This window comes from Lytechinus variegatus, chromosome 9 (genome assembly GCF_018143015.1).
Source record: "Lytechinus variegatus isolate NC3 chromosome 9, Lvar_3.0, whole genome shotgun sequence".
Lineage (NCBI taxonomy): Eukaryota > Metazoa > Echinodermata > Echinoidea > Temnopleuroida > Toxopneustidae > Lytechinus > Lytechinus variegatus.
The window spans coordinates 16,602,864-16,735,116 of NC_054748.1; the positions used below are offsets into that span (position 1 = coordinate 16,602,864).

Genomic DNA, 132,253 nt, shown 5'->3' on the forward strand with positions numbered 1-132,253 from the left:
GGGGGCACCTGGGGGGGCAAACCAAATCTCAGGGGGGGGGCACGTGCCTGTCTTCGCTCAACCCCAGGCCCCCCCCCCCCCGTAGCTACGCCACTGGAGCTGGTTTCCAGTCACACACCGTATAAGCGGTCATTCAAAACATACATTTGGCAAAGGCTCTTCACTTGCTTGCATCGTGTGATTGAAACGTCAAATTTAAATGATACGAAACTGAGACTTGTAATCGATAAGTTCCGAATAATCCATTCTGTTTATTGTCATTTGTGTATTTACATTGTGTGTTTCAAACGAGAATTGTTTAGTCGTATGGCAACATGCATAAAATTTGGTTCTTTTTTCCCCAAAATGCACAGTAAATTGTTACAAACTACAGAAAAAACGACATCATCTTCTGGTAATCAACCTTTTCCCTCGTATTATTTTCAAATCATCTTCAATAATCCAGTCATTCTGCACAACCTCAAAGTAATATAATGCTTCTTAAGGGGATTATCATCATTAATACAATTTTGCTCCTTGATAATTCGTTGGAATGATTGCTTCGGCGAAACTTAGTTGGGGCGCCCTGGATAATATGCCTCTGAATCTACTGACCAGAAAGTGTAAAAGTTAGTTTACATTAAATACAAATATGTCTGACCTATACATTTCAGTGAAAACGTACATGACCAAGGCAGAATGATAATGCTGCGCACGTGGCGCCCGATATAGGGCTTCATCTTTGAGTGAAGAATAATCTCGGGGATAGACATTATCATTCGCATCGTTGACACTTTCTCTTTCGATCTGTTACTTACAATTTACATGTATTTGCCATAGACGGACAAACGCATGTTACAAAAAACAAAATTTCGGGAAAAATGATATCCAATCCAACATCTTCACACTGGTCACTGCACTGCAACTCCCGATTACAAGTGGTGCAACTTTCCAACCAATCGACTTGCGCGCCCTGGAATTCCGGAATTTACATATTGCAATACAGTATGACAGAGGTGCATTTGTGCGAACACAAAGGCCACGAGCGTAAGTTAAAATATAGTTTTGACTAGATCTAGCCCTTGAAATTGACTACATTGTACCAATCCAGTAAATATAACCATCCAAAAAAAAAAAAAAAAAATCCGGCGAAAATAGGGGGGGCGCGCGCCCGGGGCGCCCCCCTCTGGATCCGCCACTGTAAGTACTTTGCTTTATAAAAACTCAGGGAGATGCCAATAACAAAAGGAAAAGGACCTGGTGATGGCTTCGCCTAAATATACAAAAATTAAATTGATTGATTGATAACATCAATATACCACATGTGGGGATCGAGCGTGCGATGTAAGCACTGATGGGTGTTTTAGGGGATGATCGACAGACACATATTTTGATCTCTGTGATCGAGGCTTTTTTATTTTTTTCATGTTAGGGAGGGGGGGTCAGTGCATGGGTTATGAGTCCAATTAAATTATGGGGCCAGACATATGGTGTAGAGGGCAAACATTACTTTTTGGAAAATCCTGGATCCGCCCACGCGTGTACTAAATTAGATCAATAATGCAAGGAGAGTAAAATCAAACGACCTAAAAACAAGCAAGTCTTTGAAAGATGATTGAGTCAGAGTGGGGGGGGGGGGGGGGTGGCTTTTCTTGTCTAGACGATGACAACCCCCCGCCCTCGCCTCACTGTGAGTCGATAAGAATGTTCTACTATCTTCAAGTAATAGCATCGTGAATGCATGCCATGCATGAGAAATCAAAGGTGGAAATAGTGCACCACTCTCAGAGCCGAATGTATGATGGGATACATGTAAATGGTGAAAATGGCGACGCTCTGTGCGATCTAAAATATCTCAGCTTTATTACCTTAACAATGGAATCAAATTGAATTTCATCGTTTGGAGATGGGTAATTATGAGCTTATATTATTGATTTCGGGAATATGGTAAATTTAAAGAATCTATGCCCTATTAATCTTAATATTATATTTTGAGTTTGACGTTCCTTGTGTTAGCGCGAGCCTGACGCCGAGGCCGATCGCGAACAGACCGGTCAGACGACGGGCGAATTCCGGTTTGACTTTGAATGAAGGGGGTAGGAGGACGGGATGTGCATGGCCATGGCAGTGGGCCTGTCTTAGAACCTACAAAAATAATTTGTGATCAAATGTAAACATGATAAATTTCTTTTAAATTGCACTAGAAATTTTGGGCCAAATTTTGTTGATTATGTTCCTTACAAAAAAATACAAAAATCTCTTGTGGGAGTCTTGAATTAAAAATTTGAGAGATAAAAAAAATCTTTTGCCCATCTGTGTGTGTGTTGACTTTTGGAATTGATCCAATTATAACAAATCCTCGTTCTCGGTAAGTCATTTTTGTCTGAATAGGAATATGAAAAAGGGAGGAAGGAAAATTTAAAAAAATGTGAAGAAGAGCACAAATTGGAAGAGGCTGATGTTGAAAACTGAAGAAAGGAGCAGGATCAGGAAGTAGATGAGGAGGACGAAGTTGAGAAGGAAAAACAAGAAGAAGAAAAAATGTATATCGTATACTAATTAATTAACTCCTGTTTCGGTACCTCAGGTGATGGTTTGTTTACCTGTAGACAAAGCTAGACAAGATCAGTAGAGGCGCACGGCCAATATGGGAGACTCTCTCCAATAAGGGAGACAATCTCCCATATTGGAGACTTGCTTTGCAAAAGGACAAAAGAAACAACACCAACAAAAGCATGATTTTTTCCACCCAAACTTTTGTCCCACTGAGGTCAGAAGCCCATTTGTTTTGTGTGTGGATGACAACAAAAATCCTTATAAAAACAAAAGTAGACGGTGAATTTTCAAAGTAGACGGTGAAAAGGGGTAATATTTCATGAGGAATCTGCTTATCACATTTTTATCTGCCGCCAAGGTAATCCTTTTTAAGCAAATGTAAACAAAGAAAATTGGTCTCCCAAACTGGAGACTGTCTCTGAAATTGGATACCCAAATTCTTTATAAAAGTCTCTGATATTGGAGATAATCTCTCTCATGGGAGACAGTCTCCAATATTGGCCGTGCGCCTCTACTGAAGATGGGGGGCATTTCACAAAGATTTAAGTATGACTTAGAGATCTGACCAATGCGGCCATGCCTTTTACACCGCACTTAACTAGAAATTTAGACATATCATGTACGCATCAGCAGTTAAATGCGGCTTAAGTCATACCAAAATCTTTGTGAAACAACCCCCTAGTCTGCATGGTATTAAGTTCATGCATTGGAATAGTGCCTTTTCGTTACATTGGTACAGCACATAGCACAAGTAGCACATCCTAGATAGGAAGACAAGATAGACCTGGAAACTTTACAGGAACAACAGTATTTTTCCAATAGATGCCGTATAAAGATATAGATCTATAGGGAAATGGGTGAGCTGCCTCACCCTCTTTGATTACTGCTAACCACTGCTGCTTCCACTTTTGATGAGACAAAGAAAACTTGTGAATGAAAATTATCTTAGTGCGGAAGATATTGATCATCGTGGTAGTATAGAATCAATAAAGAAAATAATCTATTGTCTCATGATGTGGTAAACTGAAATTAACTTCTTCTGAATATACAGTAATCGTCTTACCATTTTCTTGAAAGATGTGATTTAAAATACAAAAAAGATTATTCCAGGCATAGTTAACTTCGTCACTTCATCAGCTGGTGGGTGTTTCATAAAGCTGTTTGTAAGTTTAGAGCGTCTTTAAGAACGGTTGGTGATCTATTCTTGTGGTAAGTGGCATATTGAATTGGGGATGGTTTAGCATGTAAGAAAGGATCACCAGTCATTCTTAAAGGCGCTCTTGATTTACCAACAGCTTTATAAAATGGTCACCTGGAAGATGAGTTATTATTTTTTGTCCTTATTTATCTCTTTCTAGAATTGTAAGGAATGGCGGATAACTTGAGAGGAGGTGGTCCCTTTGCCTTGTGTTCCCTTCATTCTGCTGCAGTTGAAATACATGCTAATTTAGATCCTGCATTGGGTGCATACCAGAGACCTATTCTTGCCAGGCATTTAACGTTGGATGCTGCAAAGATGGAAAGTAAGTTATGGCCATCTAATAGCTGTATAGATAGTTTTCTATGATATGATGATGACAAGTTATCAAATCTGACAACTTTCCTGTTAATTGCTTCATGGAATAATCTGTGAGAAAATCTTAGGAATATAACAACATATGAAAAGTTTAGAGACTTTAAAACACATTCATTGTATTGTTAGTTTTGATACATTTTGTTGTGCAAAGTATGTCTATTTCCCTTATAAGTATTCATATTTCCATCCTCTTAACCACTTAGAGGCAATTTGCGAATTTGCGGTATATAATTATATAATTGTTATTATTTTTCATTTAGCATTTTGTAGACAATTAAGAACCCAGTGCTCTCCTCTCCATTCCACTGGTTAAAAGAGCTTTGTAGAGACATGCAATTTTCCCTAATGTATTTTGCACTATACAAAATGTTTCATTGATTATGATGATGATGTTGATGACGATGATGATGATGATGATGTTGATGGTGATGATGGTGATGATGATGATGATGATGGATGATATTATGATGATGATGATGATGATGGATGATGATAATTATGAGGATGATGGATGATGATGATGATAATGAGGATGATGATGATGATGATGATGGATGATGATGATGGATGATGATGATCTTAATGATGATGATGGATGATGATGTTGAGAATGATGATGAGCAGCATTTCTGTAGTGCATTTTAACAGTGAAAAACATTCAAAGATGTCAACTCCCATAATAATGATGCTATGTATGAATGTGAACATGCTTGTATCAAAGTTTTAAACCTTACCAACATGCTTTATTGTGCAGTAAAATGAATCTTGATGGTATTTCATGAAGCTCTTTTTAATTTACTCAATGGCTGGAACATTTCCTTGGGTGCTACATGTACGTCGGCTAGCTACATGGGGATCTTTAGCACAAGAAATGGTCATGCATCATTGTTGAATTAAGGTGTACATATAATAGCGGGCCCATTCAGAGAAAAAATTTCGGAACTGAAGTGGCTACCATGGGTAAATAATACCATCATCATTGTCATCATCATTGTCATCAACATCATCATCCATCATCATCATCATCCATCATCATCATCATCACCACCACCATCATCATCACCATCATCATCATTATGATCATCATCATAATCATCATCATCCATCACCATCATCAACATCATCATCATCATCTTTGTCATCATCCTCATTATCATCTTTGTCATCATCATTATCATTATTATTTTCACAAACAGCTGTATGAAACACCCCCTGGCATCCACACCATTTCACCATTTGACATAAAGATGTATGTTCTCATTGATGTCTTTTCTATCTTTTCTAGCAAATAATAATCATGATGAGGAGGGGTTGAAGCAATCTATTGGAGACGTTGAGAAATCAATGGAGTTTGATAAACGTAGTGAGGATGACAGTGATGACGAAGAGGTCTGGGAGTCAGTCAGTGAACTTGCCAGTGATGAAGGTTTGTATGGTTACATAAATACAGAAGCAGCTTCTGCTGGATTAGACACAACATTTCAGATTTGCCCCACCATTGTGCACCAACAGTATTGCCCATGCAACCTGACTGGATTCGCCACTGCTCAGGAATTGCTTTAAGAGCTCAAGATGGACAAAAAAATAAACAACTTTTTTTCTTCAAAATTTCTTTCATTTTTATACACTGTACTTCTTTTGCTGTGATGTAGATTTACATATTTTTCTGGCTCACTGTCAGTGGGCCAGTGGCTAAGTAGATTTTTTTGGTAAAACATACATGTATATCTATATAGGATATTGCGTCTTTTTTGTGTCGATAAAGTTGAAATCTAGAGACATTTCTACTCATTTAATTAGTAACTGTTTCATTAAAATATTTTTTTTCATTCTTGTATTCCTATTATTCCCTCAGAATATGTAACTGATGACGGTGAAGAAGAGGAAGAAGGAAGAGAGGGAGAATTTGAGGAGGATGAAGAAGAAGAAGATGATGAAGATGATGATGATGAAGGTAAAGTTCTGTTTTGGTCCCGGTCAATGCATGGGCATCAACAAATTATTTAGTTGTTTTGAAGGACAAGTCCATCCCAAGTTGATTTGAATAAAAGGAGAAAAATCCAACAAGCATGACACTGAAAATGTCATCAAAATTGGATGTTAAATAAGAAAGTTATAACATTTAAAGTTTCGCTTAATTTTACAAAACAGTTTTATTCACATGCTGGTTGGTATGCAAATTGGCAGGCTGATGACGTCACCCACTCACTATTTCGTTCGTATTTTTTACGTGAAAAATGAAAAATTCTAATTTTCTCCTCATCCTCAAGTGAGACAAAATTGTATTCCTCCCTGAACATGTGGAATTACTATTATTTTAACACTTATGGATAGGTCAAGTTGGTCCTTATTGTCAAATCTGTAAATAATGAAATATTGTATAATTCAAACAATAAAAACAAAAGAAATATTGTGTGAAGGACATAATTGACTCTCTCATTTGCATATCGCTGAGTTGGCCACTTAATTGTTTTGTTGAAAATAAGCGAAATTTAGAAATGTCATAACTTTCTTATTTTTCATCGATTTCGATGCAATTTCCAGCATTGTTTGTTTGATTTTTCTCTATCGATTCAATCAACAATTTTCTGGGGTGGACTCGACCTTTAACCATTGAGCCACAGGCCACCATATTTGTATACAACCTTGCGTAGAGATATGGTGCTAAAGTGTACATACACATGTAGCTCGCGGCAAGGGGCGAAGGTGTAACTTCATGTACGGTGGCGTACCTTTGGGAACTACCGTAAAATTAGAGGCCAATATATTCAGGCTTTAACAATTAATCTCTGTGAAATTGATGAAGAGGAGGATGACGATGATGAGCAAGATGACGACGAGGAAGAGTAGATCTCAAAAGACAATGTGATGGATGACAGCACTTTGTGTCATAGTTCAGGATATAGTTCAATTCTTTAAATCATCAATCGCTTTGAAATAGATGGAAAAGAGCATGTCGATGATGATGAAGAGGAGCATGTCGATGATGATGAAGAGGAGAGGGAAAGAGACAATGGGATGATGATGACACTTTATGTCATAGTTAAATATATCAATTAATTCTTTTAAATTCGTGAATCTCTTTGAAATCGATGAAGACGAGGATGTCAATGATGAGAACGATGACGACAATGAGGAGGAGATCGAGGAAGATAATGATGCTACTTTATGTTATACATGTAGTTCAATTTATAGTTTACTTCTTTTACTCCTGAAACTCTTTGATATAGATGAAGAAGAGGATGATGATGAGGAGGACGATGATGACCAGGAGGAGGAGGAGGTCGAAGAAGGCAATGGGATGGACGATGGCACCGTATCCAGTGGAGATGAGGGAGGAGAGAAGTGTGCCATATGCCTTTGTTCGTTCAACAATCAAGAGGTCGGCTCACCTGAAAGCTGCGATCATACATTCTGCTTTGAGTGCATCTATGAATGGTCAAAGGTGAGTTCTTACCAGGACCCCATCGTACACAGCGATACAAGTAATCCAATCAATCTCAACTCTATGGAAATCCATCAACATCATAATTTTTTTCAATAGGAAAGGTGCACAATGTCCTTTGTAAGGAAACAGAAACATGCTTAATTTTCAAGGTAATGATGAATAAACAAATATACACCAGGGGGGTGTTTCACAAAGATTTAAGTATGACTTAGAGTCGCACTTAAATGTCTAGTTGCGCGCAGTATAAAAGGCATGACAGCATTGGTCAGATCATGCCAAGAGGACGCGCACTACTGCGTATTGATCAATAAGATTGCGCGTTGCATATCATGTACTCGTCGACATTTAAGTGCGACCTAAGTCATACTTAAATCTTTGTGAAACACCCCCCATATCTAGAAAACATAGAGATGGCTTTTCTTAGTTGTGGTTGATCGTTGAAAATTTGGTACTACAAAGATTGATAACTTGAAAACTATGCTTGGTTTGTTAATTTCTCAGAAATTAAATTTGATACATATTTTTTTTGTATTTATGCAATAACACTTGGTTGGTCATTTTATTGGATTCTTTACAAACTCATTTTGGATTATTTAGCACAAAGGCATGTATCTTTAATATACAACCCCAGGAATGTGCTGTAATCTGATTCGTCCAAATCAGATCACATGATATTCAGCGAATTGCACTATGGCATCCAATATGCTCTATCCTGCACTCTGACGTCATACCAAATGTACTATGTTGCATTCTGAGGTCATCCCATATGCACTATCCTGCACTCTGGTGTCAGAGCGCAGGATAGTGCGAGGTCCGAAATTATCTAGAATTTAGATCAAATATAGAATTTGAGACAACTCAGTAACATTGGGGAGGGGGGGGGGTGTTTAAAACAAACAATGCACGCATTCTTGTGCATGGAGGACCTAAATAATGAGCTCTGCTCGACTCGCCAATGGATATACCGCACTTGGTCCTGTGGACCTCGGTGCGGTATATCCATTGGCTCTTCTCGCACATCGTTCATTATTTGGCCCTGCATGCACGCGCTTACGTGCATTATTTGTGTATTAATTCTTTTTCTTCTTCAGAATGTGACAACGTGTCCAGTTGACCGTAGTGTGTTCACACTCATCCTAGTTCGAAATACTTTCCATGGGGAGATTGTCAGACAGATGGAAGTCAAAGCTCAAGAAGCCCTGGATGAAGACCAAGATCCAACATACTGTGAGGTATGGTATATATTGTAATGCCTCCCCACTTTCACATTCAATGCAAGGTGCGATTTGTTCAATAATTGTTTAGTATCAGAGAGTGTAGTATGCACCAGGTGGGTGTTTCATAAAGCTGTTCGTAAGTTAAGAGCGACTTTAAGAACGACTGGTGATCCTTTCATGCGGTAAGTGGTATATTGTATTGGTGATGGTGTAGCGCGTAAGAAAGGTTCACCAGTCGTTCTTAAAGTCGCTCTTATCTTACGAACAGCTTTATGAAACGGCCCCCAGGCTTGAAAGGGGGAGTGAACTGTGTGTGGTCTCATTGACTGTGTGTTATCAATACATAGTCTTAAAATATACATTTTCAGATATCTAATACTACAGAGAATAAATTGACCTATAATTGTATTTGTATTGACAAACTAAAATGTTTTGAGAGGAAAAGTAATTAATTTGCTACTTGGTAACATAATTATTGCGGTATGAATGTATTGAGTAGTTAATTGAAATTGTTATCATTCAAGTTGGTCTATATTACTAGACTACACTAATATTATTGGTCAGGAAACTGGCCAGGTATGAGTAGTTGAAGACTCGAGATGGTGCTATAGGTTCGTATCTGCTTTAATATCATCATTATGTATTTGGCATTTGAAACAGTATAGAATGTTTACACAAAGTACAACAGATTTACAGAATTAAAAAAGGCATCCCTTGCTCCCTTTTATTGCCGAATGAAATAATAATAATAGTCCTGAAGTTGCCTGGAAGAAAAAAAATCCTGTATCCTATATTCCGATGACTCAAGGTTAGGCAGTGAGGGAAGCGTTTTACATGCATATTATTATAGATGTGAAGAAAATAAATAAAAGAACTGGAAATAACAACTCACCATTGCGAAGTTTCGCCAATAACTAATTAGCTTCATCTAGCGAAAGACAAAAATGATGACGGGGAGGCCCGTTTAAAGATAAATGAAAGTAGTTGCAGTAAACACTGATTACACGAGAAAGTGTGTGAAACCAAGCTTAATTGTCACTATATCATCGAGGATCTAGAGCTGGTACAGTTACATAAACTGAACTTTGTGAAATCTTGAAATCTATGCTGAAAAATGTTCACACTGAAGATCAGCAACACAGATAAGCACACGTGGGACAGTATTGTTATTGCTTTGAATGTCGGCCCGACGCTTGACCCGAATCCTGTACTTATTTGCTAATTTCATAGCAATTACAAATTTCTTCCAGAATCTTTTGGCACATATTTATTATTTATACAGACACTTTGATGGTAATTTCATTGGATTCTGTACAAACTCATTTTGAAATCTTTACCACAACTGGAATTTATCTTTAATGTTTGATATTGCGCAGATTCTGTGTGCCATGGACAGTGCGCGAAAGACCTTGGAATCTGAACACGATTGGATGAATGAGAAAAATTTACATCAGTTTGTTATAAATAAGTATTGGTGTTTTTTTTATAGGTCTGTGGAGAATGTGATCGAGAGGATCGTCTGCTTCTCTGTGATGAGTGTGATGCTGGATACCATTGTGAATGCCTCACCCCGCCACTCGTTCACATCCCTATTGAAGAATGGTATTGTCCAAATTGTGCAACACCTGACCATGAAGGTGAGTTGATTGGGGTCTTTCATTTTAGATTTGAGGGGGGGGGGAGTTATATACATCATCAGCAGGGTGAGTTCTAAGGAGACTTCTCACCCCTCCACTTGTTCACATCCCTGTTGAAGAATGGTTTTGTCCAAATTGTGCAACACCTGACCACGAATGTGAGTTGATTGAGGTCTTGGGGGGGGGTGTTATCTACACCATTAGGTTGTGGGTTTTAACCCTATTTTAACTGGGCTTTTCAGACCGCGGGGGGGGGGTTCAAATTGGTGTGATTGTTGTTTTTCAGCAGATATTTCATGATTTCACAAAGTTCAGTTTATGTGACTGTCCCAGATCTAGATTTAGGATGTTATAGTGACAATTAATCCTCATTTAACATAATCTCATCAAGCCAGTGTTTACTTTTTCAATCTTTCATATTGTAAAAGTATTTGTAATTCGGCTCTGTGCTTCGATGGAAGTTTTTATCTAAATAAACCATTTTGAATTGAATTGAATTACTGCAACTACATGTACTGTACTTTCTTTTATCTTTAATCTTGTGCAGATGAGAGCAGTGAAGAGGAGTATATTTCTAACTTGCGTCGTCCTGTGAGGAGGGTTAGGGAGCATGCACGTGCCATTGCTAGGACACAGGTAGCAGAGAGAGTCCTGTCGAGGGTTCGCCAAGCGAGGGAGCTGCGACGCATCGATGAGCAAGAACAGGTCAGACTAGACAACAACAATAATAATGTGGTTATTATAATGCTGCTAATACATACATTGTATATAAGCACATACAGGTTTATTATTACCTGGTCATCGGATTCAATCAAACATTTCTGCACACAAAGCATGCACATCCGTCACTCCCTGGGGAGTATTCCAGCCAGTCACTATGTAAGGCACACACAGTATACAAATAGCGAATAGACATGAGTGCGATGGTGCGAGATTTCGCATTCGGTGAAAGAAAGAAACGCTCTATTCAACGAGGCTAACGCCTCGTTGAATAGAGCATCTTTCTTTCACCTCATGCGAAATCTCGCACCATTGCACGAATAAGAATATTTGCTATTTGTGTTGTACAAAGCCTCGGAATCTACCAAAAATATGAAAAAAACAAGAGTTTTTCCCTCCAGTAATCTATGAAAAGGAAGCAAAAATATTGAAAGCGAAAAGCAAAATCCCACAAGTGCACGTGATCTTGGACAGCATTGCGCATTTAGCCAGCAGGCTGTACACGCATTGTCACCTTATTCAATGAAATCGTATTGTGACGTCACCTCCTACAGCCATGCAATGGTACATTTTGGATGGTACGTCTTGTGTGCAACGGTACGAATGTGTGACATTCAGCCTCCCATTTGATCGCATACAACAAGCTAGGTAGGCGTTGTACAATACTGGACAAACTACAATGACTTTCATATCCTACCAAGTATAGTGAGTGATTGTATTACCGACCGGCCTTGTATTACCGAACGCGCGCATCAAATGCGTCAGAAAATAATCAAATACGCTCAAACCTTTGCAACTTCCTTCCAAAGGGAACTTAATAGAAAAATGATGAAAAATTATCAAAAACACAATTTCGAAGTCTTTATATCCTCAAAACAATAAAATATGGTCAAAATAGATCATGAGTGACTTTGTTGTTTTCCCAACTTTTCCCATAGAAAACACACGTTCGGTAATACGATACCTTTTCAAGTGACCAAAATATTTCACTTGCGGAAGAGGGGTCCGATTAGAAGCTGATGTCGTAAAAATGAAAAACAGTTTCGGCAAAATTTTTTTTTTTTTTGTAGGTATTTGTGTATTTATGGTGAAAGTTTGGTGAATTTTATTGGAATAATGTGTTTGATATGAGCAAATTCATGAAAAGTGTTCGGTAATACGATCCACTACCATACCAATTTAGCATCGGGTTGGATATTGACAAAGTGTGGATTGGCCCCTTGCCAAAGGACACTAGGCCGCAGTGGATTTTAAAGGTCAAGTCCACCTCAGAAAAATGTTGATTTGAATCAATAGAGAAAAATCCGACAAGCACAATGCTGAAAATCTCATCCAAATCGGATGTAAAATAAGAAAGCTATGACATTTCAAAGTTTCGCTTATTTTCAACAAAATAGTTGTATGAACGAGCCAGTTACATCCAAATGAGAGAGTCGATGATGTCACTCACTCACTATTTCTTTTGTTTTTTATTGTTTGAATTATACAATATTTCAACATTTACGAATTTGATGATTAGGACCTCCTTGCCTGAAGTACAAAATGTTAAAATAATGAAATTCCACGTGTACAGGGAGGAATGAAACTTCATTTCACATGACAATGACGAGAAAATCAAAATATTTCACATTTCATATAATAAAATACGAAAGAAATAGTGAATGAGTGATGTCATCAGTTCCCTCATTTGCATACCGACTGAGATGTGCATATAACTGTTTTGTGAAATGAAGTGAAACTTCAAAATGTCATAACTTTCTTATTTTACATCCGATTTTGATGAAATTTTCAGTGTTATGCTTATTGAATTTTTCTCTTTTTATTCAAATCAAGTTTTTGTTGGAGTGGACTTGTCCTTTAAACACATGATCCTATTATTATAAGGCGAGAGCCAGAACTACTACACTGCGGGTCTTCCAACTTTTCAACTATTGAAACTAAATCTTAATATGCTGTGAGGGCATGATTTAGGGGTTTTTAGAATTCTAACTCATTATTTTTATTATATGAACACCTTCTTTAAAGCCATGTTTTTCTTCAACTCTTCTCTACCGAGTTATCTAGTGATGTTATTTAACAGACTCTGTGCTTCAAACATCTTTTGTTTATGCTTAGTTCTTACCGTGTTTTCTTATTTGTAAACAACGCTATTGTCACTTTGAGTATCATTTTACATGGCGAAATAAATAAAATGAAAACAAACAAGTATCTCCATTACGATGGTAGAGGTTTAAATATTTTCTTTGTCCTTACAAACCATTCACAGACTGGTGCTGCTAGCACAAGTGCTCCGAGGGTACCCAAAGCACGGAGGAAAACGGTACGCAAACGAAAGACCACCAAGCGCAAGACCACCAAACGCAAGCGCAAGACAACCAAAAGGAAGACAACCACGAGAAAGAAGAGGAAGTCCACGACAACCACAACGGCCTCCGGGACCAAGAAGAAGCGTAGGAAAACCAGACGCAAGAAACGAAAGGTGAGGCCACTTTGATAGGCATCGTGGTTTATTTTGTCACAATACTTCACAGTACTTCTTTCAATTTTATATTCCACTCACTAAGAATTTTGCTCTAGGACTCATCTAAAGTAAATCAAACATGTTTACGCTTTACGCATCATCCCTCCCCCTGTCTTCAGTCTGTATAAGCCAGTTCGTAGTTCCTTTCTGCGCATGATCAAAAGATTCTAAGCATGATCGGAGGAAGGTCATTTGTACTAAAGTGACATGGTGGTTTAAAATCTAATGAGATAAGCACCAACTTTGATGTCTTGATTATTCATATATTCTTTTTAATTGTGGTTTTGATATACATCGACAATAAACAACAATGCGTCCACGAACGAGTGGTATTTCACAGTTTGCCAAGTACATTGTGCAACATATATACATTCAAAGTAGGAATGCAACAAATACCTTCATAAAGTGTTCATTGGTGTGCTATTCTAGTCACCTGGTCTATTCGATTTCTTCATCCTGCTTTGTAAGGCAAGCTTACGTAAAATCTTGCTTTGAAATCTGCCTATCGTAATGAAGAAATGAAAGGTTATTTGACCAAATTTGTCCATGAGTAACTACGAACTGGTCTATTACTTTGTATGATGGTATTCGATTGCAGCATGTGAAAGGCCAATGGCCTCTGAATGCTTCCCCACATTCTTTGTATATGTCTTTTTTTGATATATATATTTGAATCTATTTGTTTTTACAACAATTGGAAATAAATGAATGAAACATCGTTGGCGGTGATGGAACTTTCATGTTCCGCTGGTCACTTCGGCCGGTAATGTAATACGAACACATTATGAATGATTTTGACTACATACTAAATAGTAGGTCATTGCCACTTTTTATGTTCCATCTTTCACCATCACAGTGACGGTTGCACAAGATCTAGATGCGCGCACGCAGATGCAGATTTATGCACGCACTAGCAATAAATCTTTACGAAAATAAAAGTGCATTGGTCCTCAATTGTTTCACTGTGAAGGCAAATTCCCTTTTGAGGTCTGTTCTATTCTGTATTCTGTTCTATTTCGTTTTGAGAAAATTACCACAGTCAGGTTGGCGTTTATGTTGAATTTCTACAATGGTACATGTTATGATTTAGGTTCGGAGGACCTCTGTTGGAGCTCGTACTGCCCGGCCCTCGGTAGCCAAGACTATACGTCGCAGGATAGCTGGTAAACTGAACCTGGTCAAACCTAAGGTTGGGTCCATGATGCCTGACATCAAACAAAAAGGAGAGCACAGCTTGCTGTTGAAGCGGCATGAGATCGGCGTCGCTTCCCTGTCCCTCACTGGAAGCGAGCATCTCTTTGACCCAAGGTAAGTTAGACTGTATGGCCCAGGTTTAATTTAAACTGTGGCTTAAAGTTGTGGTAACTACGGATAGCCAATTGTGACATGAATATCGAGCAATAGAAGTTCAATATATCAGCTAATTTGACTCTCCAATCATTCTTAACTGTCGGGCAAATAGTAATGAGATAATTGTCTTCACCATTAAAGAATTGGGAAAGATCCCAGTAAACATAAGAACTATGTAATTTAAGAAAAAATGTTCGGACATTTTTGGCTTTCCATAATTTTAGCACAAAGTTAGACCATGGTCTATGTTAAATCCTACTTCAGAATACGTACTTATGTGTATATTGTAACATGGCAGTGGCAGCATCATCAAAATCAAATCTTAACCAAGGTTAAGTTTGTGAAAAGCATGAACTTTGATACGGGGAAAAAATACATTGGCCCCCCGTATTCTGAAGTCGGGTTTAACTTAGACTCGGGTTTAAAGTTGTGGTTTAAGTGTGGCGAGCCAATTGTCACATAAATCACCAACAGTAGAGACATCATACTTCAGCTCATTTGGCTCTTAAATCATTCTTAATTGTCTAGGAAGTATAAAAAAAGTATTGGCTTCACCATCGATGAATCAGGAAAGAGCACAGTAAACATAAGAAACATACAACTTAATAACAAATTTGATACGTTTGCCCCTGAATCGCTAAAAAAGTCCTGGAAAAAATAAAAATAGAGCCCTGGAAACCCCCATTCACTGTAATGTTAAAGGGGAAGTTCACCCTGACAAAAAGTTTATTGTAAAAATAGCAGAAAAAATAATAAAATATATTGCCGAAGGTTTGAGGAAAATTCATCAAATAATTAAAAAGTAATTAGAATTTCAATTATTTGTGATGTCATATGCGAGCAGCATTTCTACATAGCGAATGGTAAAAAAATCAATGAAATGTCATTTACTCAGAAAATTGAAAATAGTTTTCACTGTAACTTTTGTATATCAATAGACAAATCATTTCACACACGATCATGAAAAGAAAACAAAATCAAGTCATCAGGAACCATACAAAATTTGAAATTCATACATTTTATATTATATAACACATGGGGCAGCTGCTCGTTTATGACGTCACAAATCCAAAATTTTGAACTCTAATAACTTTCTTACTCTTTAACAGATTTTCCTCAAACCTTCACCAATATTTTTTACTATTTTTTCTGCTATTTTTACAACAAAGATTTCTTCAGGGTGAACTTCCCCTTTAAAGATTTTGACATATTGTAGCTTTACATAAGGACCTATATTTCATGAAACTTGGACAGAAATATAGTCAAGTATGATTGATCATTTGACATGAGTTTTTCTCTGTTTCTTCTCATTCTCTATCCCTCTGTCTCTGTTTCTCTCTATCTCTTTCACCATTACAGTGGCTATGATGAATCTCCTGTGATTAGAGGACCCGGTGCTCAGAGTGCCCCAACTCCAGCAAGGTAAGACAACTTCAATTATAGCTAAGTTTGGATTCTGGTGGGTATTTCATAAAGCTGTTTGTAAGTTAAAAGTGACTTTAAGAATGACTTGTGATCCTTTCTTATGGCAAATGGTATATTCATTAGCAATGGTTTCTCGCGTTAGAAAGGATCACCAGTCGTTCTTAAAGTTACTCTTAACTTACAAACAACTTTATGAAACGGCCCCCTGGTATAGAAATGAAATGGTTGGAAGCTGAAGCAATCTAAAAGTGTTTATCATTCATCAGAGTGGTATTTAGGACAAAAAGCAAGTCAAAATGATGCAGATTTGCTTGAAATTGTATTCATTGCAATATAACGACATGCTTTTCCAGGCGTAGCTTACACAGGAAACAATATGTGGGACCACACTATTAATGGATGGGCATTTATCAGTAATCTTCATTTGCTCATTACTCTGTAAATTTCATTAAAAAATGTTCATGTCAGATATCATTTATTTATGATTTTATAATTCTGGAACTCTTGTTCAATTCTAACAACACTTTATTTTCTGTTGCTATCAGTACCTGAGTTTACATGTATGTTTAACTATATCAGGAAAAAAAATACATGGGGTCTTGGGATGGTTTTGCACCTAAATACTGAAAACAGCCCTGGAAACTTGAATAAGTGCCCTGGGAAATCCCCATTCATTTGCAATGTAGAGTTTATCCTATATTGTAGATTTAATAATAATTATATACTAATTTGTATGGTGCAGAAATTATGTGCATGTATTCTTCTGCGCTGTTATCGAGAGCTTCTGAAATGCTTGGAAAAAATTAGGAAAGGGAAAGAAAAAAAAAGATATGGAAATTAATGGAATAGGTTTTAAGTTTGAATGTATCTACTGATGGGGAGGGTTTATTACTTGTGGTAAGCCATTCCATAGTTTTGGGGGTTGCTCAGGCGAAAGCACGATCTCCCATAGCTTTCTTTGTATTATTAATGGGGATGTGAAGGAGCAAGTTATCGTTAGAACTGCACAGGTTGTGTGTCTGTGAACTTTGCTGTGTAAAAGCTCAGAAATGTACTAGGAGCTTGACCTTGTATATAGTAAAAAAAATCTAGGCATTCGTAAAAAAAGTAGCCCTCGAAAATAAAAGAATAATTATTTTTTGCATGAACTGAATATGTATTGTGTATTTTTCGCAGACCCTCTACCTCTAGCGCATGTACCAGCAGCGGGCCGTTGGACCTACTAGGCAGTATTATGCAAGGTCAGAACATTCTACACATGAAGAGTGAGAACATCACCATTCATAAAGATGGCACACTAAGTTCAGCAAAGAAGAAACCAGGTGAGAATGTTGAGCGTAATAAATTATGATATTGGTAATGTATTTTGCAATCGTATCCAACTCATTAGTTGCTCACGGCACTCTTAATAATGATAATATGCAACATTTATATAGCGCTTAATACAACTGTTTCTAAGCATTGCATACTTTAAACCACAGCCTTTGCACGGCTACCCTGATCGGGCGCATCAAGCATTCAAGGAATTCCATTCTACCTTGTACCCATTTACTACACCTGGGTCAAGAGTGGCAAATGTAGATAAATGCCTCGCCAAAGGACGCTAGTGCTGCAGTAGGATTTGAACCCCGGACCTTGTGGTTCACAATCTGGAGACTCATCCACTGAGCCACAACGCCCCTACAACTCTTACACTACACTCTTATATTGGTTCCTTGAATTTGCTTCGGCGACAGTTGCTCCGCTCTAAATTCCACACACTTATCGAATGACCAACTTCAACCCTTGGTTTAACACTATACCCTACCCTATTGCAACCCTAACCCTACATCTGAAAAGAAATTATGCGTGGAGCAATTTTTGTGTCACCCTTATATTGCTCCGGTCTATTAGGCTTCTGATTTCAATGCTCACAGCTTTTTGAGAATTTACTTTTTTGGCCAGTACCCATTTACCTCACCAGGGGGGTGTTTCACAAAGATTTGAGTATGACCTAAAGTCGCACTTAAATGTCTTGTTGCGCGCGGTATAAAAGGAATGACAGCATTGGTCAGATCATGCCAAGAGGACACGCTCTACTGCGTATTGATAAGATTGCGCGTTGCATATCACGTACGCGTCAACATTTAAGTGCGACCTAAGTCATACTTAAAAATCTTTGTGAAACACCCCCCTGGGGTGGGTGGAGAATAGTGTAGTGCAAATAATAAAGATGTTTATGATAATAGGCATTTTATAGCTCCATCTATTATCCTATTCTCAGGCACACTCAAGCAAAATTGAAATGACATATTGGATGAACTTCATGGTGTCAACTGCCATGAACAGATAATGTTAGAAAAAAATAAGGGACCCATTTTACAAAGGCTTGTTATAATCACAGATGCAAATTTTTTATAACAAATTTACTGTCAGCCAGTCAGCTTAAAGGATTTCAATACCTTTTAGCTGTTATTTATTGCAAACTTGTTAATATGACATCTTTTATGAATTAGGGTCCTGGTTTTGAGTTAGATTTGGTAGTCTCTAATGATGATTGATTTGTAAAATTTATTGTACAGCTTGAGGGTTGCTCAGTATAAAGCAACAACACACAACCTGCATAAATGCATTTGCCATTGCTTATTTTTTAAGTTCAGATATTATGAATTTTATTAGTACTGTCATTACGATTATTGATATTGTTATTATGATAATAATAATCATATTCCGCATTTATATCACGCTTAATACATCGGAACGATGTCTCTAAGTGCTTTACAGACATATTATTACCCCGGTCATTGGATCCTTGCATGCCCGCATACAATGTAAGCACCTTCTCGACTCTCTGGGGAGCATTCCAACAAGAGTTCCAAGACTCAATTGCTAGGCATACTACATATAGGCTTTCACATCCTACCGGGTACCCATTTAACACCTGGGTGGAGAGTGGCAAAGTGTGGATTAACGCCTTGCCAAAGGGCGCTAGGCCATGGTGGGATTCGAACACACGACCCTCTGATTACGAGGCGAGAGTCAGAACCGCTACACCATGACGCTTCTATTATATGAAATGGATATATGTTAATCGGGAGAGATCTCCGCTTCCACATCACATTCAACTGGCCATATATACATATTTTAGATACATTACCTAGGATTTTATGCTTTTCCTAAATTAAAAAGGTTGATGTGATAAAAGTTTTAAATTCTATAAAAATAGGTATATTTATTACCCCTGAATTTTTATAGAAATCAACGACTATATGACTATTGTGCATCAGTAAATGAATACATATATGTTTAAGAGTGAATAAAAAATTATTAAAATTTGTGTGTCGTATCATTTTCTTTCATTTCTCCTTATGCAGATGAGAAGTCGACTGCTAAGAGATCTCCAAAGAAGACAGCTCATAGATCCTCAACTTCATCCACTACTAGTCATAAATACAACTCAGAGAAAGAAAGCTCCAAACCTGTGACAGATGTGACCTCTCAGCGTCGAAGGTCATCTGAAGGTCATGCTCAAGGTCACGGCCAAGGTCAAAAGACTTCTGATACTTGGAGAAGCGGGATGCAGTCGTTGAGCGGGGAAGCATCGCAAAATATTCACCATGGTATTAAAGACGATGATTTGGAGCCTGTACTTATGGATATTGATGATGACGATGATGACGATAGAGATTTGAATTTCATGAGCAAGGGGAAGGAGTCGTTTATAGGCAGCAGTGTTGGTAGGATGCAACAAAGTCATGGCACGAACAGCCACTCAGAATCCTTGAGAACTAAAGCAGATTGTCAAGTGGATGAGTCGTGCTTGCAGAATATACCTCTTCAGCCAAATGAAGGACAGGAGAGCCAGGGCATGGATGATAATGGAAATGATGAAAGCGATGGTGACGTTGGTTACCATGGTAACAGCGATGACCAGGAGGGTGATGGAGGATACGAGCAGGATGGCGGGGAGGAGGATCAGGGCGATCAGGAGGAGAATCCAATCAACAATAACAATAATAATGATGGAGAAGAGGATGGTGGAGATGGAGATGATGGTGATGAAGGCGAGGATGGTGATGGAGATGAAGGGGAAGGAGGAGACGATGAAGAGGAGGAGGAGGAGGCAGCGGAGGAAGAGGCAGAGGAGGAGGCGGCAGAGGAGGAGGCAGAAGGAGAAGAAGCGGAAGCGGAAGATGCACCTCTTGATGCTGAGGAGGATCAAGAACTCTACGCTGATCTTGAGTATACAGACAAAAAGAATGACGGACAGACGGAAGAAGAGGACCGTCCTGCCAGAGAGGTAGCAGAAGAGGAGGTGAACATAAAGAATGCTGCACCAGATGACGAGGTAGTCAGTCAACAAATAGAAGATGCTGGCAATCAGGATGATGGCTGTGAGGATGAAAATGAAAAAGGGGAGGAAAGTGAGGAAGAGCAGTTAGCAGAAGAGCAAGAAGAGGAAGAGGGTGATGTTGAAGAGGGTGATGTTGAAGAGGAGCAGGAAGTGGATGAAGAGGAGGAGGAGGAGGAAGAAGTTGAGGAGGAAAAACAAGGAGAAGAAGAACAACATAATGAGGAGTTTAAAAATATCGTTGATCAGGAGGAAACTGAAGAAGGAAATGCAGGAGAGGATGAGGGAGAAGAAGCAGAAAAAGTGGAAGAAGAACAAAAAGGAGATGATGACGATGAAGAAGAAGAGGATGGAGAAGCAGAAGAGATAGGTGATGGACAAGAGGAGTCAACCGTTACTGCAGAGAAAAGCAGTGATAGGACTAGTTCTAGACCTTTGATTGGTGAACTGGAATGTGAGGATATTTCTGATGAAGACAATGTTCCGGAAGATGACGGGCAACAAGGAAGTGAATCCGATGAAGAAGGTATGATCATAGAGACAAGCGATGGCCGCGTGATTGAAGCCAAGCCAAAAGCTAAGGACTCCAGGAAAGAGCAGAGGACAGAACCTGTAGAGAGTCATCAAACTCCTGTAGAGGAGACAGAGTCTGCTGTGAAACATGGTGCATCATCCGCAGAGGAAGGTGAAGTGAAAACAGACGATGAATCAAAGAAGGGGAAGAAAGCGCGTGGGAAACGGAAGCGCAAGAAACGCAACCGGGATAAACGGAACGTTGTTGTGGATCCTCGCAAGTCCATCTCGCTGCATCCGCAGTTGCCAGCCGACAGGTTGCCAACGCGTGGTGACGAGCCTTCGGGGCGCAGGGAAGGCAGTCGCGAAGCTTTTGGTGACCTTCGACAGGTTATTCAGGTTAAGCGAGACACGCCATACACTGCTGAAGAACTCAGGAGATATCATGAAGAATGCTGGGAGGAGTACAACCGTCGACGGGATGAGAGGAGGGTAGAACGTGTGGGCACTGCTTGGGACCAGTATACCTATGATCAGTATGCGTACTATGAAGCTTGGAGGAGTATGGGTGGCGAGTTTGCCACTGGGAGACCTTGGGGTTTACATGTACAGCGTGATCGATCCCCCATCTATGACCGCAGGAAAAATGGGGAACCGCAAGCGTTTGATCCCCGACTTGAAACGCAAAGACAAAGCGCGAGGAAGGACAATGAAAGAGGGAAGGAGGAGGGATCGCGGAAATCCAGTGAAAAAAAGACGAAGTCTGAGAGTGATAAAGGTCGTAAGGATCAACCAACTAAAAAAGAAAGCAGTAGATCACAGAAGGATGATAAAGACAAAGTAAAGAAAGAAAAGACTAAGAGTAAAGGACATATTCATGAAAATTCTGCTCGTGATAAAAATGGTAGGGAGCGAGATGGTGGGGAAAAGGACAAGAAGTCTCGTGACAAAGAAAAGGAAAAGGACAGAGTTAGTCGCAATAAGCATGGACATGATAGAGATAAAGATCAAAGCAGGCAAAAGGAAAGAGAAAGGAGCCGGGATAGAGATCGAAGTAGGAAGGATCGTGAGCATCGAAGTAGAGAAAGGGATAAACACAGAAGTCGCGACAGAGAGCGTAGTCGGGATCGGGGTCGTGAGCGGAGTAGAGATAAGCACCATAAAAGAGGTAGCGAACGTGAACATAGTAGGAGCAAAGAGGATCATAGTCGAAGCAGGCACAGGTCGCGGAGTCGGGATCGTGAAAGGAGTCGGAAGCGAGATAGGAGCAGTGAAAGCGACCGTGTTTCATCAAAAGACAGAAGGAGAGATAGGTCGAGGGATAGGGGCCGAGATAGAAGTCGCGAAAAGGCAGCACATCGAGATCATGATAAGTCTAAAGATAGGGAAAGGACTAGGGAAATTGTCAAAAAGACTGAGGAAAGAAAGTCGATATCCTCTGTTAAAGTCCCTCAGAGAAAGGAACGTGGTAAGGTTACCGTTGATGCTTCTGGAGTTCGTAAAATTTTGTTAGGAGAGAAAGCCAAGCCAAAGGAGCCTAAAAAGGTTGTTGAGAAACCTATACCAGTAACTGCTAAAGTGGAGAAAGTTAAAGTCAAGAAGGTCAAGAAAGAGAAGACAGGAGCCGAGGGCAAAGTGGAAAAGAAAGGAAAGAAAACAAAGTTGAAGGGCGAGAAGAAGGTAACTAAAGGTAAAAAGAAGAAGGTAGTTTCTAAGCGACCGCTGTCTTTCGATGTGGATGAAATTTCAACACCAACCAAAAAGAAAAAGGCTCCGGCTCCTGTTGAGCAAGCACAGAAGGCTGAAGACATTGTTCTAAAGCCACCAAGTCCTTTGAAATTTGATGATGATGATGCCGATGACATGATGCCTGTGCCTTCTACCACACGTAGCGGGTCCTGCAGTCCCGACCTTTACATTGATATCGCTGCTCCTGACAGCGATCTATCAAGGACAGTCACAGAGCCTTCGAAGCCGCTGCCAAAGCCCAAATCACCAACGGATGTTGCAGTTGCTGATAGCAGTCATCTTGAGACAGATATGTACGATCCATTCAACCCAACTGCATCTCCTCCATCAGGTATCAAGTCTCCATCACCAATCGTATCGGAAGCGTCGCCTCTCCATGATACCGCCACGTCTTCATCCGTGGAGGTGTTCAAACGGGCTGCAACCCCTCCTCCGGAAGTGCCTCCGAACCCGACATCCACCACGGACGTCTCCAGCTCGGACATGGCCACCAACCCACCTCAGCAGGGCATGACCAACGAAGACCGTCTCATGCTGGCATCCCAAGCCAGTCAACAGATTACCAAGATCCTCAACCAGCTGGCTACCGTTCCTGTCGCCAAGCCGAGAGTCTCGCCGGAGTCGCCCATCGAGCAAACCATGTCTTCAGCTTCCATCGAGCTTGGGCTTTCCCCGGAGCACGTGGGTGGGTCGAGCATCTCTGTAAGCTCCCTCGGATCGGAGAAGAACTACAAAGTGGATCCGATTATTCCGCAGGACAATATTGGAGATGTGCAGGAGGATGACATAGAGATGTCTGCTGTTGACCTTTACAACAAGAACAGTAGAGACAGGGTGAGTAACATATGTAACCTGCCACCTTAAAACCAATACTATGTCACCCAAAATGGGTTGCGAGATATTCCAAATGTTTGAAAAGTGCATTCTAAGCTATAAAATGGTATATGACTTGTCAAAACTGGTCAAAAGTAAACCTGTCGAGTACTTCATTGAATGCAGAAGAAATTCAGCGAGAGCTTTAAAAGAAAGGCGCCAAAGAAGAAAAAAGGTTTGAAGTTTTGGTTCACTCTAGAATGAGATATGCAAAGCAGTCTGGCAAAATAGTGTGAAATCAAATTATCAACTTCAAATGTTGGCTGTATGAGGAAGAATAAGTACACATTCTAAATATCAGTTTAGCGGTTTCTGTTATATAGATTTAGAGCCTATTTCTAATTTCCTGCATCAATGAGCGTAGTTAAGTTGTATAATACATTTACTCTCATTCCTATATTTTTTTCCTCCAGTATTTGAAGAAGCTCTATCATCAAGAGAGGGTCGTTGAGGAAGTGAAGTTAGCCATCAAACCTCACTATCAACGTAAGGTCATCAATAAAGAAGATTATAAAGAGATCCTCAGAAAATCTGTCAATCAGGTAATTACTTCCATTACATTGATTATTTGTTCTCACTTTATGATGATAATGGTGATAGTAAAAATGAAAATAGAAATGGTGACGATGAAGGTGATAATAGTAATAATGAAAATGATGATGGTGAGGATGATGGTGATGATGATAATAGTGATGATGATGATGATAGTGATGATGAGGATGATGATAGTGATGATCATGATGAGGATGATGATAGTGATGATGAGGATGATAGTGATGATGATGATAGTGATCATGATGAGGATGATGATAGTGATGATGATGAGGATGATGATAGTGATGAGGATGAGGATAGTGATGGTGATGAGGATGAGGATGATGATAGTGATCATGATGATGATGATGATAGTGATGATGATGAGGGTTAGGATGATTGTAAGGATGAGGATGATGAAGGTGATATTGATGATGATTAGGATGATGACAATATGAACAACAATGATGTTTTAATTTCTAGAGCTTGTGCTCCATCCAAAGAAGCCCATGGCACCAGCTTAGCAACATTTCTCTACTATATAAACAACCAACAAATATACACAAATCTCTACAAATTATTCTGTTTCCACTTGGAATATTTCGTACCAAACAAGGTCTAGAATAGTTGTAGCATAAAACAAATGATTCATTGTTCCCATTAATTCATTATACGATCTTACCGCTCCTGTTGAGGCTCCATTCAATCCATGCACACTCGGACCAGCAGCTCTGTGCAAAGGGTTGGACATGGTGTCAACTCTTAATTAGATGTTTCATGTAATGAATAAAAATTCAGATTGAAAACTTTGAACTTTGAACCTTGACTGATCCATTTTCCCTATCAGGTTTGCCATAGCAAGACTGGAGAGATCAACCCAGTCAAGATCCGCCGCCTCATCGACGGCTACGTCAAGAAAGTCCAGCACAAGAACAAGAAACCTGGCGACAAACTGGGCAAGTTAAGTGGAGGGTCCGCGGGAAAGACGACCTTCAAGTCATCCTCGAAGGGATCGAGCAAAAGCTCTAGCAAGAGCGGCAGCAAGACCACCAGGGAGCCGGCTAGCGCTTCCAAGCTGATCGAAAAAGGGAGAAGTCTTGGGCTGAAGTCGAAGTAAAAACAGTTTTACAAATTCAAAATAGTGGCAGTAGTAACTTTGGCCAGTGCTTCGAGGATGGTTAGGGAGGAAAAATGTCTTGGGCTCGAGTCAGAGTAAAAAAAAATTAAGTCATAAAAGTTCACAATAGTGGTGATAAAACTATCGGTTTGTTGCTTTGAGGATGATCGAAAAGGAAGAAGTCTTGAGCTCAAGTCAAAGTAAAAAAAACGATTTACTAATTCACAAAATTATTGGTCAGTGCTTTGAGAGGATGATTGAGGCTTTGGACTCAAAGTCAAAATAAAAAGGTATTCATAATTGTAAAATTGCCAAGTACTTTTTATTGACTGCTTCTGATACCGGCCCCTATTCAGAGTGACCTGGTTATTTTGCATCGTCCTTTCCGCTATGTGTACATTGAAAGGCATTTAATTAGAAATTTGGGTTGAAGACATTTTCTTTTTTACTGTTCCGTCAACATTAAGGGGGCCTCTTCATAAAAGATGTACATGTACGATCATTTTAACTTTGCACTTAAGGTTACTACCATGGTAACGGGGACCAGCAGCCAATCACAGTCAAGGATTCGATGGTAATTAACAGAATGGAAAAGCTACCACCATCTCAAGTATTTGTGAAACAGGCCCCTGTTCATTTGGACCTATTTCTGACATCTTGCCTTGTGGACCAGTGAATTGAACCCTAACTTGTTACATTTTGTCATTGAGAGCACTTTATATTGATCAATGGCTAATGTCATGCTGCCTTGGCAGACAATGTTAAAGGTAAAAGAAAGTAGTTGCAGCAAACGATTATTTCATGAGAAAGTCTTTTAAATCAAGGCCAAAATGCCACCATGTTATCATAGATCTAGTTCTGGTAAAATGAAATAAACTTATATTTGTGAAATCATGAAATCTTAGCTGAAAACCAAACATTCTGATGATCACTTACACAAAAAGGCATATGTGGGACTGTGTATTAATATTTCTATTTTGAAAAATACCCAACATTTTATAGAATTTCTTTTTATTTTGCTCATTTCTCGGCAATTACTCTTTTTTTTCTTGAGTCATTTGGCACATATTTTTTTATTTTTACATACAGACACTTTGGTGGTCATTTTATTAGATTGAACTAATTTCTAGATCGTAACCACAACTGGTATTTATCTTTAATCATGAATGAAAAACATGGGCGCTGTTTCACAAAAAAAAATCATAGCCAGAAAAATGCTACAAAACCATGACAAGATTTGCTAGTATCAAATACTTTGATTTTAGAGGTTTGTAAAAGAAATAGAAATTAATGATCGATAACCAGGGTTTCGTAACACAAAGATTAGTGATCAATCATACGCTTGACTTTCACGAATGCAATCAATCACAAAAAAGTTCTACGATGATTGCTAGGCTTTGTGCAAAGGGGGCAATACCTGCCATGACTTGCTGTATAAAGTGCTCTGTTGAATGTGAATGATATGTCATCAATGATATACACAGCAAAGTAATATATCCATAGTGCGATTAATCAACCAAGATTGTCTTTAAATGAGAAAAGAGTGTAGGTTAGGATTTGAAGAGTTCTCACAGTCGTACCAGCTATTCGGAATGTAGAGAAAAAATCTTGATTTTTTCCAATTTGGTGGGCTTGTTTTGATCTAAAATTACTATTTTGCTTCAAGATTTTGACTAAATACTCATTGCTATGGTGCAGATGAAGCTAGAGTTATAATTTCTGTTTGTAGTAACTCCCGTTGGAACTTGGCAGGACAGCATTTTGCTGGTAAATGCCAAGCTGGTATATAACCAATATAATGACTAGAGTTATAATAAGATAATGATAATAATTGTGTCTTGCGAGTACATTAAATCTAGATAAGGGTGCTATATCAGTGCTTTAATATTCCAGTTTTGGAGGTTTTGTGTGCCCTTTTTAGTTTTCCTGTTTGTGCTATATTATAAACATGTGCCCTGTAGGAAAATGGCCTTTTGCTGAAAAGATATCAATATATAAGGCCTGTCGTGCCATTGTGTAACACCATATACTACAAAAGCACTTTCAGTGGAGTCTAGGCCTCTGCACACCTTACAACTGGTCCACGATCCAATTTTGGAACAGATTGCATTTTGCTCATTTTCTGAAAATGTGAATGAAAAGTCTCTTTATTTGAGGTTCAAATTAGCCGTCAGAATACTGATATGAACATTTGGGAGGATTGCAAGCATTTATTTGGAGTAAAGTCAAATTGGTTTCTAATAGTAGCCCATAGTACGGTTGCTGTGATGTCTTTACAACGAGATAGCTATTTCACTTTTTTCTAATAAGGATGATGGCATAGTCATAAATTTGAGCATAGGTATTCGTGCGATGATTTAGAACATTACAAAGTAAGATAATCCATGTCTCACTATTAGCATCAAATTCTACTACATTTCATTCAAAAATTGGGTCGCAGAACAATCGTAAGATGTGCGGTGGCATTCAACCATCAAAGATTTGTAATCCTGGTTAGAAAGAAAAGACAGATTCAATTTTTTTTAATTAAAATATGTTTTTATTCAACCAACCAATCTTTGAGGTTCACATTTAGTAAATATATTGATGGACATGATGATGTGAAATCAAAATAGAAGTAAATATCTTATGTTAGAAATAGAATAGCTATGCGTATGATCAAAGCTTTATGATGTGTAGCTTTAAATTTGCATGTTTTTATTCATTGTTTTTCTCTGCTGAATATTCAAATTAAGACTAGGTGATTGAAAATCATGCGCTCGACAGAAATGTCTCTTTTAGGACACATGACACAACATATGCTTCTAAATTAAAAATTTGATAATTTGACGTATTTAAGTGCTATGGAATTATTGAGGCATGTAGTTAGATTTCCAATTGCTTTTAAAGCTCGTTTGCCAATAATGGATCTGTAAATTTTCTTTTTTTTTCGTAATTCAAAATTAATTATTACTGTAACTGAAAGTGAACTGATTGTGTTTTGGTCTGAAGGAAACGTACTTAAGTGGAATCATGTCAACTTACACACAAAAAAAGAAAAGAAGTGAAGATTTGAATACAAGTGGAGCCTTGTGGCCCAGTGGATAAGTCTCTGGACTATGGAACAGAGGGTTGAGGGTTCAAATCCCACCCACAGTGTAATTTCAGCAAGAAATTAATTCAAATACATGTAGTGCTGCACTAAACAGGAATTATTCCCTGAAATGCTTGTGTGCTCGTGAAATGTTTTTTTATATTCAAGATCGGTTCCCACGGTCAAGATGTGAACTTTCAGTTTTGTTCAGGCAGGTAAAGCAGTGTGTTAGACCGTAATTAATTAAACACATATAAATTTTTTTTCTGGTATGCATGACATAAATGTTCCATTGAAGAGAAGCTTATCTTTTTTTGTTTCTTTGCTTTTTAATTAATAATCTGGAAAAATCCAGGTAACTTCAAATTGTAGTCTGGTCCAATGACTTGTGTCGGAGAAGCCTAAATGTTTATCTTTCATTAATTTTTTTAAATGCAAAGTCAGACGCCCTATGCAATGTACGAATGCAAATAAGCACTAAAATCTTTGAATTGGCAATGCGATGGTACACCAAATCCTTAATTTGGCAATGTGGTGGGAACGTGTAGATTACTGTTTTTGGTGCACTTGGGTAAATTTCTAACTTCTAAACCGATCTGTATATAGCTCTGATACATAAATAATAATAATATAATGATGATAATACATGTGATTCATAAAATCCTCTCTGTAAAGTGCTCAAGGCCCATAAAGAAATTTAGAAGTCAAATGAAAAGTTTTAAGAACATTTTTGAAAGACTCAACAGAGATACAATTTTTGATGTCTTCAGGAAACTTCAGGACACTTAACAAACTAAGATACAATGGTAGGGAAATTACTAATGTTGTATTTGAAGATGAAAATAGCTGTTTGAATAAAGCATGAATAATTAATTTGATAAATATACATGGTTTAGAAATAGTGAAGAGGAACCTTGTTGGAATGAGCATTATCTGCTGTCCTTTGGATAGGATGTAAAATAGGCTCGAGTTAGTAGCAAGATGTTATACCAAAATACCTGTGGATGTTTTTATCTTTTATTGTATTTGTGTTCTATATATATTATTCTATTGCCAATTTCATAGTCTTCATTCAGCATTAGAAAGTTTTAGCTGCATACAGATTGTGATTGTACATAGGGTATAAGCTATTCTAATAATTGCTCACTGCTTAACATGAGGCTACTACCTTGTATGGTCTGTGATGTATCATTGTCTAATATTGTTTGCATTTTGTCATCGGACTGAAATTGATATTTATGTACAATTGGGATGTAATATGTTAGTTTTAGTTGAAGGTTGCAAAGACTCAGCCCCCGATTCATTCTGTAGGGGATTCTGAAGCCCTTTGTTGCCATCATGTATAGTCCACCCAGGAAGGGAATATGTCGAGCATGGCATTTGGAATATTTAATGACAACAGTTGTATGTTACAATGTAGAATTATGTATGCACATTTGTGAATTAATCATTTAATTAATATACCCTTCCCTGTAAGCCTATGTTTAATTTGTTCTTCTTTGAAATAGTAAAATAATAGTGTAATCTTAGCTTTGGCGGCCTTGCGTATGTTACGAGGTGCAGATGACCATTCATTGGTGACCACTGGGGATTTGGGGGGGACCACCTATAGAAATCATGGTTTTTTTTTATGCAGCACATACAGTACGATATTTTAATTCCTGTGAAGGCAATGAATGTGAGTGAAAGAGAGACAGATAGAGAAAGGGGGAGAGAGGGGAAGACAGGAGATGTTGTATGGAATGGATTGCAATGGAAGTGAGTGAAAGAGAGACGGAGAAAGAGGGATGGAAAATAGATGGGAGATTGACAGAGAGAAGAAATAATCAGAGGAGAAAGAGAGGAAGGAATGAAGGAGAGGGGAAGAAATTAAGGAGAGATGAGGAATCAGAAAAAGAAATAAAAGGGAGATGAATTGGCAGACGAGTGTGTGTTTGTGAGAGAGAGAAAGATCGGAGATGTTGCAATGAACGTGAGTGAAAGAGAGACAGAAAGAGAAAAAGGATGGGGGACTGACAGAGATAAGTGATTGATGAAGAAGAAATACTACAGGAGAAAGTAGATGGAATGAGGGAGAGATGAGGAATCAGAAAAAGAAATAAAAGGGAGACGAATTGGCAGATGAGAGGGTGTGTTTGTGAGAGAGAGAAAGATCGGAGATGTTGCAATGAACGTGAGTGAAAGAGAGACAGAAAGAGAAAAAGGATGGGGGACTGACAGAGATAAGTGATTGATGAAGAAGAAATACTACAGGAGAAAGTAGATGGAATGAAGGAGAGATGAGGAATCAGAAAAAGAAATAAAAGGGAGACGAATTGGCAGATGAGAGGGTGTGTTTGTGAGAGAGAGAAAGATCGGAGATGTTGCAGTGAAAGTGAGTGACAGAAAGAGAAAAAGGATGGGGGACTGACAGAGATAAGTGATTGATGAAGAAGAAATACTACAGGAGAAACTAGATGGAATGAAGGAGAGATGAGGAATCAGAAAAAGAAAAAGGGAGACGAATTGGCAGATGAGAGGGTGTGTTTGTGAGAGAAAGATCGGAGATGTTGCAATGAAAGTGAGAGACAGAAAGAGAAAAAGGATGGGGGACTGACAGAGATAAGTGATTGATGAAGAAGAAATACTACAGGAGAAAGTACATGGAATGAAGGAGAGATGAGGAATCAGAAAAAGAAATAAAAGGGAGATGAATTGGCAGATGAGAGGGTGTGTTTGTGAGAGAGAGACTGAAGAGATGTGGAATGGATTGCAATAAAAGTGAATGAGAGAGAGAAAAAAAGATGAGGGACTGAAAGAGAGATAGAAGTTGATAAAGAAAAAATACCACAGGAGAAAGAGGAAGGAATGAAGGAGAGAAGATTAATCAGAAAAAGAAATAAAAGGGAGACGAATTGGCAGATGAGAGCGTGTGTTTGAGAGAGGGAGAGAGAAAGACGGGAGAGTGTATGAAATGGATTGGAGTAAAACGAGAAGAAAATTGATACAAGGTGAAAAAAATCAAGTTACACTTTTTCTTAGTTTCTTTTCCAAATCAGTGACATGAGGCTTTGTTCAAATCAGCAGGGCAATGATCATGATACAATTTTGCCCAGTCTTTCTTATGTATTTCATGAAATATTTTTATTCTGTAGTATGCACATTTATGGGAGATAAAAGTTTGTATATCATATATATTACCCCCCCCCCCCCCCCCCCGATAAATATATTGTTTTCAGAGATGTGGGCATTACTAAATTACAAAAAATGTTAGCATACCAGTACATGGAAAGAAAAATTCATTTTTTAAAATCTTTTTATCCGACACTTCCACCTATTTTTTCATTGCCTCTCTTATTTTGTCTCTCTCTCTTATCATATTTCACTCTATTTACCTTCTTCCTCTCTCTCCTTCCACATAAATATTTATCTGACACTAGTCATTTTTTTTAATTCTCTCTCGAAAGATCATCTATCATTTCATTCTATCCTTATATCCCATGGGGTTCCACAACATTTGCTCCAACGAACTTCAACCCTGGGTTTAACACTACTGTACCCTAAAACTAACATGTCCTTTCATGAAATGCTCCCCTGTTGCAACCCTAACCTTTCATGGTAAATTCAATTGTCAATCTGTCTTATTGCCAACTTCGTCCACTTATCACTTAGTCTCATTCAGTCTAATGCCATTACGTCCATCAACACTTCGTCTAACAACCATTTGGTTCAATAACCATATGGTCCAATCATCACTTCGTCTATGACCATTTAGTCTCATAACCAGTTGGTCTAATATCCATTTTACTTTGCTTTTTTTCTAATTAACACTTAGTCCAATCAAACCAAATGGAATAGGACTGAATGGCTATTGGACCAACTGGTGAGTGGATGAAATGGCAATAAGACCATGTGAATAGTGGACGAACTTATGGTAAATCAAATGATAGAAGATGAGTTGGTATTTGGAAGATTTGACATTAAGCAACTGAAAATAAACCACCCTTCATCATTGACAAAATATAAGCCCAGACCAATTATCGCGGGAGCAAATGTCACCATCCCACAGGCCTCTTTCTCTCTGTCCTTCAATTTCATTATTTCTCTCTATATATATCTCCTCTCACTTCAAGCTTTATTTATCTACCACTTTTCTTTCTTCATTTTCATTATTTCTTTTCATCTTACACTTAATTTTTCCTCACTATATCTCTTTTCATTCCCATTTCTTTACTTGCCACTTCTCTTTTAGTATCATTCTCCTTCCAGTTCATTCTTTTGTTTGTATATGTATACTTACATTTTCACTAAATTTCATGAATATTAAAAGGCGCGATAATAGAACATGAATTTAATTAGAGCATGTCAAAAAGTTTCTACATGCCAATTTCGTTCATATGAAGGATTGTCCCAACAAAATATGACAGATTGTGCAATATTTCAAGGCTACAGGCCAACAAATGGGTGGGACTATATATTTTTTTAAAGAATTAGCCATAAGCCTTCCTGACATACTAGTACTTAATAATAATAAGCTAGAGTAAGACAGAGAAATACATCATACATACAGTTTACTTTTATTCCGGAAATGCAAATACAAACCACTTATTAGATCCAATGTACAAATTGCCTGTTAGGAAAAATAAAACATAGCAAACCGTAGAGAAAAAAGTTACAGCAAAATGACAAAAAAGAAAACATTATTTTTTTCGTTAAAAAATGGCACCTAGAACCCCCCCCCCCCCCTCCCTCCCTTTTTTACAGGTCTGGTTTATCTTGATTTCATTGTCAAAATTGGATTAGCATTATCATGAAAGATGACAATTACACATCGCTAGTATTTGATTGAATAAAGTATACATCATACAGGGTTGAAGCTACTCATTTTGTGGGAGTCACATACATTGTACAGTCTAAACTACATTTTAAACACTGTTGGTGGTAGGTGGTTTAGATAAATGTATTACAAGAAGATTTACATGTAGTGTGACATAGAGTGTACATGTATTTCTTAATTAGATGAAGTAAAAACATCTGGGGTCTGCTACACAAGGCTCAGCAATTGATCGTACAGCTGATTTGTATGCTTGATAGCACATACAATTAGAGTATTAGGGTAGAGTAGATCTATTGACTATTAAGGGAAAGTATCTTGATAGTGCAGACTCTGGTGCAGTCGACTGTGCCTCCACATGACACAGAGTTGAGAATTGAACAACTGATCTTTGATTCTACTTTCAAATAACCGATGAGAGTTGAGAAATGTGCAATAGAGCTTGTAAGTGAAAAAATAAAACAATATTAAAGAAAAGCTCGTGATATCTAACCCAAACATTATGAATCTTAAATACCGTAAGCATAAACTGGAGGAATATGAGATTATATCAAATTGTATACAATCCGGTAGACTTGGAGCAGTGAATCTTTTTGGGTTAAATAAATATGAATTCACATGATCTCATCCATGATGAACAAAAAAGATTGACACAATGTATCATTGAGAATAAAAAGACTTAAAAACATGACATATACAATATTAACTTTTCTGCAGACACCAATACCTATGCCCCCCCCTTCTGTACCTACATGTAGAGCAACATTGATTTATTAAGTGAGGGCCACAAATGACAATATGCCCCCCCCCCATCCAACCACTTCTTCAATCTTGGTATCAACCTTAAAATCAAGGATTTGCAAATTAAATCTTATTTTTACACTTACCTATTTTGCAACTATTACTTTATAAATCCAAGAAAAAACATGAAAATATGCCCCCAATGATGGAAAATCAGTGATCTGCAGATATAATCTAAATTTAACACTTACCCATTTCTGAACGACATGTGCTAGAAAGCTGACAGAAACGTGTATCCCCCAACTATTTATTCCTATTAACATAAAAATTAGGGATTTGCGAATTGCAAATCAAATCTATCTATCACACTTACCCATTTTGTTACTATAAAAAAATAAAAAAGTACCATCTGCTATGTACTTTTCAATGATATGCAAAGTCATTCCTAATACGATTGTTAACGCAAATAATTTCATGACATTCTGACCTCACAGACGATGTTCATCAGGTGAAATTAATCTTTAATTCAATGCCGAGATACCTCCAGACAAAGTTTTTACTATTTTTTATTAAAAAGTCAAAATATTGTCTTCATTCCTCATTAAAACTTAAAATCACAACTGGTAAATGGCGTCCAGGGAACCAAATGGAAAAGTTTAGAAAGTGTTTTGAAAAGAATCGTCGTGCTCTTGCTGCGCGAGACCGTTAGATTGGTCTTCGTTCTGGATCTCGTCTTCGGCTTCCATCCCGCGGTATTCCTTGAGCTTGGCGTGGTAATCCTCGGCGGTGAAATCCACCTCTTGGCGATCGTCCTCTCCGTACTGGTTTTCTTGCTCTGCGTATCCATCACCTCCACCTTGTTCCTCTTGTTCCTGGTTATAGCCTTCTGGTTGGTCTTCATACTCACCCTTCCTGCCATCTCCATCCTCAAACTGATCTTTCCTGCTCTCATCCCGACCCTCATCGCGCCTCGCGTCATCGCGGTCTCGGTCACGATCCCGTCTCCTGTCGCGATCCCGGTCGCGATCACGATCCCTGTCGCGATCGCGATCCCTGTCTCGCCTGCTGCGATCACGATCTCTATCACGGTCCCGATCCCTGTCACGACGTCCTCGATCTCGCTCGCGATCACGCTCTTTGTCAGGATCTCTCTCCCGCTCATCATTTTCTCCCCTCCTTCTGCGATCGCGATCCCGGTCACGATCTCTATCCCGCCGATCGCGGTCTCGATCTCTGTCCCGATCACGTCGCCTCTCACGATCCCGGTCTCTTTCGCGATCACGGTCGGGTTCTTCTCTTTCGCGGCGATCTCTTTCCTCGTCCTCCCTTTCACGCTCCCGTTCTCTTTCCCTAAAATGAACAAGAAATGGCTTTGATTCAAAATTGCTTTTGGAAATATATTCAATCAAAATTTTTTTAAATCTTACATTCTACAAAATTTAATTGATAGTAAAAAAAAAAAAGCTCTGAATGTGCTAATTTTTGGTCTGAAGACTCTTTGTAGTGTTTTAAGCAAATGCACCCCAGACATTTTACAATACCAAAACTTATTCTTTTTTTTTCTTATTTATATATTTCTATGTTTTTTTTTTACCATTTGTTGTTTCTTTTTTAAGGACATATGTTGGGGACACTGTTGCGATTATAAATAGCATAAAATTAAGATTTGAATGAGTATTAGTAAAAATATTCAGACATGTATGATTTTTGGCTGAAAACATAATAATGTGCAACTCCAGAACCCTGTACCAGGATGTCGCAAAAATGTTGTTAAAGATGTGGCAGATTTCCGGCGAATGCTTGTGAATGCAGTTGAGGCCAGAAGTTTACATACATCCAGGAAATTCAAAGAAAAGCTGACACTTGCCAAACATCATAAAATATTCTGTATCTTATAAAATATTTGTGCTATCATGACGAATTTGATAGCAGAGTGTGTCATGCCCCTTCATCACATTGCTTTGTCACCAGGAGCTGAAAAATATTTTGTGTGGTGATTTTGGTGTCATTTTCCCCCAAAAATCTTCATATTTTAGACAAATTAAAAAAACATAAACATTTCATAGTTACTTTTCAACACAAACATTTAAGATTACACTTTTTGTTCAGTGGTGACATATCATGATAGAAAATGTAATACAAATCATAGATTTGACATTTATTTATTTCTATGAAGCAATGTTTGAAAATATATAACAATAAAATACATTTTACAAGAATATTACTTTCTTTCTTCAAAGGAAATTCCACCTGAAATATACTTTGATCCCAATCATGTGACAGGTTAATACGCTCTTCCATTTGATACTAAATTTGTCATGGTAACATTCATATTACTGAAGATATAGTATATTTTAAGATGTTTGGCAAGCAAACAAATTTCACTGATTTCCATGGGTGTATGTAAACTTTTGGCTTCAACTGTATATTGCGCAAGACATGAGGGGGGGAAGCGCTTTTACTTTGATACAATTTAACATGTTTAGTGCGAATATCAATGAATGAGTGTAGGACTTGAATCCGGACTTGGACTTTAATAAACTTCTTGTATCTCACCTGTTTCCGGATGGATCGTCTCTTCCTGAATGACGCGAGTTGACATCAGGTCCTCCTCGTCTGGTCCCTCCTAGACCACCACCTGAAGAAACAATCCACATCATACTTGCTATCAAAAAGGAGATCCTAAGTACATACCTGACAACATGGAGTTATGCCTCTTCTGGACAACCAATGAATAGTCCAGGTTGGACCTTGTTGTTTGGCAGTTCCCTTTTCCAAAGCTAACATAGAGGGCACATGTCTCCCAATCTCTAATCAGTGCCAATCCACTCATCTTCCCTTGTTGGGGGAGGGATGAGTGGATTGGTGCTGATTACATATTGGGAGACATGTGCCCTCTATGTTAGCTCTGGGAAAGGGCACTTCCAAACAACAAGGTCCAATGTAGACCAGACAACCAATGGCTAGGGGGCCGACTAAGCCCACAGCGGGGTCCAATCCTTTACGAACTGGGCTATTTGAGATTTATTCAGGACTGGGGCATGAATGGGTCTATGGCAATTTGTCGTACATTTTTACTTTCTCACATTTAAATTTCACGGACATCCTGATTTGGGGGCATTTTGAAAGTTGGAAATCAGGACAATCCTGATAAAACCAGAACAGTTGACAGCTCTGTAAGTGTTGTAGGAGGTTAGTATGTTTTGTTCATTGGGCCTGAAAAATATTTCTCATACAAATTTACAGCCCCAAAAGGCCTAAAATGGGGTGTTATCAGAGCATAAAATCTGGCAGGCTAAAATGAGTTGGACAACACGTCTGGGGAGATTTAGGGGGTCAAATGATAGATTCAATTAAATAGCTCTTCATAATTCACAAAATACAAAATTTGTCATATTCTGGTCAAATACACACCAACATTGGTGATCTTTCAGTTTGATTCTTTTTTCAACCTTAACTCAAATATATTACTTTGTCTTTCCCATGAAATCATACAATGTCATTATGATTTTTTGGCTGAAAACACAATGTATGATTTCAAGGGAAAGACAAATATAATTGCGCAATTTCCTTCTGCATGAAATTTATCCACATTGTACTGCACTCAACCCTGGTGAGGTGAATTGGTACCCGGTAGGAAGAAATTCCTTGAATGCTTGAGCGCCTAGGCAGCCCAGTTATTGCAGGGGCAATAATAGCAGGGCCCGCTGGGAGAACAGTTTTCAGAACTGAAGTGGCTTCCCTAGGTAAATATACCTAATATTCGCTAGAGGGTATTCATTTGTCTCGCAATCTACTATGGTCAACAAGGTGATCACTCTCGCAAAAAGTGTTCACTAGCTTTTGAGTGCCACTGCAACTCTTTATCAAGTGACGAAAATTATTTGAAAACGTAGACTATTTATACAAATCCCCAGGACCGTACGCACGAACAATAGGTGGGCACTGATCCGTTGTGTGATCGGTCAGGCGTTTCACCGATCGGTGCGTCGATGTGCGGGGCGGCCGGTAATCCGTATGCAAATAAGCCGGGGGTATATGCAAATACGCCGTCGGCCGGCAATATGCAAATGAGACAAAATTGGCGGTGGTTGACTAGCTGAGCAGTCCCTCGCTTATATTACTATTATTGCAACTACATGTACTTTTATTCATTTTTAATATCTATCTTTCGCTTACCTAGTCTTCTTGGTACCCATCCCTTGACTGTTCTCGCTCTCTCTACATCAACCAGAACCCGGCGATTGTCGATCTTCTTACCGTCTGCGTACTTGTAGGCCGCTGTCAGAGACAATACAAATCATTAATAATTTCTAGCCGACAAAAACAGCTGAATTGAGATACTTACCCGTCTGAAATAAAGGAAATGAATCATTAATTCAATGAATTGAATAATAAATTTTGAGGGTTTGTGGGTAAGAGCACCAAAAGGAGGCTTCAAAGTTCTAGCAGAAAAATAATCAGTTTATATTAAAAAACATATACCACCCAGTATGTTCATACATATTTTTTTTTTTCAAACGTCTATCACATGTGAATTTCATGTTAGTGAAATGTTACATTCCAAACAATCAATGAAATTCATAGGTCACCCAATTTGAACAAAATACTTTGCAAAGAAGCCTATGCTAGATTTAATAAGGACATATCACATACAGTACATGTAAATCGCAAAATTTATCATTTTAAAAGCTTTTGTAAGGGAGATAATCTGCTTTCAGATAATAATGACTTCTACATTGGAAAGGGAAGAATATTTCTTTTTAAACCCAAAAGAAAATCAAGAGTTGAACAAGTATTGCAGCTCTATACCAAGTACATTGCCCCCGAACTATGCTTTAATGTCTTAGTTATTGATCTTTGCATTAAGAGAATTAATGAAAAAAAGCTGTATATAATTCAGTTTCATTTATCAATAAGCCTATAAGGAATTACAATAGGGCAGATATAGCCAATATGAAAGCCATATATCACACAACAGATCCATCCAAAGTATACTGATTATGCCCTAATCTTCCTAAAATTAATTTTATCTAAAAAAGAAAAAAAAGAGAAGCCCCCTTTTGTGCAAAATAATCAAAACAAATATCCCCTTAATAATAATTGTATTTTTCCTTTAACCATACCCTTCATTTGTGTTATATTAAATGCTATTTTCTTAAAATATCTCAAATATCACAAATTGTGCATTGCGTAAAAACCAAAACTTTTTTAAGTGTGAATGGACCACTTACCAATCTCTTTGCTTTTTTATACTTATCTGATATTTAGCAGTGTGAGATGGCTGTGTATGTAGGTGTATTGAGGTCATTCAGACAGGAACCCACTTGACAGTGCATTTATAATCAAAGCACTTACCAATGCACTCAATAGTTTACTTTCACAGAAAATGTGCATTACTTACTTTTTGCACGTAACAAAATAAATTGACTACCTTTCAGTTTACATTAACCTATTAAATTTGTGGAAATCCCTTTGAACGGCAATGTCACTATATCATTTAAGTTCTAGATTTTGTCTTCAACTTCTAATTATGTATATTGAACTTGCAAGATTTGAAATTCTGTTTGCCCCCTCCCCGAAAACATTCATAATCAAAGCTGAAATAAAGATTAATTGGGTCATGAAATAGCCGTCATATACAGAATTAGAGTTACACGTACATCACAAAATCTTATTCTCATTTATACATGAACGAAATGATAAAGGAAATCATTTGCATAGATATTTATCATATATATTTCAAATAAAAATTTAAAAAAAGAGAGAAAAAGAGGGAATTTGGTATATTTAACCAACTGGGAAAAAAATATTCAAGAGAAGGAAGAAAACCAAGGAAAAGAGAAATATTCCCGAACCCATATTACTCCACAAGAGTGGGTTTGAAATACATGTATAGTCTCTGTGCAGACCATTGCATTACAATTAATTTAAGTACTTGATCTAATAGCATTTGAATTATGAAATAAACAAATTATAGAGGAAGATAAAAACACATATTTGACAGGAAAAACTTGTCAAACATCCTGAATATATTTTTTTTGCAAAAAAGTCGAAACATGGAATTTCACAATAACCCCCCTTTATTTTTCATGTTGTCTTATTTTAGGTACATTGTATTTATTTAAACTGAGTTTCATGTGACTCAAAACACACAGTTTACTATAATTACAATCATGCATTTCATTCTCCCTCTAAAAACAACTCCTAGATTTGACATTGTACATGTATATACAAGGATACCTTTAAAATTGAATGACGCTGATACCTATATTGAATAGATGACGTCCACGTACTGGAGAATGGCACTTGAAGAATAATTCTTAGATTCAAAATATCCTACATTGTGTGACTTCTGATTTTACAACTTAGAGGTCATCTCCATGACCTTTGCACTGTCTCCATAACAACCAAGTCATCTCCATGACATCTACACTGTATGTATCTCCATAACACCAGGTCATCTCCATGACCTTTATCTGTCAACCAGGTAATCTCCATGACCTTTAAACTATGTCTCCAACAACCAGGTCATTTCCATGACCTATACACTCCAACAATCAGGTCATCTCTATGCCCTTTACTCTATGTCTCCATAATAACCTGGTCATTTCTATGACCTTTACACTGTCTCACCTTTGACCTGTACTTCACTCTTAACTTTCTCACTCTTTCTGTCCACACACAATTAATTTTGTTGCATCAGTGCAAGAAGGCTTTTCAGCATCAAGTACATCAAAGGAATAAATCTATTCGAAAAAACATTTCTTTTATAAATCCATGTACATGTACTGATTTAGGAGTGGCTCCCATGCAACAATTTTTATGACTGTCAAACTCTCTGGTGTAGCACCAACCAAGACCATTATAAGACCTTTGAACATACATCACCCTAACATTCAATCATTCTCAACTTAAACTTTAATAATTTGAACATTTATATTAATACTCCATCTATCACCTCTATTCATTCAACAAACTTTCATACTCCTCATTTTCTATATACAAGTAACTCTATTATATGAACATACATTCAAACTTCCAACACACCTACGTTTGGATTGGAAATTGCTTTTTTAAATTAATAAAATCTGGTTGACTGTCTTACCCAAATGAATTATTAAAATTACCAATAAAAGGTGAAACATTTTTTTTTACTTCTAAGATATTCATCCTCTCCAATTTTTGTGAATGGATTGCAGATCTGTACATTGAACTTCATGACATCAATTCTTAATTATCGTTTTAGTCAGTGAAAACCCCCAACTAATACCATTCATAAATGACCCCTAAAGGAAGAAACTGCTTGCAAGAATCTGTGACTTTCATCTCTCCGCACACCTCGTAACAAACCTAGTAATAAACTGAACACTACGAACAGACCTCTCACAAACTGCGATGGTACAAGTGTTTGTTGACACTGAAATTCTCACGCCTTCCCAGAATAAGACAAATTATACAGGGCTGAAGGGAAAAGGGTCACATAATTGAATGGATGATATTAAAAGTTAATTTCTTCTTCCCAATCTTGAATTGTCCTTCTTAGGCCCACTTAATATTAAAATTTGCACTGGCCAAATGAAAAGTTTAAGTTACAAAAGTCAATTCTGACTTTAAAATTCTGTGTTGGTGTTAACAGAGAACGAAAGTACACGCGATAAAAATGATTTGGCTGTTTTCACTATTAACAAACTGTTTCCTTAAGGAAATAATAAAATCAATTTACTGTTTGGGGGTTTAATTTTGGGGAAAAAGAAGATCCAAAGAGGGACGGTAAATTTGATGATGAAAGTTTGATTGAATATTTTGTGAATGGCAAGCAAAAATCTGATTCTGTTATTTTGTGCTGCGGTTTTATCTCAACGACTTGATTGGATCGATTGGTCACACTCTCTCACTCCTTCTGAGGGAACAACAATCTTCTTACCAAAACATACAAACCTAACGGTTGTCATGTATCTTTAGCCAATCATAATGCAGCATGGCTGAGCGTTAGCCAATGAGCAAGCAGCGCACACGTTCAAATTGCGTGGCTGTGTTGGGAGTGACAAAAAGAGAAAGGTTTGAGAGAGCTAGTCGGAACTACATGTATACATTATATTCTACCACAGGCATCATAATGTAAATAACACAATTTTTCTAAATATAATTTATAGATGATATAAAGCATTAAAATTATCCGTTCGTATGCACTTTGGGGCAGATAACACTGTTAAATAATTGGTCATTAAAAATACACTGTATTTATATAAAAAACAGACACGTGCGAAGAAAGTAACTGTTGAAAACCTCACAAAAAAGGAGACTAATAATGAAAAAAAAAACCTTAAAAAATACTTTAAACAATGAGAAAATCTTCGGCAATGAATATGTGTACCAGCGACCAAACATTTGCTCCCGCGACAATTGCTCCTTTTTCCGGTTCTGTAGACACATGGGTGTGATACGAAACTGATTTCAAATAATGTAGGAGATTGGGTTAGTGACGGGTTTACTTTTACACTTGAATTAACCCATGAAGGTATTAAGGCAACTTCATCCCGAATACTATTAATTGAAAATGATTTTAAAATCCATGTTTTATCGTTTGAAACGGAGATCCTTTTTATTTTATTTATTTTACCCAATTGGGGTATAGGGCTAATCATGGGCCCGGCAGCCGCGTGCAGCGCCAGATCGACGTAGCTCTATCCTTTGTACTGCAAGCCAGCAGCTCCCATCTTTTAACGTCATTTGGTCGGACACGGCCGGGTTGGAACTCCCGGCCTCCCAGTTGTGAGACGGACAGTCTACCAACTGATCCAACACACCGAAGAGAAAAAAGGTGCCCTAACCCCAGACTTCCACAAGAGCAACTGATGCAAAAGCAAATGTCATTGAATCACTCTACCATAAACAATTGTGTTATTTTTTTCCTGTTTTTTTTTTATTTACTAATAAGACATATGGCCTCATGATCCTTAAATACTCTTTTGTTCCATAATTTTCAATTCATATCACACGTTTGAAGATACAATACTCACCATACACTCTTTTGTTATTTTACAATCTCACCACTTGAACATCTTACCAACCATGGATGAACCAATCGCAGGACTCGTATTACAAGAATGAATAAAAGAACACACTTGTGTACATCACACACTTACCAATATATTCATATTCAAATCTCGATACAGAACAAGTAAAAGATATAATTCAGACCATTTACTAGATTTTAATTACACTCCGTTCTACAGTACAACCTTCTGCACTTTGATTTTTAATTTTTTTTAACAAATCAAAATTGGAAAAAAATAAATAAAGGAGACTAGTGCAAAAATATTCAAGTGAGCCCTTAATTGTAGAATGGATTTTTCTTTTATTTTTACTAAAAATTACTCTTTAGAAAAACTGACAGGGAGAAATGAAGTTTGGTTTAATTTGCAGATTTTTGCTGTTCCACAAGTACTCTTTGACGGGCATTGAATAATGACAGACACACTACCGGTACTCTGATTCGATTCCTAAACCTGGGCCCATAACAAAAAGCTTTGCGATTGATCGTGGGGTTGGTTTTTATGATCGATCATACACAATACTCAATGCAATCGATCAAAGAAATAAAGCCCACTATCAGTCACTAGGCTTTATGCTACGGGGCTCTTGCTCTTATTCCTAAACTTTTTGTCATATCTGTACAATTGTTTATCAAGTAAAAAAGAATAGAGAATGAAGTATACAGCGGGGAGATGGTTCAATCCCTCATGCAAACCAAAATTGGTTGATTGATTTATTGTATACTTACAATGCATGTCTCTTTCATGTGCATACTCTATGAAAGCATATCCCTTCGGTTTGCCGGTGTTGATGTCATGGGCAATGCTGATCTGTTGATAGGAGAAAGAATGTGCAAATAGAAACAATGATCGTAGACTGGCAATTCCATGTTTAGTGTGTACAATTTCATTATTTGTTAGGCATCACCTTTCCTGGGGCCTGTTGCATAAAACTTTACCTGAGAAAACTCTGGTAAAAACTGAAAACTAAGGTTAGTCTGATTTCTGCCATTGACTTTGACACAGGGCAAAAACTCCGGTACAAACAACCCGAGTTTTCTCAGGTAAAAAGTTTTATGCAACAGGCCCCTGGGAGGCAAAAAGCGAGGTGAATCACTGTGACCCACAGCTGTAGCTCTCTCCTCCCGATGTAACGGACTGGGGGAGAGCGAAGTTGGCCCAGTCAGGAAAGCGTCTGCCTGTCGAACCAAAGGTCATCGACTCGAGTCCACCAAGGGCGGATGACTGAAGCCTGCGATGTGTGTAGACGTCTCTCCCCTTTTCAACAGATGCAGGCTATTTTACAGTGGAACGCACTCCGTCCCTTGGAGATGTTAAATAAAGGCCCCACGTGGAGGAGAGTCACCACCTTTGCATGTTTATATACATGTCAGTGGACTGGGCCACCATTAATTCATCTAAAACTCCTTTGGTACATTGTAAAAAAAAAAAAAAATTTACATTCAATGTTCGCGCTATGGTAGGCAGCCTGTTTCATGGTGCTTATACTAAAACCAAGTTTGAAAGCAACCACAACTACCATTCCCTGATATTCTTGGACTTAAGAAATATGAGTTCATGATATGATGCAGTATTTGGTACCCTGGGGTACCAAATAATAATCCGCCATTTTGTTTAATTATTTATTTTTTGCGCTGTACCCTGGGTTACCCAAAAATTGTACAAGTATATTTTAATGTTTTGTACAGATTTTTCTTTCTTTTTAGTGATCATATGAAACAATTAATGCATGAAAATGATAACTTTATTCTAATTTTCATGTTCTGTTCTAATCTTCACTGTTCAATAATGATACCTGTATAATTTGTTTACCGTAAGTAACGGTGTATTAACCGCACCCGTGTATTAACCGCACCCCCAACTTTGGACTAAAAAAAAAAAAAAAAAAAAATTCTCACATTTACATGCATATTTGAGGTACATGTACGAAGAAACAAAATCTAAGTTTTTAAGATTTCAAAGTATCCAAAGAGATTATCGGTATGCGGAAATATGCTGTTCTTGATCAATTCATCTACAAATGTTAGAAAGAAAGAACGGTCCCCGGCCGACAATATTGGCAACTTATACACTCACTCACCTCACAGTCACAGTGTACACACACAGCACTGCCATTACATTGCAAACTACGATACAGTACCAGTCATGCCAGTACATCTTATCAAATTATGATCTGTGTCTTTCCCAGCGTAGGAGGAAGAAACATTCACATTTTTTGCATCACAATCTCACAATCACTTTCAGAAATTTGATGTCTTAGCATGAATTTTGGATACGGGATTACAGGAAGGTTCAAGAAACAAAGAAATTGACATTTTTTCCAGTTGTTTTTTTACGGCTTCGTGCCGTCTCTCTCGTGCGTGGTTTACATGGTATCTTATGAAAAGCAAACAGGAAGGAAAAAAACAAGCTGGCGCGAAAAGGGACTTTGAATAGCGCCAGCTTAAGTCGCACTACAACCACATTACAACGCAATAATTAAGCTCACTCAACTCTCGCTCAGCAGTGACAAAATATTACCGAGTATGCTTGGCGTCTCTTTTAAATTAGCCAGGGAACTTCACTACTTTGAATCAAGAATAAAGTCAAAATTAGTGTCATGAAGGTGGGTGCGTTTGTTATGGACAATATTTGATTAAGATCATAATAATTGCTTCCCATTACCCTCGGCTCATACCCCTCTAAACGACATTGCCTGGGCGGCTACGCCCGGCCACTCGATGTGTTGTGATCTGGCAGACATCGTACATGTACGGGAGGGGTTACGGCGGGCTGGCTCAGACCCGTCACCGTGTATAAACCGCACCCCCGACTTTTGCTTCTATCCCGCCGAGAAAAAGGTGCGGTTAATACACCGTTACTTACGGTACTATTATTGGCATTAGATTGTATCAAAGAAAGGAAATAGGCGTTGTGATCATTGTCCCCATTCATTGTCATGATTGTCGCACTGATCGTACCACGACCGTGATTACCATGACAACAATGATCACCATGAAAACAATGTAACTGTACACTATTACAACAAGAGATGGCGCTGCACAACGCCGTACTCCGGGGTAATACGGTACCCCGGCGTACGGCGTGGTGCATCAGATACCATATTTGACTAAACTTTTTTTTTTCTCTCATTTCCTCAGACTCCATCACTACTTCTATGTATTTAATGTTTGTATGGACTGTACTTTCGACATCTTACTTAGCATTCTGATGTTGTTTGACACAAAAATAAATGTTATTATTTGATAAAATCACTAACCATTTTGATTGGACCATATGATTCAAACTCTCTCCTCAACTTAGACTCCGTGGTATCGTAGTTCTGCATGAAAAGGAGTAAAAAGACAAGGGAAAAATTATCTGCAATGTATGAACTTCATTGGGTATTGTATTTAAAGGAAATTGTAAATGAAACAACTGACGTGAAATAGTGGCATAGTAATTAGGGGTAAAAGATTTAAAAAAAGAATAAAAATCTCTGTGGTCAGTCTGCAGTGGTATGCAGAGCGTGTAGCTAGGCTTTGCTGTAGCGAATGCTATTGACAATAAGGAATTAATGTGTGGTCAAATGATGTACATACATGTAAGTCGATGCACTGCCCAAATCAATATAATATGCAACACAAAAAGTATGCAAACTTATGGCACATGACCAATACACAAAAAGATAAAGAGGACTTTGGTCATAACATGTATTAGAAACTTTGGGCATTTGTAGCAGACGGTATTCACTAAAGCATTATTAAAGAGTAGAAATTACCAGTAATTATGAATACTACTTACAATACGGGCTACAAAGAGTGTCTTGAAGGCATTTGACGTTGCACTTGGATTGCTGTGGGCATCCCCTGTATTGAGAAAAAAATTCAAAACCTTTGTGTATTGTCATATAACCATTCCATTGTGACACATGCTAAATTTCATATTGCAGACCTGTAATTTTCCTATTTTTTTCAATGAAAGTAGTGACACTACACATTGTCAAAAAATAAATAAAAATAAATGAATTTAAAGTTACTTTTCCTGGGAGATATTTCAATTTATTTGTTGTCACTATTGTGATGTGACACTACATTACAATGTACATGTATATTGAAGATTCCTACCCTTACCGTTTTTTTATGGAATTTCCTCATCAACAGGTTTCATCTATTTGCAAGAGAAAATCTATGACTCTCTAATAAAAATACTTTTCGCGAATTCGCCGAACAGCCATAAATTCAACAACACACAAAAATATTGGGACCCTCATCATTAAGTGGAAGATTCTGAATGCAAATATTAGCTGGTCCAGTATTTGTGTAGTTCATAGAGCAGATTCCCACGAGGATGCAGCTTCAAAGGAATTCTAATAGCTCAATGAACTGAGTTTTCTTTTCCTGGTGTTTACTACACATCACAACATGGACTGATATGACGTGCGAAAAAACCAGGTATAATACATAGAAATGGGTGATTCCGCAGCCAGTGGCATTACACTTTTACATGTCTTTTCTAATACTTGGTGGTGCTTGGAATCACCCAAATACATTATATACATTGCATCTTAATGAGAAAGGAAAGAGTAAACTGCTGACGCAGGATCTAAAAATTGAACTGTTTAATTACATTCTGCGACTTCGCTTTCCATCTTTTGTTTGCACGACTCCTCTTTCTCCTTAATCTTCCGAAGACGCTTCTCTTCTCTAGTTTCTCCCCGAGCTGGAGGAGGGGTGTCTGCAGGATCCTGGTATGTAAAAAAAAATTAAAATAACAGGTAGAGTACAATAAATCAGAAATTAAACAAAAATTTTGCATTTTTTTCTGTACACTCTGGAGGGTCATTGTCAGAAAACAAACAACAAATGAGCCTTTGACTTTAGCAAGACAAACCTTTGGTAGGGAGTGACTGCCTATTTGTTGTGTCCATTACTTAGCCGTAGACAAGTTTGGCACAAAGCAAGTCTCAAAATATGGCAGAGGCCATCTCTGCATGTACATCTTGTCTATTTGATTGAATTGGATTGGAGTCTCCAACATCACTCAGCTCAGCCATGCGCATCCGGTTGGCTATATCAAAGTACGTGAACAATTCAACAAATTTGGAAAAAGTTAAAGTTTGACAGCTGTACTATTGTACCTTTTCCTCCGAGCAGAGTCCTTGCTTTCAAATTCCAATTTTTTTATACTTTCCTAGTTATATTCCTCTTCCTTACTTTTTTTCCTTCTCTATTCTGTTCCAACCTGAGTCTTCTGTTCTGGCATCTTTCATCATATTTTTACCAGTCTTCTCCGAGGAACCCAACATTAAACTAAAAAAAGTGTATAAGTTTACCAACAAGAAGACAAATCAACCAGTCCATATCTTGATAAATTGAGATTGACCTTGTTTATGCCTTATTATGGGGACATTTTTCACTTACCGCTGCGGCTGCAGGTCATGGAAATTTAGTCTACAGTGATGTAGCATGCTAGAAATTAGATTCGAAAATTCAGTGACAGTGACCTTAATTTCCCCCACTTCCTTCATCTAAACAATTTTTCACAACTTCACCATGTTTCTGACTTTCCGTGTTTTCTGTTTTCTTTCTTTCTTTCCTTCGTTGTCTCTGAGTCTGACTCCTTTTTTAAACTGATTAGCCTAGCATGCCTAGACCAAAAGCTTCGGTCTCTGTTTTGTTGGTTGTTCAGCTGAACTTCGTTGGCTTCACTCACCAAATACAGAGACCGAAGTTCTAGGCGATCTGTACAGGGGACTCAATGGCCATATGTTTATGTACTTAAGATCGGATAAAACGGGGAAGTGAATTTGCGCAACAGCTGAGGTAAGTAAGTCACTGTTTTTGTTCCTTTTAACTTCATTTTTCTCAGTTTTTGGCAATTAATGCCAAGAGGGAATATAAATTTGCATTTTGGTCACGTTAGTTTTCAAAATTTTTATTCATTAAAGACAAAAATTGAAAAGCCCCGACGGGGGGATTTTGCATTGCAAGTCCCAATGGTGGCTGCACGATAGTGAGCCGTCTGTGTACAAGGAGAAATTTAAAAAAAAATGTCAGAAAACTCCTCGAAACGCCGTCTGTTTCGAGGAGTTTTCTAACATTTTTTGCCAGCTGTCTATGCCTAGCCTAATTTCATTCAATCTATATGGCCATGCGTTTTAAGTTGGGCCCGCAAATAGGTGGTATCGTTACATATGCACGACAAGCACAGAAAGAATTAATGGTATAAAACTTGAAATACATTTGCTACATGGGTATATTTGGTATCATATTAAAGGGAATCTTTATACCAATTACTTAAAAGAAAAAGAAATACTTGAGATTACTTCGTTTACCAGTAATTAGCAATTATGTAACATCAATTGGCCATTTTTGCATGGTGGTAGACGAGGGGAGCATAAATTTTCATTTCATTAAGAAACTAAATGTGTAACATCACAGTACCTAAATATGGGGACGGGACAACTCGGACCACGGGACATCTCGGACCGCGGGCCGAGTTGTCCCACCCAGTACGAGATTTTTTTTCCACAAGTTTGCGTCTATTTTTCCGTAATTTAAAGATTTTCTAGAGATATGGTCTGATGGTAATGTTCTTCACTTTCTATTACTTTTTTTTCGCTGAAATAAAAAAAAAGTGTAATTTTAGGCGTTTTTCGACAGCTCGCGATTCCCATAGGCGCGCGTGTATTAACTGTGTCGGTGCTCGGCTCGGCCCCGCTCAATAACTGAAGAGCAGCGGACCGTTCATCGGTTGTTCGCTTCTTGCGACCAGAGAGAAAAAGGTGAAAAACTTGATCAAAATCGTGCAAATACACCAAATTTTATCCTTGTGATGAGAAAATGGAGGTAATGGAATACAACAAAGTCCATCTTCTGCGATAAAAGTGGTACTTTGAGGAGAAATGATCACAAAATCAAGTCAGTTATTGAGCGGGGCCGAGCCGAGGACCGACACAGTTAATACACGCGCGCCTATAGGAATCGCGAGCTGTCGAAAAACGCCTAAAATTACACTTTTTTTTTATTTCAGCGAAAAAAAAGTAATAGAAAGTGAAGAACATTACCATCAGACCATATCTCTAGAAAATCTTTACAAGAAATTTCGAAATTACGGAAAAATAGACGCAAATTTGTGAGAAAAAAATCTCGTACTGGGTGGGACAACTCGGCCCGCGGTCCGAGATGTCCCGTGGTCCGAGTTGTCCCTGATTCCTAAATATGTAATAGTTTTGGGGCTCACTTGCTTATTCTTCAATCATAAGTGGGTCAAATTTGAACTTTTAAGTTTAAAGGGTACCTAATTAAGCTAATTAGTATAATTAATTGACGTAAAACATGAAATTAACATGATTGAAATTGTGACTGTCTGATGTATAGGAAATGAGGAGAGATGAAATACAGTTGTGGGTTACACCTTGAATAAAATTTAGAAGAGCTCTGCATAAATTTCAAAAAGAAAAGCACAAACTAATTAAAGGCTTCAGAGATAAATCAATCTATTGTTTTAATAATTATGACCTCATGGTTTCAATATTGACAGCGTAGACTGATAGTGATAACTTTGTGTCAGAATCTTCAGATTACTCTGGTAACATAATAGATATAAATACACCTTTTATGCAATTTTAATTAATGAAAACTTGTTTGTTGCAATAAAGTCCTCATCTGATTCTATTTACTATTTTCTTAATGTTACATCACACTGCTTCTATAAATCAGTAAATGACACATACATGTATTTGGCTGGCACAAAAGTGTTCAGAGAATATTTTTCCAAATTATACAAAAAAACTAAACAAAAAAGTACTTGAGAATGAAACTGGTACAAAGATTAAACTAAACAGAGGCAAATGTACCCATAGAAATATGTTCTGTGCATTGACATTCAATTGACCCAGTACCAAGAGACCATGTCCTGCAGAATGTTGAGCAAGAGGGTATATTTAAAATATAACACTCTAAAATAACATACTGTAATCAAAGTATTTTTGCCAGGTGTCTGGATTTATTTATAACTTGTCAGTTGTTTTTGTTGACACTAATTTTAAATAATTTAAGCAGTAATGAGAACTTTTCATTGTGCATTCACATTTTCCCTATATTTACATGTATATGTTAAACCTGACTCTCAGTTGTCAACCTGTGGTCCACCGGTCTTTGAGCCAAGAGGTGACAAATCCCACAATTTGAGTCAAATGAAATCATTTTTTATTCATAATAACCACAGTAAATATATTATAATATACTGGTTAGTGTTTGCAAGTGTATTTATGCAACTAAAGGCAAGACTAATTAATATTTTAGGGGTAAATCAAGCATTGATACATATTTACCCGCAAAAATTGTGATGTGAAATTTGGTCTTAAAAGATGATTGCGCCCAGTTATTTTGGTAGAGTTATCCCCAACAAGTTATATATCACTGGAAAGGTCTCACTCTAAAGAGTTGAAATATGCATGTTATTTCCCTATAGGGTGTAAAGTTTATCTGATACTCAGATTTATTGGGAAGTATGTTTTTTTCACAGTTTTCCACATATTTTGACCTCTAACTTTTTATGACATTACCCTATGCCTTTTCTGATTGCATTTTTGAATTCCTCAGACAATTTCCTTTCAGAATATATATACTTTTATGGGTAAAGGGTGTCTAACATAAGAAAAAAATACAATTGTATAAAATGGTGCGATTTTCGAGAAAAATTTGAGTTGTAACGGAAATGGGCCCAACTCAAAACGCATGGCCATATTCCCTTCTCTCTTTTTTTCTTTCTCTCTCGGGCCTTTTCTTCTTTTGGAGCATACTTTACCTCAAAGAGTTGAACATAGCTTGAAATTCCGCTGTAACCGTCAGTTCTTTTCTCTTCTGGGAGTTTGTCCAGTGGAGGAAGATAACGAATGGGCTCGCGTGGAGCGAAAAGTGCCAACAAATTTGGGGGCAGATACTGCGTCATGTTTGGCTTTCTATGGTTCAATAACGAAAAAAACGCCTCACAAACTCCTCATCCCGAGCATCTTTATACTAAGCCTTAAATTTTCCTATGTTTCTCCTGGCTTTTGGTGTTCAAAATTCTGTAAAAATATCGTTCTTTGGCTTTGAAATTCGTGAGAAGATCTTCCTCACCAACGTCGCGTGATGGCTTTTTGTGTATTAATGCGCATGCGTATTGCGCGTAGCAGGCTAGCTGCATGTCATTATTCTGATGAATATATCTCATACATTATTTGTTATTTTGTTACCATCACTTCAATTCAAAGAATTTAAAAATAATAATAAATAATAATAAATGAAGAATATATTATTCTTCAAAGCTTTTGATTTTTTTATATATTACAAAATTAAAAAAAATAAAGTGTATGAAGATTTTGGATGGAGTCTATTGATCCTCCCATTTTCACTTTCACAGTCCCACGTGTAGTATTCTGTGTGCAGAGTTAATCTACAATTTAGATTTCCCTCTAAAAAGCTAGTTCTGCTTTAATTTTGAAGGTCGGTAGGTTATTTCGACTTATTTTCTAGCTACAGAGAAGATATGGCAAAGCCACAGTGCCTTTTGCTGCTTAGTTCCAGTTCAGAAGGTAATTTGGGGGCTCGATTTATGCTCGCGCAAGTTACACTATAATTACAGTCAAATCTCAAGTCATTACTTCTCAAGGACAAGGGCCAAGCCGAAGCCCGAACTCGCTGCCACTTTTCCGAGACCCGAGCTTGCTGCTTGACTTGCTGCTGGCATGTATTGTTATAAGGCAGCAAGCCCTGGCAAAGGGCAGGACATAGACATGGTTAATGCTATTTCATTTTCTTGATTTTATTTTTTAGTCTTTCAAATTGTAGAAAAAAATCAAATAAAGTTAAACATTGCAGTGAAGTTGGTCAATACAATAGAAAAAAAAGAAAAATGAGAAAAAATAGAGAAACAAATGAAAAGATGATTGATCCCAGGACCAAAATCCAATTGAAACCAGTTGGATTTCCAACTGGTTTCAATTGGTTTCAATTGGTTTCAACTGGTTTCAATTGGTTTTAACTGGAATTTAACAATTTCCAGTTGAAACCAATTGAAACCAGTTGGGCAACTGGAAATCGTAACTGGAACCAGTTGGGTAACTGGATATGACTTCCAACTGGAAATGATTTCTAACTGGATCCAGTTGGGTAACTGGAAATCCTAACTGGAACCAGTTGGGCAACTGGAAATCCTAACTGGAACCAGTTGGGCAACTGGAAATCCTAACTGGAACCAGTTGGGCAACTGGAAATCCTAACTGGAACCAGTTGGGTAACTGGATATGACTTCCAACTGGAAATGATTTCTAACTGGATCAGTTGGGTAACTGGAAATCCTAACTGGAACCAGTTGGGCAACTGGAAATCCTAACTGGAACCAGTTGGGTAACTGGAAATAACTTCCATCTGGAAATGATTTCTAACTGGAACCAGTTGGGTAACTGGAAATCCTAGATGGAACCAATTGGGTAACTGGAGATGATTTCTAACTGGAAAGATGGGTAACTGGAAATGAATTCTAATTGGAACCAGTTGGGTAACTGGAAATCCTAACTGGATCCAGTTGGGTAACTGGAAATGATTTCCAATTGGTTTCCAATTGGAAATTTTCCAGTTGCCCAACTGGATCCAATTGAAACCAGTTAATTTGCATATTTCTGCCAGTGTGCACAGATTAATGTTTTATGAGATTCATCATAATTTACAATGTATCTATTTAATTTTTTTCAATTTGAAGTACCACACTTTTTTCAGATAAGTGTTTAGAATACTTAGCAGTGAAAGCCATGTTCATAAATATCATAGATTATAATCAAAACAGATTAAAAGATAATTAGTACACCACTAACTGTTACCAAATTACATTAAATAAAAATACATATATTTGAAGATCTCCCCTACAATTATACACATATGAAAGTCTGTATTTTATCAATGCCCTTTACATTGGTATTAATAGACAAATAACACTGCTTCTGTGTTGGCATGAGCAATAGTTAGTGCAAATGCTAATTAACTTGTAACTAATTAAGTTCATTCCAATTGGAAGTTCCAATTGGTTTCAACTGGTTCCAGTTGAAACCAGTTGCCTCCAATTGGTTTCAACTGGAACCAATTGAAACCAGTTGCCTTCAATTGGTTTCAATAGGGAAATTGAAACAACTGGAACCAATTGAAAACCAATTGCCAACTGGTTCCAGTTGCCCAATTGGTTTTAACTGGAACCAATTGGCAACTGGTTTTCAATTGGAACCAGTTGTTCCAATTTCCCTATTGAAACCAGTTGGCCAACTGGTTTCAATTGGTCTTGCTCTAATTGGTTTTAACTGGATTTTGGTCCTGGGATGTCACTAGAGTAGACACTATTTTTAAAAATTCTTTTGAAACTTCAATATTTTTGTTATTTTTAGGTGAGGATACATACAGGTTTCCGTAACATAAATATAAACTGGAAGTCAGAGTTTGTTTGGTAGACTTGTTAAATATATTTTAACTTGTTAAATGTATTCTAGTTTTCTACTCAAGTTTTTTTTCTTCAAAATCTAATAGGGCCTAATCTATTTTTATTGGGGAAGAGTGACACCATACCCACAGTTAGATCTCCAGGAGTCCAGCTCCAGTATCATTCTATAAACTCTCAAACATTAATTCAAACCGTTTCCAAACGATTTTATTTTTTTGTCCAATAATTGAGCATATAAATGTTTGTATTTTTCACAACTTGATAGAATTAGGTAGATCAATAATGTGTTAGCCATTTTTTACATGCAGCAGTGCAGACTCATTTTATTTTGATTATTTATTTGTAATTCGATTTATTTCACATTGTATAACTTTTTTGTTCATTCATATTCATTAGACTCTTTTTTTTGGGGGGGGAGGGGCAGAGCTACCAAGTCTCATGCATAATATGCGTGAGACTCAAGCATTTTGGACTCTTGTTCATCCCCTAAAATCTATTTCTCACGCAACTATCACAGCCTATCCCCATATACGTTGTACACAATGTCTGTGATCTCACTCAGATTCACAGAAAATCTCACGCATAGCTGGTCTTTGAACTTGGCATCTCTGGAGGGGAGGTCAGGGCTAGCAACTTTCAAAACTAAACATAAAATCTAGATCTACTCCAAATTCCTTCTCTCCATTCTGTTTCGCCTCTCCTATGCTCCGAGTCCTATGCTAATGTTCCCCCTTTTCACCAATTTTGCACCTTTCAATGCATGATTACATGAATTTATTATTTTCTTTGTGAATTTGATTATTATAAGATTAACTTGAACTACTGGATAACATCAATGTTTTGGGAAGATTGTCTTGTTTGCTATTCTGGACACTAGTTAAGCAGTATAATCATCAAACCATTTAATGTGATCAATATCCCGACTCCTATCTCCTTGATCTTTGCTAGGTTAATTAGGTTTTATTTGCAGAACGATTGATAGACTTTAACTGTAGATCTAATGTATCTTCATTAGATGTAGACATATCATTTAGGCTTGATCTTGATGATTATTCTTTTGAAAAGAGAAAGAATTTTTGAATGTTAAATATTTTTATGAATGGGACTCTCCTATTTCCTTTTGATTTATTTATTTCATTTATTTATTTTATTTATTTATTCATTTATTTATTTATGTATTTATTTATTCATTTATTTATGTATTTATTTATTTATGTGTTTATTTATATTTACTTCTTCATTTCTTTCTTTCTTGCCTTATTTATTTATGTGTTTATTTGTTTATTTATTTATTTATCTATTTATTTATGTATTTATTTATTCATTTATTTATTTATATATTTATTCATTATTATTTTTATCATTGGGGTGAGGTGGAAGTTAATGAAGATTTTATAAATTAAGTGGTGAAGAAAGTTGTTGAGTTTCAGGAATCAGTCATATCTGAGATAAATTTGCTCTTTGATGTCTATTAAGTGTTTTGTTCACTTTTCATTCACCGTCTTAATTTTCCCTTTTGTATCTTTCTTTTTCATTTTCTTCCAATTCTTTTCATCCTTATGTTTTTTTCTATCTTTATGAATTATAGGTGGAATCCAAGCTCAGTCCTTCATTCATGCATTCACCTTGGCCCATTCAGCCTTCAATGTACAAATCACTTCTAAAGAGGTAAGTTAAAATATTAGATACATTTATGCATGTGCGGGCAGATCCAGGATTTTCCAAAGGGGGGGAGGCACATTTTTTCGGAGGGAATTTTTGACAAGCAAAAAAAACAACAAAAAAAGGAGTTTTAACCCCAAAATAAGGATATTTCGGACCGAAATAATTTGACAAGCAAAAAAAAAGGTGTTCACTTTTAAAAGAGAGAGCACACCTCCGTTTTAATGTCATTTTTGCAATACAAATTTTTATTTTGCTTCTCAAAGGGGGGGGGGGCATGGGCCAGCTGTGCCCCCCCCTCTCCCTAGATCTGCCAGTGGGGCTATATATTATGGAGGGAAAATTTGACAAGCAAAACAAAAAAAAAGAAAAGGTTTTTAACCCCAAAATAAGGATATTTCGTACTGAAAAAATTGACAAGCAAAAAAAGAAAAGGCCTTCACTTCTAAAAGAGAGGGCACACATCTGTTTAATTGGCATTCTTACATTACAAATTCTGATTTTGCTTCTCATAGGGGGGGGCACTGGCCGGCTGTGCCACCCCCCCCCCCCAGATCCGCCAGTTGGACTATGTAATATGTGTGTAGGGCAGGAGACCACAGCCAATTTACTTTGTCCAGTGGGACCCCAATTTTTCTAAGGGAGTTCCCTTTATGTTCAAAAAATTAGTCCCCTACCTACTGGTCAATCCTAGACCTGCCTCTTTTCAGGGATATATATTTAGTCTGCTGTGCAAACCCTTCCTTCACTCGAGTTAAGTGGTCTGAATTATATGTACCCTACATTGATTTGTGTACTGAAGGCCCTCTTCAAGCATTTCTATATGCTAGTCTTGTGTGAAGACCCAAAGTTTCAATCCACTGTCTGTACTTCAAGACTAGGATATATCCTTTTGTCCATTCCTCTTTTCCAGTCCATTCCTTGTTTTTATCTGGCAATAAGTCATAATAGACTATTTTGCTAGTTTTTTTCTTTTGAATTTCGCTAGTATCTTTCAAGTATTTTCGGTGTTTTTTTTTCAATTCTCCTCTGTAATTTTGTTTGTGATGGAAAGTATTAACCATTTTGTCTTTTATTTTTGTCCCTTTGTTTTTCATTTCTCTCTCCGTGTCTTGTCCTGTCTCTCTCTCTTCCTCTCTGTCTCTTTCTGTCTGCAGGGTAGACTAGGAGACTTTGTAGGTAATGATGAGAATAGTAAAAGATGGATCAGTGATTTTCGTTCTAAGCCCTACTCGATGCCTCTCAGACTGGACGCAGTTGAAGGTGAGATTAAGACAGTGAGTCCCCTTTGTCTACTAGCAGTGCATCTACTAGCAGTGCATCTACCTCTCTGAATGTCTTGTAACACGCTTGTCTTATTACGCGTGGGCTAAACCCGATTGGACTATACTCTGAAGTCGGATTTAAAGGGAAGTTCACCCTGACAATAAGCTGCTTTAAAGCAGAAAAAATTTAGAAATATATTGATGAAATATTTTATTCAAGTCCATTGAGGAAGAACAAAGTTATGAATTCTTAATAATGTAAATTTTAACTTCATGTGCAGCTTCTCCATATATCATAAATATAATCTCAATATTCTCTCATTTTTATTGGTTAAAGGTGAAGTTCACCCTGAAGGAAATTTTGTTGTAAAGATAGCAGAAAAAATAGTAAAAAATATTGGTGAAGGTTTGAGGAAAATCCGTTAAATAGTAAGAAAGCTATTAGAGTTCAAAGTTTTGGATTTTTAACGTCAAACGAGCAGCTGCCCCATGTGTTATGTAATATAAAATGCATGAATTTCAAATTATTTTATGGTTCCTGATGACTGAATTTTGTTTTCTATTCATGATCGGGTGTGAAATGATTTGTATATTGATATACAAAAGGTACAGTGAAAACCATTTTCAATTTTCGGAGAAAATGACATTTCATTGATTTTTTATCATTCGCTATGTAGGAATGCTGCTCGCATATGACGTCACAAATCAAATAATTGAAATTCTATTAACTTTTGAATTATTTGATGAATTTTTCTCAAACCTTCGGCAATATTTTTTATTATTTTTTCTGCTATTTTTACAACAAACTTTTTGTCAGGGTGAACTTCCCCATTAATGATGAATTCATTTTTTTTTTTTAGAAGAGGGTTTGAAATGATTTTTCAGATGATATGTCCACCCCATAATTGAAATTATTTTCAAAGTTTGTATTTTGGGAAAATTGTTTTACACAACATGTTGAAGAGCTCTGCTCATCTGTGACATCATAAAATAAAAAAACTTTTAAACTTCATAACTTTTTTTATTCTTTGCCAGGTGTTCATCAGGCCTTCACCAAGTAAAATTAGTTATTTCATATTTTTTGATTTTGGACAAAGATAGTTAAAGCGATGAAGATCCATCTCATACAACAATATCTGAGAGAGTTTGGTTTCCTGATTCCTCTTAAAACGCTTTTCCTCCATTTTCAGCCTCCAGATATGCAGCCTTATTGATACCAGACTGTACAGGCGCCCTCTATGATTTGACAAAGGACAGGGTTTTAGGTGCCATCATCAAACACTTTGTTGCTGAAAAGAGTAAGTGCAGTCAGCAGTCAAGTTAATTGATTTTAATTTAACTTTGAAACATCAAATTTTTTACGATGGGGGGGGGGGCGGTGCAAATCACACACCAAGTCTGCCTACCAAAATCTGCATAAATATGCCTTCTTTATGAAAGTCAAATACTGAAAGGAAATATGTAACGGCCTGTTGATTCAAAAAAATTTTGCAGTCCCGAGCTAAGAGATTCATTTTCAGCTATCTCCCTTGTACACCTAAATGTAAATGTGATAACTGTTCAGTTTTTGTATGCCTAGGTCCTTTGTGAAAAACATGATTGTCATAATGTATGAATCAATCTGATAAATTTGTGGAGCATGTTGGCTGAAACTTTTAAATTAATTTTGATTTTTTTTCTATTCAAACTGTTAAGTATATAAAGTTTGTTTATGATAGCAGAGTGCCATACGTAATGCCATAAAAATAGATATAAATTGCTATTGATCTACGTGCATAATTCCAATCGCTTTAATATTTTATATTCGTAGCAGAAAACATGATACTCTTAAGTACTTCATCAGTTTCAAATATGGTTAGCTTTATCTAAATTTCCTTACATTTTTTAAAATTAGCAATGATTTTTTTTATGCTTCAGAACTTATATGTGCAATCGGATCAGGGGTGGCGGCTCTCTGCTCCACCAAGTCCTCAGAAACAAAGTCATCAAAGTGGTTATTTGCATCTTACTGCCTTACTGCGGTAAGTTTTACTGTGCTGGTCTTGAGATTAAGAAGGCGATGATGGTAATGATGATGATGACTGTTATGATGATGATGGTGATGATGCAACATTGGTAATGCTTATCATGATGATGGTGACAATGATATTGATGCTGCTGATGATTATGGTGATGGTGATGATGGTGATGATAGTGATGATGATGATAGCAATGGTGATGCATTGATGATGATGGTAATGTTAATAGTAATGGTCAGTGGCGGACCATGAGCTGGAAGAGACAAAGCATTGGAGGGGCACAGCATTGTTCGCAAACAATATAGTGCCCCTCCAATGCTTTGTCTCCTCCGGGTCACGGTCCGCTACTGGTAATGGTAATAGTGATGATGATCGTGATAGTGATGGTAAAGTTGAAAATGATAATGATGATAATAATCGATGATGAAGATGGCAATCATGGGGAGGGGGGTGAAGATGATAAATGGAAATGATGAAAATTGAATATTTAATTCACATAGCTCCCAAACCCAAATAATAATTTAATCATAGAAAGACCATTTAATAATATTTAATTGATTTTGGGGGGATAAGTCGGGAAAGACTAAGGTATCATTTTTTAAATGTTTCACATGGAGAAACAATGTATGTATGCCTCTGATCTGTAAAGTATACTTTCATTACATTGAATTTTCAGCCCTCGGTGTACGAGTTGGCGAGATTGTCCTCTTTTTCCAGTCTACCCGTCATTCTGGAGGATTTCATCAAAGACAATGCAGGGAAATATACAGGTAATAATTATGATGATGATCATTACGAAAATTTCCCGTTTGATTCTCGACCTCACTTCGGACTGCAAACTGCGGTCGCATACCCCGTTTTGCGTTTGCAAATCTCAAACAACTTTTCCAACCCCGATAAACCCATCTTGGCCAGGTAATCCCCTTGTCTCGATTTCACCACCACGGGCCAGCTAAACGAGCGTTGAGCCAAGGACGAAACGATAAACAACAGCTGTGCTATTACGTAAGACTTGTCTGCCTGTAGAAGGATCTTCGGAATGAAATTATTGTATTCGATATTAATCACGTTTTCAAAGGCATTTTACATTCAGACATCCAATACTAGTCCATTTTCAATTTCGAACGAAGAAAATCGACCTCGAAATAAGGAAAGTATGCGGAATAAAAATTACGGTATGCTTAGCATGCAAGGACCGCGATGCATCCCATCTAGTTTCTGTTCGTATAGCAAGAAAATATGGGATGCATGCCGTTCACTCGCGCAACGATACAGTCTTAACGAAAGAAAGGAAGGAAGAGAGAGAGAAAGAAAGAAAGGAAAAAAAAAGTTTCTATCAACGCGTGTATACATGGAACTCCATGCACTCAACAGAATGCAATCCATCGTGTGTGGCCCCCTGCTGTGACCGTTGATGCTGGGGTGTATTATCTTCGGACCGAGGTCAAGAAACAGGTGTTTTGTATACTTAAATTTCATGCTTGAGGGCAATAGGGTTTTGAGAAGAGATTTAATGATAAGGGAAACTTGGGGTATACTGCTCTTAAACGCAAAATTTTCGTCATGATGAGGAGGGTGGCGGTGGTGGGGATGATGATCATCATCATGACAATGACGTTGATTATGTTGATGATTGATGATGTTGATGATGATGGTGGTGATGATGATGATGATGGAGATGATGGTGATGTTGGTGTTGATAGTGGGGATGATTGATGGTGAAGATAATGTTAAATGATTGATGATGGTTATGATAAAGTGGGGATGTTAATGATGTGGTGATGATGAAGATGATGACTGATGATTGATGAGTACGGGGATGATGATAGTGAAGATGATGGTGATTATGATGATGAGAGTGATTATGATGATTGTAATTGATGGTTGATGATGATGATGGTGATGGTGGTGATGGTGATGATGAGGAAGAAGATGATGTCGATGAATAATGATGGTTGAATAATAATTGATGATGGTTTTGATAAGAGGGAGGAGGTGAATAATGTGATGATTGATGATGAGTATGATGAAGAGGATAAGGAGGATGAGATGTCTTCAAAAAATAAATCACAGTAGACACACTATCACTGTCTCTAGACACTTACACCAAGACCCCCGAAAAAATCACCCAAGTTAATCGCATCTTCTACTTTTGTTATTTTTTTCAGCAGAAAACTTACAATAAAAAATCAAACTGATCAAAATTTGCCTCTTCTTTATCACGTCCAGCAAGTGAAGCTGGTGCTATTCATGTCGTCGTTGACCGCTGTCTCATAACTGGACAAAACGAAGCGTCCACGATCATGGCGGTCCAGAACCTCATATTAGCCACAAACTCAAGGTATGCTCTCATTGTGGGCTGCATTTAAGTTACAAATATTCATCGCTGTCCTTCTCAGGGACCCATAACAATAAAGCTAAGCAATTGATCATGAGGGAGATACTTATCATTCATAATAATCAATGCATTACGTCAAACCTGCTTTTGAAGAAATACCGCAGTTCAGATTGCGAACTGCGGTGTTGTACCCCATTTTCCATTTGGATCTCTTAAAAATCATTTCCAAGCCCTTATCAACCGCGCTTGGCCAAGTATTCCAGGGGTATTCCCCGCTGTCTCAATTTCACCCCCACAGGCCAGTATATGAGCGTTGAGCAAAGGACGAAAAGATAAACAACAGCTGCGCTATTACGTAAGACTTCTCTGCCTGTAGTAGGACCTTCGGAATGAAAGTAATAAAAATGACGGCATGCTTACAGGGACCGCACTCAGCCCTGCGCATGCATCCGATCGTGTGTGGCCCCCTGCTGTGACTGTATATGCCGGGCTGTTTTATCTTCGACCAACGTCAAGAAACAGGTGTTTCGATACTTAAATTGCTTGCTTGAGGCAGTTACGGCTGGAGAAGAGAATTGATGAGAAGGGGAACTGGGGTATAGTGTTCTCAAATGGAAGTTTTTCGTCATTGGAATTAATCGTAGAAATATGTCCCACAATCGGTCGCTAAGCTTAAAATTTCAAGGTCCTGGTCACCTTGAAATCTTATGAATCATATATATCATATGCTTGGAGGTTCCTAAAGACATGATGAAACACTATTGTGCTTTTTTAAAATACTCTGTGCACATGGTGTAAAGTCCTCATTATTTCACTATAGGACCTCATTCATGCTTTCTATTATCTTTTACCAGGCAAGGGAAACACGTTGGATTATGATTCTGCGGTCATGTACTCAAGAATAGATTGATGTCATCACAATGCATCCATCATATTGAGTGGCTTCGAATACTGCCTTTTTGCTCAAGTGCGATTGAGCTCAGCAATATAGATCAGAAACTTTTTTGACACCTAAACAAAATTTGTGGTGCTGAGGTAAGAGACTATTAAGGGTGTTGCAAAGCGATAAAAAATTGGGATTCGATCAAATAGGCCATGCCGTAATTAGCACAAGGGCATTTCTTTGCAAATGACCTTTCCTTTTTTGTCAATTGTATAGGTACTGAATTTATTGGTATTTTAAAAAAAATGATGATGTTATGTAAGCTTGCCTGGGATACCAAACTTTCTGCTTCATAGACCAGGCGACACGACTTGTAGGTTACATTGATTTTCAATTGGGAAGGCTTCTTTTAATTAACTGACTGTCATTTTATCCCATTTCCAAATAGCTAACATGGCCATACTCTTTGTTTCTATTCTTTAAATGGGATAATAAGCATTCTTTGAAATAGCATTTGAATAATTACTCTCATCAGGCAGAAATTGTAATTTTGAAATGGCTCATACTTTTTGCATGTTGGTGCAAAGTTATTTGCCTAGACTTGCACAGTACTTGCAAGTATCAGAAAAAAAGTCCCAAAGTCAATATCGCTTTAAAGGGAAAGTTCACCCTGACAAAAAGTTTATTGTAAAATAGCAGAAAAAATAATTAAAAATATTGCCGAAGGTTTGAGAAAAATTCATCAAATAATTAAAAAGTTATTTGAATTTCAATTATTTGATTTGTGACGTCATATGCGAGCAGCATTTATACATAGCAAATGGTAAAGAATCAATGAAATGTCATTTTCTCAGAAAATTGAAAATGGTTTTCACTGTAACTTTTGTATATCAATAGACAAATCATTTCACACCCGATCATGAAAAGAAAACAAAATTAAGTCATCAGGAACCATACAAAATTTGAAATTCATACATTTCATATTACATAACACATGGGGCAGCTGCTCGTTTATGACGTCACAAATCCCAAATTTTGAACTCTAATAACTTTTTTACTCTTTAGCAGATTTTCCTCAAACCTTCACCAATATTTTTTCTGCTATTTTTACACCAAAGTTTTCTTCAGGGTGAACTTCCCCTTTAAGTGCACAATGCAGCTGAGAATGCCAAAGCGTTCAACCTGGGTATTTTATTAGAACAGATAGTATCAGAATAGATAATGATTTATATTTTTTAGGGGCTCTCTTTCTTTCCACATTGGGGCAATTTTCAAATTTTTTTGGGGGGGGCTATTTCTTTCATTTTAAGTGCTACTTTGTAGTGGTAACAAGTAATTATGCAGTGAAAGCAAATATCAATATTCTGCCATCGAACTTTAGAATATTGATTTTCTAAATAAAGTTTGAATATTGTTATGTTTGTGACAGATCTTGGGTCAACTCTAGAAATCATGAGGGCAAAATCGCCTGTCACCCTCATTTATTTCCTATGCTGGATATTTTTTATATTATATGATTGAATGGTTTATTTATTTCAATATTCACTGAAAATAGCAGCCAAAGACTGAATTACATTCAGTTTACAAATGGTTTATATACAGACATTTTAAAAATATACAAATTGGAACATAGTCAGCATATGAAACCCTCAGAGAAAGAATAAAGTACATGTGAAAACATGTTGGAACGAAAGACGGAATGAAAAAGAGGAAGACAGGGAGACAGGAACAAAGTTAAACAGGTTGGGTATTTAACAAACATGGAAAAAAAACACCATCAGTAATGGTAATTATAATGCAACAAATGGAAAACTGAGGAAGAAACAAATTATATTGGGATACGTGTTTTTAAGCCAGTGCAACTAACGTAATTCAGAACAGTTCAACGATGACGAAAATTAACATCTTGAAGTATGAAATTATCCAGGTAGGTATGATTTGTCATAATGAAATGATTTTTTTTTCCATAACGGAGTATTTGGATTAAAAAAAAGAAGTGCCTGAGTAGTTTAATTAAAAAAGCATATAGAGAACAGAGTTCTTTAAAATAAGTGTTTGCATTAACCTATGTATATTGGATTGCTCAGAAATATTCCAAGAGTTGGGGAAAATATTCCACCTATCGCAGATGAGTGGAATATTGCCCTTAACGAGTGGAATATTTCTGGTATTTCATGAAAAAAAGCCATACAATAGAATTATTATCATCTATCCCACCCCTAGCAATCAAAAAGAGGGAGAAATTTGATTAAACAAGTCGTATCACTTATAACATAATGGCATCATCACTTCATAAGATCAAATTTGGTCGTTGACATGCGACTTGCAGGTAGTTCATTAATTATGACGTCATCAAGCGTAATTGTGCTCTATGCTGTGCACAGCATTGCTTTCCTTGTTGTGAGCATTGTATATTTCACGCATTTGCGCATGTGCACTGTACTGTTGAATATGCATGCTCTCATATTCAATAGCCAATTTTGTACAGGAGTCTATGAGATGTTCTTCTGATTTCAGTCATTCTAGGGATACGCTCTGAAACTGCACAAGCAGTTGATGCAGACCAAAATGAATGTTTTTAATGCATGGCTTAAACGCTCTTTATGGATGATAATATATTATATTTTGATACAAATACAGAGATAATGAACAACTCATTCAGCCATCATTCAGCATTACTTTTTTTATCTTTAGATCATATCAACTCCAATAAGAAAACGGGGCATTGCAATTTTAGAAGAATAAGACAATCATGTGTTCTAGTTGGTCTAGTGTTTCTGACTTTCGGCTTTGAAACTGAGGGTTGTGGGTTCTAGTACTACATGTAGGTATGGCGCAATTTCCTTCTGCTTAGAAATTCATTGCCCGAATCCCATGGGAACTAGATATGTAAATAAACTAGATAAAGGATGCTTTATCATTGCTTTATTATTATCTTTAAATCAGACTAAAACCTATCTGTGTTGTACTTATAATGGCGTGCACCACCTCACTTCATTTCTGATTCTTTGTGCCTGATATGCGCAGTATTAATACAGAGTGGGGTTTTAGAAATAAGTTATTGCATAAATTTAATGGCTCGTATTCTGATGTCAGCTAGGTTTAATTCAGACCACGGTCTAACTCTTTGCTAAAATTATTGGAAGCCAAAATTAAAAAAATTCTGTTTATATTGTATATTTCTTATGTTTACTTTGTTTCCTTTTGCTTTCACAATGAGCGCAAATACTTCAGATATCTTTCCCAGACAATTATGAACAATTTGGGTGTCATATGAGTTAACGAATGGAATGTGTTCCGTTGGGGATGTGTGCCCCAATTGGCTATCCATAGTTAACCCTATCTAGGCCCCTCAACAAATTGCGCGATGTTTTGACTGCGTGAAATTGGGAGGCCCCAATCCCCCCGGCCATATGAACTCCCAAAATACCCCGGCCTTGATAGGGTTAAACCACAACTTCAAAAGTTCAGAATACGGGCCAATGTATTTTTCTTTTGCTGTTCACTTACTTTCCTTAGAAGAATAAAGTAACTATTAGGAATTTATAAATACATGTATGTCACTGCCTTGTAGTACATTGTAGACTTTTCTTTGATAGCACAAATAAAATGCTTGATGGTGTACAATCCGTGAATTAGACCATCTGCTTATATATTAAGTGGGTTTGGGGAGCATTAGTATAATCCATTTGCACTCTAATTGAAGGTCCTTGGATCAAAGCCTGGTCTCAACTTGGATTTTTTCTAAAAGTGTTAAATAAAAAGAGAGAACACTCCTTTTTTTCAAGTAAAAGGGCTTTGCCCTTCATTATCTAAAGAACGAGTGGAAAGACTTCTTTAGACCAGATTTGTAGTACCAGTACCATCAGAGAAGAAACGAACACAGGGAAGTGTTTATATCTATTCTCATTTATTCCATATTATGCCTATCATTCCATTTCCATTGTTGACTGTTTTGTGTTTATGCAGTATTGGTTCTAGGACACTTTCATGTATGTGCTTTGTAAAAACTGATTTGTATTGAACAAGAATGAACAACCAAAGATTATGAATGTAAATAAGATTTATTTTGATAGATATATAAATATTTGTCAGAGTTACATTAAAATTCTTACAAGTATCTTTTTGGGGGCATCATGGTCTAGTGGTTGTGACTCCCGTCTTTCAATATGAGGGATGTGGGTTCGATTCCAAGCCATGGCATGTTTTCATTCAGCAAAAAATCTGGCATTGTGCTGCACTTGACCTGGAGGTGAATGCGTACCCGGTAGGAAGAAATTCCTGGAGTGCTTGATTGCCTATATAGGCTAATGCTGTGGTAATGATAACAGCAATTTGTATCTTCAGGCAAAAAGCGATTAACGAATTCAGTTGTTATTATTTGTATTGATATAGCTATTATTATTATAATTATTATTATATATGCATTCTTTCTTGTATGTGATTTATAAAAAAATGATTTCTATTGAACAATAATAAACAAATAAGAATTATAAATGTAAATAAGAAGATTTATTTTGATAAATATCAGATGATATGATTTTCAGATTTATAATAAAAATGAACAGAAAGGTAATAAATAAAATATTGGTGTCTTTCTCTTCTGTGAAGTTCTTTGAACAAAGCTTTGTGTAGAAATGAAGGTTAGTAAAGGCACGTGTGTGTGAGTTTGTAATGACCTGCTTCTGAGGACATTTCCTCACATTCTACCCAATATAAATGGGGACGTCCTTTACAAAAAGCCATATCATTCAATCTTGTAAGTCTCATTTTAAAATGTTTTGATACATAGTAAATGTTTTGATACATAGTAAATATTGTTTTAAAAAACGTTCGTTTTGCCAATTAAGCTCAATTTGTGTGTATGGGGGGGGGGGGGGTGAGAAGAACGTCCCCAGTTAGTGAACTTTGCTCATGTTATGTCGGAAAATGAGCCAGACTTGTGGATTAAATAACACTTTCCAGGGTACATGTATATGAGACCGAACGCATACGTCCTCACTTTGGTAATTATTATAATTATTGATGAGTCACACATTTCTAAATTAAATGACTGTGTGTGTGTGCAAATATGCGTGTGTAAAACAGAGAAATAGGTGTGTGGGATGTAGCACAGTGCCCTCCGTTTGGGAGCCACCAAAACTATTTTATTGGAATATGTAAACATAGGCAAGGGATGACCTTTTTTTTTGGGGGGGGGGGTTGTAAGTCTTGACCAGAACCGATGACGAGAAGACGGGTTAAAAGACTAAATAACGTGTTGTTGGGACCCGGGCAGACGACTTGTGTCGGACAAAAAGACAAGATGACGGTTTGTTAAACTTGGAAAATCGGATTGTTTTGGGAAAGATGACGACTTGTAACTCGGCAAGTCGGAATGTTTCAGACAAGTTGACACGATGTTCTAACTTATAAGACCAGATGACGAGTTGTTGAAACTGGAAGTTGACCTTCTTTTTGTACAAGAAGACAATTAAGATGACGAGTTCCAACAACTTGTCATCTTTTTCCTTGCCCCAAGCAAGTCGTCTTTCCAAGTTTCAAAAACTCGTCATCTTGTCTTCTCACTATCAAGAAGTTGTCTTACCGAGTACCAACATCATTGTCTCCTTGTCATTTAATCCGTCTTCCGGGGGCGGCAGGGCGAAAATGAAAGTGTCGGGGGCACATGGAAAAAGGGAACCTAAAATTTTCTTTCGAAAAGGGCACAATCCTAAAAGAAAGAAAAAAAAAGATCTACAGTGGTGCAATCTGACAACAATTTGAGGGGGCTAGATATGTCGTATCACGTTAGATTTATAGAAGAAATTGCGAGCGAAGCGAGTCTGCAAAATTTTTGACATTTTGATAACGAAAATCCAATTTTGCGATAGATTTTGACATAATATTCAGAAAAATGATATTACATTTCACCATTCTCTCTTTCCCATTCTATCATTTTCTCTTACTTTGCTTGGTTGTGAATATTTATTTATTTGTTTATGTATTCATGTATTTATTTATTTATTTCTATTTTCTTATTTATTTATTTATCTTTTCATTTATCTATCATTATTTTTTACTTATTCATTTATTTATTTATTCATTCATTTATCTATATATATATATATATATATATTTTTTTGGGGGGGAGAGCCCACATCTGTACGCTACTGCTTATCTACCCCACTATGACTATTATTCTTACAAGTTTTTTTCCTTCATAATAGTAGGAACATGTACAAATGATAACAATGTTTTCTCGATTCAAAGGGGCACACGATAAAACCGGCCGTCCTACTCATGTGAAAGGGGCACAGAAATTTTCGTAATGGGCACTTTTCTTGGATAAAAAGGGCACTTACAAGAAGGAAAGGACCTCTTGCTCACAAATAAAACGGGTCCTTCTCAGGTGAAAGGAGCACAGAAAACTTTCCAGGGGGGCATTTGTTCGTGAAAAATTGGCACTGATACGAGAAGAGGCACTTTCTAACACCTAAAACGGGTTCTCCTCGGGTGAAAGGGCACAGTACATTTTCACGAGGGGCATATTTTTCTTGCTGAAAAAGGAAACCTTTTCAGTGCTTAAAAAAGTGTGGGGAGGCACTGTGACCCCCCCCCCCGATCGCATCCCCTGTTGTCTTCTCATCTTTTTAACTCATCTGATTGGCATTCAATCATGTTAATAAGTTTCCGCAAATCAACACAAGTTTAGGAAAACCTGCGTAATAACGGAAATTTATAACCAACAAGGAACGCGATTCGAAAACTCCTTTCCAAAAATGACACGTTTCATTATTTCAATTTCACATACCATCGTGTCTTTAACGATAATCTATATGCCCATCCTCATTTCTCATTATTTTTCTCTCCCACTTTCCATTTCCCTTTCTGTTTTTAGGTCAATTCTTTCTTCCCCCCTCCCGCCTCGGCTTTCTCTTTCTCTATTATCACCCCATCTCCCTCCCTATCTTTTCATGCCAAGGCTTTCGTTCTCTCTTGCCCTTTTCACTTTAAACATTTCTCCTTCACCATGTTCACGTTCATCTGATCTCGGTCTTAGAAATCTGGCCCTCCCTCCTCCTCTTATTGTCTCGTTCCATTCATTTTCTCTATCATTCTGTTTATGCCTTTAATTATGCCTCTTTTTTTCTATCGTTATCTGACTGGCACCCCCCTCTCTCTCTCTCTTTCTCTCCCTGCCTCTCTCTATTTCCTAGCTCTTTCGCTCATTCTCCTCTTTCTTTCATAATCAATGTCATTATTTACACCTGCCGTCTGGCTTAATTTCTATGTCTATTTTTCTGCATTTCCCCGTCTTCCTGCATCAACCCCTTTCCTTATCACTCTACCGGTTTGCCTCTTGTTATAACCAACATTACACTGCAGGTATAGATATGGAATCCAATATATTTCAATTAGTTTTTAATAACATTTTACAACAGCTTTTTCTATAAAACATCAAAGGAAAAGGAAACCTTTGGAACAAGATAGCTTGTGTGAAAACAAGAAAAATCAAAGATACAGATGAACGAAAGTTTGTGAAAAATCGGACAAATAATGAGAAAGTTATGAGCATTTGAATAGTGCGATCATGCTATGGAGTTCCTCACATTGGCAATCCGACAAAGATGTGTGATGTCACTTGTGAACATCTCACCCCATTACTTGAGTATATATTTCACTTAAAATTGGCTCTTTTATCACATCTATCAGTAGATCATGTATTCTTTCTATAGGACATGTAATACAGATTTTTAAAGATACCTCATTCTTTCTATATGGGAGGGCATGTAATACAGATAATACATCATATGGATAAAGAGTTTGTATCACCATAAAAAAAGCAAAGAGACAATTTGGGGGCATTTTATAGTCCATCAAAGGGAAAGATGTTCACATGTGACATCAAACATCCTTGTCGCATTGCCAATGGGAGAATCTCCACTGATAGCATTAGTGATTGTAATATTCAAATGCTCATAACTTTCTCATTATTTGTCCGATTTTTCTCAAACTTTCTTTGCTCTTATTCTTTGATTCTTTGATTTTTCTGTTTCGACACAAGCCTACTCGTTCCAAAGGTTTAATTCCCTTTAAAAAGCATACATTTGACCCGACAAGTGTACTCCATATGCATTAAAAACACTCGTGACTATAGATTTGGCATGAACTCACTCATGAAAAACCTTATAGAACCTTATATGAGAGGTACATGAAATTCCCTTCTAAACGAAAAAAATCGGGTGCAAAAACAATCAAAAGTTTTTATAGTTGAAAAGGGAGCTGCGAACATGATGCAGAGCTCCTCTGCATATGAGTGGATTTCTTTTACGGTGGGCAAATAATAATGACAACAATGATAACAATAATAATAATAACATGCATTTATATTGCGCCATCTATCTAGAAGTAATCTATTCCAAGGCGCATTGTTATCATTACTATTACACCAGCTTTAGCTCAAGCAGCCTCTCCAAGGCTCAAAGCATTTCAAAGAATCAATCCTGCTATAGCTGGGTAACCATTCACCTCACCTGGGTTGAGTGCAGCGCACAATCTGAGTAAATTTCTTGCTAAAGGATTAAAGCACGCCATGGCTGGTATTCGAGCGCAAGTCCCTCCACAGCAAAAACTGTGGTGTTAACCGGTGTACATAGAGGACCACACCAATTGTTTTACACCGGTGTTATAAATTGGTGGTGTTAGTTTTACACCCATAGGTGTTATTACAACACCTTTGGTTGTTATATTTACATTCTGCGGTGTTATGTTCAATCCCTAGGGTGTAGTTTTAACACCTGAGGGTGCGGTCCTCTATTAACACCAGTGTCAGTCTTAACACCACAGTTTTTACAGTGTCTGATTGGGAGACGAGAGTCGTAACCAGCTAGACCAAGACACCTCCACTGCACCTGAATCATAGACAACAGAGAGTTTTCGCTCGGCGACATACGGATGATTCAAGAACACAGTAAATGTATTGTCATAATGCCCGTCATGACAAAGTACAATAAAGAAGTCTTTGTCTAAAGTTAGTGGATCAGAAAGCTGGGTAGCTGGCTGGCTCTCTTGTTTTCTTGAATTCTCCATACGTCGGTGAGTAAAAATTCCCTATATGAACGAATTAAACGATTCTTCAATCGTGATTCGACTCGCTTGGCTGCCTGTAGTCGAGATTTTTTTGCAGTTACTACCTCACGGAGCCGCTATCTCGTCATCGCACCAATTCCTTTAAAAAATGAAGTCAAATCACATGTAAGGACATGATGGAGGAGCTGAGAGGCTTTTGTCGAACGTTGATGGTGAACCGGGAACAGCAGTGTTGTCTTGACGATACGTCCAACGACATATTTGCAATTCGTCCGGTGCAAATCTTCGGATGATCTGCTACAGGTATCCCGGTCCACCAACATTCGACAAAAGCCTCTCAGATCTCCATTGTGATTTGACTTGCATTTAGCTACCTCGCATAATTAATGCCATAGTCACATTTGCTCTACGGCGGCCGTACGGCGAGTCGAAAACAGTCGTTTCAACATTTTTTGTACCAACTACATAAGGTGGTTTGAACTGAAATTAATAAAACGGCTGTTGCTATGTCGACTCGCCGTACGGCCGCCGGAGATCAAATGTGACCAAGGTATTACTACCTCACGGAGTCGCTATCTCGTCATCGCACCAATTCCTTTAAAAATGAAGTCAAATCACATGTATGGACATGATGGAGGAGCTGAGAGGCTTTTGTCGAAAGTTGATGATGAACCGGGAACAGCAGTGTTGTCTTAACGATGCGTCCAACGACATATTTGCAACTGTTCGTACGTCCGGTGCAAATCTTCAGATGATCTGCTGTGCAGTCTAACAACTTTCGACAAAAGCCTCTCACCTCTCCATTGTAATTTGACTTGCATATTCAAAGGGATCAGGCGTTGTAGAGAGCGGGTCCGTAGTAAATGCGAAAACTGTCTAATCACGGCACATGCTGATGTCGGGTGTCGACTTGATATGTGCTTTCCAACCAGGTTAGTATCGATCAGGAAGTCCGGGTGGACGATATTGGTTGGGGTCTCCACCGTTACGTCCCCACTCGTTAGCCTCTTGATCAGCTGCGGTATCCTCGGCTCCACGACCGCTGACGTCACCCTGCCATGTTTCCCGGGCGTCGCTGTGTTATGCATGACAAAAATGAAAAACACTTGCAGCATACTTCAACCACTGTACCACAACATACTTTTTATCGTAATTCTCGGATGAACTCGACATGACAGTTTTTTCTGGTAAACGCCAAGCTGGCTGACAACCAATTACCTAGGAAACATTTAACGGCTAGGTTAATCAGTCATAGTGACTGACGGCATCCGACATATATATTACTCTCGGGTCTTTTTATCAAAGTGGAGACAATGGCAGAGTGGGGATTCGAAGCAATCTTTCGATTATGAGCCATGCAATGCTGAAACCACTGGACCACACGACCCAACTGTCATTTGATCGTAGGTGGGAAATATACCACATTTTTATCTTTTTTTTCTCTCTGATCATGTCATATATTTTTTTAATATTTCATTTTGTAATTGCTGAAATGCATTAGTATTAATTACTAGTATTTTTGAAGTTTGATGTATAAGTTATATAATTATATTGTAATGGATTTATTGTATAATTTATAATTATGTTTCAAATAGTTTGTACAAATTGTTTATAGAATCTGATTGTGTATTTTGATTTGAGAGAATATAATAAAACATCCTTAAAAAATACCACTTTACGAACCATATTAGGAAGCATATGGCTGTCGATCAGGGACGGAATTCAAAGGGGGGGGGGGTGGGAATGACTGACATACATTTTGTTCTCTGTGAGGATTTTTTATTGCTTATAGCCTTAGGGGATGGAGTCAGAAGAATTTTAATAACATCTTTGAGGGGGGGGGGCAATTATGGCGAAAAGGGCAAAAAACTGTAATAGACTGTGGGATGGACAAGGAAAATGTCTCTAGTTTTTCATTTCCGTGGGGCGGCAAATACAACCACGGTTCTTGGACATGATAATATGTAAAATATTATGAGTGAATACATGCACAATGTTGCCATCGGTAAATTCTGCTCCTGACCTCAAAATTAAAATAATAATATGCAAAATCGTACCATTGACTCGACTGGAAATTCCGCCATTCACCCCGTGTGTTAAGGACTTCCGTGAACGCGCGCAAGCGTGCACAATGCATGTAACCTCGTTCGCGTTTTATTTTTTTTTATTCGCTGTACATGATATACGTAATATACAGAATATACGATGGCGGATAAGATGTCGTCGTCTTCGTCGTGTTTTGACAGCGAAAATGACGATTTATCACTAGCAAATATATGCTACATGCACGTCTTACCCAAGGAAAGAGGGCCATCAGTAAATTCCTTTCAAGTAAAGAGCTAAAACAAATTTAAGCCTTTGCTGCATTTGTTGATGTAGACTACCTGGGACTTCAGAATAAAAATAGCTATTCGTGCAGCAGAGAAGTTTGCGATTGACTTGCATGCAACCCGGCCCATCCCAGGGAGCAGTGGCTTAACAGTGCAGGGGGGGCAAGCTATCCCCCTGGCGGAGTTCACCGGGAACTTAAAGGGGAAAAAAGAAAAGGGGGAGAATGAAAGGGGAAAAAAGAAAAGGGGGAGAATGAAAGGGAAAGGGGAAAAAGAGGAACTGGAAAAGGAAAGAAAGAAGAACAGATAGATTGTCATGAAAAGGTGATTTTATTTTTTTAAAACAAGCATGCAAAATCATAAACAAAATCTTTTTTACCGTGGCGTACAGACCAAGAAAAAAAAGGAAAAGGAAAGAGAGAAGGGCGAAAAATATGTTGTACATATCTTCTTTAACATTATGTCAAAATCTAAAATTGTATTTTTGTAGTAAAAATGTCAATTTTTTTGCTCACTCGCATTGTTTTTTTTACCCGATACACCATATCGCCCCTCAAAATGTTGCCTCATGACGCCATTGCCTGCCCCCCCCCTTGAGAAGCAAAATACTAAAATTTGTAATGTAAATATGCCATTAAAACAAAGGTGTGCCCCCTCTTTTGAAATTGAAGACCCTTTTTTCGTGTACGAAATATACTTCATTTGTGAGTGAAAACCTTTATTTTTATTTGCTTGTCAATTGGTTGAAAAACTTTTTTTTTTGGGGGGGGGGCTGGTCGAAACTTTTCTCTGAAAAATTTGCCCCCTTTTGGAAAATCATGGATCTGCCCCTGATGAGACCGGAAATTTTGTTGCTCTTGTCCCTCCTGCATGGCCACCGACCCTTTACGCTCCTGCCCAGCCCGACCAGCATTGCAGCAAGATCCGAATGGATCAAACTAACGTTATAGATGTAACGCGTTACATCTTGCTCAGAGCCAGGTCAAACATCGTTCGTATCACCAGCATTCCAGCAATCAAGCTATCGAAGGTGAAAAAGATACAGAGGATGATTTTGAGATGGTGATCCTTGTTATAGCGATCTTTGTCCATGCCAAAATTGTTTCACTTTGTGCTTTTGCATTTCATTCTCTGCAAAAGTGAAGCAGTACAAGCTTTGATGATTTTTGTATAGGTCTAGATTTCTTAATTGAATCGATACATAATGTGACTCATGTCATGACTTACTTCACCGCCACATTTACAAGCCTATGAATAGAAGACGAAGTCATGAGTCACATTATTCATCGACTCAATTAAGAAATCTAGATGTATAGACCTATACAAAAATCATCAAAGTTTGCACCGCTTCACTTTTGCAGAGAGTGAAATGCAAGAGCACAAAGTGAAAACAAATTACCTTCGATCGCTTGATTGCTCAATGCTGGTGATATACGAACGATGTTTGACCTGGCTCTGGGCAAGATGTAAACGCGGTTGGCCTACATCGAACATCTATATTTATTTTGATCCATTCGGATCTTGCTGAAATTCTGGTCGGACGTCGGGCTGGTCTCCCGGGGCCGGGCTGCATGCAAGTCAATCGCAAATTTCTCTGCTGCACGAATAGCTATTTTTATTCTGAAGTCCCAGGTAGTCTACATCAACGAATGCAGCAAAGGCTTAAATTTGTTCTAGCTCTTTACTTGAAAGGAATTTACTGGCCCTCTTTCCTTGGGTAAGACGTGCATGTAGCATATATTTGCTAGTGATAAATCGTCATTTTCGCTGTCAAAACACGACGAAGACGACGACATCTTATCCGCCATCGTATATTCTGTATATTACGTATATCATGTACAGCGAATTAAAAAAAATAAAACGCGAACGAGGTTACATGCATTGTGCACGCTTGCGCGCGTTCACGGAAGTCCTTAACACACGGGGTGAATGGCGGAATTTCCAGTCGAGTCAATGGTACAATTTTGCATATTATTATTTTAATTTTGAGGTCAGGAGCAAAATTTACCGATGGCAACGTTGTGCATGTATTCACTCATAATATTTTACATATTATCTTGTCCAAGAACCGTGGTTGTATTTGCCGCCCCACGGAAAGTCACAATTTTAACGACCATCCCACAGTCTATAAAGGTTGCAACCGAGTGAGCCAAAAATATTTTTTTCCTGTTTAATACAAAAATATATAATAATGCATTTTTGATATATCATTTATAATAATTCCCAATAATTAACTCCCCTTTTCCATTTTCCTTTCTGAACTCCCTATTTAATATGGATCAATCCCTTCAAGGTGGCCTTCTGTGCCGCCGATTTATGGCGCATCATTATAATTTTCATGCAATATCCTATATTTTTCACTTAGCGCCTTTTATTGCACTGCTGGCTCCCTGTACAACATAGACTCCAGTTTAAGACCGCTACTCTAGTTTATAAAGCCATCAATGGTCTCTCACCCTCATACCTGTGTAATCTCATTCATGTAAAGCAATCTAACTATAATCTAAGATCTAATGCCAGTAGAGTTATCCAGATTCCAAGATGTCGAACCAATGCTGGCAAGCGGGCGTTCCTAGCTACTGCTCCAAGAACATGGAACGATCTCCCCAACGTTGTAAAGAATTCCGTTTCACTCAATGTATTCAAGAAAAATCTAAAAACACATCTTTTCCGCTAACTCCCGCTTGCCAGCACTGGTCTTTTATTGTTTAAATTTTCATTTACATTTATATGTGTTTCAATGTTTTATTTCTCCTCTCAATATAATGCGCTTTGTATCTTGTATTAGAAAAGACGCTATAAAAATGTATTATTATTATCATTATTGCACAGCACCCCCTTTTTTCAGACTCCGATGTTGGCGGAGTCCCTTACCTAATGACTCCAGCTGCCCACGCTCCTCCGGGACCTCGCTGTGCAGCATCGTAGTTACCTCGTGCGTGGAAGTACTTATCGGAATCGCGATAGTTGGCCTCACGCATGTCACTGTTAGGGAAAAACAAACTTTGGTTTCTTTATTTCTTTTTAAATTCAAAGTCTTCTTTATTCGCATACAAATATAAAAAATATAATGTTTTCCAATTCACAAAACAAACATGAATAAATGTTCTTATTATTGTTTTCTTTAAAGGTATACATTCCCGGGATTCAAGAGGGCGCTCTTGGACGGTTTTGTCGGTGCCGCTGTATATACCAGGTGCCATTAAAAAGATTATCGACGTAATTTGTATGCAGAGCAAATCCAGGGAATGTGCACCTTTATAATAGCCATCGATGTTTTCGTGTTCCCTTTTCCCTCCTCTTTGTTTTCCCATACTTCACGGCCAGAGCGAGAGATTTTTAATTGATCACTTTCTTGCATATTCCCTCTTATTGGACATATAACATAATCATGTCTGCTAGAAGTATAACTTAACAGATTCATCGAAAATACACGCGCGGTTATGTTAATACCACAAAGCTTATTTTACAACGTTTCACCTATAAGAGATAAGAAGAAAAATACATAATGAATAAACTAATAAAGCAATCGATTAGCCTACATAATATTAATTTGCAGCGAATCAACAGCACCTGCTCACCCGTAGGACTTGTGCCATGATGCCATCACATGGGGTTATCTTGCCGGGTCGGGCAATCTCGTAACCAGGCCATTCTAAAACAAAAAATAAAGGTCACCCTTCATTCCCGAAACGGCGGGTCCAGTTCAACGGACCATTCGAGAATTTTGCTATAGTTTTCATAAAACATCGGTTAAATGGGACCCAACCTTTCGGAAATACAGGGGGCCTTTCCTCAAAAAGTCGGTTAACATGACCCGACGTTTTGGGAACTTGGGGGCACTTTCCTCGAATTGACGGGTTTCGCTATTGCCCGACCGGACACAGTAACCCGATATGATGGCACATCAACCGCGTAGCCAGGATTTCATTTTGGAGGGGGCGGTAAATGCACGCGAAGCGTGCCAACACTTACAGAGCGCGCGAAGCGCGCTCCCTAGGGGGTGGGTGCAGGGAGGGGGAGTTTCCCCCTCCCGCGCGAAGCGCGAAGCTTTTAGTGTTTCATAAATTAAAATGAAAAGGAGCCGTTTCTCTTGTCTCTAGTACCTCCAATTCGGTTGACTATATTGCGATTTTGAACCTTGTTTTCAAAAGTGATTGTGAACACACAAAAGAGGTATACAATGGAGGAAATTAAAATGATAATAACTCCACGCGAAGCGCGGAAGCTAAAGTGTTTTATCAATTTTTCTTGCCATAAAAAGGGTCCCGAGAAAAGGGTATTCTCAAAGATATATTGAAACTTTCTTTGGAAAGATCAGATTTGATTACAAACAATTTAGCATCAGTGCATATTTTTAACTCGCAAAACAGAGGAGACGATCGGTAGAGGAAGATATTCCTCCCCGCGCAGAGCAATGAAACTCTGAAATTTCAAAGGGCGGACGTTTCATCAAATGTTAATATCTCTAATACCCAATCGTCTCTTATTCAACTGATTTTCTAAGATTATTGAACTTCATTACAAGGAAAATAGTGCGCATAAAATTGAAACTTCTGTGATTTATTGAAATTATCTATATAATAAAGGATGATTATTTTTTTTTTACTTATCCTGAAGCGCTTCATTTTGAATATAAAGAAACTTAAGTGTCATTCAAAATTTCAAACTGAGGGCGCAAAACAGGACAGGAGATGAATGTATACAGGGAAATGACATGAAGTTTAATACAATTTGATTAAAAAAATATTGTACTTTTTTATTTAATACGACACGAATTCCATACCTTCCTCTTTTTAAATTAGGAACCTGTTTGCCCCCAAATTATGGTTGTTTATAGTAATGAGCTAAAAAGTGGGAGAAGCTGACTTTATGGAGGTGACGGCAGAAACTGATATAAAGATTTTACCCGCTCGGAGCCGACCAGACCAGAAGTTGCGCGATCAATTGAAAAAAAGATAACTTCATATATTTACTTCGGCCTAACTTTACTCAAATTCATGCCCTAATATATACAATTTTAACTTTAACTGGCAAGAAGCACATAGCTAAGGTGGAAAAACAGGGTTAGAGAAAAGGTGGGGGAACAATGGAGAACTTCAGTGTTGTCATTTAACCGCGCGCAGCGCGGAAGCAAAATTCATATATGAATTGAGAGCAAGAAGAGTGAAGGAGTTTCTCTTTTAAGAAAAAAATAAAGAATAAAAGAAAAAAAAAACACAAAGCTACCTTTCTTCCCTTTCCTCCCTTCCCTTTTCCTTTTCTCCTCTCTTTTTTCCCCTTCTTTTTTTTCTTTTTGGGGACGTTTTTTTTTGGGGGGGGCGACCGCCCCCACCGCCCCCCCTGGCTACGCGCCTGCACATCAAGCCCACCGTACCCGTAGCAGACGATCATGAATTCGCGCTTTTTAGACGAACTTGTTTAGCTCTCAATATAGGAAATCGCTAAGACTGACAAACAAAATGGGAAGCAGATGGTCTATTGAGGTACAATTTAAAAAGTAAGACATTTGCTGACTCAGATGCCTTACATCACTGAACACGACAAAAGCCAAGATGCGACTCCGTAGATAGCTCCTTGTTTGTTCGAAGAAGAAAAATATACATGGGCGGAAATCCCACTGGGGAGAGGGGGTACGCGTCCCCCTACCCAAAATAGTAGGGGACACAATATCAAATGTCCCCCTACCATTATTGGTCTTTTTAAGATGGAAATACATCATTCAAAATCAAAATAAAATATGTATTTTGGAGGAGATAACCTAACTTATTGGGTCATAACCTTGTTTTTTTGCTTGTCAAATTTATTCTGGTCGAAATGACCTCTTTTTTATGACCTCTTTTTGGCTCTTCAAATTTTCAGCCCCAGGTCCCCCTACCTTTGGGGAGAGATTTCCGCCCTTTGGACTAGTTATAGACACACATACGTTGCTAGTACCTACCTGTAAGCTCGGAGCATGTCCCATGCTCCTTGAATGGCTTCCCACCCGCGATCAAGCCAACCACCACCATCCTGCGCACCACTGGCCTGTAGGGGTAATTGAGGTAAGAATAATAATAATAATATGCAGCATTTATATAGCGCTTAATACAAATGTATCTAAGCGCTGCATATATACTATTACCCCGGATTTAGCACTGCCCTGATCGGGCGCGTCGAGGATTCAAGGAATTCTTTCCTACCGGGTACCCATTTACTACACCTGGGTCGAGAGTGGCAAATGTAGATAAACACCTTGCCAAAGGACGCTAGTGCTGCGGTGGGATTTGAACCCCGGACCTTGTGGTTCAAAGTCCGAAGACTTATCCACTGAGCCACAACACCTCTACATGAATCATGAGCCTGCATGTGGGGGGGGGGGGGTAATCAGAGCAGCCCTCCTAACATCAGTTTACCATGGATAGTGCAACGGGCTCGACCATCAATAGCCTGGTATTTCTCCGATTTCGAAACCAGTCACCTGTTCTCAAGAGATTGCCCCAAACTCATTGAACTAATATAAGCCCCTCAAAAAATTTCTGCAACTCAGGTTTGAGTGCTAATAAATTTCTTAGTGTGCCATCATCATATGTAAAAGTGGTATCATTTGAAAGTATGATTATTCCTCTTTATGATCATGTGTTATTTGTAGTGCTAGTGTTGTCAAGAAATACACAGACATGATAAATATGCAGCAATGTAAGAAATGAAATGTTGGAAAATTCGTTGCCATATGACATGTTTGAGCACTTAAACTGCAAGTTTGAGCACTCAAACTGCAAGTTTGAGTAATAATAAATTCCTTAATGTGCCATTATCATGTGTAAAAGTGATATCTTTAGAAAGCATGATTATTCTTCTTTACAATACTGTGTCATTTTAAATGCTAGTGTTATCATGAAATACACAGACATGATAATACGCAGCAATCATGGCAATGTTAGAAATCAAATGCGTCGTTTCCAATAGCGAATTTCCAATTGTTTCGAAGATGGACCGAGTGCATTCACTGTCACCTGCATTTTGGAAATTCTATAAATGCATTTTGCAACATTTCACTTCTGACTTTTCTCAATGTTCAGGGTGATTACATAATCACAGCAAATGGCATGTCACTGTACAGAGGGATAATCCAGCTTTTCAATGATACCAATTTCATCTTTTAAACCAAAAAGATATCATCCCCCAAAACTTAGTTGCAAAACTTTTTTTGAGGGGTTTATAAGTTCGTCTTCAACCGTGCTGATCTTTTAGTTGTTACTAGAAAAATAAAGGATAAAAGCTAGCTTGCATTTTTAAAGGGGAAGTTCACCCTGAAGAAATCTTTGTTGTGAAAATAGCAGAAAAAATAGTAAAAAATATTGGTGAAGGTTTGAGGAAAATCCGTTAAAGAGTAAGAAAGTTATTAGAGTTCAAAATTTTGGATTTGTGACGTCATAAACGAGCAGCTGCCCATGTGTTATGTAATATAAAATATATGAATTTCAAATTTTGTATGGTTCCTGATGACTTAATTTTGTTTTCTTTTCATGATCGGGTATGAAATGATTTGTCTATTGATATACAAAAGTTACAGTAAAAACCATTTTCAATTTTCTGAGAAAATGACATTTCATTGATTTTTTACCATTCGCTATGTAGGAATGCTGCTCGCATATGACGTCACAAATCAAATAATTGAAATTCTAATAACTTTTTAATTATTTGATGATTTTTTCTCAAACCTTCGGCAATATTTTTTATTATTTTTTCTGCTATTTTTACAATAAACTTTTTGTCAGGGTGAACTTCCCTTTAAGACATTGTCATGATTGTGGACATTCGGTTACTTGATTGGAACAATTTAAACACAGGCGTGGTTCTGGACTGTTTTTTTTTTTGGGGGGGGGGGGGTGGGGGTGGGCTTCTAGGGTTTTGATAAATTTTTACGTTGATTTATGCAATACCATGAAAATAGCATATCGTGAGCTGCACGTGGGAGACCTCAAAATCTCACCCCAACACACGCACTACATTACTGTATCTAAGCATTAACGGTAGTATTTTCGTAAGTAGGAAGCCACACATTTAAAAATGGCTAATCTTACCTCGATTTCCCTCATGTCTTCCAACAGATGTTCCGGACAGTTCCTGTAGTATTCGGAACCGAGCCAGTTAGCTGTAGATGGGGCCACCAGAAGGCCTGACATTATAGAGGCAATCACTATTATCGACATGTTCATCTTTGATAGTTGGTAGCTATATAGACCTGCTGAAGCAAATACAAATCGACAAACCACAGAAATTCACCCTACGTAACTGGTAAGGTCCCCTTCCCCTAAAAAAATGATAAAGAACATTTCACAATTTCGCGGAACAGTGTAGGTTTTGTTTCTGAATGTTCGCCATCGTTTCCAATATTGCCCAGGTAGTGACATGTCCTGGGAAATCAGTACAGAAAGTTGCCGTACTTTAATCCACTATCATTTCTAGAAAATGACAAACGGGTGCCAAGAACGTACTATATGAACATGATGAATGATGATGGTTTAGGAACGACAAAGATATCGACAGCGCAAGGTTCAGGAATGTCCGCATTGGTTAAGGAAGGGACAAAAATAAAAGCCCTATATTTTCTTTCTTTGCATTCTGCTCCTTTTCCTAACGTTGACCTGAGCGCACGTACAACTGCAACTGTTCTTCGACCAGATACAGACCCTGAAAGGCAGTCTTCCTGAATAATAATAATGATGATAATAATATAGGGTATTTATATTGGGCTCATATCCATCTTGTTCAAGGTGCTCAAGGCGCTCCTATATTACCCGGCTAAGCTAGGCGTTCATAGCGCACACAGCTTTTTAAGGAATTATTTCCTACCAGTACCCATTTACCTCACCTGGGTTGAGTGCAGCACATTGTGGATCAGTTTCTTGCTGAAGGAAATTACGCCATGGCTGGGATTCGAACCGACGACCCTCTGTTTCAAAGTCTGAAGACTAATCCACTGGGCCACAACGCTCCAGATGTGATTTAACATTTTACCGAATAATCAACGGGATAACGTAGAAACGATCTTACCTGTTAGCAGCCTGTGACGTAAATTCTGGAGCGGGATGAAGTCTGAAACAGAATGGCCAAAAGTCCGTTGTTTTATTGACTTTTAACCGGAACCCAATCTTTACCTGGTATTTTGATTTAGTGCATATCTACTTTTGAAGTAATAGTAAGTTGTCCGGACATCATAAGTTGTTAGTACTGCTAAAAAATAAATTATGGTCAGATCACTTCCTATCCGAGAACTCTTCTTCATTTGGTTAGGACAGGAAGTGTATGGGTGTTACAAATATCTTTGTTTTCTACTTTCTTATTAGCGTCATAAAAGTTAAGATTTGATAGCTTCTTTTCGTACTTGTATTGGCTATCCACCGGAACTCCATCTTGGATTGACATTTTCAGGACCTGCCCCCTCCAAAAGTACATAAGATTTAGTCCGGAAACTGGATGAGCTGATAAAACTGTTCAAACAAATTATGAACATTCTTACAGCGAATTTTGCAACCATGAAGGGTTGTTTTCAAGTTGACAGGGAAATGATGTGTATTCGGTTACATATTTAAATTTCCTGTTAGCTATATGTAGGCCTAAATTTCAGATGTGACAATTTAGTTTGTTTTTCCTTTGACATGGGTATCCTTTTTTATTTGTACTTCTGCTTCCCCGTTTATTTTCCTTATAGACATTATGTCTATGATATACATTGTATACGTATGTTGCGATATGAGAAAGTATGATTCAATTCAATTCTTTTATTTCATTTCCATTCAAAACATAATACAAAGTAATATAAAGCAATACAAATCAAGTACAACTTTATAGAAGGGTATTCCTACTTCAGGGGCGTCGATCCATTTTTCAGATGGGGGGGGGGCACAGTCCTTAACGTTCCAAAGGCGCTGGATCATACAAGACACCCACACATACATACAAACACACACCCTCACATACACACACATATATATACATATATATATATATATATATATATATATATATATTGTGTAAAGAAATGGATGAAGAGAACAAAGGTAGGCGTAGCTTAAATCAAGGTTCCCCAGAGCTATCTACCCTTTGGAAAAATTGGTGATGCCGAAAAAATGTCTCTGCCGGGAATCAAACCCGGGCCCCAGCTTTGAACGCCGGTGCCTTAACCACTAGACCACAGAGACGGGTTAGTGGTAAGGGCGAGTCTGATCCAATTGACCGTCAGATAGACAGATTTTCGACACCATACCAATTATAATTTCCTTTGTCGGGTGAAGTTGGGTTTTGAACAATGACAAGCCGCCATGCCTCACACCAAGCCGCCATGCCACACACCAATTTTTCCAAAAGGTAGATAGCTCTGGGGAACTTTGATTTAAGCTACGCCTACCGTTCTCTTCATCCATTTCTTTACACAATATTTAAAATAAAAGAGTTGCCAAAGCTGTTGTACATGTATAGCCTCACACATATTTGTATACTGTCTCCCATACGTGTACTGTATCAAAGCACTAGCATTGTATCAAAGCAATAGCATTGATCCAGCTGAGGCATGGCGGCTTGTCATTGTTCAAAACCCAACTTCACCAGACAAAGGAAATTATAATTGGTATGGTGTCGAAAATCTGTCTATCTGACGGTCAATTGGATCAGGCTCGCCCTAACCACTAACCCGTCTCTGTGGTCTAGTGGTTAAGGCACCGGCGTTCAAAGCTGGGGCCCGGGTTCGATTCCCGGCAGAGACATTTTTTCGGCATCACCAATTTTTCCAAAGGGTAGATAGCTCTGGGGAACCTTGATTTAAGCTACGCCTACCTTTGTTCTCTTCATCCATTTCTTTACACAATATTTAAAATAAAAGAGTTGCCAAAGCTGTTGTACATGTATAGCCTCACACACACACACACACACATACATATATATATATATATAAATGTGTGAAGCTATACATGTACAACAGCTTTGGCAACTTTTTTATTTAAATATTGTAAAGAAATGGATGAAGAGAACAATTGTAGACGTAGCTTAAATCAAGGTTCCCCAGAGCTATCTACCCTGTATATATATATATATATATATATATATGTATATATATATATATATATGACTCATGAGACACAGACACGTATCTCAATAACAAATTAATGCGAGCGCGAAGCGCGAGCTTATTTTTTTTTTTTTTTAGTATACTGACAGGAAAAGCGTACCTGTTTAGAACTGTTTGTAGTAACTCATGAGGAGGATACATATCTCACTACACAGATAGTACGAGTGCCGAGAGTGAGCTAAAATTTCTTTATATTCTGACCTGAAACCTTGATATTCTAAGCATTTTTGGTACCAATGCTTAAGATTGGTATCTAAAAGAAGAATAGATGCGAGCACGAAGCACGAGCTGAACATTTTGATTTTCGATCTGAAAAAATGACAGCTTAATGGACGTTTTTGATAAAGAACAAGATATATATCCAAGAAAAGATGATTGCAAATCAAAGCAGGAATTCTTTTGAGGCTTTAAAGTGAAAATGGGACATTTGAATTCACCTATTTAATCATGAAAAGTATGGGTTTTTGCTACAGAAATGATGCGAGCGCGAAGCGCGAGCAGGAAAAAAAACTTATATTCCAATCAGAAAAGCGGGCATTTTGAGCACAATTTTAATAAAGAACGAGTTGTGTTTCTCATTCTCTCTTGCTGAACATTACAATCATATCCGGAATTATTGGGGGGGCAAAATGATATGTTTGCCCCCCCCCCAATATTTTCATTGGTGGTGCGATCGCCCCCCTGCCCCCCAGGATCGACTCCTCTGTCTTACTTCGTAAAACAGAAAAAAACCAGTATAATATAGAGCATAAATGGAAATGAGGGGGATAAATTGACTGCTGAAGTACAACTGTCCAACGCTACTAGTTCCTGATTTTCATTTCAGTTTTATTACGCCGGTAAATCTTTCAGTTGAAAAAAAAGGTTTACATAGAGGCCGTTCATCACGATATTTTTTTTGAAAGAGCATAATAGGTAGAATGGAAAGTAAATAAGAAAAATAAAAGGAAACCACCACATCATAATTTTCCGTGAAATTCTTTCAGCTGAAGCTTTACTTTTTTTAATTTTTGCTTGCATTTTTTCTGTGGTTTACTCCCCACTCATCATGCTCATCTGCTACAATATGTATTTTCAATGTATCTTTTCTAGGTTCAGCTTTGCACCTTTAAAGGTGCAGACCAGATGCCACACTAGGGGTTCCATAACATTTGCTCCGCCGACAATTGCTCCGGTATAATTTACACACATTAATTGAATGCCCTTATGCAACAAACACAGTGTTGCCACAGAGTGTTCAAATAGTTGACTATGTGTAAATTGTGTGCTAACTATGTGGTCACAGTGTTGTCACGGTGTGGGACTTCAGATCACACATTAAACCACATAATTACCCACATAGTTGGCATTCCGAACACAGAGTGGCACACCTATACCACAGTGTTGTGTGCATTGAACTATGTGTAAATCCTATGTTCTAGTGTTGTCACAGTGTTGCCACAGTGTGTTCACATAGTTGACTATGTGTAAATTGTGTGCTAACCATGTGGTCACAGTGTTGTCACAGTGTGGGACTTCAGATCACATTGTTAACCACATAATTACCCACATAGTTGGGTAACACAGTGTTGCCACAGTGTGTTCACATAGTTGACTATGTGTAAATGGTGTGTTAACTATGTGGTCACAGTGTGGGAATTCAGATCACACATTAAACCACATAATTACCCACATAGTTGGCATTCCGAACACAGAGGGGCACATATATACCAAAGTGTGGTACGTATTGAACTATGTGTAAACCGTGTGTTCATAGTGTTGCCACAATGTGTTCGTCAATGTGACAGCGTGGGACTTCAGATCACCCATAATTACCGAGATAGTTGGAATTCTAAACACAGAGTGGCACATATATACCACAGTGATGTGTGCATAGAACTATGTGTAGTTCCTATGTTCTAGTGCTGTCACTGTCTGAAATATCAGTTTATGTGGTTTTCCACATAATTTTCACATAGGTGGTTTGGTGAACACAGCATGGGATATTTTGAACTATGTGTACACTCTGTGTTCATTGTGATATAACCCTGTGAGCATGGTGAGGGTTCAGATAACTCACATACAACATCATCCTCACAGACTTGGCCTACTGAACACACATTGATTCGTATGCTTACCACAGTGGGATGCCGAACTATGTGTAAATCCGTGTTCATAGTGATATCAAACTGTGGGGTTTCAGGTTATGCATTAATTTACCTTTAAATGTGGAAAGTTGAACGTACCAAAAATATCAGTTGATTACCGAATTCTTCTGCGCTGCACCTACGCACACACAAGCAAGATAAAGCATTTTGTCATTGTCGAAAATGCACTTTTCTTGCATCCCTGTTACTAAGACAGTATTGGTCAATTGTAAAAAAAAAACAGATTTTGTACAAAAAGTTTTACTACTTAGATGGTAGCTTGTGCAGTAAAACTAAAATCAATCCATGAATGAAAATAATCAAGTAAAATCGCTGGGTAGGTCATTCCGCATATCGAAACATGAAGGGAAAATGATAGATATATTTTAACATGCACAAAGAACAGAATATAGAAACAGAAATATGAATTAAAACAAAAATCACGAGGAAACAGAACAACAATTAAAAAAATATCTAGGGGGAAACAGAACTATACAATTGAAAAAGAATCAAATTTTAAGGAACAGGATATTAAAAAGATACGTCCGTGTCAACTAAAGATCAATCCTTCAATGAAAATTCGCTCTAATGTTCTGTTGGAATGGTTTAATCAGCATGATCAGCTCATCTATTATCCGGACAATATCGTTTGTATTTTAGGAGGGGACAGGCCCTGAAATTATCGATCCAAGATTGAGTTCCGGTGAAAAGTTAATACAAGATGTAAAAGAGGCCATCGGATCTGAACATTTATTTGAATGTTCAAAAAATATATATAAAATAATATATTTACGCGGAAACAGAACAACAAATAAAAAAAAATATCCAGGGGGAAATAGAACTATAAAATTAAAATAGTATTGATTTTAAAGGAACAGGATATTAAAAAGATACGTCCGTGTAAACTAAAGATCAATCCTTAAATTAAAATTCGCTATAATGTTCTGTTGGAATGGTGTAATCAGCATGATCAGCTCATTTATTATCCGGACAATATCGTTTGTACTTTAGGAGGGGACATGTCCTGAAATTATCGATCCAAGATTGAGTTCCGGTGAAAAGTTAATACAAGATGGAAAAGAGGCCATCGGATCTGAACATTTATTTGAAGCTAATAAGAAAGAAGAAAACAAAGATATAATGTCACCGCATACACTCCATGCCCAATCCAATCGAAGAACAGTCCTCGCATGCAAGGTGATCTTATTCTAATTCTTCGGAGCTGTTTTATCAACTTATTAGTAGGTGTCCAGACATCATCATGCAGGCCTTCACTTCGAGAGGGGATAGACTCGGGAAATTCAAGATTGATGGTTCCGGTGGACAGTCAATAAAACAGACGAAATTTCGGCCATTTTGCTTCAGACTTCATCAAAGTCCAGATTTACTTCTCATGTTGCTAACAGGTAAGATTCTTTCTAAGTTATCCATGATTTTTTTTAATCGTCAATATGTATAATTGCGATTCAGGAAGAATGTTGTTCAAGGTCTGCATGTTTCCCGACGAAGAACACTATGTGGCCTTTTTAAATACTCTCAACAACAAGGCGTCCGCGTAGTGGCGTAATAAGCCAAAAAGTAAGGGGGCGCGATATAGCAAACTTTATTAGAAATTTGCGAGCGAACGAGCAAAAATTTCGACATTTTAACACAGTATTTAGAAACCCTACTTTCTTTCCTTTCCTCTTTTTTTTCTTGGTGGTGATTTTTCATTTATTTATTTATGTATTTATTTGTTTATTTATTCGATTTTTTTTTTGGGGGGGGGAAGCCTCCCATTTGTAAGCCTCTGCGTCGACTAGTATTAGAGAGTTTTCGAAATCACTACGCGGCCGCTCTCTACAACGCACGACCAATTTCTTTGAAAAATGCAAGTCAATTTACAATGGAGATCGGATAGGATTTTGTCGAAAGTTGGTGGGCCGGGACAGCAGCTCTGTCTCGTGACTCTGGAAATCGACATATTTTCAATTGTTCGTCCGGTTTTAATCTTCGGATGAACAGCTGTCCCAGTCCACCAACCTTCGCCAAAAGCCTCTCAGCTTTCCATTGTTATTTGACTTGTGTTGTCAAAGTAATTGGTGCGTTGCAAGAAACGTTTGCGCAGTAATCGCGCAAACTATTTTGTGACAAGACCAATCGAAGGCAAAAAGAAGCTGCTGAAACTGCTTATCTAAAAACAAAAAGATAGACAATGGAGTAAATTAGAGAGTCAAAAGGGGCCTAAGCTTTCGATCCTAGCAAAATCCGACGATGACTCTCAAAGACCAATTGAACTCAAACGGTAATGGGCTCTTTTATTTTACAAAATCTATCGACGAAATTTGCTTCGGCAACGTTTTTTAGTATTTGCCTTTTATGACGCCCTGTTGATTATATATTGATATAGTGAGGGGTAATTTTAAGGTAGAAAGAGACCTTTCAAGTATACACTTCTGCCAAATATGCATGTCCTTTTAAAACGGCTCTTCCAGTTTGATGAATAACAATTGCGTATTTAAAATTGTTTATTTGAAGATGCCGATTTTCATCGAACGTTTCATGTATCGTAACGGAATTCAAACTGTAGATGTTTGCTGCCAATTTGCTCGCGCCGAATAAAATAATAGGACCTATATCCTATCTTCACGCTTCGTTATTGGAAAGGAAGTTGAATATTAAGAAAAAAAAAATAAAAAAAACAAAACCACCCTTCGGAAAGTGGTGAAATATGTCGTGACATTTTTTGTCTGTGTTCAGAGAGTTTTCTTTGTGATATATTTGGTGTGTATTCAGATTTTTTTTAGGTGAAAACATAGTGTGAATTTCCATAGCTTGTTGATACGTATCTATAGACCAGTTCGTAGTTACTTCATGGACAATTTTGGTCAAATGACCTTTCATTTCTTTCATTATGATAGGCAGATTTCAAAGCAAGATATTACGTAAGCTTGCCTTACATAGCAGGATGAAGAAATTGAATAGACCAGGTGACTAGAATAGCACACCAATTAACACTTTATGAAGGTATTTGTTGCATTCCTACTTTGAATGCATATCTTAGCATGTTGCACAATGTACTTGGCAAATCGTGAATTACCAGTCGTTCGTGGACGCATTGGTGTTTTTGTGGATGTAAATGAATACCACTATTCAAAAGAAAATATGAATAATCAAGACATCAAGGTTGGTGCTTATCTCATTAGATTTTAAACCACCATATAACTTTAGTACAAATGACCTTCCTCTGATCATGCGTAGAATCTTTGATCATGCGCAGAAAGGAACTACGAACTGGCCAGCAGGTGTTTAGCTACCTACGATCAAAGATGAACACCTTTATTATAGTGGCTGCCTTTCTAATGCCAGGCCTCCTGGTGGCGCCATCAATAGTCTGGTTCACTAGTTCCGAGTACGTGAACTGTCCGGGAGATCGGTGGGAAGAGACAGGGGATATTGAGGTAAGATGAGCCATTTTTACATGTTTTGCTTCTTACTAACGGAAGTACTGGCCGTTGTGGCTTAGATACCGTAATGGAATTCAGATCCAATTGTTACTTACCAACTTTTTCTACTCAGCTGATGAGCGACTCATTTTTCTAGAATAAACTTATCAGACTCATCTTGTAAGTTGGTAGTAAATCATGGATCAAATATCATGTAAACTGGTAAATTAGCTGATAAACCTCCAAAAAGCACTAAAATTTTAGTTCTTCTTTGCTTAAGATTTTCTTAAAGGGAACTCCAACCGAAATTAAAATACAAATGTTTTACGAGGAAAAAAAATACAGACAAGTAGATAGGTGAATTTTGAAAAATGTCGGACAAACAGTAAGTAATGACGTAACCGAGTAAATGTCCATAATGTCCTGAATGTGCAGACTAGCTCTTATTTATTATTTTCCCAAAAGCAGCTAGGAGGAGGGGGGCTCTAATTATCTCCCCTTCCCCTTTATACAGATCAGTGGTCCGCAGGATGGTGGTCTGGACAGAGGGGAGCCACTAATAAACTGGTTTGACAGAGCTTGGGAAACCTTACGAGGTGCATGGGACAGAAACAATCCACTCTGCGCCACAATAAAGGGCGCCGCCACAGGAGGGATTCAAGTTCTTCCCATTTTCAACTTGCAATAACTTTGATTGGCTTTTGATTGGGCTCTTGTAATGTAAAATCTGTGTAGCAATACTGTTCAGAAATCATATATCTTGTCACTTGTGTCTGTCGTTTTATGTATGTACAGGTTTGTGATATTTTCAAAATAATCATATCATGCTGTGCAAGTGCGCGTTAAAGTTCCCTTTTAGAAAGGATATACCTCTTAAAAATTTTTATGATGTCATATCTAGGTTTATTTGTGTAAGTTCATGCAAAAGCTGCAGTCACAAGTTTTCATTGCACTTCGAAACCACAAGACAGGTCATGAATGTAATGTATGCCTGCAATGTATGTTGACACTTTCATAAACTCAATTAAAATGAATTAGGCGGCTAATAGCAGCATAATTTGGTCGTAAATTTGGAGGAGGACAAGAGTTATCCGCATTACTCTGATGCTGCTATTATCCGCATAATAGCGGCATCGGGATAAGATTTTGAGTTTATGAACGCATTTCCAAATAATGCGGATAATTGCCATGGTGCGGTCACAAGGTCACCCTTTTCCAACACAACCGCATCGGAGGGGGCGTGTCCAGTTGTCATGGCGATTATCCGCCTTTTTCAGGACGGGCGCTCGTAAAAATAATGCGGCTTATTTTCGGAGTTTATGAACGCAATTTTTATTGAATTATCCGCATTACTCTTAGGCGGCTAATTGGAGTATAGGTTTATGAAAAATAGTCAAGGGGTATTTTAATTCTGGTCACCGCGGTGGGGGATTATGTCATGCCTCATAACTCTCTCACGGATATCGCGATAGCGGCAAAGTACTGCATGGTGATAGGGAGTGGCTGAATCTTCGCGATTGCTTCTGTTTTAGACCCGAATCCCTCAAAAATTCACCGATAAAAGCAGACGCGAAGAGAATCATATTGGTCCAAAGACACCAAGGTGGTGTTTAATCAGTGGTCTCAGATTGTTGCTTGTGCAGAATCCACGAATTTATTAGGTGTAAGTATACCTACGGTAGCTTTAAAGTGCCATCTGGCGAGATATTTTATCTTGCCACGTCGATTTATAAAAAGACACATGTCGTAATTGCGAGATAGGTTTTCGTTATTATGTAGTTTGCCAAGATGATTTGTTTATATAATTAAACTAATTTCATAAATCGTATTCTATATGAATTGATACTGCTAATTCATTCATGGAATGATAGTTTTAGCTTTGTAATATTTGATATGTGTTGAGTTGTTTTTGTTGGTGTAAGTTGATTGATAAAATGTTGTCAAGTGTATTATTATTAAGCAGTTATATCAAAAGTAAGGTACAAAAAAGGGAACCTTATCTACAAGCATTCTGCCTCTAAGGTTTCCTCCACTTTTCCGTTTTCATGTATACTTGTATTAATGTGTATTGTATTATGTACCTGTATTAATGTGTATTTATGTACATTTATTAATATGTATTGTTTAAGAATGCTTACTATTTATACTTATATAGTCTACGTGTGTAATGGTTGCTCAACTTAGTTATGTAAGTTAAGTTATCAAAGTTTTGTAACATAACGGATTTGTGGAAATAAAACCTAAATGAATTGAAAATATAAATTTTCTTTAGCGTTCTTATGAACAATTTTAAATCATACCATTTCCGTACAAAAAACGAACTATGTATTTTTTTAACATTTAAATATAATAATTTCTTATCAATTCTTATTTTAGTATTTGTATTTTGGGGTTCTTTTTATTTCTGTTGATTTTCGGCAGAATACGACGGCGAAATTATTTCAACCATAAATAGAATCAAATTAAATAAACTTGTTAATAAAATTAAATTAAGAAACGCAGTTTGTGTTGACTTTGTGCATTGGATCTGTCACGCACTTGCATCATATCACGTAATTTCGTAACCGGGTGTCGCAATTTTGGCCCAAAAAATGTGCGAGACTTGAAAGTAAAAAGTCAACGAAGGGTTCCATTAAAAAAAAATCGCGCGCGGGACATTTATCGCAAAAAATAGCCTCCTCTTTGGGAGGATTGGAAAGCTGGCATGAAATTATATTTTATAAAATGTAGTGTTATGTTGTTTACGAGAGACAATCAAGCCCAAGAAGGTGGCAGGGAGAGAAAGGAGAGAGGGAGGGGTGGGATGGAAAAAGAGAAGAGACTCAGATTTTGGAGAGAAATGAGAAGGGGAACATGCGTTTGTGGGATTGCGCGAGTGTGTGTAAAACAGCGAGAGAAGTGTGTGTGTATATACCATTCTAGTAATCATGTGATGTACGAGTGTATATGTAAGGCATGAAATCGGTGTAGCATTAACATTATCAGGATTTCATGGTTCACAGTCACACACACGCACACATCCTCACACACACACACAATAACACACACCCACACACCCTTACACACACACGCACATCCTCCACACACACATTACCCCTTCCTCTCTCTCTCTCTCGCTCTTTCAACAACACACCTCCCTCTATTCAAATCTCAACTCTTTTACAACTACCAGTATAGTCATCCATATATCGGTGACACTCTTGCTCTATCTTCTTTACTTCACATTCTTTCTTTCCGCGAAGGTATAACTCGATAAACACCGAGGAAACACTCACATGTATAAAATAATGCTTTATTTTGATTTGAACATAATATGATGTCAAGTTTAGTATCTTTTTAAAATATTATTTTCTTCATCTTAAAAATATATCGATACACCATATGAAACATTTAGATACTTGTAGAAAAGATATAAAGTTAAAGATACATTTAAAAAGGATGGAGCATACTGCATGTCCAAAAGAGAACACATGAATATCAATAATACATACCGTATAATGTATAATAAAATAGAAAACTGGGATTAAAACTAATAGTAGCCGTCCCTAGAAAACCATATCCTGAGCACACTCGAGATTGAACATAGCACCAGAGTGGAAAAATGATAATCAAGGATGTTGTTACAACTCCACAAATTTAACATCGGGGTAAAATGGTTGCAGTGTTCCTTCGTGTGTACCAATCCAACACTCGATAAAGATAAAATCGATAGATCGGGTTATCGAAGTGGACCAGAGAATCTGCGACCAGCAATTCCTTCCATTGAGTGAATTACCCGATCCTCAAAACATAGATCCCCTCATTTCCATATCCATTTATGCTCTATATTATACTGTTTTTTTTACGAAGTAAGAATGCCCTTCTGTAAAATTGTATTTGATTTGTATTGTTTTATATTACTTTGTATTATGTTTTGAATGGAAATGAAATAAAAAAGAATTGAATTGAATTGAATAGGTTAATATGTTGAAAGTATGCGTCTCTGATCAGAAAATACAATCAAACAATGCCAAACAGTGGCCATTTTTTTATCTATTCAAATTATACATTGCTACACAACTTTGATTTTCATATTCCTTAATATATTGTGTGATCTGAATTCTTTGACCCTGAAATCATAGGTTTATATGAATCCCAGTTCAGGAAATACACTCAAACAATGCCAGATGACGTTGTTTTAGAATTTATGGAAATTAAACATTGTTCCAAAGCTTCAAGTCAATGTTTTTACATTATGGATATGTAATTATGGCTACTATGAGAGTTCAGTGCTGAAACAGGGCGTTTCTGCTGCAATTTGTTTTGGGTAAACCCATTTCCCGTAATTTCAACTGGACTAATATAGTCATTAGTTCTTTTACCAGTTCTATACAAAGCTATGTCGACAATATGAGATGCATTATCACCACTTCGACATATAAACAAATCATCTTGGCAAACTACATAATGACGAAAACATATATCTCGCAATTACGACATTTGTCTTTTTATAAATCGACGTGGCAAGATAAAATATCTCGCCAGGAGATGGCACTTAAAAGCTTCCGTAGGTATACTTACACCTAATAAATTCGTGGATTCTGCACAAGCAACAATCTGAGACCACTGATTAAACACCACCTTGGTGTCTTTGGACCAATATGATTCTCTTCGCGTCTGCTTTTATCGGTGAATTTTTGAGGGATTCGGGTCTAAAACAGAAATTTAATCTTACAGAATATATTCAATATTCAGCAAAATATTGAATGCATATTTTGGGCACCTTGAGGAAACAAAACCTGATACGGTTTTACTCTGAAGCAGACTCGGCAATAATAAGATAGAAAAATATAATTTCCAGCACTTTATTGAGTAATTCTACGATATTCAAATATTTTAATGCACCTTTACCCTTTTTATAATATATAAACTATTATAGTGATCAATATACATTTTCCTGTGCGTTTCCCATTAAAAAATATGCCGCCATAGAATATAAGATAGCGTAATATAAACACACAAAAACATGAAAGATTGCAGACATATACTGCATAAATTAATTTCCCTTCACACACCGTTGATGTCATAAAGTTAAATTGTTAAACGTGTATTTCTTATAGTTTTTCACATTTTCGATGTTAAGAGATACACGCGCACCACATTCTCCACCACTCCATTTGCACAATGATGTGTGTTGTTCATGAATACAGGAACATTATACGTTACCGCGTCAGAATATTGTGTGTTTGAGTTTTATCAGACGTGTATCAATCACATATGATTATTTACGTCTGGGACCGACCTTTAAGGTCACCATCCGAAAGACGTGACCAGGGCTCGAACCTCTGCATCAATTTAGAACTTCCCCACATAGTTTGGATTACAGGCGCACGCCACAACGCCCAGTTGTGGCGTCAGAATAGCTTACCACACGATCATGAATAGAATAGCTTACCTAACAATCATGAATAGAATAGCTTGCCTAACGATAATGAATAGAATAGCTTACCTAACGATCTTGACGAAAGAGATTTATGGTACTTTTTTCCTTATATCTATCAATCTATTTTTTTACTTTCTTACTTTTATTCTGAGTCTAGTCGATTTTTAAAATTTTATCCCTGCGTTTAACCACATGTAATTTCCGGAGTATATGAAACTATTATTAGTAATTGAGATTTGGAGAAAAAATGAAGGTGGCACGAATTTATCAAATTAACATTATGACAACATTAATCTATCTATTTTGAACATAGCAGACCATCATAATCAAATTTAAGATTGATGAGTGGTTCGACTGTATACACAATTAAGATTAAATCATTTAACTATTAAAAACAATCTCGTTTAGAAACATCAAAGGCCCTGTTTATTGAATTTGCAGTACTTCAAAAATATGTTATATCAAATACACTGACAGAAATTCATTATACCAGGAACCGCTCTTTTTCTTCAAATTCTGAGTGCAAATTAGGCCTACTGAAAAGTATATGAAAATTGTTCTTAAAACAAATACTACATAATATCGTTTTGTAACCTTTTTTAAGAAAGAATGTTAGGAAGAGAGAGAGAGAGAGAAAGAGGGAGAGGTGGATTGCGATGGAATGAAATAGAAATGCAATGATCGAGAAATTAGTACTTATAAACAGAAAATCATTCTCTCGAAAACAATGATTAAATGGCAGGATGGAAATACCGAGAAGTCTCTGCCTTTCTTATCATGTTCTCATTTCACAAATCTTGTATCAAGATAACTGTTAAAAGCCACCGAAATCCTGAGCCCTCATTGGATGACGGCGATATACAATAATAAAAAAAGTATTTTGATATTGATATCAGTCTTCAGGAAAGCAGACCTAGATAGTTTTGAGTTCTTCGCGCCATTCTTTCCTTTACTCTTCCTCGTTCGTAAGTTTTCCCGCCTGTTGGTTGCGCATGCGCTGTCGCCTGATGAGCCACCACCCTATGACGTAGAAAAGCACGGTGAGAACCTTGAAGATGAAGTTGACTCCGAGGTAGGCGTAACGGAACGCAGCTAGATCGTAGACGTAACACGACCCTTGCTTACCGCACTCCGTTTGCCACAATCTGCACGCGGTGTCGATCATAGCGCCGTAGATCAGCGGGGCTGGAATGGCGCCTGCAATGAGGATGAAAATAAATATTTAAAGGAAAACTATTAAAAGCAACCCACGTGTACACACAGATACCATGAATGCATATAGCATTTCCATTTTATTTGAATGTAGGATAAAAGAGCACTATTTTATTCCTTTCTAACGGGGAAAAGTTGCCGCGTAGGTTCATGGTTGCCTTGGCCGTGGATCGAACCCCGAACCTTTAAATGTCGAGGCAGACCAGTCGGCCACGGAACCTCCTGAATTGAATGGGTACATCGATACTTACATTGATTCAATACGACAAATCATGTAAATGCTTCTAAAAAGAAATAAGATGTAAAGAGTTAGTGCCACTTTTATAGTGACAGCTGAAGTGGGGTTACTCCAGAGTCCAGGGGGCCGTTTCATAAAGCTGTTCGTAAGATAAGAGCGACTTTAAGAACGACTGGTGAACCTTTCTTACGCGCTAAACCATCGCCAGTGAATATACCATTTTTCACAAGAAAGGATCACCAGTCGTTCTTAAAGTCGCTCTTAACTTACGAACAGCTTTATGAAACACCCACCAGAAGAAGTTACTCCACTTTGTTGGAGGGCAGTATGAAAATTCTAGGATTATTTCGATCCGGACATGCCGGACTCAAAGCGGAGTACTCAACCAACTTTGAGAAGAGGGTTACAAACAGAGTTAGTCTGCACCGGAAATGTGGTATCGCCTTCTCGCGCGTAACTTCATTCATTTCCGCATGGGGGAGATTCACGCGCGGCACATATGGCGCGAACTCGCTTGGAAACCACCGAAGCGACTGCGGATACACCTCAGCGGAGCTTGCCAGTTTGAAAGGGTTTTATGTCGGTCCGTGGTACAAGCGTATCAACTCAATCCGGAGTTGTCCCGGAGGAACTCCACTGCGCCTTCATTATGAAAACGGCTTATATGAGGTGTCAAAGTGTCCGCTATATCGAATGTTGAATGCTCAATTTTTTTAAGAGGTGATGGGGCCTACATACCAAGTAATCTCATCATGATGGCCCGGACACCGAGAGCGATGGCCTTAGAGTCTGGGTTCACGCATCTGATATGATGAAAGAAAAGAGAAACACATTGTGAAAATTTGCATTTCTTCATCATTTGGTAAGGAATCAAACTTCAATTAAGAAAGAAATTACCCACTTGCCAAATAGATCCCTATCGGAACGGCAATTCGTACAATTCATATATTTTTTAATGCCGGACTTGATTATTGACAATATATTTTTACCTATTACACTGCAAAAATACCGGTGTTAATTTAACACCAGCCCTAAATCTATTTACGAAAACACCAGAGATGTGTTGTTTACAAGGACTGGTGATCCACTTGTGGTAAATATTCATTGCTGATGGTTTGGCGCGTAAGAAAGAATCACCAGTCGTTCTTAAAGTCGCTCTAACCATCGAACAGCTTCATTAAACGCTCACCAGTTAAGTGTTGAAACAATTCTAGATTCATATCAACCCGTTATTGGTTTAACACAGACTGATGCACAGATATATCTTTTCCGATATAAGTTTCGTCATATTGTTTGATCGGAATATTATATCATCAAATCCTCTATCAGACATTCTTAGATGGGTTTCTAGGTGTTCTTTTGGGGTTATATTTACCTCATTGCAATGAGGGTTTGTGGGATCTCTTCCGCACCGGATATGACGACAACCAAGAAAGAGATGATGAGGAATGGAATAAGACTCTTGCAGTTGTTCCCGCAGGTACCGTCCACTGCCGAATAGGTCCCATCTTCAGCGTCGACACATGAACAATCGCCGAATGTCTGAGATAAACCAAAGGAAATGTAAAATAATTATAGCGATCAATTGTCGATAATCTCGGATTAACGCTTTTAGATTAAGAGCTCTGTGCATCAACTAAAACGGTTTGCATTAAAATTACCAATCTGGAAAATTTGCGTTACTCTTTTCGACAACAAGTTGCATCATTCTGTTTTTATTAGTAGGAGGCTAAGAGTCTATTCTTTTTACCCTTGAAACCTCGTGACCATATGTATTAGGATATTAGGACCAATTCGAAATGCAATCCATTGACAAGAACAGAAAGAAAGGGTACATAAATTTATTATTAAAAAAAAAGGGTGGGAAACGATTGTTTTAGTGCCTCTTTATTTCTAGACTGGTACGAATCTCTGTAAGAATGCAAGATTTCAACCTCTTTCTTCAAGAGGAGAAAAGGGTATCGGGGAGAGGGGGTTGATTTATTCAAAAGTTGGTTTTAGCCCCAAAAACCTTCACCTAAAAGCCACTGAGTTTGAGGTTACCTACCCCATTGTCAAATTCTTGTAGGCAACCAGCGTGGCATGCTGACACATAGGTGATGCCATCCTCTCCACACACAGGGGAATATATATCATTATTGCATCCACACTGGACATTACACGTACTAGTTCGGCTCAAGCTCGTACCAGCGCTGTGTTTGAAAAAAAAATGGTTATCAAGATAGAATAAAATGAGAGAAGGGAAATCGGCGTATGTTAGTTCCAAATGAAGGTAATATATATCGCGTTATCAATGAATATTTACCGTCTAAAGCCCCTTTTACACCTTCACGGATGCAACACGGATCATCACGGATCTCAGTCCGTGATGATCCGGGGTGCCAAATTTGTATTTTTCTAGCATTCCCGGAGTGAGTACGGAGTTAACTGGTTATTAACACGGATATGTACGGAAAAGTACGGAGTCTACAAGGATAGGCAAGGTAGCAATAGGGATCCTGTTTGATATGCTCCCGGAGCCAACACGGAATACCCGGATGATCACGGATGTTACTGGGTCTTTACACGGACCTTCACGGTTGCTCACATTCTGTACTGGGATATATCTTGCTAGAATGAAGTTTCGTCCCTTTTTGCAGCATCTGGAGCATGCTCGTGCTTGGTTATGAATACGGACTATTGTTCATGTACGCAAACAATACAAACATTTGACCCCGGATAAAGCCGGTATCAACAAGGATCACCCGGTTCTTACAAGGAGCCTCCCGGATGCATTCGGTAGCTACACGGATGTACAAGGAGGCTACAAGGATGAACACGGATGATTATCAGTCCGTGTACTCCGGGATGAAAAATTGAACATGTTCAATTTTTCTCCCGGACATGCCGGTACATCAAGGATGGCGCCGGATGAGTAGCCGGAGTGTACACGGTAGTCCCGGACTGTACACGGATGACCCCGGATTGACAATCCGGGATGATCCGTGTTGCTTCCGTGAAGGTGTAAAAGGGGCTTTATACGAACGCAATCCTTGTACACGAGTGTGTCTCACTTCTATAAAGCCTGTGTGTCGCGTATTCATCAGGTTCATTATATTAATATGGTTATTCTTATTGTATAAATGAATAGATATTGGAAATTTGCATTCTATTCCTGGGGATTTTGAACATACATAATACCTAATAAAGATAAATGTATTAAAACGGTTACACTTCGTACATGTAATACCGAAACACGTAAATTGCCTGTACCTCGATGCTCATTAATCCGAAAACGTAAAAGGGTTCGTTAATCCGAACATTTGTGGCGTTATTTCGAAGGTTCGTTATTCCTAAAACGAAATAAGGTTCGTTGTTCCGAAGGTTCATAAGTCCGAAAACGATATAAGGTTCGTTAATCATTTCTTTTTCGGACTAACGAACCTTCGGAATCACGAACCTCACTTCGTTTTCGGACTAACGAACCTTCGGAATTACGAACCTTCGGAAATACGAACCTTCGGAATAACGAACCTTTGGAATATCCGAACCTTCGGAATAACGAAGCTTCGGAATTACGAATGTATGCGATTAAAATACTAAAAATCGATAATATAGACTGAAGAATAAACAATAACGACAAGTATATACATGAATGAAATTGTGATGTTTAGGGTACTAGAAATGCTGGGAAATGATTACAAGCTTAAAATTAGATTTGGAAAGGGAAAAGAAATTGAAATAAAAGTTTTCCCAGGCCATTCGATACATATACTATGCATGGCAGGGAGAAAATTTCTTGAAATATAGGCTTTCTGAAACACAGCATTGAAAACGGGGGATTGGAAATCGAACATAGTGAGTGGGTATATAACAAATTATTCACCTTTGGTCGGGATACTTAGTCGTTACACCAGCCGTTGGAATGGTTCGACAACCGACACCGAATGTGATTAGGAGCAGGAACATAGCGACTATGCTGAGAACCAAGGCTACCTTGCAAGACCCCTCTGCTTTTGTCTTGAATTTCTTGACAATGACGCCCCCAACGATGGATCCGAGAGCAGCGGCCGGCACGAGAACAGCGCCTGTCCAAGAAATTATGAAAAGAGTAGAGGAAGAAAAGGAAGGGAGTAGATTTACCGATGGTTTCTGCGGTATTTTCCCGTGGTATTTTTTTTTCTTCTGTGGTTCTTTTCTGTGGCACTCAGGGGTTCTGTCTGCGGTATTTTGTAGTTATTACCACACGGAGTACCGCAGGACGAAGTCTGCTCCTGGTTTACGTTTTGTAGTATCGCATATGCACAAAAATATTGTATTGAGTAGTAAATCACTTATTACCACAGACGTACTTCATGATTTCATTCTTCAGAGTTGTACGATAAACGTTCAATGATTTAAAAAAAAATAATAATAAGCAGACAATGTTGAAGCGCATAATATGAATCAAGACGACCTCTATGCTTGGCGATCTTCAAATATAAGCATAGCCCTATATTAAATTTGAGTCAGACGTTGCATTCTGGTATGTACTTTCTTCTTTCCCTGGGGAATGTTCAAGCAAGGATTTTCAGAATCATTTGCTAAAACGTAAAACTTGCATACTACCGAGTATATGGGTCCTTTCGGTGATTTTTTAATTGTTCAAATGAATGAAAGCGTCAGTTTAGTTTAAGGACAGGAATTACATTGACCCCAATTCGATCATAATTACATACTTATATAATAGTGTCATTTAGCGCTTTTCCCCTTTTATGCAACACGACTCGCAATGGCTTACAATATAAGACAACAATTAACAATATATTTTTGTTAGTCAGTATTGAAATTAAGTGCTAGGGACTTGCCTCTCATACAAGCTCTGCTTTTCTTTCCAAGTCCCTCCGTTCATATAATTTTTCATCAATATTTGTTATGAAAAGTCATTGAACTGTCTGTATTATTTTGAATATGGACTTTAATTTCAATTATATTTTGTTGAACGAAAATAATAAATCTAAAGTCTACTCTCTTACTGCTTACAATTTTATTTATGTAAAACACTGAATAAAAAAGTATGAGCAAAACAAATGTTAATAATCTTTTAGCAGAAAAAAAATGAAATGGCCTTTACCAAAATATTTAGCCATGCTTCAAAACTTATTTTAACGAAACCTAGGACAACTTAGACTATACTTTACCTGTAATAAGATTCGCATATGATGACGTCAGTCCAAACTCTGTTTCTAGGTATTTGGGAAAGAATATATTGAGTCCAATCATGGCAGCGAACTCGGTCACGAAAGCCATGTTGATGATCAAGTACAGAGGATTCTTACAGACTTCCCAGAACTTCCCAGGCATGTCTTAGAGAAAAAGACAGAAAAAGAAAAGAAAATGTGTCATCGGGAAAAACACATCGAAAGTATCCTACTTAAATCGATCTCAGCATTTGCGCAATATTCAAGCAACATGATGACAGGTTTCAATAACACATATATAGTGAAAATATATGCTTTTCCTATATATTTTGTGATCACTATACTTAGAGCATACGTTAATATAGTCCCCTGAAAAATATGGGCCATTATGTAAACTGTGGTGATTTAGAGGGTCGGGACCCATTTTCGGGTCACTATTTTCACTGACTGTCAATCATGTCTCAAAGTGATCTTGAATAATTCCAATAGTCTGAATATTTTTATGCGAAATCCCGGACCCAGCTTTTAAGATATAGGCCCACATTTTAAACGTCTTAAAAAAAAAAGTTAACTGGATTTGTGTTGTATATGATTGTACATTAAGATAAGAAAAAGAAGGAGGATAAAAGAAGAAGCGTCGTGCAGTCACTTTCAGCAAAATCAGCTTTATCGATTTATCTTTCTCTTGAGGGGGATAGTCCTAACTATCAAAAGTCTGGCATCTTAAGCATTATTTAAGTTAATAATACTATTAGTGTGAATGATAATTAATTTACGCGTTTTTATAGTACAGCGTATTTCAGATGAACGTAGTCGTTTTTTTCACTTTTCAGGCCTACAACTTGCACATCGAAGTACTCATACCAGGTCTTGATAAAATATTGAAAAGCATCACGTGACGCGCTTATTTATCCCTCAACTAAAATAAAAGTGTGGATGGACGTCTTTGGAACTATTTTTCCCTTCTAAATGATGAGGTAGCTTTATACCCTTGATGCTTTTGAAAGCAGCCTTCTTCCTTGACTTTGGCTTGGCGGCATTCTCAGCGCTTTCACTTCCGGTTGACCTCCCTCGTTTGGAGTGACCCATGAAGTCATCGTGTGCCTCGTCGTAATTCTTCGGCAAACTTCGGGGAAAACCGATCATGGGAATACCGGATATGACGTAGGAGACAGAGGCAATGATCAAACCTGATAGAGGAAAGAAAGGTGACTTCGAAAAATAAATTCATTCTAAAATGTAGCAACCAAAACAAGCGATGCGGAAACTAACAAAAAATAGATTAAAAGGCAACTTCAAATAAGCTTAATATGAAAATACATTTTCTTCCATTTAACATATTGAACATAATGGCCCGTATTCTGAAGTCGTGTTTAACTTAAACTCAGGTTTAAAGTTGTGGTTTAAGTATGGATAGCCAATTGTTACATAAATCAATAACAGTAGAGATATCATATTTCAGCTCATTTGGCACTCAAATCATTCATAATTATGTAGGAAGTATAAATAGATGATTGTCTTCGACATCGATGAATCAGGAAAGAGCACAGTAAAAATAAGAAACATACAACTTAATGAAAATTTTGACACTTTTGGCTTCCCATAATTTTAGCACAGAGTTAGATTGTAGTTTCAATTAAACCTGACTTCAGAATACGGGCCAATGAGTGTTGACATAATACGGGAAAAAAAAGAAGACGAAGAACAAGAAAAGCAAAGGAAGGAGAATGTACTAAATATAAATACTAGAAAGAAGGAGTACACTGTAAAAACTGTGGTGTTTAAACTGACACCAATTGGTGTTAATAGAGGACCACACCCTAAGGTGTTAAAATAACACCCTAGAGATTGAACATAACACCAAAGAGTGTAAATGTAACAACCATAGGTGTTGTAATAACACCTATAGGTGTAAAACTAACACCACCAATTTAACACCGGTGTAAAATAACTGGTGTGGTCCTCTATGTACACCGGCTAACACCACAGTTTTTGCTGTGTAGAAAAAAATCAACAACCAATAGGTTAGAGAAATGGAGTCTTCGTGTGTTAGGGTTTGTGTGTGAGGGAGGGAGGGAGGGGGGTGAAGCGGATTGTCTCATTTCTTGGCCTGGCCCATCACGAATTTTCATGCACCGATGGACGTCTTTGCTTTTTTCCCTGTCCCCAGGAGCCCAACAATCTTTTAAGATTTTGAAATCATTCATTCTCGAGTTTCTTGCATCATAGGTTTATTCATTTTATATATACTGTTGTCTATTTTAATGTCAGTTATTCTGCCTTTTTATTTCTGTTATAATCTTTTTTTTTCTTTATCAAATAATTTCAATTACGTCTATATATTTTGATTATCGTTGATCTGTTTTACTCCTAAACATCGGAGATTTGTTAATCATATGTTCTGTATTGACTTTTAATACATTAAAAAACCTAGGGAAAGGGATATGCTTATCTTAAAAAGAAAAAAAACTGTCTAGCGTTTAGATTTAATTCGGCCTTGCAAGGAAACAAGACAAGAGTACAAAGTCAAAGAGTGTATCCGGTCACTTGACCTTAAAACCCATATAACCTTAAAACCCATATAAAGAGCAATGAGTTGCCAAGTAATGACAAGTAAATATCTAGGAATCTTAGAAAACAGGAAAAAGAAGATCGGAATATTGGCCTACAGTCACAAAAAGAAGGATTGGTGGTATGTGTCAGCAAAGGCGGCGGAAGCGGGGGACGTGTTCCCCCCTAAATTTCAGGTTGATGACCTTTTTTTTTTTTTTTTTTTGATTGTCAAAAATTTTTGGCTAGATTGATAACCTTTCTTCGGGGCGCTTGTCCAATTTTTTACCTGTGTCCATCTCAAAAAATCAGGTGGACACCCCCTAAATATTTCGGCTTCCGCCGCCAATGTGTGTCAGAACGACACAAAATGGTCAAAATCAACCAATTGGAATTTATTGGAATCTTGGTTGATAAGTGATCATTTATATAGGTCGAAAATGCAGACCCTAACATACACATAAATATACACATATACCCTTACATATATAGATAATAAAGAAATTACTGTTGAAAATAGTAGAATGCCATAAAAAAAATAAATTCATGGATTTTTGAAGAAAACGGAATGTAGCTCTAAAAAAAAGAAAGGAAAGGGAAATCAAAGTTTAGAAAGTTTTAAGAAAGACTTAAAATAGCTGGAAATAATAATTGAAACCAAACTATACTTACCGAGCCACCAAGCCCCCACCCACTGCGGATCTTGGGGTCCGACTCCATAATTATCCGGATCGTCACGGTAGTAATCAACCCATTTGCGAACCGTCACTCCGCCAATGAGGAAACCGGCGATCCGGCCGAAACCGAACATACTCTGAACATATCCTGTTTCAAGAAAATTGCAGTCATACTAAATTTACAACTCACAAATAAAAATTGAAAGAAGCATATCATATTTTGGCACGTCACATACGAATTTTCGCCTTATAAAATTTGAAGAAAAAATGGATTAGACGTATAATTATTATTTCAATTAATTGTATTGATGGATTAAATTACCTACGATAGTGTGAGTGGCAGTAAAATAAAATACAGCTTTTAGTATCATGCATTCAATAAGACTCAGTTCAAGTAAAATATTATCATGCATGCGTTCTTGTTCCTGCTTTTCGGCATCATGGATTATAACCAGTGAATTTGTACTTCTTCACGAGAACTAGTCTGCTTTATCAAGCCTTTACTTAGAAGAATAACTATACAAAACTGATAGAGGCATTTGAATGATCGCGAGCGCTGAATACGTGTGGATAAACCTGTTAACAGGAACTCTCACCACTGAATGTATGTGTGTGTGTGTGGGGGGGGGGGGGAGAGTGCATTCACCCCTTAAAAAATGGATGCCTCAATCTTTTGCTTGTCCGAAAATTTTGACTTGGAACTGCTTGTTGGGAGTATTCCCCCTTGAAATATTTGGGGTTTTTTTAAGATGCCCTGTTTCTCCAAATTCACTTTACCTTAGAAATGTTTATTAAGTTCTTCACTTACATAGCAAAAAATGCATTATTATGAATTCTTTCATATCTAAAAGTGTATTGTTATTATGAGATAATTCTAGGAACAAGGGACTTACCAATGTGCATTGCGGACGTAGAGGTTTTCACGTTATCATCTATGTAAGACATGCCTAGCGCCATCACCGGCGTCCAACCGAGACCGACGATGATCTGCCCGCATATGATGAAGACAAAAGCAGCATGGGTTTCACCGTTATCTGTGTCCCCTTCATTCTTGGTGCAATGGTCAGTGATATTGCCAGAGCCCGCCGAGCATGTAGCGGTACTTGAGTTGCCTTTCGAGCCATCACTAAGAGGTCTGAACACAAATTGACCAAAGGAAATCAAGTTTTAAAAAGTTGGAAACGCTCGTAGTCGTAGGGTGTGACGTCATTACCTGGTCCCCATCATGGATATTGGTTCCACGCAATCTAAAAGAGCCCATGCGTGAGTATGATAGAAAAAACGATTAACTAGGATGGGTGTATCATGAAGCTGTTTGTAAGCCGCCAATTATTTTGCCCACGATTAGTGATCCTTTCTTGCGCTAAATGATATATTCTTTATGACTGACTAAGAATATAAGAACGTGTTCCAGTCGTGCGTAAGTCAAGAACTTAACGAACAGCTTTATAAAACACCCATCAGATCCCCATCTATAATGCCTGGTGCTGTGGTGCAAGCATTTCTTTTTGGTTACATATTAGCAGTTACAAAGTAATGACGCCACCAATTATGTAGGCCCACTCGGTAAAGAAAGACCGTGTTTTCAATGTCCAACTAGGCATCGCTTTTTCCCCGGATTATTTCACTTAAGATAGCGTTATTTATAAGGCCTATCCAATTATATTCTGATAGAATGTTTATGATACAGCTTCATCTAAATTCAAAATCCGAAAATATATCGACCCCTATCGGATAATTTAACACTTACACATAAGCGCCGAATAAGAACTGTGGTAAGAGCGCCACCACTGCTCCAATGCCCATCACCACACTCCCGAGGCCAATCCACAGCGGCCTGTTGCTCGTTGGTTTCCCTCCATAGTAGACCACAAACAGGACCAGGACCAGTGACGCTAACTCGTACATGCTGTTGATGAAACCAAGCTGAGATGATGGCAGCTTGTAACGCGTCTCCAGTGACGTCACTGCGCTACCGAATGTCCCAGAATTAAACGCATCCGACGCGACCACCATGCACAGCAGGACGCAGAAGAAGCGACCGGAAGCCAGGAACTGGAGGAAACCGGGCTTCCATGAGCAGCAAGAGTATGCATGATCGCCGTCTTCGTCACCCGTTCCGTTGACGACTAGCTGGCTGCCGTCACTTGTTTTCTTGCCTTCGTTGTTCGGCTCCTCAATAGGGACGGATACCCCGTTTTCTTCGTTCTCGGGGGCCATTCTTGTGTTATTTTCTTGTCAGATTTCAACGTTTACCTGGAAGACAGAAGAGGGAGAGAATCAGGTGTGAGACAGTCTGCCGTGAGGTTGCACGGGCCTAATCACAACTGGCAGGCCAAAGATATTCATTCGAGCCAACCCATAGCTCATTTTTTAATTTGATATTGCTGATTGACAAAAATGCATGAATGTGACTGAAAATCTAAGACTGATTCTAGGAAGGGTACCTACTGAACTTACTTTTTCCCCAATTAGAAAGATATATCACCACTATGGAACTATGTTTTAACAGGCGAAAGAATTAGGGCCATTTTATTTTCTCAAGTGATGAATTTGATCCCGTCAGGTGTAGTCTTCATAAATGCTGATTTATTTTTAAAATGAGCCGGTCGAGGTACCCTTTTCTGGTCAGATATGGAATGTCAGACATTTATCCTATCCACTGGTAGTAACCATTAAACCCTCGAATTTCCTCCTTATTTCCTTTGAATTCTTTTTAGGTGCCACTTTATCACACGAGTCTATGGGGGAAAAAATTAGGCCTGTGATGCCGTGATCATTAGCCTTTCAGTCACAGGTAACATGAAAACTGCTTCTGCGCATGCGGATGCCGCAACCCTACCGCGCTCCAACTCCCTGACTTTCATGGCACTCTTCTGAAAAAATCACCTGTTTTGGTGACAGAAGATATTGATCTCTCAATAGAAAATAAAAGGTAATCATAATTCCTTGACGGAATAATTTCCTCGTCGTGTATAGGAGATATTAATTTAAGCGTCATGAAAAAAAGGTGGCCGGACATGATCTATGGGACAGAAATTCTAAAATTGGAGGGGGGGGGGAGGGGGTCAAAGGCCCTCGAGACCCCATCTATATATCAGTGGATTATATAAATTTGCGAGTAAACATTCAAGCGTGCTTGTTGGAGAAAAGTCGCCAGACCCATATATACGTTATTTCATGCCTAGGACATGTACGATGAAATCTGAATATGAACATAAATAAGAGGGAGCAAGAACGATTGAGAAGCAACACACGCAATAAAAATGTTTACCTCATATGGGGTTAAAACCTTGACGGCACGTGAATGTTTGTTAAGTAAAATGATACCAAATACTGTGTAAATTTTTATACAATGTTGCATTGGAATTTACTGATGAGACATGCGTTTTACGTTACGTGGGACAACACCTTACACAACAAACACGTCTGTCCCCTTTTCACGAAATATTGGGTAAATACTCTTCCTTTTCTCTACTGAAGCGTTTGAACCTCTTTTCATTCCACCCAAGTCCCTCATCTTTCCGTTCCGTTGGGAATGAGTAATGATTGTCTCATTCATAAACCTTTTATTGCGTAACATGAGGCCTTCGGACTAAATATCAACGCTAATATCTAATCACCCCTTTTTTATTGAACGCATGCATTTTATGTAAGTTCCAGCCTTCGTTTACTGCACTACATAATTGCAATCCTTACAGATAAAGTACTGTTGGAGGCTGCGTAACTGATGAACATATAGAATGAATGGCAGAGATTCTAAAATATCATTCTGGTGATAAAAAACCTCCTTTTCCAACAACTAAGAATTCATATTGCAAGTGATAAATGTCTGTAGAAGAATATTAGTTCGTTATTGTAATTGTTTTATATATTTGTCAAATAAATTCCGTGTATGTAAAATAGACACTTTCACGGGAAGTATTTATAACAAGTCCAATGCCTTTGAGAAGTAATAGGGCAATATTCCAGGAAATTCAATATTTCCTCAAAGCCTCATGCACAATATAAGCGAAATGCCTATAATACACAGACGTCGAACCAAAGACATTTTAAACAGGTTGCAAATAACATTGGATTTACAATTACCCTTTTGTATCAACATATATATATATATATACACCCCCACACACGCATGCTCGCACCTTGCGCCCACACCCACACACTTTAACAGAGACAACATCGTATGTACAAGCAAACACTAACTGTAATGTATACACGTATACGATATGATTATGATGAAAATGAGTGTTCCATCCAGTCTCCCTTTCCTGATGTTCGAGAATTTTCTTTTAGCCCCTCCCCCACCTTTTTTAAAAGGAGTAAGAAACTTTTGTAACATATCCAAGAAGAAATACACCGATTAACATGATTAAGCTCAGGTTTCGTAAAAACGGCAATCAGTTATCTCATACCATTATAACTACCAAAGTGTGTAATTTTGTACCATTTCACATGTGGATAACAAATCGGTTTTTATCTGAATACTGTTATATGCTATCGATAAAAAAACGGGGTATCTTTCCTCTTATCAAACAGTATACACAATTACATACACAAAATGTCATCATGCACAACATATCATCGTATAACAGGATAGGCCTATATATATTGCCTTTGGAGTGGGGCTGCTCCTGTAGAAAACCCCTTTTTTTGGGGGGGGGGTTGAGGGGGGGGGGGTGATGTCTTTTTTTGTTCCAAACTAGCACCCCTCTTCAAAGATTGTTCCACGGCCCCTGCTTTTACATGATATAATTGAGGCAGAAGTCTGCTTGAGGTCTGAGACGTTCATCCGCGTGCTATGCAATCTGGAAAGGTTTATCTAAAAATAATTCCTTTTCATGATTTTAATCATGCACAACGTTTGTATATCAAACAGAGAATGATAAAATGAACTACTTTTTCTTACCATCTCAAAATTGTCCCTCTGGAGTAGCGAGTCTAGTTTCAGACTTTATGTTTTAAGCTGTAAAATAAGGATTTTTATATTGTAAATCACGATTTCTCTTAGAGGGGGAAAATGATATCTTTAAAAGAGTTTTATTCCTGCGATGTTTTCGATGACATATGCAATTTTTTTCGTTATTTCAATTATTTCCCTCCCCTCGTTTCATTCACTTTTCCCCTCCTCTTATTTTTTTTTCTTTATATACGCCTCTCCGTCCTCGCCCTTTCATGGGATAAATAGGGGATGGCTCTAAAGTCTGTAAAAAAAAACCAGGACATTTTTTAAGTCTATCGAAATTTTGCTTCAATTTTTGATATGTATATCTTGATGTTAATAGATGCTCTGAAGTCTTATCAAAAGTTTGCCTTTGAAAGACATTAATCTTATTGTCAAGGGGTCATTGATTCCTTGAACAAGTTAAATGTGTGCTTGGCAGGGTGGTGGGAACAATTTCAACAGGGGTGGTGGTTTAAATTTGACACCCCCCCAAATAAGATTTCACTTAGAAATTAAGCTCCTTTTGATTAAGAGAAATTTAACAAGCAAGATAAAAAAAGGGTTTTCGCTACCAAATTAAGGTAGTTTTTCTTCAGTATTCAATTTTTAACATACGTAACAGTTTTCCAGGGGTGCTGCCTATGATGAATAATACACGCATCACCCCCCGGGAAGTCTTGGGGGTTTCCGAAGCACCCTCGCTTCCCAGGAAAATATTCATGTCTTTCAAATGCACCACAACCTTTGTAGCACACAATGAAAGTATTTGAATAAATTACAAGCTCTTTCATTAATAATGCACATTCCCTCACCTGGGTTGACAGGTCAATTTTTTTCATACATGAAAGGGTGCTAAAAGATAGTTCGATGAAAATGCAAAACAATGCAAGTAAATCAATGCTTTGTAAATGAAATTTGAAATCCTCATTCGAAATTTATGGCAAAGAAAATGAAAAGCTTAAGAGGAAGTCTGCTGATTAGCAAGATGTCTGATCGTCAATATTTTCTCAGTTTCTGGAATTTCTGCCATTTGGCGCAAGCCTTTTTTGAACCCCTGAAAAAACGTTCTGTGTGCGCTCAAGCATGAACGAAGCTTATTTTTTTAAATGACATTTTAAAGATAAGACTTCAGAGCATCTATTGATATCAAAATGTACATATCATAATTTGAGAAAAAATTGATAGACTTTACAAAACTGTCCATTTTATACGCACTGTATAGGCCCTCGTATAGCCACCCCTCTCTACAGCTATGACTATGATTTAACACGTAAATGTTAGTTTGAATTACTGGTGTGTGCCCTATATAGCCGGAAAGTCCACAAAACCGACAAAGGTAAAATCCTATCATGTCATTCCCTTCTGATATGTATTCAATATCTTCTTGCTTTTATCCGTAAGATAAAATCATATAAAATTTCAAAGAAAAAGTACAGATGGCTATCTAGTCACCCCAGCAATCAATTGAAACAGTTATTTTTTTTTAGATTGTTTTGCTTCATGTTTACTTTTTGCGGGTTAAATGAAACAATAGGTGATTATCGGTTGACACCCGGGTATCACTTTCGTTATCATCTCAATTTCAAACATCTATCTCAATATTTTGTTCCTCGAATTCAGCCAAGCGGATATGATATGTGAAAAAGTCAGTTTGCTAAGTCAGGTGGAGGTGTCGTGGTGCCTGATTAACACACGAAAGTCTAGGGTTCGACTCCCGGCTACGCCAAAGGGGAAGGCCAATACATAATACATGATCATTTATCATCCACTGAACAAATGAAAACTCTTTATTTATTATTTGTATCAACGTGGGCACATTTTAAAAAACTAAGAGAGATTAAAGAATCTCCAAGTTAAAATCTTCTAAATTTAATTCTTATATATAAAAAAGGGGTTATTTTTAAGACACAAAACCAACTTATACATTTCTTCTGGGAACAAAATTGAAAGTAAAGTGTCCAAGCACAACATTGGGATGACTTTTGCTCATCTTTTGTGGTTTGTTCAATTTTTGTTAGGTTTTGCTTTTCAGAGTTATTTTAATTATAACAGATCAAGGTTTGGTCTATTTGTTACCAGATTTTGATGGGATTTCTACGTCAGCGTTTTGCTCAGTGAAATTATAGCTCTTTTTATTTGAAAGTAATTATTTTCAGCCCGGAGTACCCCTTTAAAAAGGCACGTGAGCATCTATTTTTTATTCATAAGTACTGGAAGTCCATGAACTTGTGAAATCGTGCCTTTGCCATGTTTGCTGCATAAACTAATTATGATAATGTCCAAGTTCATGTTCCTTTGTCGAATTCATTGCAGGTCATTTAGCGTATACGATAAGGAGGCGACGGTGTGACCGGGGCATAGATATGCACATGTAGATGAATAGAAGCATAGCTTCGGTCACACCATGACACATGACATTGTCATGTTGTTTAGTAGATAAAGATCAAGGAGAGAAGTGAATGACACCTCAAATGACCTCATGATCCAGGGTAATTTTCCGATTGAGCACAACATAACCGGTTATTGTCATTTCCACACATGTTTACAACCAAAGGTTCCAAACATGCCAAATATATTCTTATAAAACGCTCATTTCGAGTTCAGGTCGAGTCAACCCTTACATAAAAATATTGAGTTGCTTTCAAACAAATAAAAACACTTAATTTCATCATAATAAGATGCTTTGTTTATTACATTTTCATTTCTTGCGTATTTTCACAAAAGAGTGATTTGGATGTCATTTACGCTACGAAAATGAGAGTGGTAATATTATATCACATACCCATATACCTTTGTTATCATATCATTTTTTAAATTCATTTATATTTTCCTGCAATAAGTTGAAACATATTTTCATTCCTCAAGGAGCAAGTATATAAGTCATATTTGCTAATTTCATTGTTAATATATGCAATATCTTTTACTCATCAATGCCATTAAAATTGAAATATTTGATTATTACCAAATGAAATACTCCCAAATAGTTGATGCGTGGCATTAGTGGTTCTTTCGTTTGCACAATATGATTTTCATGTTAAAATCATTTGTTTCGTAATGTGAGTTTTTCTTTATAAGTCATTAGAAAAATGTATTATTTTCATCTGATTTTCATGTGACCAATAGTTTTATGGGAGTTTTCATTTTTATCTAGCATTTTTCATTGGCAGTATCGGGGAATTCCACAACATCCGTCAACAAACTTTGATTACTATAGGGGAACGTCTCATTTTAGCCATTTCGATAAGATAATTGGTATTCCCACAATGGCAGTGATTTTGTGACATTCTTATTTCACGTCATAAAATTATTTTCACTTTATTTTCACTTTTTTTACATCAATTATACACGAGAATAGGCAACCGTAACTCATTTTTGAAGTGAATTTCGCAACTTCCCTAACTTTCTCTATAATTCTCGGGAAATATGAAACGAACTCGAAAAGAAAGCGATAGTGTTTTTTTTTCGTCTGCTTCAGATTCGATTATCCAGACCCACGATTCTCGTCATATGACTTTGTCATACCGATGCTCAATGTCACGTTGAAGTATTTATGGTTCGTATTTATAATTACAGCGATGTTTTAATAGTTTGTGTAGCAGTGAGAAAAGTTAAGGAAAGTTAAAGTTAAGAAAACACACGTTACATCATTTCTAGCATGTAATTTCCAAAATGTAATAGGAGCGCCTTAAGCACCTGACAAGGTGGATATGTGCGCAATATAAATATCCTATATCATTAATTTTAAATACTTCAAATAACCAAAAGGATCCATAAATCTAAGGACCTAATTGAGCAGTGTGAGTCAAATCGATTTTGATAGACTTTGGAAGGTACATGTATCATGTTAAACAATCAAGACAGTGTTAGATTCTGATAGGACGTTATGAATTAATGTAATAATAGCTTCATTTTAGAACGAATCACTTCCTATTTCCTTTATTGGTATGCAGCAGGAAGCAGTGTCGTATAGCGAGCCATAATGATTGACAATGATTGAGGTGGCCAAACATGGCGTGTGTGGAGGAAATATCTAAAAGTTTTGCGAAAGAGTGAAGCGAGTGAACAAAGAATTTGCCTTGTTAAGACGAAAATCTATTTTCATGCCGTTTGACATAAATGCAGCAAATAATATGATATTTTTTGTTATTTTCGCATTCATTCATTCATTCATTCATTTTCTTTCTTTTCTTTCTTTGGTCGTAAACTATTGTTATTAGTTTGCCCCTGGAATAACAAACTTAAATATTCATACAGACGGAAAGAAATACCCGGACAAGCATGACAAGCAATTTGACAAGGAGAAAAAAAAGGTTTAGTCATAAAACAAGTGGCATGCCTCTGGTCGTCTCACCTGCATCACGCGGTTCAATATACATGTACATGTAGCAGCACTGCTGAATTTGAATAGTACTCTAACTCGCACAAGATGTTCAGTGATACATGGTTACTCTTATGTCCACTTTTTATGAACTAGACCAATAAACTTACAGAGATATGATGGTTATTCAACAAAAAACCCCAACATGGCCAAAGTTCATTGACCTTACATGACCTTTGACCTTGATCATGTGACCTGAAACTCGCACAGGATGTTCAGTGATACTTGATTACTTTTATGTACAAGTTTCATGAATCAGATCCATAAACTTTCAAAGTTATGATGGTAATTCAACAGATACACCCAATTCGACCAAAGTTCATTGACCTTTGACCTTGGTCATGTGACCTGAAACGCGCACAGGATGTTCAGTGATATTTGATTACTCATATGTCCAAGTTTAATGAACTAGACCAATAAACTTTCAAAGTTATGATGGTAATTCAACAGATACCCCCAATTCGGCCAAAGTTCATTGACCCTAAATGACCTTTGACCTTAATCATGAGACCTGAAACTTGCACAAAATGTTCAGTGATGCTTGATTACTATTATGTCCAAGTTTCATGAATCAGATCCATAAACTTTCAAAATTATGATGGGAATTCAACAGATATCCCCAATTCGGCCAAAGTTCATTGACCCTAAATGACCTTTGACCTTGGTCATGTGACTCATGCAGGATGTTCAGTGATACTTGATTAACCTTATGTCCAAGTTTCATGAACTAGGTCCATATATTTTCTAAGTTATGATGACATTTCAAAAACTTAACCTCAGGTTAAGATTTCGATGTTGATTCCTCCAACATTGACCTTGGTCATGTGACATGAAACTCTAATAGGATGTTCAGTAATACTTGATTAACCTTATGGCCAAGTTTTATTAACTAGGTCCATATACTTTCTAAGTTATGACGTCATTTCAAAAACTTAACCTCAGGTTAAGATTTGATGTTGACGCCGCCGCCGCCGTCGCCGCCGCCGGAAAAGCGGCGCCTATAGTCTCACTCTGCGTCGCAGGTGAGACAAAAAATGAGGATCATCTTGGAAACGTAAAATTTGACAAGGAAGAAAAAAAAGGTTTTTACAATAAAATATTAGGGGATAAATTGTGTAAAAACGGCATATATACTTAAACAAAATATTGATTATGGTTGTCGAGGAAGGGGGGGGGGGGAGACAGGCTGGATGCCCCCCCCCCCTGGATCTGCCACTGGCTGTTATATAGTATAGTATGAAATTATTCAGTTTCGAACATGGTTTGGGTATCAATCGGGGTTAAGGTCTGGGACCAGTTGATGGTCCAGAGGAAAATTTTGCAAAAAAACCCCAAATATTTTATATGTATGTTTTATTGAAATAAATCGACATAATGACATATTTACAAGATTGTAATTATTAAAATAAGGAGGAAATACAAACAAATTATGAGAAAAAAGGCAAGGCATCTAAAATATCAATAAACAGCGATTCGCAAAATGGGGCAGAAAGAAAAGCTTACATAAGCCTCTTCACGATAATAATAATAATAGTTGGCATTAAAATACGTTTTTTGCCTGAGTGGTACAAAGCACTGCTATTATTACCCCGGCTTCAGCTGGCGCTCAGTGCATGCAAGGACTTAATCCTGCATGCCGGGTACCCAATCATCCCACCAGAGACGAGTGCAGCATTATGTGTGGATAAATTTCTTGCTGAAGGAAAACACGCCATGGCTAGGATTCGAATCTACAACACTATTTCTGAAAGGCGAGAGTCAGAACCACTCCGCCATGCACTTGTCTCGAAAACAACAAGAGCCAGGGGTTACCCCGAGGAAAGTTCCGTTAGATGGTAAATACCAACAACGGGTAGAAAAAGAGGAGTTTTAAAATTCTACATTATAAGGATTTCAAAGTCGGGGGGGGGGGGTAATATTCATAATGTCATTTGGTTAACTTGACCCTTTTCCTATTTATTGAACCTGGTTTTATTCTCTTGGACTATTAACCGACTTCAATTCCACTCCACTTTACAGTCGGCAGTTTGAGTTTCCTGTGTTTTGTTGGTGTGGTTTCTATTTTCAATTGGTGGAGACGTGACGGTCTGGTACCGTGTCCTCAAAGTTCTGTCCTGCCCATCATTTTAAACCCTAAAAAATCATTGTAAAAACACTTAAAATTCCTGCTACAAGTTATGGTGAAGATTGGGAAATGAATCAGAGCCGTAGTCAGGAATTCTAGGGGGGGGGGGGTCTGTATTAGAAAAAAAGAGTGACGCTTTCCCCGATTCGAAAAACATTTCAGTTGCAATCGACTGATTTGGGACGGCGGGGGGGGGGGGGTCATTGGATAAACCCTAAAACTGTCTATCTACCAAGCTAAAATAAAAGACCCCCCTCGTTCTTTTTTCTTCTATCCCTTTTTTTTTGCTGTTGGCGAGAGGCGGGGTTCAGCAGAAACCAGGTTACCCCTGGTTTCCGCCCTGTGAATTGCACTGAACATCCATTTGAACAGTCTTATGTTACACTGACTGATTGTGAAATTTACTGTTCATCAGGTTTTTAATCCGAACTCAATCTCATTTATGAGTAAAACGAGTGAGACAATTACAAATAGGCTTCAGTCAACAATCACACAGTGATAATTGGCATGGCTTGCGCGAAAGCAGGGGGGGGGGTTCTTATTTTTAGTTGGCAACAAGTCAATTTGACTATTTTCGCCATCATATATATTATATTATTAATGTTTGTTTTCTTAGAAAAAAAAAGAAAAGAAAAAAAGTAAATGAATAAAGTAGAATTCAAATATTTATTTCTTTTTCCTTTTTTTTCTATGTTATTTTTTTCGCTCTTTTTTAGCTTTTTCAATATTAGGATATCTACTTGGATTCAAAGTCCAGTAGGTGTGTCTCACAATTTAAAACCAGGGCCTTTACTAAAAAATACGTTATATTGGCCTACTAGTATGCAAGTAGGATGGAGATGACAGAGAAAGGAATAGGGAGAATCACAGCTCCAATCCAATCAGCATGAAAAAGATCGTAAATTGGCAACTTCAGCATGTCCTCTCCGTGTTGCTGGTCAATATTTATTTACTCATGTATATACCAATAAATAAATGGTTATTAATGAATGAAAAGTATCCCTCCTGTCATGCCTATTTACGAAATCATAACCCCCATTCTTTATTTCGTTTTCAGTAATTCAACTTAGCTATTTGGAACTCTAAATTGAATAAACTTTGGCCTAATTAGTTCCCGTCTGTGCTGCTTGTGATATCTTACTGAGTAAATTTGAGTATCGAGTTTCTTGCACGAACATTTAGAGGTGCCGTGGTCGAGTGGTCTAGGGCACCTGGCTATACATGAAAAAGTCCGGGGTTCGATCCCCGGCCGTGGCAGCTGTGCCCGTGAGCAAGTCATTTAATCTACAATGCTCTCTTATCTTGCTTTCAAATACATGGAAATGCTATGCCTTATTGGTAACTAGGTGTGAACTTAAAAAAAGAATATCATTTACAATGTCAACTTTAAATTTGGGATTTCGCCCGATGTAAAACAAGGGAGTAAATTTTGAACTCGTGAGAAAAGAGGAGCAGTCGGGGGCTTGTCTGTAGGCTGAGACACTGATTGAAATTTTGATCAGCGAGTGTCTCCAAGCAGAGACTAGCACATGCCTTCAGTACACAAGGCATGAGTCGGCTGAACTCGAGTGAAGGGTTTGCACAGCAGACTAGTCGGGGGCACAGTCCTTATTAAATTATTGTAATAACTCATCAATTTTAAAATTTCTTCTCACCCCTGGATAACATGTGCCTGTCGCGTGACGTCCGGTTAGAATTCCCGATTTATGTTATCAATGCAAGGTTGTGTGCTTTGTCACGGCTTTGTCATGCGACATAGCTTGAAGTTATTAGCCAACATAGCCAATATGTAAATTAAAAACAGAAATATCATTTTTGATAAACTGATGGACATTTGAGGGAAACATGGGGGTCATGCGTCATAAAAAAAGTTACACAACCAAGAATAAAATAGGGTGGAAAAGAGAATGAAAAAAGGGGTAAAATATGAGGTTAACACCTGAATTTCTATTAAATCTATTAAAAATTAGATTTTCATTTCAAGAATGTCATAATTTTTGCTCGATTGCTTTGATCCCTTTGGACTTTGAAATTTTGCCGCACCCACCATATTCAGCGTCCAAAAAATGTTTGCCTCATTCATACGCCACCGTTCTGATAGTAAGATATTGCGTGCACACAAGCTATTATTAGAAATTTGACATTCAGTTCACATCACAGATTTATGTGGTTTGAATTCAACCCATCAATGACAAGAATATTTTTTAACCTCGCAGGGGATGTGTCTATCGAAAGAGATCCGGTGTAAATTTTGATTCTTGATATCAAAGGACAAGTCTACCACAACAAAGTTGATTTGAAAAAAAAGAGAAAAATTTCGACAAGCATAACACTGCAAACCACTGGCAGAACCAGGGAGGCACAGCCGGCACGTGCCCCCCCCCCTTGAGAGGCACAATTAACATTTGTAAAGTAAAAATGCCGCTGAAACAGAAATGTGCACCCCCCCCCCCCTCCCTTTGACAGTGAAGACTTTTTCCCGTTTTTTGGTCAATATTTTTTTGCGTGAACGAAATCCCCTAATTTTTTTTTAAAACCATTTTTTTTTGCTTTAAAATTTTTCCTCGGGAAAATGTGCACCTCCTTTTGACAAATTAATCCTAAATCCGCCTCTCCTGCAGACTTCATCAAAATCGGATTAAAAAAGTTATGACATTTTAAAGTTTAGCGTAATTTCACAAAATAGTTATATACACATCATGATCGGTATGCAATTGGGCAAACTGATGACGTCACCCACTCACTATTTCTTAGGTATTTTATTCGTGAAATAGGAAAAATTCAATTTTCTTCTCATTGTCAGTGAAACAAAATTTTATTCCTCCCTGAACATGTAGAATGACCATTACTCTATGGTGGAATAATATTGGTCCTCTTTGTCAAATCTGTAAAAATTAAAATATTTTTTATTTCAATCAATACAAAAAAATACTGAGTTAGAGACATCATCGACTTTCTCATTCTCATATCACTGAGACGTGCCTATGTTAACTGTTTTGTAAAAAATAGGCGAAACTTAAAAATGTCATAACTTTCTTATTTACATCATAGGCGGCGGAAGCGGGGGTACAGCCCCCCTAAATTTTTTGTTGATAACTTTTTTTTTTGCTTGTCAAATTTTTTACCTTTGTCCATCACAAAATTCCAGGTGGACCCCCCCCCCTGCTTTTTTTGGCTTCCGCCGCCAATGATTTACATCCGATTTTGATGAAATTTTCAGCGTTTATACGTACATATTAAAAGGCGAGTTCAACACGGCTCGCGGATCTCGAACGGAAGAAGAATTATGACGTCGCAAATTAAACGCGGGAAATTCACCGCCGGAATCGAATCTTGTCCGTGCGAACAACAACAATGCCAAAAGTGAAAGCGCGCGCAGTGACCTGGTCAAGAGAGTTCGACACGGCTTTCTGTTTACACACGAAAAAATTGCCGAGTCTGACTCGGCTCGCGGGTTGAAACCTACGATTTTGGCGGATCAAAAAAGCCGTGTTCGACACGGCTCGCGGATCACACTGATCGCGTTTACACAGCATAAAATTGCCATGTTGAGCACGGCTCGCGTGTCGAACCCCCGAGCCGTGTCACTGTGTAAACACGGTATTTGTCATTCGGCAGTGCTTGAAGTTATTGTTAATACCTTGGTCACATTTGTTCTACGGCGGCCGTACGGCGAGTCGAAAACAGCCGTTTTAACATTTTTTGTCCAACTACATATGGTGCTTTGAATCAAAATTAATAAAACGGCTGTTTTCGACTCGCCGTACGGCCGCCGTAGAGCAATGCGGCCAAGGTATTACTATTTAATCGCATTTTGACATTATGTATTGTATGCACACAGCAAGTAGGTCTATTTCCAAAGAGGTGAAGTTCCTCGAAAGTTCTGTGCCAGTATTTTGAAAACGATATCATCCTGTTCAACGTATTCAACTTCCGTTATTTTTAAGCTGGCATTCCAATTCTATTGTTAAATAAACAAGAAATGTTTATTTTTCTTACTGATAAATGGGAACAAAATCACTGGCAGCGTTCCATAAAAAAGCTTTGTCAGTGATTTTCACCGACAAATGTTACATAAATAACAAACTCTCTGTTGTGACATAATATACACGTTCCATTCAGTTTGTGGGTTAATGAGGTTTTTGCTTCTATATACCCATGTGCATATTTATTCTCGACTCGTAAATTTAAAACACCAATAAGCTGTCCTTTTCAGGATTGGCCAAAAGCCTAATACCGTGATTACTAATTCCATGAAAAGGACTTAAGTTGTTCTTATTGTGCTCGTGGGCAGTGGCGTAACTGTAGAAAACAGTTTCTTGTAACCCCCCCCCCCCAAAAAAAAAAAATGAGGACGAAAATCACCAGTACTCCCGAAAAAAGTAATTTTCTGACAAGCATTGAACAAGTCATCAAAAGTATACCAAGGGGGAAGATACTCTGCCCCACCTCGTCCCCTTCGGGTAAGTTTATGAAGATTGGTATGTAAACGTCGTCAAGCGCTGGAAGCTTTATCATTCGTATTAATCTCCCCCCCCCCTCATCGATATGATAGCTCTTCTTTACCAGGGGAGGTAGCCACTTCAATTTTTAACTGATTCTCAAGCGAGCTCATCACAATAAGGTGTTGTGGCTCAGTATATAAGTCTTCGGACTTTGAACCACAGGGTCCGGGGTTCAAATCCCACCGCAGCACTCGCGTCATTTGGCAAGGCGTTTATCTACATTTGCCACTCTCGATCCAGGTGTAGTAAATGGGAACCCGGTAAGAAGGAATGCCTTGGATGCTTGGTTTCGCCCGATCAGAGTAGCCGTGCTATTAAAAGCCAGGGTAATATTATGCAGCGCTTAGAAACAGAAATCTTGCATATTATTATTATTGTTTCCATGCACCATACTCCACAGTCGAGAGATATACAAGAAGGCAGGAGGTCCCAGGGGTCCCATTTTCAAGTCCTGGGTATGAATCGGCCATAGAGCGAACCCATGACCCTCACCTTCACAAGGTGGGTGCTCGACCAATGAACCACCATGCCATGCCCTAGTCTCCAAGCAAGACCCCTGATTCAAACTTAACAAGTTGGTATTATGTGTGGAATAACAAATAAGTCTCCCATCTTTGCACCAAAGCACTCAATATACTCAATACTCTTAGATTTTACGTAGGTGTATTATCAAACATGTCAAAAGCAGTGAGGTCTTTATGCCTCAGTGCTATCCTTGGATTGGTATTAAAAGAGTTTCGAAGGATAATTCAATCACGGTAATTATAGCGAGATGGCTTTTCTCAACGTCTTTAAGAAGACGGGACAGACCTTCTGAAAAAAAAGGGACACGCATAATTCCATTTGACACTTGGATTCGCAACTGATGTTAATAGCTTTTGATCAAAAGTCCACCTTTCTCCGAAGAAATAAAGAAAATAAGAAGGTGGAAAAGAGATAAAGGAAGGCCTTTTAAACTCTGAAGGTAACAGATTAGTTATATAACGTATACAATGACGCTGAGGTTGTTGTCCATGAATTGTGTTTGCTTGTATGTGTTTACGTGCTTCGTTTGACATTCAATGTTTCATGGAAAATAGTTATTCAGATTTAGATTAGAACATATTACAAATGTAAGTTTATATGTACTAAGTGTCATTTTCGTAGAAAATCAATTGGAGGTTTACTTGAGCATTCGTATTCCTTCTCATTCGATTTCTATCTTTTTATAATTCCTAATCACCACGAGATATAAAAACCATTGTAAACAAAATTTAAATTCTGGAGTTTGAATTACTGTACATGTACTTGATTGAATGCAGAGAAAACGAAGCGAGAGCTTCAGAAAATAAGGAGAAAACAAATATTTGAAGTTTGTTTCCCCTCAAGCATGGGATGTGCACACAGGGCAAGTTCAGTGAAACTTCCAAACAGTCCACAAAAACCTGTGTCAAAGAAACTCTTGTATCTTGTTTTCATTCAACTTTACAAATCGAAGTTTTTACAGTGAAGAAATGCCCCTTCAGAGAACCTATTTACTATTTTTGCTATTAACAGAGAAGCTTCCCTGGCGACTCATCGGTGGTTTTTGGGTGGTTGGTAACTGGGCCCATTGCGATGCACATAGATTCGCGTATGATCGCTACTGGGCATTATGCCCGTCGGACCCCCTTATTTGTGGGACCTTCATAAAATTGTCTGTCTCTGATTTCTTGTTCCTTTGACAGTCTGTCAAATGACAATGACCTGGTCAGTTTTTGAAGTGAAACTTGAGAAAAATGGGGGCTGGACGTACAAAAAAGTTGATTATTTTATGGAATTGCCCTGGCTACTTAGAATAAAAATATAAAGCGCTGAACCTTCATATTATTATTGACTGACTGAAAGTAAAGGTGCGTTTGATTACAAACTCTTTTATGCAACCAGGCCCATGACTTTGCTCACCTTCAAGATAACAGCACATGTTACTCCTGGTCTGCAATTCGACCTGAGAACAAAATGATATCCTCCGTATTGTTAAATTACAGTAAATTAAGATAAAATCTAATCTGATGTTTAGAAATGTGTCAAAAAATGATGACAATCGAGATCATTGTCAAGAACAAACAAGCCTTCAAATCTAATCATTCTGGGTTTTGGTAAATCCCAAAGTGCTATGACGTCTTTATAAATGAAAAGTAAATTATTCTTTAGTCTTCAAAGGAAAGCAAGAAGATTGAGTATTCATAAAACGATTCAGAACTGAAAACACTATGGCTTTCAGTGCTCACACTAATACAGAGGCCTACATTTTGTTATCATGATTCTAACACATACACTTTCAGATATTTTAACCAACCTATAAGAAAAAAATGCTATTGCTTTCAAAAGCTGGTTGAAAGCGGGTCATTCAATCCAAAAGACAATGTTTCAGAAGAAGAAAGGCCGGTAATTGTTTACATTATAAGCGCAGATTCTGTCAATTGTAATGTCGGAGAATGAGGCAGAACTCTGAATAAACGACTTAAAGGGATATAAAAAGAGCCCTCAGATTAAACAACCAATCCCTTTGAGCTGTAGTAGAACACGCCCTTAATAAATGCTCAGTATCGGACGGGATGATGCCCTAATAATCAACTTTGAAAGTAACTTGTGTGAGAGAAACGTGAAAGCGTCACTATGGATAAAAATTGATTACTTGATAGAGGCCCTGGGTATCACTTTTCACTTTTCTTCATATCTTGTAATATAATCCAGCAATGTTTATCTTCTACTTGAAAGAATATGTACAAAATATACATATTTAACAAGGATTTACATATAATTTTTACAAGAAAGATATGATGACTTGTATATTATATATATTTTGAACTTCAACAAGAACGATATGATTTGTATATTATATATATATATATATATATATATTGATATATTGATTTATATGTAGATATATATTGTTTTTTGCATTAATATGACTTATTTACTGAAGGAAACCTTCGATCACAAGCTTTGCTTTCCAGAAGGTTCCTATTTCATTTCAATATGTTATATTATATTTTGCTTTACTTTGTAACTTTGTTAAAATTTTGGAATGAATAAATTCGTTATCAATCAATCAATCAATAATTGTCACCCTTTTCTGTCCAGTGATTAAATGAGACACAGAGTAATAGACCCCAGGCTGCATTGTGTGTAACCGATCACGTGTCTTGAGAAAGTCCACAGGATTGGATGAAAGCTTGTCAAATATACAATCTTGAAATAGTTGGCCAAAAAATGTCCAGCTTTTAACCAACCTTTTACAACATACTGTCCACACAATTACTGGTTAAAATCTTCCAAATTTGAATGACAAAAACAAACAATTGGTTAATAAATTTGCTCGATTTGATAATAATTGACCAGAATATTTTTTACCAGTATACATTACCCAACACAGTGGACAGTATGTTGCCCAACATTTTAAGTTAGTATTGTTAAGGTTGGTAGAAGCTTAAAATATTATTCATTTCATCACCCCTAATCGATGAGATTGTTCTTTTCTACCGAAACTATAAGTTGGTTTCAGACACCAGACTTTGGTAAAAACAAAATTGCAGGCAAAACAAATTTGGATATTTTTTTAATTCTGACCAGGTTCACATTTGCACCAACTCTCAGACTCTTGGTTAGGTGAACAAAAATCTGACTATAGTAAGCATGTAAAGCTTGGTAACCTCCCAATTATTTGTTAAAAAAAAAGAAAGTATCATGAAAACAAATTTTGATTTTTTTGTTTGACCAACAGTTGATATGTTCATAATTAAACCAACTTTTGGGTTGGTTAAAAACAAAAAGCAGAGAGTGTAGTAGCTGATCAGTGGCAAGGTGTAAAGTGGCCATTAATTATTGGAGAAAAGTACGGACCGGGTGGTGTTTCATAAAGCTGTTCGCCAAGTTACGCACAACTTTACGCACGACAGGAACCTGTTCTTAGGCGCTAAATCAGTTACATAGAGAAATATCATTTACCACGAGAAATGATCACCAGTCGTGCGTAAAGTCATTCGTAACTTATGAAAAGCTTTATGAAACGGGGCCCATGCTGGGTGTTTCATAAACCTGTTCGTAAGTTAAGAGTGAATTTGAGAAAGACTGGTGAACCGTTCTTGCACGCTAAATAATCACCAAATGAATATCATTTACCACAAGAAAGGATCTCCAGTCGTTTTGAAAGTCACTCTTAACTTATGAATAGCTTTATGAGACAGTCCCTGGATTTATCGTCAGTTTGTAGCCTTTGAAAGTAAATTGCGACTCAGATCAAAACTGTTTACACAGTAAAAACGCTGTTTAAGATTTTATACAACTCTGTTTACTATATGAACCTTACAGTATTTGTTTAACCATTTAAACAATCATGTTTGATTTATTGAAATTAAACTTTGTTGCTTAAGATTTAAACAGTTTTTTAAACTGTTTAAACAATTGCCGTAAGGTTCATATAGTAAACAGCGTTGTGTAATTTTTTTTACTGTGTAGATCAAAATACAGTAAAAACGCTTTTTAAATTTGTATACATTGCTCTTCTTCACACTCTAAAAAAGTTTTACCCAACAATGGGTAAAATAGGAACATGCATGTTGGTTGGATAAAAATATTTTGCAAATTTTGTGCAATGTTGCGTTGAAATAGCCCAATGTGGGGTAACAAAAAATACCCAGCAAACATGCATGTTCCCTCTCTACCCAGTCATTAGGTAAAATATTACTCAGTGTTTCAGTGTGTATATGAGCTTTAGAGCAGTTGTTTAAAAATATAAACGGGTGTTTAAAATCTTGAATATTCAATCTTCAATAAGTTAAAAAAAATTGCTGTATAGCTCAAATTGACAAATTAAATTGAAATTGGATTGTAAAAAGCGTTGTGTAAGAATTTAAACAACGTTGTTTAAATTTTTACATCACATGACACGGCTCTAAGTACCTTAAATTTGACATCACTTGAAAGTCGAAGAGCAAGACTTACCCCAGATTTCGCTTTATTGTACAAAAACTGGTTAACTCCACTGAAAACAAACGCTTTCAATTTACGTCATATGAATAAATATAATAAATATAAGGAGATTCCAGGTAAAAAAAAAGATTTCAGAACAGTACTCTTTCAAGTCTGACAAGATTATTAAGTAAGTACCACTGTACCATGGTAAATAAGTTGGCAATTTGTGTAATGAATGTACAGTTTTGTATTATTATAATTTTCTTTTTATCCATTTTAACTCCATTTTTAACTGCACATAATGTAATTTCAATTTGTGTTATCATTGCTAATCTTAATAATTTTGCTTATTTTTATACTTTGGCATTGTGTAAACATGTACAATTCAGTCTGTGACTGCTAATCATTGCTTATCTTGATAATTTTGATTATTTTTATACTCTGGCATTGTGTAAACATGAACAAATCAGTATGTGACTGCCAATCATGTTTTTTTTTGCAATGAGCCTGAATTGAATTGTATTGATAATGAAAAGTGTGCAGAGATATTTCATGGCTTTGAGTATCTCGAAGTCGGATGTAATTCCTATAAAAACGAGAAGACATCATTATGTAATTAGTATCTATAATTATGAATGCATACTCTCTCAGACTTGTTTTAACCAACCCAAAATTTGGTTGAAAGATGAACATGCAACTCTTGGTTTACAAAAATCTCAAGTCATTTTGCAAACTAGTTTGTTTAAACAGAATGTAGATTCGTGTTGAACCCGACATACTTAGGTTGCTTAAATGATTCTGAGCGATGATGGTGCATTACGTTAAATGATGGAATTCATTTAAACATAAATGTAATGAAATATAAATGGATTATTGAATAACACTTACCCCTTTGTCGTTTTCGGTAGTCTGACGTTCACGCGAAAAAGAAGTTTACAAATGGTCAGTCTCTGAACAGAAATGTTTGAATCCCTATATAGTAGGAACCTGCAGTAAACCGAGTACAAAGTTCCTTAAACTTGTTTGATTGTGCCAGCCAAAGTCAATTTATAACTGGCATAATTTTACGATGTTGGTTATATTTGGAATATATGCCGAGCAGTAGAAATTCCCCTTGACGCACCGCGTGCACGACTATATCCACCAGTCATGCCAGTAGTGATTCGTTAAAAGTGAAACAGGTTGAAAGGGGCGGCATACGTCACGCTTTGTGCGCACGCATTGTGGTTCAGACTCGTGCGATGTAACATGAGAATAAATTCACGAACAACGAAAACGTTACTGAAAACGAAAGGTATTGCTAAGATCGATGCACGCAATATAAAATGAAATAAAAATAGTATTACAACAACAACGAAAATGGCTTAATGACCTAACGGTAAAGCTGACGTATTTTTTTCGTTAATAAGAAAATAGGCACATTATCATTAAATAGTAGGTCTACCCCAACTGAGCCTTATCTTTAATTTCTTCTATAATTTCTTCTTTTTTCTCCCCCCTCATTTTTTTCTTTCCCCTTTTTGGATTACTGAAAAAATAAATCAGACAGCCTCCCTGGGACCGCTCCGCGCTCCCGGCACGCTCCCGACAATGATACCACTTAGAAAGGGTAGGGCAAAGGAAGAAGGTAGTTGAGAGGGGAAATGTATTATTATTTTCTCTCTGTTTTACCAGGTAACCTAACTTGTTGTACACATGCGTGACCAAAAAACGCGTTTAAAGGGATGTTTTTCAGTTTTGGACGCGGGCCGCGCGTGCACTCGTTAAGGATGTCAAAAACACTGATTTTCAAAAATAAGGGGTAGTTTTGAAAGACTGGTCAGTTGTCAATCGCCGGGTCAAACGTATTTAGGGTATTTTTTTTCCCAAACGTATTTAGGGTATGTTTTTTTTCCCAAGCTTTTTCCCGGGGTCATATATTCTGGCGACAACTTGTTAAGGGGCCAAATTGTGTAAATAAAGCCCGCGAAAAACTTGTTTAGGGGGTTATCTTGCACACAGAGAAAGACTCGTTTAGGGGGTGTTTGGAAATGATTTTGCCACGCGTGTGTTCAGCAATACATTTGACTGCCCCCCCCCCCCCCCGGGGACAGGTCCATGGTTTTACATAGTGATTTCCATGATGTAGTATTGTGTAATGATGGTTAATTGTTAATATCGTTTAAGGTCTGAAGGGAAGAAGAGAGAAGGGGACGGTAGTTGCATTATGGGAAGAAGGAAGGAGAAATTGAGAGGAAAGAAAAGCGGACACGGGGGAGGAGTCAAGATTTAACTCCCGCCGACCCCCAAAATATATTATATTAATCTAAAAAAAGGTGGACTTGTCCTTTAAAGTAGGTTCAATGCACTTCACGGTCAACATAGACCTCATAGTCTAAAATCAACATATAGGGTTAAATGACCTTGGAGTATAGCGCGTCAGTACGGATGACATAACATTCGTGATTCACACAGTTGTGCGTGATATAACCATGGAGCTACAGAGATGGCATTCATGATTCATGCAATTGCCCAAGTAGCGTCGGGACTTTGTACATGTATTTGGTATCAGAGACATGGCGTAAATCCGGTCCAAACGGGGGGGGGGGGGGGGTAGCAATATACTTAGCTGAAAATTCCGAATGAGGCGCTCATTATCAAGTGCTATGCGTACAGGGTACATGCTTGTACATACTTTTTTTTTTAATGGTTATGATATATATTTTTATTCAAAGACAATGAGAAATAAGCAGAGCTTACAAATTATGTGACGGATACAAAATAAAGTACCATTTTCATAATATAAAATGTTTCGGAATGAGCTAAATTGGTAATAGACTTTCTATCACGATGTTAATATGTATCATTTGTTTTCTTTATTATTCTCTCGGTTGACATGGCCGTTTGCATGTAATAAATTACATTTTTACTGAAATTTTCACAACATTCAGTCAAAGTCCGCACTAAATCCTTCAATTTCTCTTTAGAAAATGCAAAAGCATGCTTGTACAAAATAGTTTTTGGGGATAACAGAACAAGGTCAAGTCCACCCCAGCAAAAATTGATTTGAATAAATAGAGAAAAATCAAACTAGAATAACACTGAAAATTTCATCAAAATCGGATGTAAAATAAGAAAGTTATGGCATTTTAAAGTTTCGCTTATTTTTCACAAAACAGTGATATGCACAACTCAGTGACATGCAAGTGATTCAGTTGATGTCCGTCACTCACTATTTGTTTTGTTTTTATTGTTTGGATTATACAATGTTTCATTTTTTACAGATATGACCATAGGGACCGACTTGACTGAATCATATAGTATTAAGCGATGCTAATATCACATGTTCAGGGAGGAAAGGATCACTGTTTCACTTGACAATGACGAGAAAATTAGAATATTTCGTATAATAAAATACAAAATAAATAGTGAGTGGATGACGTCACCAGTCTCCTCATTTGCATACCAACCAGGTGGGTGTTTCATAAAGCTGTTCGTAAGTTAAGAGCGACTTTAAGAACGACTGGTGATCCTTTCTTACGCGCTAAACCATCGCCAATTCAATATTCATCTCACCGCAAGAAGGGATCACCAGTCGTTCTTAAAGTCGCTCTTAACTTACGAACAGCTTTATGAAACACCCACCAGGATGTGCATATAACTGTTTCGTGAAATCATGGACTTATGGTGAATTTAAGCGAAAATGTCATAACTTTCTTATTTTACATCCGATTTTGATGAAATTTCAGTGTTATGCTTCTTGGATTTTTTTTTTTTTACTCAAATCAATGTTTTGTTGGGGTGGACTTGTCCTTTAAAGGCCCATCCCACTTTTTTTGTTTCGTCTACTTCGATGGCATTCTAAATGGTTTGCTGTGACATAACTCGTGAATGATTACATGTGCTGATCATTGGTATCAATGTTCGAGCGTTCGAAGCGAGCGAGCAAATCTTTAGTATAGTTGGAAGACAGAATGTTCTCATAGAGTCTAAATGTCATATGATATAATGTGCAAATTATATTAAAGAGGGAAATAAAGGTTCACAGAAAAAAAAAGTTGTCACTGACAACCAAACTGAGAGCAAACAGTCGAGATATGTCCAATGAACATATATTTACTCATTTGTACATGATTATGCACTAATGAATACATGATAATGTCAGGAACAGGGTGTCTTATGAAAATGGATTATAGGACATATTTCTCAAACGTGGAAATATCACACTGATGCAAATGAAAAGAACAAAAATAAGTGTTCCGGTTGCACAATCTATTATATTATATTATATTATATTCAGAGATAATGAAGCGTTCAAAATTCTAAACGAAAATTCGTTCGCATTTGAAATGCGTATTGGATTGCGATCTTATTAAATATTTTTGAAAACTTTCCTTAGATTAATTAGCTCGTAAAGATGCAGGAATTATAATTGCTATTTGGTACTAATAATGCTTTTTTTTTTGGGGGGGGTCGGTATTCTCTCTGTAATTATAAAAGTGACAAATATGACTAATTTCATTTTGTTATTTTGTTTCATTCAAGGCCTAATTACACCAAATTAATAGATATGACTCAAATATCCACTGTTCTTTTTAAGAATCAGGCACGTTGATATATATATATATATATATATATATATATATATATATCATTAACCGGCTTACTTGAATCGCTAAATCGTAATTTTCATAGAACCACGGAGGCGCTACCATATGCGAAAAATTAACGTCGGTGTGTTCATATGAATAAGGTACAGGTAACTCGATCTTGAAATCAAGAATTCAAATTCGATTTGGGAAAAAATGAAGAGTCGATGTTTGTTTTTATTCGAATCATTGCATTACCAAAACAAATCTGAAATAAACTTGACGAGAAAAATAAATCGATTTAAAGACAACTAATATTCTGCATGGATTGATTCAATGTGATTTCATTCCATTCAAATGTTTATCTCCACTAAACTTCAAAAATATCAAGTAAAAAAATATTCTAAAAAGGAACAATACATTTTTATATAGTCTTTCAGGATTATTAATGATTTGAAATCTACGTTATGTTTTCACATTAGTAGGTAGGATCAAGAACAGATAGGCTATAGTGCATTGTCAAATTTCCTTAATAACAAAGAACAACCAAGAAGTCTTTGTCGAAAATTGGTGAATCCAAACAACTGTTTCGTCCTGCATGGTCTCTTGACAGACAACATTCTTG

General features: G+C 37.5%; 5 protein-coding genes and 1 long non-coding RNA gene across 8 annotated transcripts; 3 read left to right on the forward strand and 3 right to left on the reverse strand.

Moving 5' to 3' along the window:
• Positions 1-1,749: 1,749 nt before the first annotated feature.
• On the forward strand, positions 1,750-26,319 carry LOC121421078 (PHD and RING finger domain-containing protein 1-like). Its single transcript, XM_041615690.1, has 15 exons — positions 1,750-1,889; positions 3,894-4,058; positions 5,397-5,537; positions 5,967-6,065; positions 7,342-7,556; positions 8,651-8,791; positions 10,266-10,413; positions 10,961-11,118; positions 13,400-13,612; positions 14,745-14,962; positions 16,364-16,426; positions 17,606-17,751; positions 19,783-23,855; positions 24,308-24,436; positions 25,276-26,319. The coding sequence occupies exons 2-15, from the start codon at positions 3,905-3,907 to the stop codon at positions 25,543-25,545; spliced, it is 6,168 nt and encodes a 2,055-aa protein (XP_041471624.1). The 5' UTR covers positions 1,750-1,889; positions 3,894-3,904; the 3' UTR covers positions 25,546-26,319.
• Positions 26,320-34,298: 7,979 nt separating this feature from the next.
• On the reverse strand, positions 34,299-52,377 carry LOC121421079 (U1 small nuclear ribonucleoprotein 70 kDa-like). Its single transcript, XM_041615691.1, has 8 exons — positions 52,025-52,377; positions 47,840-47,957; positions 47,015-47,079; positions 46,491-46,553; positions 43,960-44,041; positions 38,352-38,453; positions 36,729-36,810; positions 34,299-35,522 (listed from the first exon to the last, which is right to left on the reverse strand). The coding sequence occupies exons 1-8, from the start codon at positions 52,166-52,168 to the stop codon at positions 34,829-34,831; spliced, it is 1,350 nt and encodes a 449-aa protein (XP_041471625.1). The 5' UTR covers positions 52,169-52,377; the 3' UTR covers positions 34,299-34,828.
• A 199-nt stretch (positions 52,378-52,576) lies between these two features.
• Positions 52,577-63,571, forward strand: LOC121421331 (glutamine amidotransferase-like class 1 domain-containing protein 1). Of its 2 annotated transcripts, XM_041616013.1 has the most exons (8): positions 52,577-52,793; positions 56,274-56,353; positions 57,505-57,610; positions 58,803-58,910; positions 59,530-59,633; positions 60,307-60,400; positions 61,860-61,971; positions 62,823-63,571. In XM_041616013.1, exons 1-8 carry the CDS (start codon positions 52,748-52,750, stop codon positions 62,845-62,847), a joined length of 675 nt encoding a protein of 224 aa, XP_041471947.1. In that variant the 5' UTR covers positions 52,577-52,747; the 3' UTR covers positions 62,848-63,571. The 2 variants fall into 2 exon arrangements, with proteins under 2 accessions (XP_041471947.1, XP_041471948.1); XM_041616014.1 differs by lacking the exon at positions 61,860-61,971 and having other exon boundaries at positions 52,578-52,793.
• Positions 63,572-72,482: 8,911 nt separating this feature from the next.
• LOC121421454 (serum amyloid A protein-like) lies at positions 72,483-83,513 on the reverse strand. The gene is made up of 5 exons (XM_041616146.1): positions 83,293-83,513; positions 82,320-82,480; positions 80,195-80,280; positions 77,128-77,238; positions 72,483-72,998 (listed from the first exon to the last, which is right to left on the reverse strand). The coding sequence occupies exons 2-5, from the start codon at positions 82,452-82,454 to the stop codon at positions 72,857-72,859; spliced, it is 474 nt and encodes a 157-aa protein (XP_041472080.1). The 5' UTR covers positions 82,455-82,480; positions 83,293-83,513; the 3' UTR covers positions 72,483-72,856.
• Positions 83,514-88,458: 4,945 nt separating this feature from the next.
• On the forward strand, positions 88,459-91,950 carry LOC121421721. The gene is made up of 3 exons (XR_005971031.1): positions 88,459-88,895; positions 90,749-90,929; positions 91,429-91,950. It is a non-coding gene; the product is annotated as an uncharacterized LOC121421721 (long non-coding RNA).
• Positions 91,951-96,438: 4,488 nt separating this feature from the next.
• Positions 96,439-128,271, reverse strand: LOC121421080 (solute carrier organic anion transporter family member 2A1-like). 2 transcript variants are annotated; one of them, XM_041615693.1, is made up of 12 exons: positions 127,949-128,271; positions 124,049-124,091; positions 107,923-108,428; positions 107,066-107,307; positions 106,168-106,320; positions 103,935-104,135; positions 102,946-103,110; positions 101,652-101,853; positions 99,834-99,978; positions 99,162-99,328; positions 98,525-98,589; positions 96,439-97,533 (listed from the first exon to the last, which is right to left on the reverse strand). In XM_041615693.1, exons 3-12 carry the CDS (start codon positions 108,390-108,392, stop codon positions 97,286-97,288), a joined length of 2,058 nt encoding a protein of 685 aa, XP_041471627.1. In that variant the 5' UTR covers positions 108,393-108,428; positions 124,049-124,091; positions 127,949-128,271; the 3' UTR covers positions 96,439-97,285. The 2 variants fall into 2 exon arrangements, with proteins under 2 accessions (XP_041471627.1, XP_041471626.1); XM_041615692.1 differs by lacking the exon at positions 124,049-124,091.
• Between the last annotated feature and the right edge of the window lie 3,982 nt (positions 128,272-132,253).

Excerpts from the sequence above, each read along its gene's own strand:
- LOC121421331 (XM_041616013.1), top strand. The coding sequence starts at position 52,748 with ATGGCAAAGCCACAGTGCCTTTTGCTGCTTAGTTCCAGTTCAGAAG. Across the intron at positions 60,401-61,859 it reads CAATGCAGGGAAATATACAG|CAAGTGAAGCTGGTGCTATT; the intron begins GTAATAATTATG and ends TATCACGTCCAG. Across the intron at positions 61,972-62,822 it reads ATATTAGCCACAAACTCAAG|GCAAGGGAAACACGTTGGAT; the intron begins GTATGCTCTCAT and ends ATCTTTTACCAG.
- LOC121421454 (XM_041616146.1), bottom strand. The coding sequence starts at position 82,454 with ATGAACATGTCGATAATAGTGATTGCCTCTATAATGTCAGGCCTTCTG. Across the intron at positions 80,281-82,319 it reads AAGACATGAGGGAAATCGAG|GCCAGTGGTGCGCAGGATGG; the intron begins GTAAGATTAGCC and ends TTACCCCTACAG. Across the intron at positions 72,999-77,127 it reads TGGGCAGCTGGAGTCATTAG|CGACGCCCGGGAAACATGGC; the intron begins GTAAGGGACTCC and ends TGCATAACACAG.
- LOC121421078 (XM_041615690.1), top strand. The coding sequence starts at position 3,905 with ATGGCGGATAACTTGAGAGGAGGTGGTCCCTTTGCCTTGTGTTCCCTT. Across the intron at positions 5,538-5,966 it reads TGAACTTGCCAGTGATGAAG|AATATGTAACTGATGACGGT; the intron begins GTTTGTATGGTT and ends TTATTCCCTCAG. Across the intron at positions 11,119-13,399 it reads GCATCGATGAGCAAGAACAG|ACTGGTGCTGCTAGCACAAG; the intron begins GTCAGACTAGAC and ends AACCATTCACAG.
- LOC121421080 (XM_041615692.1), bottom strand. The coding sequence starts at position 108,392 with ATGGCCCCCGAGAACGAAGAAAACGGGGTATCCGTCCCTATTGAGGAG. Across the intron at positions 107,308-107,922 it reads TTCTTATTCGGCGCTTATGT|ACCTCTTAGTGATGGCTCGA; the intron begins GTAAGTGTTAAA and ends ATTTGTGTTCAG. Across the intron at positions 103,111-103,934 it reads TGCTTTCAAAAGCATCAAGG|ACATGCCTGGGAAGTTCTGG; the intron begins GTATAAAGCTAC and ends TTTTTCTCTAAG.
- LOC121421079 (XM_041615691.1), bottom strand. The coding sequence starts at position 52,168 with ATGACGCAGTATCTGCCCCCAAATTTGTTGGCACTTTTCGCTCCACGC. Across the intron at positions 44,042-46,490 it reads CATATGGTCCAATCAAAATG|ATCAGCATTGCCCATGACAT; the intron begins GTTAGTGATTTT and ends TCCTATCAACAG. Across the intron at positions 38,454-43,959 it reads ACATGAAAGAGACATGCATT|CGGCCTACAAGTACGCAGAC; the intron begins GTAAGTATACAA and ends TGTCTCTGACAG.